General features: G+C 34.5%; 11 protein-coding genes and 2 pseudogenes across 15 annotated transcripts; 2 read left to right on the forward strand and 11 right to left on the reverse strand.

The window, feature by feature from the left end:
• Positions 1-454: 454 nt before the first annotated feature.
• Positions 455-1,218, reverse strand: LOC142610779 (zinc finger protein ZAT11-like). Its single transcript, XM_075782715.1, has one exon. It carries the CDS (start codon positions 1,136-1,138, stop codon positions 626-628), a length of 513 nt encoding a protein of 170 aa, XP_075638830.1. The 5' UTR covers positions 1,139-1,218; the 3' UTR covers positions 455-625.
• Positions 1,219-7,367: 6,149 nt separating this feature from the next.
• LOC142611308 (zinc finger protein ZAT11-like) lies at positions 7,368-8,138 on the reverse strand (annotated as a pseudogene).
• Positions 8,139-11,795: 3,657 nt separating this feature from the next.
• Positions 11,796-12,458, reverse strand: LOC142609367 (zinc finger protein ZAT11-like). Its single transcript, XM_075780937.1, has one exon. The coding sequence runs from the start codon at positions 12,456-12,458 to the stop codon at positions 11,946-11,948; it is 513 nt and encodes a 170-aa protein (XP_075637052.1). The 3' UTR covers positions 11,796-11,945.
• Positions 12,459-17,001: 4,543 nt separating this feature from the next.
• On the reverse strand, positions 17,002-18,216 carry LOC142610788 (zinc finger protein ZAT11-like). The gene has a single exon (XM_075782726.1). It carries the CDS (start codon positions 18,093-18,095, stop codon positions 17,580-17,582), a length of 516 nt encoding a protein of 171 aa, XP_075638841.1. The 5' UTR covers positions 18,096-18,216; the 3' UTR covers positions 17,002-17,579.
• A 5,175-nt stretch (positions 18,217-23,391) lies between these two features.
• On the forward strand, positions 23,392-24,162 carry LOC142610464 (uncharacterized). The gene has a single exon (XM_075782274.1). It carries the CDS (start codon positions 23,392-23,394, stop codon positions 24,160-24,162), a length of 771 nt encoding a protein of 256 aa, XP_075638389.1.
• Positions 24,163-28,861: 4,699 nt separating this feature from the next.
• Positions 28,862-29,960, reverse strand: LOC142611089 (zinc finger protein ZAT7-like). Its single transcript, XM_075783121.1, has one exon. It carries the CDS (start codon positions 29,871-29,873, stop codon positions 29,358-29,360), a length of 516 nt encoding a protein of 171 aa, XP_075639236.1. The 5' UTR covers positions 29,874-29,960; the 3' UTR covers positions 28,862-29,357.
• A 5,109-nt stretch (positions 29,961-35,069) lies between these two features.
• Positions 35,070-45,070, reverse strand: LOC142610465 (zinc finger protein ZAT9-like). Its single transcript, XM_075782275.1, has 2 exons — positions 44,451-45,070; positions 35,070-36,121 (listed from the first exon to the last, which is right to left on the reverse strand). Exons 1-2 carry the CDS (start codon positions 44,959-44,961, stop codon positions 35,604-35,606), a joined length of 1,029 nt encoding a protein of 342 aa, XP_075638390.1. The 5' UTR covers positions 44,962-45,070; the 3' UTR covers positions 35,070-35,603.
• Positions 45,071-49,357: 4,287 nt separating this feature from the next.
• LOC142610841 (kinesin-like protein KIN-5B) lies at positions 49,358-58,542 on the reverse strand. Of its 2 annotated transcripts, none has more exons than XM_075782787.1 (24): positions 58,344-58,542; positions 57,867-58,065; positions 56,938-57,067; positions 56,681-56,836; positions 56,255-56,592; positions 56,014-56,152; positions 55,615-55,712; positions 55,370-55,526; positions 55,194-55,263; positions 55,035-55,111; positions 54,631-54,684; positions 54,467-54,547; positions 54,270-54,381; positions 54,087-54,173; positions 53,563-53,738; positions 53,309-53,470; positions 53,104-53,211; positions 52,832-52,990; positions 52,664-52,747; positions 52,359-52,564; positions 51,429-51,530; positions 51,228-51,337; positions 50,991-51,142; positions 49,358-49,945 (listed from the first exon to the last, which is right to left on the reverse strand). In XM_075782787.1, the coding sequence occupies exons 2-24, from the start codon at positions 58,043-58,045 to the stop codon at positions 49,769-49,771; spliced, it is 3,114 nt and encodes a 1,037-aa protein (XP_075638902.1). In that variant the 5' UTR covers positions 58,046-58,065; positions 58,344-58,542; the 3' UTR covers positions 49,358-49,768. The 2 variants fall into 2 exon arrangements, with proteins under 2 accessions (XP_075638902.1, XP_075638903.1); XM_075782788.1 differs by lacking the exon at positions 58,344-58,542 and adding an exon at positions 58,198-58,216.
• Positions 58,543-61,551: 3,009 nt separating this feature from the next.
• On the reverse strand, positions 61,552-80,961 carry LOC142611183 (TMV resistance protein N-like; annotated as a pseudogene).
• Positions 80,962-89,545: 8,584 nt separating this feature from the next.
• LOC142610468 (uncharacterized) lies at positions 89,546-93,034 on the forward strand. The gene has a single exon (XM_075782278.1). It carries the CDS (start codon positions 89,546-89,548, stop codon positions 93,032-93,034), a length of 3,489 nt encoding a protein of 1,162 aa, XP_075638393.1.
• A 21,247-nt stretch (positions 93,035-114,281) lies between these two features.
• On the reverse strand, positions 114,282-116,823 carry LOC142609345 (sm-like protein LSM36B). 3 transcript variants are annotated; one of them, XM_075780917.1, is made up of 4 exons: positions 116,634-116,823; positions 115,990-116,134; positions 114,638-114,751; positions 114,282-114,517 (listed from the first exon to the last, which is right to left on the reverse strand). In XM_075780917.1, exons 2-4 carry the CDS (start codon positions 116,102-116,104, stop codon positions 114,471-114,473), a joined length of 276 nt encoding a protein of 91 aa, XP_075637032.1. In that variant the 5' UTR covers positions 116,105-116,134; positions 116,634-116,823; the 3' UTR covers positions 114,282-114,470. The 3 variants fall into 3 exon arrangements, with proteins under 3 accessions (XP_075637032.1, XP_075637031.1, XP_075637033.1); XM_075780916.1 differs by having other exon boundaries at positions 116,639-116,818; XM_075780918.1 differs by having other exon boundaries at positions 116,629-116,780.
• Positions 116,824-120,460: 3,637 nt separating this feature from the next.
• On the reverse strand, positions 120,461-125,198 carry LOC142609346 (diaminopimelate epimerase, chloroplastic). The gene is made up of 9 exons (XM_075780919.1): positions 124,813-125,198; positions 124,557-124,724; positions 124,355-124,425; positions 124,115-124,172; positions 123,749-123,928; positions 122,889-122,973; positions 121,746-121,805; positions 121,554-121,627; positions 120,461-121,104 (listed from the first exon to the last, which is right to left on the reverse strand). Exons 1-9 carry the CDS (start codon positions 125,107-125,109, stop codon positions 120,988-120,990), a joined length of 1,110 nt encoding a protein of 369 aa, XP_075637034.1. The 5' UTR covers positions 125,110-125,198; the 3' UTR covers positions 120,461-120,987.
• A 9,268-nt stretch (positions 125,199-134,466) lies between these two features.
• Positions 134,467-136,495, reverse strand: LOC142611121 (F-box protein At2g39490-like). 2 transcript variants are annotated; one of them, XM_075783159.1, is made up of 4 exons: positions 136,378-136,495; positions 135,374-136,222; positions 135,113-135,271; positions 134,467-135,010 (listed from the first exon to the last, which is right to left on the reverse strand). In XM_075783159.1, exons 1-4 carry the CDS (start codon positions 136,399-136,401, stop codon positions 134,624-134,626), a joined length of 1,419 nt encoding a protein of 472 aa, XP_075639274.1. In that variant the 5' UTR covers positions 136,402-136,495; the 3' UTR covers positions 134,467-134,623. The 2 variants fall into 2 exon arrangements, with proteins under 2 accessions (XP_075639274.1, XP_075639273.1); XM_075783158.1 differs by lacking the exon at positions 136,378-136,495 and having other exon boundaries at positions 135,374-136,347.
• Between the last annotated feature and the right edge of the window lie 7,684 nt (positions 136,496-144,179).

A 144,179-nucleotide genomic window follows, 5' to 3' on the forward strand; every position in this document is an offset into this window, starting at 1 on the left:
CTAACTTGTGTGCTGGGGTGCTTGCTGTTTACCACCAAGCTGTGATTGAGGGAAAATTAGTCAAATTGGAGTTTTATTTTGCTTTTTCATGGGCTGCCCTTGCTCTTTTTTTAAAGTCAAATTGGAAATAATGTTTCCAGATCGCAAATTATGTTTTTATATATTTATATATATATATATATTTTATTATATATAATAATAAATCAAAGTAAATAGAAAATTATAACTCAAATCCTTTCATACTCAAGGAGGCATTCAAGTATTTCTAGGGTGAGATTAGATCTGAAATTCAAGTCTTACCAGTGGCTCAATAAAAACTCATTTCAAAATTGAATGGATAGTTTTTCTTTTTGTTTGCCAAGATGAACTTTTAGGTTTTTTGTTTTGCTTACAAAATGACGAATATAATTGAACGTAATATTAGGAATTCCATTAGTCCAACAAACCAACAACATAGAGGATGTAAAGTTTTACTACATTAGACATGAAACAAAATAAGAATAAATCTGTAATTCAATACAAAAAATTGGAAAAAAAATAAAAAGAATGGTATTGTACATGAAAAATATCAATGAATCTGAAATGAAAAATATAGTTAGCACCCACTACAAATTGTGGTATCAAATCAAACCATCAAAGTAAAATCAATTTGAGGAGCCTTCTTCCCAAACAGTAACTTCAGATCATTCTCCAAAGGTGTCAAGTTCAAGTCCAAGCACATAACCCTCGTACTATTTGATCTTTTCAGCACCGGCACTTTCTTTTCTATGGTAGCGGAAGAAAATGAACCATCCATCATTGCTCTATGCCTCCTCATGTGACCACCCAGAGCTTGCCCCATAGCAAACTCAAGCCCACATATAGAGCACTCATGCATCTTAGGCTTATTCCCCAAGTTCTGAGTTTTTGTATGCTCTTTCAGTTCTTTCCCCGTTAATTTTGGTCTCTTGTGGCTCGCTCTGTGGCCACCAAGAGCTTGAAATGATGGGAATTGGCGATTACAAGTCTTGCACTCAAACACATGAGCCCGTGAGGCTTTCCTGGGCATGGTCTTTAAGCTATGAGAGAGTAGCATTAGACAATTAGCCATGTCTAAGCTCTCTATCCCACCATCTTCTCTCATTCTCTTCATTGTCATAGCTACGTAAAAAGAAGTTTGAACACAAATGTTGAACTTTTGGTAACGTAAATGATATGAAAGGAAAATGTTTAACGAGGAAGAAAAGCAATGAAGCCTTGGTATTTATAATAGGTGCGTGGGCGAGTTAAAGGGTCTAGAAGTCTAGAATGGTTTATTGGACCAAATTGCGGTTTCACATCATAGAAATATAGTACTATTCGTAGTAGTAGGCATCTTGGACTATTTCTTTGACTAGTGCAATCACGAGAGGATCGCAATATTATTAGTATATATTACTTTTATGTTAAGAAACTATAATAATTCATTGTCTTTTTCGTATTAAATGAGTGATGATATAGTTTTGTACACGTGCCCTGCCCTCCACGTTATAGGTGACGATTTTCACTTGTTTAAATTTCATGCCGTGTGACGACTTGTTGCGACGGCTTGTCTTAATTAAGCCCATAATATAATATGCGAAATGATTGACTTTTATATATTAGAGAAATGTAATGTACATTTGATTTTTATAACGCTTTCACACACAAATCATAAATGATAGATTATTTTTTTAAATGATAGATTGTTTTTAAAATATAATGTGAAATCAATGACTTTTATGGTTTAAAAAAATGTGATGTATATAACATTTTTATAATAAATTATAAATAGTAAATTGTTATTAGTTTTTATTTGAATTTATTGCTACAATTATTTTTTTTGTTTGCCAATATTAGTTAATAATAATATGTTATTTATGATTTGTTATGAAAATATTATAAATCTAACATTTTTTATATATTATATTATATTTTATTAAATTATTATTATTATTATTTCTTTTACTTTGGGGTGAGACGTAAGTAGTGACTCTAAGTTGAGAACCAACAGATTAATATGAGGTCATTAGTGGCGAGCTAAGCTAATAAATGAATCTTCCTTTGAAGCTTCCAAGGCTTTAAGAATAATCCTGCTAGATTGAAATCTCAAAGTTGGTGTCGGCTACTGTCTCAAAAAGTGTCATAATCTGAATTTATTTTCTTAAAAAAGTACGACAAGATTTTATTTATTTTTATTGGATAGCAACCGCCACACACTTTTTTCGTGGGCATGCACTAGCAGATAAACTACACAAAAGTTTATCCCTTATGGGAGGAGTGTCCTCCATCCAAGTTACACCATCTGAGTTAAACTTCTGCGGACACCACGTTAAGCCTTCAATGATCTTCTGGATGGTGGTAGATCCACTTAATGCCTGTATGTATGACCAATTGGGAATCACCTTCAACGTACCACTATGTCCTTCAAACCCAGATCCCATGGCGGCTTTGGCTTCTACTTTTAGAGCTCTCAAGGGAAACACTAGTTTTTTGCTCATGGCTCCCATCTTGTTGTAACTTCCCTTTTAGTCTTCTCCTGATGATGCAATGCAGGCTGTGCTGCATTGGATTGCAGCTGTCTTCAATGCTGAGGTGCACTCTCTGTTGGACCCAATTGTACCTTGCCCTGATGATGAGGTGCACTCTGTGCTGCACATGATGGCAGCCTGTCCTGATGACTAGTGCATGCTATCAGCTTAACACCCAGCTGTTGCTGAGGAAGGCATGTACTTGCAACAAAGTTCCTGTTATTCCACAGGCTACAGATAGCGAAGATTTCCCAAGCAATGGCCCCCCAATTTTTTTTATTTTTTTATTTTATAATATTAATACATACATAGTTATCAATTTTAGCAAATTTGTTTTATAAAATTACACTTTTCTCCTTTAACAATATCATTGATTCTTTTAGGAGTGCTACTATTTCTACAAATTTTAGTAAATATTTATTGATTTGCATATAATCCATTATTTGCATTATTTTTTTTACTTACTAATAACTACTCATCACATTAATAATATATTTTTTCATAAAGACCACATTAACAATTTGTGAAATTTTTTGTAACTTTAGCATTTACCTCCATTTAAAGTTAGATCTAAAATCTAAAACAAAATAAACAAGCCCAAAAAAATTACCCAAGAACAAAAATTACCAATAATAAAGCTAAAAACAATTAAGCTTAATCAAACAATTTTACCAAAAACAAACAACTTGACCCTCAAAATTTTTTAAAACAAAATAATTTTGTTCATTACTCATAAAAAATACAAATAAATAAATAAAAAACTATTAGCTATTAAGCAACTGACCTAGAGGCTAGAGCTATCGCACACAACTAACAACAAAATTGCTTTCTAACTTCAAGTCTTGGCTTCGCCCTTGTCTCTCAGGGCCCTCCCTGAGCAGCCAGGCCACATCTAAGAATTCCTTTGGGGGACAACATATGTTGCCTAGTTTGAAGTTTGTGTTGTTCCAGGTTTCTTTGGCTACTTTGCATTCCGATAGAATGTGGCCCGAAGTTTTGCTTTCTCCAAAAAAAAAAATTCACACCTGTTGTCCGTTATGACCTTTCAATGTAGTAGACATTGCTTCGTCGGGAGTATGTTTCTACGTACATGCTCTCCACCACATGAAGTGCTTTATTTTGTTTAGGCACTGTAAGTTCCAAATGAGCTTCCAAATAGCTGACATTTTGGAATTATCCGAGTACGCTGCTCCACCTTCGCCCCCTTAGCTTCAGTGAGATATTTTACCGCCACTTTGTACGCCAAGAGTTGATTTTAGTTGGTATATATGGGATGGTCGAACCAGGACCTAGCCACTACAATTAGAAATCTAAAATTTTTCACTCACCATGTCATTCATACAAAAACGACAAAGAATACAAGATTGTACTGTGTGTTCACAGTTTACGCAATATTTTTCTTTTGGGATGAATTTTACGAGTTACACATTTTGCTGCTCTCTAAAATATGAACAAAATTTAGCTATAAAATTAGTTGTAACTTAAGACTATAACCTTACTTAATAATTATTTAATAAAATAAATATTATTACATATTTTAAAAAATTAACTGTTGAATTGCATATTTTTTATGTTCTTAATACACATGTTAAATTTTGTATCAATTGGATATTATTTACTATGTGATTTATAAACTTATATTTTATGCATAATTTTAAACTATAAAAACTTGCAATTTAAATAATTTATTGATGACATAACTATTAATTTTAATTTTCTAGAAACTTTGCAAGCATAAATAACATAAGAAAAATATATAATTCAATGGTGGATTTGTCAAAATTCACTTCCAATAAAAACATATTGAGTAAGATTGTAGCCTAACATTACAACTAATTTTAAAGCTAAACTTTGTCCCTAAAATATATGCACACTTTAGGATTGTAACTATATCTTTTCTAATGTTAATAGGTGATTTGGAGCATTTGTTAATGAACTATTTTAGGAAGAAAAATGTTATATCCACAACATTTTTATAAAAATTTGTAAGTGGCAGATTGTAACTAGTTGTTATTAATGGATAAAAAAATAATACAATGATAGTTGATAGGTTCAAATTAAAAGTAATAGCAAGTTACTACTTATAATTTTTTGTAAAAATGTTATGGATGTAACTCTTTTTTTTTAGAAAATTTTAATACAACTTTTATGAGAAATATAAAAAACTGTCAAAAAAATTTGTTGCTTCTTTCTTTTTCTATAAAATATTTCTAAAAATACCCTTAAGGGCACTTGTTTATTTTTTTTTTCCAGTAAATATACTAGTGCATATTTGTTATTACATAGTTATATTGAGCTAAAATCATGACTTAAAGTCATGTTACAAAAAGTGTATGAGAATACTATTGTATATATAAACACCACCATTTTTATGGATGAACGTTCCAGAATGTCTTGCAGTATTCGTGTCGGTTGATAGAATAGTAGTTAGAACTCCTAAACCAAATTATCATATTAACACCTTAATTTTACGCGGTCCAGTTTGATTATTGTTATTTAATATTATTATTTACCTTCTTTTGCCGTTTTCGGCTTACTTTGCAGCTATGTATTCACATAATAACTGAAAAAGCCACCATCAATATGGCAGAATGCCACAACTTGTGGGTCACACCGCACACTAGTTGACTTGGAATAATATTTGGAGCAAATTTCAACATAATAGTTAATAAGTAATGAAAAAGAAATTAAGGCTAGCTAACTTGCAACATAATAGTCAAATTTTAAGTTCTTATTTGAATTTTTCAAACACCCTATCCCTCTTTGCAGTGCTAATTAGCAAGTCCAAGAGTCATGGATTGGACCTCCTAAATAAAATTGTAAATCACAAGACGAGGCAATAGCGTGTAAGAGTTATTCAGTAAAACACAGCTACCAATGAAATATTCTACGTCAACATAAAAAATGCACATGTTAGATAAACTACACATGGAGTCTACCTTCACACATTTCAATTTTGACCTAACAACTTGGACTCATACTTATCCGTTAATGAGCATTTGTGCACATACATACAACATTATAATTTTCTTCCAACATGCTTCATAAAGAAGAATTGTCACAAGACACATTGTGCCGTTTACCAAAAGAACTATTCAACTTTTATATAAGATACATGTTGCTCTAAAACATACACTTCCCAGGTTTTTTGAATAAGAAATTTGTATTATCCAAGACATTTTAACCTTGACATGATATTTGTGATAGTTTTGCATAAACAATATAAAATAAAATTTATATTTTCATTTAAAGATCGTTGTACCACAACTACAGATTTTAAAAATAGAACAAAATAGCATATCTCTCTTAGCAACCCAAGTGTGTTGCCTCCCAAGGTATTCATGTCTTTCTCTCTCTGTTTTTTTTTTTGGATTTTTAAAAGACTGCAGTATCACTCAGTAGTTCTGATGGCCAACCACAGATATGATATGATATGATATGATATATATATATATATATATATATATATATATATATATATATTCTTTTATTTTTTTAAGACTTCTAAAACCCAAGAAAGAGATTGAACGTGGGATCCGTAGGGATCCTAATATTCAGTTGTAGGATTAATCAATAACTTTTGAATGTTATTGACTTATCTTGAAACTCTTTCAAAATTATTCCTTAATTTTCTCAACCATATCAAGAAAATATTTGAACTTACCGATTGCAATAATGTCCATCAACACATTTTGGCCCCTGAAGATTAGAGAATTACAAATGAGGTCCCATTACTTACAATTTTATATCATTGTCATTCCACCACACTATATTCCCACAAGCCAATAGGATTGGATTAATATCACTATCATGTCCTTAGCTTATGTAACCCTTAATTTCTTGATTTCATAATTTCTATTGGACTCCAAAATATCTTTAAAAAACTCTTTAAATATATATACACACACACACACACACACACAATATTTTATATATGAAAAACATTTTTGAAAAATGTCACTAGCTGGTTTTGTTTTGAGTCCAACTTCAATATAAAAATCAACTGAATATACTATTTTCTTTAGAGACTGGTGGATTCATTGTTGAGCATTTACATATTTTACTCATTACACACATAACCCCACGTGTCTATATATAGCTTTTAAAATTAGTATCACCAGTTGACACTGTCAAAGTTATGTGCATGATAAATAAATATACACAAACCTCTCATGTTTGAGGACAATAGAAAAATTGTGATAGAACAACCTTTTAATTAATAGTGATCACTCCATAAGGCGTTCTTGATCGGATCCAATTCAGTGTATGTACTTGTTACATTACACCCACTTGTCTGCTTAAAGTCATTACCTCAATGATGGAATAAATCATCCTATCATATAGCAGCACTAAGTGTAGGCTACAGTAGTAATATTCAATTAATATCCGCAGCCTAGAACAATTTAATAATCTATGAAAAATCATTACTCTCTGTCTTTGGTTCCTTAACCATTAACATGATTTTCTATAGAGGTGACATCACATGCCACATTTAAACAATGAAATATACCTATAAAAATTATGAATGTGAAAATAAAATTTTATTATCAAATTAATAAAAAATGCATAGTATTGTTTTTGAGGGCACATAATTCTAACAATTTGGACTCTTGCTCATCAATTGATGAGCACAATTCTTAATTGAAAAAGGAGATTTAGTTAACATACTAACAAGCTAGCATTAATTAATATCTTGCCATCATTATTAAGGAGTTAACTAAAACTAACACTAACTAATCAGAAGTCAATTTAAATCTGCAAAAGGAGTTCTTTGAAGATGCGGTATCTTGCTTTTTGTAAGAGCCAACTTCACTCCTTTCTCTGAAATTTAATAGGCTGATGTTCTCATCTCCTCAATGGATGCCAAACTTAAAGACATGCCTATGCTAAAGGCCAAAACCACTTTTACAACTAAGATCCAATATATTCAATACAAAATTGGAAAAAAAAATTAAAAAGAATGGCATTGTACATAAAATAAATCAATGAATCTGAACAATGAAAAATTGTTAGCACCCACTACGTACAATTGTGGTATCAAATCAAATCATCAAAGTAAAGTCAATTTGAGGAGCTTTCTTCCCAAATAGTAACTTCAAATCATTCTCCAAAGGTGTCAAGTTCAAGTCCAAGCACAAAACCCTCTTACTATTTGATCTTTTCAGCACCGGCACTTTCTTTTCTATTGTGGCGGAAGAGAATGCACCATCCATCATTGCTCTATGCCTCCTCATGTGACCACCCAAAGCTTGCCCCATAGCAAACTCAAGCCCACATATTGAGCACTCATGCATCTTTGGCTTATTCCCCAAGTTCTGAGTTTTTGTACCCTCTTTCAGTTCTTCCCCCATCAATTTTGGTCTCTTGTGGCTCGCTGATCTGTGGCCACCAAGAGCTTGAAATGATGGGAATTGGCGATTACAAGTCTTGCACTCAAACACATCAGCCCGTGAGGCTTTCCTGGGCTTGGTCTCAAAGCTATGAGAGAGTAGCGCGCATTAGACAATTAGCCATGTCTAAGCTCTCTATCCCACCATCTTCTCTCATTCTCTTCATTGTCATAGCTACGTAAAAAGAAGTTTGAACACAAATGTTGAACTTTTGGTAACGTAAATGATATGAAAGGCAAATGTTTAACGAGGAAGAAAAGCAATTACCTGTGCCATTCGAATTTATATAAGGGAGGGGCTATCGCCGTGTTTTTGAAAACGCGGCTGTAGGTAACACCAATAAAAAACCCATAACCCCACTTTCCCACTTACCCCCACTCTTTTCTTTTCTTTCTTTGGTCATTATTGTCTGCTTTCTTGGGTTTCTTTCTTTCTTTCCTCTCCGCAAGTCACGCCCAGCTCTTCTTTCCTTCTCCCTTTTTTTTTTTTTTTTTTTTTTTTTTTTTTTTTTTTCTTCTTCACTCCAATACAGCTCTTTTTTTTTTCTTTGTTTCTTTGCTGCTACTTCTTCTTTTCTTTTTTTCTTTCTTTCCTTCTTTTTTTCTTTCAACACAACGCACACACTCCTCTCACCGGTACACTCCACACCACCATACACTTCATTTTTCAAGCAAGGGTCACTGGAAAACTTCATAAGAAAAGCTAAAGGCTCACTCATCTCTATTATTTGAGGTAAAAATTCTCTAATTTTTTTATGGGTATTATACTTTTGCTAGAAGTTATTTTTGCTATTGTGTTGCTGATATATATTGTGCTTATGTTTAAATGGGTTTGTGTTCTTGAGCTTTTGTGTTCTTTGAATGGATTTAGTGTTAAATTTGGGTTGGTTTTGTTGAATAAGAGGAGATTCATGAGTTTGTATTGTTATATTTTGGAGCACGTTGTATTTGTATTGTCAGTATATTGTGTTTGATTTTGAATTTTCTGGGTTTGTGTTTAATTAAAAAAAAATTTGTTTGAATTTTGAATTTTTTGGGGAAAAAAAACCCCAATAAATTTTTTGTTTTTGTTTTTTTTTTTTTTTTTTTGTTTTTAAAAAGACCTATAGCCACGGTTTAAACGCAGCTCAAAGCAGGTTTCTAGCCGCGGTTAAAAATTCTCTAATTTTTTTTTATGGGTATTATACTTTTGCTAGAAGTTATTTTTGCTATTGTGTTGTTGATATTGTGCTTATGTTTAAATGGGTTTGTGTTCTTGAGCTTTTGTGTTCTTTGAATGGATTTAGTGTTAAATTTGGGTTGGTTTTGTTGAATGAGAGGAGATTCATGGGTTTGTATTGTTATAGATTGGAGCACGTTGTATTTGTATTTTCAATATATTGTGTTTGATTTTGAATTTTCTGGGTGTGTTTGATTTTAAACTTTTTGGGTTTGTGTTTGATTTTGAATTTTTTGGGTTTGTGTTTAATTAAAAAAAATTTTTTGTTTGAATTTTGAATTTTTTGCGGAAAAAAAAACCCAGAATTTTTTTTTTGTTTTTACAAAAAGCTGAATTTTTGAATTTTTTGGGGAAAAAAAACCCCAGTAATTTTTTTTTTTTTGTTTTTAAAAAGACCTATAGCCGCGGTTTAAACACAGCTCAAAGCAGGTTTGTAGCCGTGTTTTTTAAAAACGCGGCTATAGGTCTCAGACTATGGCTGTGTTTTTTTGAAACGCAGCTATAGACCTGAAGCCTATAGTCGCGGTTAAAAACGCGGCTACAGACCTGCTGGGGCTGTTGCTGCGCCACTTAGGCCGGGGTTGTAAACGCGGCTCTAGAAAACGCAGCTATAGCCTAAAGTCGCGTTTTCGGGGTCTATAGCCGCATTTTTGAAACGCGGCTATAGACCCCTTTTTTGCAGTGGAAGGAAGTATTGGTATTTATAATAGGTGTGTGGGTGAGTTAAATTTTTTTTATTGAGAGCATCATTTTAATTTTTTAAAAAAGTCATCTCACATAATGTTTGAATAAAAAGAAAATTAAACTAAAAACAAACATTAAAATCTAATAACTAAATAAAAAAAATTTCATTAGCTTTCATTATTTTTTGGGAAGAACACTTATGTCTTTCTTCCCCAAATCCAGAACATGAAAAGTCAAAGTTACCTCTCTCTCATTTTCAAAGAGAGTGGTTAGAGATCTGAATTGACAGAGGAGATAAAGTGAGATTGGGTCATTGTTGTGAATTCGAACCATTGAGAACATCAACTTGGGGTTTCGGTCTAAGAGGATGGGTTAGAGAGAAAAAGGTGCGGAGAGATGATGAAAGACCACGTCGATTCGAAGAGAAGTCATCGCCGAGTGGTGGCTGTGAGCGGCGGAGTGTTGGTTTTCTTCTCCAAAGACACAGATCTGGGAACAGAGGCAGAGTGCAGGTTCTATCTCTCTCTCTTTCAACTCAAAATGACTAAGACCCACGAACCCAACCATCAACAACAGGGTGGCACACACCAGCACCAGCACCAATGGTGGCCGTCATTATCACTCTCCCTTCCTCTTTTGTTTTCTTTTCTATTTCTCTATTTATTTTAATTTCATTTGTCTTTTTTGTTTTGGGTATGGCCGAGACTCTTTGTTTTTTTTTTTTTGGTTTGGTTTGTTGATTAGGTTTGATTGCAAGAAGATGATGAATGTGTGTAAATTTGGATTGCTTTCAAAATGGGTGTAAATTCGGATGAATGTGTGTATTGTTGAAGTGTTTGTGTTTTGAGTTGTAAATATGTAGGCTTTGATGTGTGTGGATATGTGTGTTTGGGTTTACATGTTCTATGTGTTTCCTTGCTGGATTTATAGATTTGATCTACTAGAGGTTTCAGGTTTGTGTGTGTTCTTGTGTTGTGGAGGTTATTGTATTTGTGATCTTGTATTCCAGTTGTGTTTTGAGTTTGTATTCTTAAGATTAAAATTTTTAGGTTGTGTTCATGTTTAAGATGTAATTAAATCTGAATTCATGTTGGGGTCATCTTTGGCAGGATCGGCCCAGTGAGAGCATTGCTAGAGAGATCTAGGGAAACGAGATAATTAAGGCAACTAGTTGCAGATTTGAGATGAGAAATTTATGTTTTTGTCGGTAAATTTATTTTTTCTAGGTTTGTGTTCATGTGATTGAATATTTTAGTTTTGTGTTCTTTCTTGTTCATGTTTAAGATGAGACCAGATCTAAATTCATGAGTATTTTAGATTCTAATCTTGTTTTATTTTATTTTATTTTATTATTTTGTTAAAATAGATAAATTAATTTTCAAAATCAAAAGTTGATGTGGATGCTTATATGTCTTTTTTAATCATTATTTTATGCTAATGTGACATTTTTAATATTATTTTATTGGTCACGTTAGCATTTAATGTGCCAACAGTGCACTCCGTTTGCCACATCAGTAATTTCAGTTAAGTGAGTAACGGTAAAAACTAAAATGGAATGCATTAATTTATTTAGGGATTAAAAGTGGTGAAATGAAAATGTAGGAACCAAAATAGAAAAGATGCAAAATGTAAGGACTAAAAGTGCATTTACGTCTTATAATTTTCTTCCAATAAGCTTCATAAAGAAGAATTGTCACAAGATACATTGTGCCATTTACCAAAAGAACTATTCAACTTTTATATAAGATACATGTTGCTCTAAAACATGCACTTCCTAGGTTTTCTGAACAAGAAATTTGTATTGACTAAAACTAACACTAACTAGTTAGAAGTCAATTTAAATCTGCAAAATGAGTTCTCTGAAGATGCGGTATCTTGCTTTCTGTAAGAGCCAACTTCACTCGTTTCTCTGAAATTTCATAGGCAGGTGTTCTCATCTCCTTATTGGATGCCAAACTTAAGGACATGCCAATGCAAAAGGCCAAAACCATTTTTACAACTAAGATCCAATATATTCAATACAAAATTGGAAAAAATGAAAAAGAATGGCATTGTACATAAAATAAATCAATGAATCTGAAATGAAAAATTATTAGCACCCACTAAGTACAATTGTGGTATCAAATCAAATCATCAAAGTAAAGTCAATTTGAGGAGCCTTCTTCCCAAATAGTAACTTCAAATCATTCTCCAAAGGTGTCAAGTTCAAGTCCAAGCACATTACCCTCTTACTGTTTGATCTTTTCAGCACCGGCACTTTCTTTTCTATTGTGGCGGAAGAAAATACACCATCCATCATTGCTCTATGCCTCCTCATGTGACCACCCAAAGCTCGCCCCATAGCAAACTCAAGCCCACATATAGAGCACTCATGCATCTTATGCTTATTCCCCAAGTTCTGAGTTTTTGTACTCGCTTTCAGTTCTTCCCCCATCAATTTTGGTCTCTTGTGGCTCGCTCTGTGGCCACCAAGAGCTTGAAATGATGGGAATTGGCGAGTACAAGCCTTGCACTCAAACACATCAGCTCGTGAGGCTTTCTTGGGCTTGGTCTTTAAGCTATGAGAGAGCAACATTAGACAATTAGCCATGTCTAAGCTCCCGATCCCACCATCTTCTCTCATTCTCTTCATTGTCATAGCTATATATGTTAAAAGAAGTTTGAACACAAATGTTGAACTTTTGGTAACGTATATGATATGAAAGGAAAATGTTTAACGAGGAAGAAGAGCAAGGAAGCCTTGGTATTTATAATAGGTGTGTGAGCGAGTTAGAGGGTCTAGAGGTCTAGAATGGTTTATTGGACCAAATTGAACGGCACAGGACAGGACTGAGCAGCGGTTTCACAGTAAAGAAATATATTACTATTACTAGTAGTAGTAGGTAGGGTTGTAAACGAGCAGAGTTTTGTCGAGTAGTGAATGTTTAAGATCGGTTCAACAATAAAAATAGAATGTTCAAGCTTGGCTTGAGCTTGATACAAGCTTATAAATAATGTTCAAGCTTGAGCTTGTTATAAAGTATAAAAGCTTGAGCTTGGCTTGGTTTGGCTTGATTCATTAGTCAAGCCAATATCAAGCCCAAACTCAATATCAAGCCCAAACTCAAGCTCAATATCATACTTTTGTGCTTGAGATCCAACATAAGTATATTATCAAGTTTATTATCTAACCTATTTAGTTTGGATGAGTGGTCTCAACTTATAATTAATTAAAGTTTTAGAAAGATATGAGTTTACTTGTCAAACTCATATCAATTTTATTACCAAGCTCATAAATAAGCCTAGGCTCAATTTGTTTTGTTACTTTTATATTGAGTTTTGGTGTTCATTGGCTTGTTCATGAACAATATTTTTTTACTCGGGCTTGACTTGTTTATTAAACAATCCTAAAATTAAAACTTAAGCTTGACTTGTTTATAAACAATCAAACATGAATGAGTTTTTTATCGAACTAAGTCCGAGCTATTTATGAACAGTTTGGTTCATTTACAACCTAGTAGTAGGAAACTTTGGCTATTTCTTTGACTAGTGCAATCACGAGAGAATAACAATATTATTAGCATATATTACTTTTATGTTAAGAAACTATAATAATTCATTGTCTTTTTCGTATCAAATGATGAATGATGATGTAGTTTTGTCCACGTGTCCTGCCCTCCACGTTATAGGTGACGATGCTCAAATTTCATACCGTGTGGCGGCCTGTCTTAATAATTAATTAAGCATATAAATTAAATACCATGCGAATTGTAACTTTTATATTTTAGAGAGTGATAAATTAACAATATTTTCACAATAATTATGAATAATGCTATAGTCACAAATTATTTTATAATATTTTTACAAACTATTAATGTGATAAATTCTTATTAGTTTCAATGTTGCATTTTTACTTACTAATAATTATTTTGAAATTACTTAATCTATATCAGCAATTTGTAAAAATATTATAAAATAATTTGTGACTGCAGCTGTGAGGTCACTTCCCCAATTAATCGGATTTATCCGCTTTGGGGAGCCAGTCCCTCACGGTTTATCGGCTCGTCCCCGAGTGTGGGCAGGATTTTCACCAGGAGCAAGGGCTAGACCTTGGACTCGCAGGCTTGACACCAAGTCCCACATCGGTTAGAGTTCCCTCCCACATATGGTTTATAAGCTTCTGGAGCGACCATATGTGTACCACTCCTACACATGTGTAGTAGTGGTACACATATGGTCGCTCCAGAAGCTTATAAACCATATGTGGGAGGGAACTCTAACCGATGTGGGACTTGGTGTCAAGCCTGCGAGTCCAAGGTCTAGCCCTTGCTCCTGGTGAAAATCCTGCCCACACTCGGGGACGAGCCGATAAACCGTGAGGGACTGGCTCCCCAAAGCGGATAAATCCGATTAATTGGGGAAGTGACCTCACATATTTTATAAGCAAATAATTTTTTTAATAACATAATATATTTCTCATTAAAATAATATTAAAAATTTTCTTAATATAATTTATTAATAATTATCTTAAAAACATTCCTTACCATGACTCATTTTTTTTGGTACGATAGAAACCGCCACAAACTTTCTTGGCGGGCACTAGCAGATAAACTACACAAAAGTTTATCCCCAGTCTAGTCCAGAGGTTGATTTTAGTTGTTAATTATGGAACGGTCGAATATCAGGACCTAGCTACTACGTAGTACGTACAACTTAAAATTGTTCTCCGACCATGTCGTTCATACGAAGACGACAAAGAATACAAGATTGTACTGTGTGTTCACAGTTTGCGCAATATTTTTTCTTTTGGGTTGAATTTACAAAGTTACACTGTGCTGCTCCATAGAATATACGCAAACTATAGGATTGATTAGCTTACGTTCTCGCGAAGAAAGGATATGAAAGGAGAGTGTCTACTGTTTATATATTTTTTTAATGTTAAAGGTGTGCTCAATCATTTGTCAGTGAACCATTTTAAAAAGAAAAATGTTATGTTTACAATATTTTTATACCACTTTCATAATGAATAGTAAGTGATAGTTGTAACTGGTTGTCATTGGTAGATAAAAAAATAATTTTAGTGATAGATTCAAATTAGAACCAATAATAAGTTATCACCTATAATTTTTTATGAAAATATTATAGACGTAATACTCATCTTTTAGAAAAGTTTTAATGCCACTTTCATGAGAAGTATAAAAAGAATAATGTTATAGACACAAAATATTTTACAACATTTTTACAAATTGCTGACGTGACTTTAACATTTTTCATAGAGTTATTGTAAGTAAAAATGTGACGTTAGTGATGGGCTTAAATTAGAATTAGTAAGAATTTGCCACGTCAATAGTTTGTAAAAATGTTATAAAATAGTTTGTCGCTAAAACATTCATATAAAAAACAGTAAAAAAAGTTAATTGCTCCTTTCTTTTTTCTATAAAAAGTTTCTAAAAATATTTTGTTAGGTTTTAAATATTTAGTCTTAAATGTTGAGGTTCTAATTTTATTATATGTTGGCAAACCGAGAACAAAAACAAGTCTACTTTAAGATCTTAGTGTCTTAGAAGTGTTTTAGATATTGCTCAAATTGATACAAGTCAAAATTTAAGAACATACAAGCTGCAGAGAAAAGAATTCAAAAATTTTCAAGCTCGACCAATCAAAGAGAAGCCTTGATTGATTGAACTGCAATTCCACAGAATTTTAAATAAGGCTTAATAGCCTGCAAAACGTCTAGGATTTGAGTTCAACACTACTAGGTATAAAAGGGAAATCCTAATTAATACACGTTTTTCAAGTCTTGAGAGTTACTTCTATGAGACCTGTAAGGTTCTATAACTTTCTAATTCTACAAGCACCTGCTAGAGATCAAATCCATATCGCTAGTATCGGTGGAGTAAAGTTGTTGTCAACCCTTCAACTATCAAGTGTACTGAAGATCAAAACATGAACTAGTGGTTCATATGAGAACAAGATCCAGATCAAGGAAGTCTGTGGAGTCAGATCCTAATTTGATAATTGTGTTAGATTTACTACGAATTGATATTCTTGATTGTAAATCTCAACTTGATATAGTGGATATTCTCTTGGGATAGTTCCCTCCTAGGTTTTTACCTTGAAACGAGTTGTTTCATTGGTTTTTCTGAGTTGTCACATCTTGTGTTATTTACTTTTGCGTTGTGTTTATTTCATGTGATGATTGTTTAACTTTGATTTGAATAATTAATCTAAGTAACTACTTAGCTAATATATTAGGTTAAAAAAATTGTGTTTTCAAGGGGTCTAAACTTTAATATATTTCATAAACCAATACCCTTAAAAGCATCAGTTAACTTTCCCTTAAAAACAATTTTTTTTTAAATTAAAATCTTGAAAGTCATGGTGCAAAAAGTGCGTAAGTGTAATAGTGTATATAATAACAAGTGTGAAATCAACACCACCATTTTTATGGTGTGATGTCGGTTGATAGAATAGTAGTTAGAACTCCTACACCAAATTATCGTATTAGCACCATAATTTTACGTGGTCCAGTTTGAATAATACGATAATTAGCGCCATAATTATCGTATTATTATGTGTTCACATAATAAAGGCCACCATCAATATGACAGCTAGAATGCCTCAACGTGTGGGGCACACCGCACACTACTTGACTTGGAATAATATTTGGAGCAAATATCAGCGAATGTTCATATGCAGGAGCAGCAAGTGGTAACCAACTTCCCTATTTTTGTTTCGGGTGTATCCGTGTATGTTCCTCCTCTCACAGCTGGTAGGACTCGTCAACTGTGGGTCCACTAGCTGTGAGAGGGAGGGGAGAAACATATTCCCGAAATAGGTGTATTTTTTTCAAGTTCTAGAACATTGGGCACTATTGTTTCAAGAGATTTCTAAGATGATTGGTGGACAAGGATGGGAACAGTCTAGTTAAAGATTGAGATACCATAATTTTTTATTATAATTATTTTTTAAGTAATGAAAAAGAAATTAAGGCTTGCTAACTTTCAACATAATAGTCAAATTTTAAGTTCTTATTTGAATTTTTCAAACACCCTACCCCTCTTTTCAGTGCTCAGCAAGTCCAAGAGTCATGGATTGGACCTCCTAAATAAATTTGTAAATCACAAGATAAATAGGCAATAGCGTGTAAGAATTATTCATTGAAACAAAGCCACCAATGAAATATTCAACATCAACATAAAAAAATGCACACGTTGGATAAACTACACATGGAACTACCTTCACACTTTTTAATTTTGACCTAACAACTTGGACTCATACTTATCCGTTAATGAGCATTTGTGCACATACATACAGCATTATAATTTTCTTCCAACATGCTTCATAAAGAAGAATTGTCTCAAGATATCAAAAGAACTATTCAACTTTTATATAAGATACATGTTGCTCTAAAACATACACTTCCTAGGTTTTCTGAATAAGAAATTTGTATTAACTAAAACTAACACTAACTAATCAGAAGTCAATTTAAATCTGCAAAATGAGTTCTCTGAAGATGCGGTATCTTGCTTTCTGTAAGAGCCAACTTTGCTCCTTTCTCTGAAATTTCATAGGCAGGTGTTCTCATCTCCTCAATGGATGCCAAATTTAAGGACAATCCAATGCAAAAGGCCAGAACCATTTTTACAACTAAGATCCAATATATTCAATACAAAATTGGGAAATTTTTTTAAAAAAGAATGGCATTGTACATAAAATAAATCAATGAATCTGAAATGAAAAATTGTTAGCACCCACTACGTACAATTGTGGTATCAAATCAAATCATCAAAGTAAAGTCAATTTGAGGAGCCTTCTTCCCAAATAGTAACTTCAAATCATTCTCCAAAGGTGTCAAGTTCAAGTCCAAGCACATAACCCTCTTACTATTTGATCTTTTCAGCACCGGCACTTTCTTTTCTATTGTGGCGGAAGAAAATGCACCATCCATCATTGCTCTATGCCTCCTCATGTGACCACCCAAAGCTTGCCCCATAGCAAACTCAAGCCCACATATTGAGCACTCATGCATCTTAGGCTTATTCCCCAAGTTCTGAGTTTTTGTACTCTCTTTCAGTTCTTCCCCCATCAATTTTGGTCTCTTGTGGCTCGCTGATCTGTGGCCACCAAGAGCTTGAAATGATGGGAATTGGCGATTACAAGTCTTGCACTCAAACACATCAACCCGTGAGTCTTTCTTGGGCTTGGTCTCTAAGCTATGAGAGAGCAACATTAGACAATTAGCCATGTCTAAGCTCCCGATCCCACCATCTTCTCTCATTCTCTTCAATGCCATAGCAACGTATAAAACAGAAGTAAGAACACAAATGTTGTTGTTGTTGTTGGGGTTTTTCAGAGGTCAATTTTTGGTGACGTAAATGATATGAAACTATGAAAGGCAAATGTTTAACGAGGAAGAGAGGCATGGAAGTAATGGTATTTATAATAGGTGTGTGGGCCAGTTCAAGGGTCTAGAAGTGTAGAATGGTTTATTATATTGAACCAAATTGAACGGGACAGGTCTGACCGACGCCCAACGGTTTCACATTAAGGAAATGTAATAGTGGTTGTAGTAGCAGCAGCCTAGTAGGCAACTTGGACTATTTCTTTGACTAGTGCAATCACGAGAGAATAGCAATATTATTAGTATCTATTACTTTTATGTTAAGAAACTATAATAATTCATTGTCTTTTTCGAATTAAATGATGAGTGATAATATAGTTTAGTCCTCGTGCCCTGCCCTCCAAGGTGACGATTTTTTTTTTTAGGTGACGTGTTCACTTGTTCAAATTTCATACCGGCTTACGTCTTGTGCTTAGACGTAAAATACATTCGGCACCAAAAAAAAAAAAATTAAGCACATAAAATGCCATGTAAAATCAGTGACTTTTATATTTTTTTTGGAGAGTCGTGACTTGTGACTTTTATATTTTAGAGAAATGTAATATATACTACATTTTTATAATATTTTTACAAAAAAATTATAAATAGTAAATTTTTAGTGATTTTTATTTGAATTTATTGCTATAATTATTATTTTTGTCTGCCTATATATATATAAATTGTTGAGAAAGTTGTCAGCCAATATTTTTGTTGTTGTTGGAGTGGGGGTGTTGTCAGCCAATATTAGTAAATAACAACCTGTCATTTATAATTAGTTGAGAGAATGTTGTAAAAATATTGTAAATATAACATTTTGTATATTATATTATATTTTATTGTATTATTAATATTATTATTTCTTTTAATTTGGGGTGAGACGTAAGCTGTGACTCTAAGCTGATGAACCAACAGATTAATATGGGTCATGACTCATAAGTCATGAGTGGTGAGCTAAACTACTAAATGAATCTTCCTTAGAAGCTTCCAAGGTTTTAAGAATAATCCTGCTAGTTTGAAATATCAAAGTTGGTGTAGATTACGGTCTCAAAAAGTGTCTTAATCCGAAATTTTTTCTAAAAAAAGTACAACAAGATTTATTTATTTTTATTGGATAGGAATCGCCACACACTTTTTTGGTGAGCACTAGCAGATAAACTACACAAAAGTTTATCCCTAATCTAGTCCAGATGTTGATTTTAGTTGTTATGGAAGGCTCGAATCAGGACCTAGCTACTACAACTAGAAATTTAAAATTGTTCTCTGACCATGTCATTCATACAAAGACGGCGAAGAATACAATATTGTGTTCACAGCTTACGCACATTTTTTTTTTGGGTAGAATTTTACAAGTTACACACTGCTGCCCCCTAAAATGTGGGTGCGGTTTAGAGCATTCCACTCAAGCAAAAAATTCATGTTATTTTGATTTGAGAACTTACATTTTTATTTATTTTACCTAATTAATTTTTAATAATAATCTATTTTAAACTCTAGTTCAATAAAATATCAATTTTTTCTATTATTTTTTTTTTCTTCGTTCACAACAATTATTATTCATTTTTTGTCCTTCATCATTGAAGATATGTAAATAAAGAAGTAAAAAAAAAATACAAAATGAATAATGTTAGTGTATATTTACATAGTTGTTATAGCAACTTTTCAAATTTACAAAGTATTCGCATTAGTTCGTGCAAAATTTCTTGTCTATTTTAACATAAAAACTTACTTTATTTATTTATTTTATATACTTATTTTTTTTATAAAAAAACCTCACATCAGATTATATATTTTACACTAGATTTCATTAAAATATCAATCTTTCTTGATATTTATAATTGTTTTTCTTTTTTCATACACAACAACCATCATCTACTCTTTTCTATCATCCTCGAGATACGGAAAAAAAAAATGCAAAACGAATAATACTAGTGTAAATTTACATGGTTTAATGTAATAATCATATATTTTTACACAACTTTACAAAACCTTTTATGTAAGTTAATTTTGAATTTAATTAGCTAAGATACTTTTTTTTATTATACAATAACGGTCACGCTTAGAAATTGTTTTCCTCACGTTGTGCTCACGAAGAAAGTTTTATTCTTTGGATGAACGTTCCAGAACGTTTCTAGTACGTATTTGTGTCAGTTGATAGTGTAGTAGTTAGAACTCCAACACCATGTTGCCGTATTACCATATTAGCACCTTAATTTTACGCGGTCCAGTTTGATTATTGTTATTAACATTATTACTACGTACCTACTTTTGCCGTTTTTGGCAGGGTAGTGTAACAACTTGATATTAACTAGTTTTCTTTTCATACGGTGCGACTGTTCGGACACTGACTTTGTCTTTTAAGAACATGTACCTAGATTGCTTCCTCAACGTGTGGGGGCACACCGCTTACTACTTGACTAGGAATAATATTCGGTGCAACTTTCCAGGTGAATGTTACATGCAAATGCAAGAGCACACCACTGGCAAGTGGTAACCAGGTGTTTGGGACATTAGGCACTATTGTTCCAAGAGATTTCCGAGCTAAATAGTAATGGAAAAGAAATTAAAGCTAGCTAACTTTCAACGTAATAGTCAAATTTTAAGGTCTTGTTTGAAATTTTCAAACACCCTCTTTCTTTACAGTTCCAGTAGAAAGTCATGTATTCCAACCTTATCATAATGGAAGGAACAAGTCTAAGCAAGATCAGGTAAGCTTGATAGAAGAAGGTGAAAACTACAAGGGTATCCGCAGAACAAGTGTAAAGCTAAATGACATAAATGAAGACACACAGTGGAAACTCCAGGAATTTTGTCCAGGGTATTCCTATTCTACTTTGAAAATTTTTTGGGTCATTTCGGTCTATTTCGAGTGTTTTGGGAAATACTGGCCAAAATTCAAGATTTGGCATGCATGAAGTTTGTGTTTAAAAAAAAAAAAAATTCTTAAAACCAAAACAAATTTGCATTCTGTACACCGAAAAACCTCAAAAGGAAAAAAAATGTAAAGAAAAGAAATGAACAAAGGTACCTATACAATAAACTATAAGTTCATTTGAAATATTAATAAAATTATTAATTATTTTTATTTAGTTGTTTCATTAATTTGTTTATCTTTTATAAACTATAATTTATTGTATTATTGTTTCATTAATTATAAAATTATTAATTGTTGTTTAGTCTAACATAATTTAATTTGTTTGTCTTTTATAATGTATTGGTTAATTATGCTACTTTAATTATTGTTGTTTGGCCTAACAATAAACTATATTGCTTTAATTTATTTGTCATTAATTATATTGCTTTAATTTGTTATATTGTTTACATTAAAAGAGCCACTAATGTGCACATTACACATCCCATATGCAGCACAGTAATTAAAGCACTAAAGCAGTGTAATGTGCAACCCGACCCCCCCATGTGCTCATCTACCGCCACCCTACTCAACATACAACACAAGCACGCCTCATGCCTGATGCCCTTGCCAATCAGAAAATTTCACAATCACATATTACACTAAAAGACAATTAATATAGAGACCAACACCAACACACTACACACAACAACACCAACATCAACACCAACGAATAAGACAAACTGATAAAAGCCAAATTCAAAAAGTCAAAAACAGACAAAAAATTAATAAAGTTAAAGACTTAAAGATAAAGTTTGGCCAAAATGAGCCAATCAAAGACAGACTCACCCTTCAAGAATCAAAAGAGTAAAGAGAGAGAGTTAGTCTTATTAAAGAGAGAGAGAGAGAGAGAGAGAGAGAGAGAGAGAGAGAGAGAGAGAGAGAGAGAAGTACCTTGAGGGAGGGAGCACCGGAGCAGCCGAGCAGGGACGCCTGAAGGCTGAGGCCGCTAAGGCAGTGATGAGGCGATGCCGCGACGAGTGATCTGCCAATCTCCTTCCTCCGATAGTTCAATGAGGGTTAGCGACGAGCGACGACGACGCTGCGAAGAGGCGAGCGAGCGGCGACAACGCGGAGGGGCGAGCGAGCGACAACGACGATCTGGACTGATCCGATCTGTGACCGATCCGACGAGCGAGCTGTGATGATCCGATCTCCGACGAGCGAGCTGTGCCCGATCTGATCTCCATCTGTTGGCTTGAGCTCAAGCGGTGTTGCTTTGACTGAGGGACTGAGTTTAGGTTTGCTTTAGGCCTTTAGTGGTTTTTTTTTTTTTTGATAATGCCTTTAGTGATTTCTGATTTAAACCTTTAGGGACTTACTGACTGAGGTGTTGCTCTTTTTTTTTGGAGAGTTCGTGGGTTTGCTACGCCCACCTCTGTAATCTGTTGGGCTTGCCGTGGGCTTGGCTCTGTTACAATTTTTTATTTTTTATTTATTTATTATTTTAGTTCAAAATTTTTGTTGGGCTTTTTTTTTTGCTTGAAAGTAGATCATATAATTTTTTTTATAAATAATTTGAGGGTCTTTCTAATTCTGTGATTGAGAGTGTTCCTACTATAGAGCAAATATGAAAAATTAAAAAAAAATAAATTCAGGTTTTTTTTTTTTTTTTGGGTCAGGGTGTTCCTAGGAACACCATGACTTGCATGTAGCGTCGCCTCTGAAGACACAGAACAAGTAAAACAACATGTAGCTTGTATTAGTGTGTAAATGACTTGTTAGTTCACACGTGTAAAGGTTAGTTGTAGGATATGTAGCATGTGACAGAGTTAGTTAGTTAGTTAGTTTTTGCTTCTTCTTAGTGTATATATATCTCTCTTGCACTCTATTTTCATAATTAATGAGAATATATAGTTTTTCATTCCTTTGATTTGTGATATGGTATTAGAGCAACTTTACTAGAATTCTTGCAATTTTCTCTTTGTTTCTAGATTTTTTCCAATCTTTGTTCTAGGGTTTGGTGCTTGTTCTAGATTTTTCTCAATCTCTGGTCTAGTGTTTGGTGTTTTCTTTGAAGTTTTCTTCGATATTTTCTTCTTCAATTCTTTTTCCTTTCGTCTTTGCCAAAGCTTGTTCTTGTTATCAATGGCTTCCACTGCTACTTCTTCAACTCCTGCAACAGAAAGTGCTCCTCCATCTTCTTAGGATTCTCCAATGGATGATCCCCTATTTTTGCACCATGGAGAAAGTCCAAGCACTGTGGTTGTGACTCAGCCATTGACAAGGAGTCAGAATTACTCAGCTTGGGCATGAATAGTAAGGAAGGCTTTACTCACCAAAAAAAGCTAGGATTCATCGATGACACTCTCTTTGTCATCTCCATTGGTTTCTACACCTTCAGCTGTTCAAGCTTGGATTAGGTGTGACAATATGGTAGGAACTTGGTTGACAAATTCAGTTTCTCCTAAACTTCAAGCTAGTATCATCTATGAGGACACTGCGTTGGGAATTTGGATTGATTTGAGGAATCGGTTGGCTCAACAGAATGGTCCCAAGATTTACAATATTCAAAAGGAAATTGCAGATCTTCATCAAGGTGAGACTACAGATACTGACTTCTTCACTCAGTTAAAGGTTCTCTGGGATCAATTGCAAAATAATAGCACATTTCCTTCTTGCACCTGTGGGAAATGCACATGTAATGTGAACAATAGGCTTAGTGATTTGCAATCTAGAGAGTTTGTTATGAAGTTTTTGATGGGGATTAATAATTCTGTTTCGCAAGTAAGAACCCAAATCTTTCTTATGGATCCTTTTCCCTCACTCAAAAAAGTGTATTCCTTGATGATTCAAGAAGAAACACAAAGGTCTGCTATTCACAGTTCCAATCCAAGGGTAGAGTCAACTGCCTTAGCTACTAAATCACATGATTTTCATGCTAATTTTGGGGTTAACTATGTTGGCAATAATGGGATTAAGGGAAAAGAGAGGCATGTTTGCACTCACTGTAGTAAGTTTGGTCACACTATTGATAAGTGCTATAAGTTGCATGGATTTCCCCCTGGTTACAAGTTCAAGGGCAAGACTGCAATGGCACATCAAGTGACTCTTTCACAGCCTCAACCATAGTCCCAAGATTTATCATTTCTGTCTGCTTCAAGCTCCATGACTCCAGTCTTCACTCCAGAGCAATACCAACAGCTTCTTGCTCTGATTGGGACTCCTAGTTCTCCATTAGACACTTATGTTCAAGGATCCAACTCTTTTACCAATGCCATGGCTAATGTGGTGACATCTAATGCTTCTTCCATGGAAGGTAAGGCTCTTACACATTCAGTCTTTTCTGCCCAAGTTGTCAATAGAAGAGCATATAATTCTAGTACTTGGGTCATTGACACTAGTGCCACTAACCATATAGTATGTTCTGCCCATCTTTTGACTTCTATCACTGCTTTCAATTAGTCCATGGTTTAGTTGCCTAATGGAGAAACAACTTCTGTCACACATATTGGCACTGTGATTTTGTCACCTTCCCTTACTCTTCACAATGTCCTATGTGTTCCCTCTTTTACATTTAATCTTTTATCTGTCAGTTCTTTCATTGACATTCAACCAAATTGCCTTGTTCTTTTGTCCTCTATCTATTTTATACAGGACCTTATCACTTGGAAAACGATTGGAGTGGGACATGCAGTTGATGGACTGTACCTGCTGCAATGTGGCTCTTCACATCAGCATTCTGCTACTGCCCTTTCAGATTTTCTTGTTCATCACAAATTAGGTACAATTTTCCATCCCTTTACTGCTGCCTTATCTTCAACCAATCTCTCTTCTCTTTGGCATGAAAGGCTAAGTCACCCATCAGATGTTAAACGTCATGCTTTAGCTCATTTTCTTCCTTGTTTACAAACGGCTTGTAATGATCTTTGTAATGTTTGTCCTTTGGCCAAAAAAAAATGTTTGTCTTTTCCATTCAATAATAAGATCAGTTCTTGTGCTTTTGATTTGATTCATTTGGATGTTTAGGGTCCTTATGCTACTTCTACTTTGGATGGTTTTAAGTACTTTCTCATTGTGGTTGATGACGCAACCTGTGCCACTTGGGTATTCTTAATGAAATCCAAATCAAATGTTAGGTCTCTCATTACTTCATTCTATTCTATGGTACTTACTCAATTTGGTTGAAAAATTAAGTCTATTAGAACTGATAATGCTATGGAATTTAACATGCCTGATTTTTTCAATTCTAATGGCATTGTACATCAACATAGTTGTGTTTATACTCCACAAAAAAATTCTGTTATGGAGAGAAAATATCAACATTTGTTGTCCATAGCTAGGGCTCTCCATTTTCAGTTTAATATTCCTCTTAAATTCTGGGGTGATTGCATTCTAATAGCTGCATATTTGATTAATAGATTGCCATCAGTCCTACTCCACAATAAAACTCCTTATGAACTTCTCTTTAAACATCCTCCTTCTTATGAACATTTGAGAGTTTTTGGTTGTGAATGTTTTGCCTCCACTGTTGCTCCCTCTATAACTAAATTTTCTCCAAGAGCAAGGAGATGTGCTTTTCTTGGTTATCCTTTCAATGTGAAGGGTTATAAGCTATTTGACCTTCAGTCTCATTCCATCTTCATTTCTAGGGATGTTGTATTCCATGAAACTATCTTTCCTTTTAAGTCTACTTCTACCCCTTGTCTTGATTCTTCTCAGACCATTCCTTTGCCTTGTGTTCCTTCTGTTTCTTTTGATTCTTTTGATCCCATTCTTCCTTCTTCTTCTTTACCTATTGTTCCCTTATCCTCTGCTTATGTTGATGATTCTATTCTTGCTATGCACACTAATATTGATGATGAGTTTTTAAATGATGTTCCTATTGAACCACCTGAGCCTTTAGTTGATCCTGTCCCTATTAGAAGGTCTACTAGGGTCCATAAACAGCCCTCTTATCTTCAAGCATATCACTGCAATTAGGTATCCTCAATTCCCATTGCAACTGTTCCCCACAAAATTACCTCTCACCCTTTATCTTCCCACTTATCCTATCATTCTCTTTCTCCTTCCTATAAACATTTTTGTTGTTCTCTCTTCCATTGCTGAACCTTTGTACTACTATCAAGCTGTTTCTAATCGTAAATGGCAAGAAGTCATGGCTACTAAGATTGCAGCTCTAGAAGCCAATAATACTTGGACCTTGACACTTTTGCCTCCAAATAAGAAACCCATTGGCTGTAAGTGGGTTTATAAAGTCAAGTACAAATCAGATGGTTCCCTTGAGAGATGTAAGGCTAGGTTGGTTGCCAAAGGTTTCACATAGAAGGAAGGGGTTGATTACAATGAAACTTTCTCACCTGTTGCAAAAATGGTTTCTGTGAAGTGTCTCTTGGCTGTGGCTACTGTAAAGGGTTGGTATCTTGGACAACTTGATGTTAACAATGCTTTTTTACATGGAGATTTCTCTGAGGAGGTTTATATGTCTATTCCACTAGGGTTTTAGAGCCAGGGGGAGATGGTTTGTAAGTTGAATAAGTCACTTTATGGGCTGAAACAGGCTTCTAGGCAATGGTTTGCCAAATTCTCTTCTACTTTGGTTCAGTTGGGCTTCAAACAGTCAAAGGCAGATTACTCTTTGTTTACTAGACAAAAGGGTCATTGCTTTATGGTTTTATTAATCTATGTAGATGATTTTTTGATAGCTTGTAATGACAAGGAAGAAGTTGATCAGTTTAAGGTGTTGTTAGATCAGAAATTTAGGTGACTTAAAGTATTTTCTTGGCTTGGAAATTACAAGGTCAGACAAGGGTATATCAATGTGTCAAAGAAAATACACTTTAGAAGTATTGAGTGATGCTGGCTTGTTAGGCTGTAAACCAGCCAAAACACCAATGGAACAAAATGTAAGGTTAAGCAAGTATGAAGGGGAAGAACTTAAGGATCTTAGTGCTTATAGAAGACTTGTTGGAAGGTTATTGTACTTAACAATCTCTAGGCCAGACATTACATTTAAGTTGAAGGATTTAGGTGACTTGAAGTATTTTCTTGGCTTGGAAATTGCAAGGTCAAACAAGGGTATATCAATGTGTCAAAGAAAATGGTATTAAGTGATGCTGGCTTATTAGGTTGTAAACCACCCAAAATACCAATGGAACAAAATGTAAGGTTAAGCAAGTATGAAGGGGAAGAACTTAAGGATCCTAGTGCTTATAATAGACTTGTTGGAAGGTTATTGTACTTAACAATCTCTAGGCCAGACATTACATTTTCTGTCCATAGGTTAAGCCAGTACATGTCCAAGCCAAGGAAGCCACATCTGGATGCAGTGCATAGGGTGCTCCAATATTTGAAGAATGAACCAGGTAAGGGTCTTCTGTTTTCAGCTTGCACAGAATTGCATGTAAAAGGCTTCACAGACTCTGACTGGACTGCTTGTCCTGACACCAGGAGGTTGGTTATAGGTTATAGTGTTTTCATTGGTGATTGCTTGGTCTCATGGAAGTCCAAGAAACAATCAACAGCCTCTAGATCATCTGTAGAAGCAAAGTATAGAGCAATGACAGTGGCTACTTGTGAAATAGTGTGGATATTGTACTTTCTTAAGGACATTGGTATTGAACACAAAAGGGAAGCTTTGTTGTTTTGTGATAGTGAAGCAGCCCTACACATTGGATCAAATCCAGTGTTTCATGAAAGGACCAAGCACATTGAGATAGATTGCCATGTGGTTAGAGATAAATGGTCTGTTTGGATACCGCTTATTTTGATTAAAACTGAAAACACTATAGCAAAATAATTTTTAAATGCGTGAATAGTGACATGAGACCCATTTTTATTGAAAAAGTTGTTGAAAGTGAGGTTTATGGGTCTCGTGAATAGTATAAGGGACCCACTAGTGTGTACTGTTCACTGCTTATTTTGCTTGTGTGAACAGTGCATAGACAAAAAAGTCAAAAATCATGGCTCAAAAAAAAAAAAAAGGCGTGAAACGCCAAAAATGTAGACGCTGGGTAGAATAATTTCTACCCAAACGCACGCAAAGTGTTAGAGAAAGTTATTAAATTGAATCATGTTAGAACTCATTGCCAGCTTGCAGATTTGTTAACTAAGGCATTGAATTTTAGTCAATTCTCAACTCTTGTTTGCAAAATGGGAATGATTAATATACATTCAGCAGCTACCCTTGAGGGGGAGTATCATAATGGAAGGAACAAGTCTAAGCAAGATCAGGTAAGCTTGATAGAAGAGGGTGAAAGATACAAGGGTATCTGCAGAACAAGTGTAAAGCTAAACGACATAAATGAAGACACAGAACAAGTAAAACGACATGTAGCTTGTATTAGTGTGTAAATGACTTGTTAGTTCACACGTGTAAAGGTTAGTTGTAGGATATGTAGCACATGAAAGAGTTAGTTAGTTAGTTTTTGCTTCTTCTTCGTGTATATATATCTCTCTTGTACTCTGCTTTCTTAATTAATGAGAATATATAGTTTTTCCATTCCTTTGATTTGTGATAAACCTAATGTATAAAATTGCATATCACAAGATAAATGGGCAAGAGCTAGCGTGTAAGAATTATTCGTTCAAAGACAGCCACCAATCGAAATGTGAAGTTGGAACTACCTTCGCATTTCGATTTTGACCTAACAACTTGGACTCATACTTATCAGTTAATGAGCACTGGAGCACATACAGCATTTTCAGATATAAAAGTTGTCACAAGATACATGGGAAACAGCAAGCAGGAATTATTCAATGACATTTACCAAAGAACTAGTATTGTTCAACTTTTATATAAGATACATGTGCTCTAAAACATACACTCCTTGGTTTTCGTAATAAGAAATTTGCATTATCCATGACAGTTCAACCTTGACATGATATTTGGACACGTGCTCATCAGTTGATGAGCACAATTCTTGATTAAAAAAGGAGACTTAGTTAACATACTAATAAACTAGCTCTAATTAATATCTTTCCATCATTATTAAGGAGTTAACTAAAACTAACACTAACTAATCAGAAGTCAATTTAAATCTGCAAAATGAATTCTTTGAAGATGCGGTATCTTGCTTTCTGTAAGGATCAACTTCACTCCTTTCGCTGAAATTTCATAGGCAGGTGTTCTCATCTCCTCAATGGATGCCAAACTTAAGGACATGCCAATGCGAAAGGCCAGAACCATTTTTACAACTAAGATCCAATATATTCAATACAAAATTGGGAAAAAAAAATTTAAAAAGAATGGCATTGTACATAAAATAAATCTATGAATCTGAAATGAAAAATTGTTAGCACCCACTACGTACAATTGTGGTATAAAATCAAATCATCAAAGTAAAGTCAATTTGAGGAGCCTTCTTCCCAAATAGTAACTTCAAATCATTCTCCAAAGGTGTCAAGTTCAAGTCCAAACACATAACCCTCTTACTATTTGATCTTTTCAGCACCGGCACTTTCTTTTCTATTGTGGCGGAAGAAAATGCACCATCCATCATTGCTCTATGCCTCCTCATGTGACCACCCAAAGCTTGCCCCATAGCAAACTCAAGCCCACATATTGAGCACTCATGCATCTTAGGCTTATTCCCCAAGTTCTGAGTTTTTGTACGCTCTTTCAGTTCTTCCCCCATCAATTTTGGTCTCTTGTGGCTCGCTGATCTGTGGCCACCAAGAGCTTGAAATGATGGGAATTGGCGATTACAAGTCTTGCACTCAAACACATCAACTCGTGAGTCTTTCTTGGGCTTGGTCTCTAAGCTATGAGAGAGCAACATTAGACAATTAGCCATGTCTAAGCTCTCGATCCCACCATCTTCTCTCATTCTCTTCATTGCCATAGCTACGTAAAAAAAGGAAGTAAGAACACAACTGTTGTTGTTGTTGTTGGGGTTTTTCAGAGGGCAATTTTGGTAACGTAAATGATATGAAACTATGAAAGGCAAATGTTTACCGAGGAAGAGAAGCAGTCCTGGTATATATAATAGGTGTGTGGGCGAGTTAAAGGGTCTAGAAGTGTAGAATGGTTTGTTGGACCAAATTGAACGGGACAGGTCTGACCAACGCCCAACGGTTTCACTTTAAGGAAATATAGTAGTAGACTAGTAGTAGTAGCAGCAGCCTAGTAGGCAACTTGGACTATATCTTTGACTAGTGCAATCACGAGAGAATAGCAATATTATTAGTATATATATATATTACTTTTATGTTAAGAAACTATAATAATTCATTGTCTTTTTCGTATTAAATGGTGAATGATTATATAGTTTTGTCCACGTGCCCTGCCCTCCAAGTTATAGGTGACGAGGTTTTTTTTTTTTTGTTTGTTTGTTTGTTTGTTTGTAGTGACGATGTTCATTTGTTCAAATCTCATACTGTTGATGTCTTGTCTTAATTAAGCACATAAAATACCATATGAAATCAGTGACTTTTATATTTAAAAAAAATGTAATGTATAGAGCATTTTTATAATACGTTTGTGAGGTCACTTCCCCAATTAATCGGTATTGTCCGCTTTGGAGAGCCAGTCCCTCACGGTTTTGTCCTCGTCTCCGAGTGTAGGCAGGATTTTCACCCGGACCAAGGGCTGGCCTTGTAATCGCAGGCTTGACACCAAGTCCCACATCGGTTAGAGAACCCTCCCACTCATGGTTTATAAGCTTCTGGAGCGACCATGTGTAGTAGTGGTACACTCATGGTCGCTCCAGAAGCTTATAAACCATGAGTGGGAGGGTTCTCTAACCGATGTGGGACTTGGTGTCAAGCCTGCGATTACAAGGCCAGCCCTTGGTCCGGGTGAAAATCCTGCCTACACTCGGGGACGAGGACAAAACCGTGAGGGACTGGCTCTCCAAAGCGGACAATACCGATTAATTGAGGAAGTGACCTCACAACGTTCATAAAAAATTATAAATAGTAATTTTTTATTGATTTTTATTTGAATTCATTACTGCAATTATTTTTGTTGTTTGCCAATCTATATATTTTTTTGTTGAGAAAGTTGTCTGCCAATATTAGTTAATAACAATCTGTCAATTATAATTTGTTACGAGAGTATTATAAAAATATTATAAATATAACATTTTTTATATTATATTATATTATATTTTATAGCATTATTAATATCATTATTTCTTTTAATTTGGGGTGAGACGTAAGCAGTGACTCTAAGCTAGTGAACCAACAGATTAATATGAGGTCATGACTCATGAGAAACTAGTAAATGAATCTTCCTTTGAAGCTTCCAAGGTTTTAAGAATAATCCTGCTAGTTTGAAATCTCAAAGTTGGCGTAGGTTACGGTCTCAAAAAGTGTCTTAATCCGAATTTTTTTCTAAAAAAAGTACGAGAAGGTTTATTTATTTATTTTGGATAGGAACCGCCACACACTTTTTCTTGGTGGGCACTAGCTGATGAAATACACTAAAGTTTATCCCTAATCTAGTCTAGATGTTGATTTTAGCTGTTATGGAATGGTCGAACCAGGACCTAGCTACTACAACTAGAAATTTAAAATTGTTCTCTGACCATGTCGTTCATACAAAGACGGCAAAGAATACAAGATTGTGTTCACAGCTTACGCACTTTTTTTTTTTTGGGTTGAATTTTACAAGTTACACACTGTGCTGCTCCCTAAAATGTGGATGCAGTTTAGAGCATTCCGCTCAATCAAAAAGTTTATGTTTATTTTAATATAAGAACTTATATTTTTTTTTACCTAATTAATTTTAATAATAATTTATTTTAAATTCTAGTTCAATAAAATATCAAATTTTTTATTATTTTTCTTTCTTTGTACACAACAATTATTATTCATTTTTTTTCCTTCATCATTGAAGATATGTAAATAAAGAAGGAAAAAAAAAATGAAATACAAAATGAATAATATTAGTGCATATTTACACAGTTGTTATAGTAACTTTACAAATTTACAAAGCATTCGTATTAGTTCGTGCAAAATTTCTTGTCTATTTTAACATAAGAATTCTTTTTTTTTTTTTCATATACTTATTTTTTCTAGAACCCCACATCAGATTATATATTTTACACTAGATTTCATTAAAACATCAATCTTTCTTGATTTTTATAATTGTTTCTCTTTCTTCACACACAATAACCATCATCCACTCTTTTCCATCATCCTCGAGATACGGGAAAAAAAAAATTAAATGCAAAACGAATAATGCTAGTGTAAATTTACATGGTTTAATGTAATAAGCATATATTTTTACACAACTTTTCAAAACCTTTGATGTGAGTGAATTTTGAATTTAATTAGTTAAATGTGATACTTTTTCTATTATACAAGAACTTGTAATACAAGTGCACTAATGGACACGCTTAGAAATTTTTTCCTTACGTTCTCACGAAGAAAGTTTTATTTTTTTGGATGAACGTTTCGCATTACGTATTGGTGTTGGTTGATAGTGTAGTAGTATTTTTTTTTTGGAAACTGGAACCAAATGACTTTCATTAATTCAAAAGACTGGAATCCAAATACAAAGCATCCACTGCTGGGCGAGGATCCTCCTCCATCCATACAATTTCATTATCAGATAACCTAGAAAACCTTGCCAAAGCATGAGCAACACTATTGACACTACGCCTAACACAGCTAACTATGATGGCTCTAAAACCTGCAGCTAAGCACCAAATATCTTCATAGATTAATCCAAGCCGAGAGAAATTTGGTTGAGCCTGTGACACTGTCTTCATCACCAAAGCATTATCACCTTCTAGAATCACCTCCATATAACCAGCGTCTGTAGCAAATTCAAGAGTTTTGCGACAAGCCATCACCTCTAACTCTTCACTATCCCTTACAGCACCACCCTTGGCAAATATAGCAGCCATAACCTCACCATTCCCATCACGAATGACAGCACCATAGCCCGAAGTCGCACCATTATCAAAACAGGTTCCATCAAAATTCAGCTTAAAGAACTCTCCTTACGGTGGCTGCCATGCTTGACTTGCTAGGTCGTGGACGGAAGTAGGTACACTCAGCTGGTCATGTGCATCAACAAACTCTCACAAATAAATCGAGGCATGTTGGTAAGATCGTGATGGATGCTGGAAGGCACCCCCATGCAAAACCGTGTTTCTCTGCAGCCAAATTTGCCAACAAATCACCCAAAATAAATCCCACTCCTCCAATGACAGCTTCGGCATGAGACCAGCTACCAACTGTCTAAAATCCACTTTCTCAGTCCCAAAATTTTGAAATCTAATAGCACTACCAGCCCACACATCCTACGCATCCCCACACTCTCAAAGCATATGCAATACCGTTTCCGTAGCTCTATGACAAAAGTAGCAACTCGCATCATCCATCACCCTTCTCCGAACCAAATTATCCCATGTAGGCAGTATATTTTGACATGCTTTCCAAGAAAAGATTTTCACCTTATTGGGAACCCTTGCTTTCCAAACCTATGACAATAAGGAAGTGCTTGCTCTATGCACCAAAGCCTCTCCAGAAGAATTCTCCGCCATCCTCAATTGCTTAGCTACATGGTACCCGGACTTCACTCTCTATCTACCATTCTTTGTAAACAACCATACCAAGGAGTCCTGCACAACCCGCCTGCACAAAGGAACCTGAAGAATAGCTTTAGCATCAAACTGATGGAATAGTGCTTGAACTCGTTCTCTATCCCATTGGTGGTTCTGCCAATCAATCAAGTCCGAAACCCTACACTCCCAAACTTCCTCTTTGGGTTGGAACAAAATTCTTCTAGTTGGGTGATAAGGTAGCCAACAATCCTTCAGAACATGGATGGAAGCACCATTATCCACTCTCCAATAGCACCCTTTCCTCAAAATCGGTAGGGCAGCCAGCAAGCTCTTCCAAACGTAGGAGCTATTCTGACAATCCTTCGCCTTAAGGAACTCACACCGTGGAAAATATTTTGCCTTGAAACAACTATACAAAAGAGAGTTTTTATCCTGCAACAACCTCCATCCTAGTTTCGCTAGCATAGCTAAATTAAAGGATCTAATATCTCTGAAACCCATCCCGCCCTCTTTTTTTGATTGTGTTAAAAAACTCCAACTTTTTCAGTGTATTTTCCTCTCTTCACCAACTTGGTCTCACCAAAATTTGGCACACATAGCATCCAATTCATCACATAATTTTCCAGGCAATTGAAACACCCCCGTATAGGTGGGAATAAATTAAGTCATTGTTTTTATCAGAATCTCTTTTCCCGCCCTAGAAAGCAACTTTCCCTTCTTACCCCGCATCTTTTTTCAAATCCGTTCCTTAAGGAAAGCAAAAGAATCATATTACCATATTACCATATTAGCATTTTAATTTTACACGGTCCAGTTTGATTATTGTAACTAACATTATTACTACGTACCTTCTTTTGCCGTTTTTGGCAGGGTAGTTTTCTTTTCATACGGTGCGACTGTTCGGACACTGACCTTTGTCTTTTAAGAACATGTCTAGATTGCTTCCTCAACGTGTGGGGCACACCGCTTACAACTTGACTAGGAATAATATTTGGTGCAACTTTCCAGGTGAATGTTACATGCAAATGCAAGACCACACCACTGGCAAGTGGTAACCGGGTGTTTGGGACATAGGCACTATTGTTCCAAGAGATTTCCGAGCTAAACAGTAATGGAAAAGAAATTAAAGCTAGCTAACTTTCAACGTAATAGTCAGATTTGAAGGTCTTGTTTGAAATTTTCAAACACCCTCTTCCTTTACAGTTCCAGTAGAAAGTCATGTATTCCAACCTCATGTATATATAAAATTGCAAATCACATGATAAATGGGCAAGAGCGTGTAAGAATTATTCATTCAAAGACAGCCACCAATGAAATATTCAACATCAACATAAAAAAATGCACGTGTTGGAACTACCTTCACAAAGCGATTTGGACCTAACAACTTGGACTCATACTTATCAATTAATGAGCACTTGAGCACATACAGCATTTTCAGATATAAAAGTTGTCACAAGATACATGGGAAACAGCAGGCAGGAATTATTCAATGCCATTTACCAAAGAACTAGTATTGTTCAACTTTTATATAAGATAGATACATGTGCTCTAAAACATACACTCCTTGGTTCTCTGAATAAGATATTTGTATTATCCATGACATTTCAACCTTGACATAATATTTGGACACGTGCTCATCAGTTGATGAGCACAATTCTTGATTGAAAAAGGAGACTTAGTTAACATACTAATAAGCTAGCTTTAATTAATATCTTTCCATCATTATTAAGGAGTTAACTAAAACTAACACTAACTAATCAGAAGTCAATTTAAATCTGCAAAATGAGTTCTCTGAAGATGCGGTATCTTGCTTTCTGTAAGGGCCAACTTCACTCCTTTCTCTGAAATTTCATAGGCAGGTGTTCTCATCTCCTCAATGGATGCCAAACTTAAGGACATGCCAATGCAAAAGGCCAGAACCATTTTTACAACTAAGATCCAATATATTCAATACAAAATTGGAAAAAAAAAAAGAATGGCATTGTACATAAAATAAATCAATGAATCTGAAATGAAAAATTGTTAGCACCCACTACGTACAATTGTGGTATCAAATCAAATCATCAAAGTAAAGTCAATTTGAGGAGCCTTCTTCCCAAATAGTAACTTCAAATCATTCTCCAAAGGTGTCAAGTTCAAGTCCAAGCACATAACCCTCTTACTATTTGATCTTTTCAGCACCGGCACTTTCTTTTCTATTGTGGCGGAAGAAAATGCACCATCCATCATTGCTCTATGCCTCCTCATATGACCACCCAAAGCTTGCCCCATAGCAAACTCAAGCCCACATATTGAGCACTCATGCATCTTAGGCTTATTCCCCAAGTTCTGAGTTTTTGAACGCTCTTTCAGTTCTTCCCCCATCAATTTTGGTCTCTTGTGGCTCGCTGATCTGTGGCCACCAAGAGCTTGAAATGATGGGAATTGGCGATTACAAGTCTTGCACTCAAACACATCAACTCGTGAGTCTTTCTTGGGCTTGGTCTCTAAGCTATGAGAGAGCAACATTAGACAATTAGCCATGTCTAAGCTCTCGATCCCACCATCTTCTCTCATTCTCTTCATTGCCATAGCTAATTAAAAAACAGAAGTAAGAACCCAAATGTTGTTGTTGGGGTTTTTCAGAGGTCAACTTTTAGTAACGTAAACGATATGAAAGGCAAATGTTTAACGCGGAAGAGAAGCAAGCAAGTCCTGGTATATACAATAGGTGTGTGGGCGAGTTAAAGGGTCTAGAAGTGTAGAATGGTTTCAAGCAAGTCCTGGTATATATAATAGGTGTGTGGACGAGTTAAAGGGTCTAGAAGTGTAGAATGGTTTGTTGGACCAAATTGAACGGGACAGGTCTGACCAACGCCCAACGGTTTCACATTAAGGAAATATAGTCGTAGACTAGTAGTAGCAGCAGCAGCCTAGTAGTGAACTTGGACTATTTCTTTGACTAGTGCAATCACGAGAGAATAGCAATATTATTAGTATACTAATGTTGGCTGCACGTGGGAGTCACGGGCTGTTCAGTAGTAAGAAAATTAATATAGATCTTATGCGTGAAATTGTGAATTTTAGCTAACTTAATTTGACTATATTAAAAAAAAAGTCTAAAAATATAACAAAATATCACAATATTTTCATAAATTCTTCATTTTTAGGATCCAAATAGATATTTTATTTTTTTTTATTTGATAGAAATGCTACATTCATAACATTTTTAGAACAAATTCTAAATGATAAGTTATTATTGGTTTTAAATTGATAATATTGTTATTGTTATTCTCAAAACATTTACTTTCAGTTGTGGTTGGTCATAGTCTCATATTTTATTATTTTATTTCAACTTGTAAGAAATTGATACTTCAATATTTGTAAAAATATTGTGAAATTTATTGTGTCGGTATAACAATATATATGCCAACTTACATAAATATTTAAAATAAAAAAAAAACACAAACTGATTATTGGGAAAAAAAAAACTTTAGGCACGGTAGAAATTAATGTTAAAATGTTGTAGACTTAACATTTTTTTATTTGATCTATAAGAAACTGAGATCTCAACAATTGTGAATATATTGTGATAATAATAATTGTTGTAACATTTTCTCAAAACATTTATTTTCAGTTGTGGTTAGTCACAGTCTAATATTTTATTATTTTATTTTGACTTGTAAAGAATTGACACGTCAATAATTGTAAAAATATTGTGAAATTTTTTGTATTAGTATAACAATATATATGTCAGCTTACATAAATATTTCAAAGAAAAATAAACATAAACCAATTACTAGAAAAAAAAAAACTTTAGGCACTGTAACTACAGTACCAGTTGAATAAACCAAAAGCATTGTAGCTCCAGTGCTATCCATCAATAATAGCTTACCTATGATTTGTTATGAAATTAATGTTAAAATGTTGTGGATTTAACATTTTTTTTATTTGATATATAAGAAACTGAGATCTCAACAGTTGTGAAAATATTGTGATAACAATAAGTGTTGTAACATTTTCTCAAAACATTTATTTTTAATTGTGGTTGGTCACAGTCTCATTTTTTTTTTATTTTGACTTGTAAGAAATTGACACGTTAATAATTGTGAAAATATTGTGAAATTTGTTGTGTCAGTATAACAATATAAATGTCAGTTTATATCAATATTTAAAAGAAAAAAAAAACACAAACCAATTACTGGAAAAAAAAAAAAGACTCACTAAACCAAAGCACCGTTGCAGCTGCAGTGCTGCACAGTGCAAAAGCACTGAATGAACAGTGCGAAATCACTGTAGTGGCATTGCTGCTTTTATATATAAGATGTTTTAAAAAAATGTTACAACACTTATTGTTATCACAATATTTTCACAATTGTTGAGATCTCAGTTTCTTATAGATCAAATAAAAAAAAAATTTGCTAAGTTCACAACATTTTAACATTAATTTTTACAGTGCCTAAAGTTTTTTTTTTCCCCAGTAATCGGTTTGTGTTTTTTTTTTCTTTTAAATATTTATATAAACTAGCATATATATTGTTATACTGACACGTCAATATTTGAAAGAAAAAAAGAAAACACAAATCGATTACTGAAAAGAAAAAAAACTCACTAAACCAAAGCATTGTTGCAGCTACAGTGCTGCACAGTGCAAAAGCGTTGAATGAATAGTGCAAAATCACTGTAGCGGCGTTGCCGCTTTTATATATAAGATATTACTTTTATGTTAAGAAACTATAATAATTCATTGTCTTTTTCATATTAAACTAGGTCAATCAGGTTTGCAGGTCAATCGGGTCGCGGATCAAAATGGGTCATTTTTAAACGGGTCAATTGGGTTGCGGGTCGAGTCAGGTCGCGAGTCGAGTTGACCCGTATTTTTCAAACAAGTTTTTTTTTTTTTTTTTGAAATAGATGCAATCTATCAATTGTTTATGAGTTCTTTAACTATGATTAGATTCTCACTGGTGATACTGTTATCACTTACCAATTACCACTAAACACTTGATACCCAAATTTGGTGTAACTGTTGTTCTAGCTTTCTAGAAGCTAATCTTGTTATAATCTTCGATGTTTAAAGTAGGAAGAGAAAATGAAAGTAGCAAGCAAAGAATGACAAACTATAATGGAGTACATAACATATTAAGTAAAGAAGAATAAGTAAATATTTTATAAGAATTACACCTCAATCTCAATCTACTTAATGTTGGTAGACGTGGCAAAATGGGTAGGTCGGGTCGGGTCAAAACAGGTCGCGGGTCAAAACGGGTCATTTTTAAACGAGTCAATGGGGTTGCAGGTCAATTGAGTTGCGGGTCAATCGGGTCGGGTCAAAAAATTCTGACCCGTTTTGCCATGTCTATTTTTGTCCACGTGCCTTACCCTCCACGTTATAGATGACAATGTTCTTTTTTTTTTTTTTTTTTTTAGGTGACGATGTTCATTTGTTCAAATTTCATACCAGCTGACGTTTTGTCTTAATTAAGCACATAAAATACCATGTAAAATTAGTGACTTTTATATATTAGAGAAATGTAATGTATATGGCATTTTTATAATACATTCATAACAAATTATAAATAATAATTTTTTTATTGATTTTTATTTGAATTCATTACTGCAATTATTTTTGTTGTTTTCCGATATATATATATATTTTTTTGTTGAGAAAGTTGTTTATCAATATTAGTTAATAACAATTTGTCGTTTATAATTTGTTGTAAGAGTGTTGAAAAAATATTGTAAATATAACATTTTTTATATTATATTATATTTTATTGCATTATTAATATTATTATTTCTTTTAATTTGGGGTGAGACGTAAGCAGTCATGACTCTAAGCTGGCGAACCAACAGATTAATATGAGGTCATGACTCATGAGTGGTGAGCTAAACTAATAAATGAATCTTCCTTTGAAGCTTCCAAGGTTTTAAGAATAATCCTGCTAGTTTGAAATCTCAAAGTTGGTGTAGGTTACGGTCTCAAAAAGTGTCTTAATCCGAATTTTTTCTAAAAAAGGTACAACAAGGTTTATTTATTTATTTAGGATAGGAACCGCCGCACACTTTTTTTTGGTGGGCACTAGCAAATGAAATACACAAAAGTTTATCCCTAATCTAGTCAAGATGTTGATTTTAGTTGTTATGGAATGGTCGAACCAAGACCTAGCTACTACAACTAGAAATTTAAAATTGCTCTGATAGGCCAAAAACGTATTGACCACTTGTGATGGATTAAGTTGATTAATTAGCCAAGTTATTAATTAATCAAATTAACATGCAAACACGTGGTAGCACAAAAAAATTACCAATAAACTAAAGTATGCAGCGGAAAATAAATGACACGGTGATTTATTTACGAATGAGGAAAACCTACACGGCAAAAACCCCACCGGGTGATTTTAAGGTCACCATTCCCGAAATTTCACTATTATCACAACAAGCGATTACAAGTAAAGGAATCCCAAGTACCTTACCAACCTACAGTTGAACCCTTACCCCAATACTCAATTGGACTTGTTCTGTAGTGACAATTTCTCCTTTTGATGCACAGCTCCCAGTACGTGACTAACCAATTGCGTGGATCTCAGTACATGACTTCAATCACCAATTAGAGAAGATTGTTACCTGCAAAGTTCTTCAATTCATCCACACGATGAAGATCAAGAAAATGTTTGGTTACAAAATCCTACGGTGCAAAGACACAGCAGCTTCTTCACAAGAGAGATGAACTAGGGTAAGAACTTTTTCTCAAGTCACAATTTGCATGAATAAGGATTTTTCAATACTTGTGCAACTTGCGTACTTTTTACAGACCTTAAAATAATCCTTTTATATGTCTAGGGCTAAAAGAAAAGAAGGCCCAAAGACACATTCACAGATTGGAATCAAAATAGAATTTAGAATCTGTTTTTCTTAAACCTCGACAGATAGAGGTATCGAGATGCTGTCGAGCAGCTGTCGAGCCACGGGGCTGGAACAGCTCTTTAAACCTCGACACATGCTAGCTGTCGAGCTTTAATGATCTTGCACTTTTCAGCTTGTTCCTTGGACAGACTTGATGACCTCAACACTTGATCTTGAAATACAATTTCTTGAAGTATAAAATTCATCATAAATCTACCCAATTACAAGTAAAGTGCGTTTTGTCAAAGGATTAGCTAATTACATAAAATAATGACATATATTCTAAACAAGCGAAACACATATGTCCTAACATGTTCTCTGACCATGTCGTTCATACAAAGATGGCAAAGAATACAAAATTGTGTTCACACACTACAAGAAATCTGGGTTTAGGTGATGTTTGTAAAACGTCACTAAAACCCCAAAAAATGTCACTATAGACACAAATGGTCTACAACAACGTTTTCTTTTGCGACGTTCAAAAACGTCGCTATAGAGCAGTCACTATAGTGACGTTTTCTAAAACGTCACTAAATAATATAACATTTTCGTATATAATGGTGGAAAATAGATTTAGCAATGTTTTTAAAACGCCGCAAATAATAACACTAATAGTTTACAGACAGCACAAAAGCATTTGTCCTCTTGCTTTTTTTTTTTGGTAAAAAATCCTCATCTAATGGAAGAATCTCCTTGTAGACATTAGTGGGTAGTGGGTTCTTTTTAAAAATTAATTTCAAGCTAGATAAACCACAAAACCAATAACAAAAAAAAAAAAAAAATTTGAAATCTACCAACTATAGAAAAATTAATAGTAGAAATAAAAGAAATACAAGATTTACAAACTTGTACATAAACTTACAATCATTTGGCCCTTGATCCTCAGGTCCTTTTGCTCAAAAAGCCAAATTTGAATAAAAGCTTTATGTACGAATTTCCAACGAAAACAAAAAAAAAAGCACAAATTAGCACAAAAATTTCATGACCCATTAAAGAAAAGCCAAATCAAAGCAAACCCATAAGTCAAAAACAAGGACTTACACTCTAAAGAAACTTGAACAACAAAAACTTTCCAACCAAAACAGAAAAAAGAGCAAAAATTAGCACAAAAACTCCATGACCATCAAAGAAAAACCAGATCAAAGCAAACTCATAAGCTAAAAACAAAGACTTACACTTTAAAGCAACGGTGGGTCAGCGGTGGCTTGGGGTTGCTATAGCAGTGGCTAGGGGTGGCAAGGGAGGAGAGAAGATGTGTGGCGGCTTGAGGGAGAAGAGGTGTGGCTGCTTTGGAATGGGAGAGGAGACTATAGAATTAAGAGAACTGAGAGTGTGGGGCACGAAGTGAACAAAAGGAAAAGAAAGAAAAACAAAAGAAGGGAAGTGGGAGTGTGGGACACGGTGAACAAAAGAAAAGAAAGAAAAACAAAGTAAAAAAAAAAAAGGGGGGAAAAAAGTGTGGGAAATGAATGAGTTAGTGTGGAAAAGTCAAAAAAGGGGGCAAAAGCTTTTTTCTTGGGAAAAGTTTGTGTGGAAAAGTCAAAAATGGGGCAAGAGTTTTTTTTCTTTTGCTGGCAAAAGTTTGTGCGGAACCGACAGTGTTCTTTAATACCTATAGCGACGTTTTCTTAAAACATCGCTATAAACCAGAAAAACGCTACTAAAACTATCCTTATTGTGGCGTTTTCAAAAACGTCGCTATTGTTTTGAGTTACTGAAAACGTCGCTAAACACTCACTCTTTAGCAGCGTTTTTCAAAAACGTCACAGTATACCACTTATAGCGGCGAATTTAAAAATGTCGCTAAAAAAAACACCGCCTAAACCAAGATTTTTTGTAGTGTACAGCTTACGCACAATTTTTTTTTTGGGTTGAATTTTACAAGTTACACACTGTGCTGCTCCCTAAAATGTGGACTTAGTTTAGAGCATTCCACTCAATCAAAAAGTTCATGTTTATTTTAATATAAGAACTTACATTTTTTTTTATGTTACATAATTAATTTCAATAATAATCTATTTTAAACTCTAGTTCAATAAAATATCAAATTTTTTAATATTTTTCTTTCTTCGTACATAATAATCACTATTTATTTTTTTCCTTCATCATTGAAGATATGTAAATAAAGAAGGAAAAAAAAAACGAAATACAAAATGAATAATGTGAGTGTATATTTACACAGTCGTTATAGTAACTTTACAAATTTACAAAGCATTCGCATTAGTTCGTGCAAAATTTCTTGTCTATTTTAACATAAGAACTTTTTTTTTTTCATATACTTATCTAAAACTCCACATTAGATTATATATTTTACACTAGATTTCATTAAAACATCAATCTTTCTTGATTTTTATAATTGTTTCTCTTTCTTCACACTCAATAACCATCATTTATTCTCTTCCATCATTCACGAGATACGTACGAAAAAAAAATTAAATGCAAAACAAATAATACTAGTGTATCCTTTTCGTTTGTTTCGATAAATATATCGATCAATTCCGATTCTTTCTTTTTACATGGTTTAATGTAATAATCATATATTTTTACACGACTTTACAAAACCTTTTATGTGAGTGAATTTTGAATTTTTTTTTTGTTGAGAAACACACACATATATTATACAATAACTTGTAATACAAGTGCACTAACGGGCACGCTTAGAAATTGTTTTCCTTACGTTCTCACGAAGAAAGTTTTATTCTTTTGGATGAACGTTCCAGAACGTTTCTAGTACGTGTTGGTGTCGGCTGATAGTGTAGTAGTTAGAACTCCAACACCATGTTACCGTATTACCATATTAGCACCTTAATTTAACGCGGTCCAGTTTGATTCTTGTTATTAGCATTATTACTACTGTTCGGACACTGACCTTTGTCTTTTAAGAACATGTCTAGATTGCTTCCTCAACGTGTGGGGGCACACCGCTTACTACTTGACTAGGAATAATATTCGGTGCAACTTTCCAGGTGAATGTTACATGCGAATGCAAGAGCACACCACTGGCAAGTGGTAACCAGGTGTTTGGGACATTAGGCACTATTGTTCCAAGAGATTTCCGAGCTAAACAGTAATGGAAAAGAAATTAAAGCTAACTAACTTTCAACGTAATAGCCAAATTTTAAGGTCTTGTTTGAAATTTTCAAACACCCTCTTTCTTTACAGTTCCAGTAGAAAGTCATGTATTCCAACCTCATGTATAAAATTGCAAATCACAAGATAAATGGGCAAGAGCGTGTAAGAATTATTCATTCAAAGATAGCCACCAATGAAATATTCAACATCTACATAAAAATAAATGCACGTGTTGGAACTACCTTCACATTTCGATTTTGACCTAACAACTTGGACTCATACTTATCAGTTAATGAGCACTTGAGCACATACAGCATTTGCAGATTAAAAAGTTGCAGTCACAAAATACAAGGGAAACAGCAGCCAGGAATTATTCAATGCCATTTACCAAAGAACTAGTACTGTTCAACTTTTATATAAGACACATGTGCTCTAAAACATACCCTCATTGGTTTTCTGATTAAGAAATTTGTATTATTTAAGACATTTCAACCTTGACATGATATTTGGACACGTGCTCATCAGTTGATGAGCACAATTCTTGATTAAAAAAGGAGACTTAGTTAACATACTAATAAGCTAGCTTTAATTAATATCTTTCCATCATTATTAAGGAGTTAACTAAAAACTAACACTAACTAATCAGAAGTCAATTTAAATCTGCAAAATGAGTTCTCTGAAGATGCGGTATCTTTCTTTCTGTAAGAGCCAACTTCACTCATTTCTCTGAAATTTCATAGGCAGGTGTTCTCATCTCCTCAATGGATACCAAACTTAAGGACATGCCAATGCAAAAGGCCAGAACCATTTTTACAACTAAGATCCAATATATTCAATACAAAATTGGAAAAAAATTAAAAATAATGGCATTGTACATAAAATAAATCAATGAATCTGCAATGAAAAATTGTTAGCACCCACTACGTACAATTGTGGTATCAAATCAAATCATCAAAGTAAAGTCAATTTGAGGAGCCTTCTTCCCAAATAGTAACTTCAAATCATTCTCCAAAGGTGTCAAGCTCAAGTCCAAGCACATAACCCTCTTACTATTTGATCTTTTCAGCACCGGCACTATCTTTTCTATTGTGGCGGAAGAAAATGCACCATCCATCATTACTCTATGCCTCCTCATGTGACCACCCAAAGCTTGCCCCTTAGCAAACTCAAGCCCACATATTGAGCACTCATGCATCTTAGGCTTATTCCCCAAGTTCTGAGTTTTTGTACGCTCTTTCAGTTCTTCCCCCATCAATTTTGGTCTCTTGTGGCTCGCTCTGTGGCCACCAAGAGCTTGAAATGATGGGAATTGGCGATTACAAGTCTTGCACTCAAACACATCAACTCGTGAGTCTTTCTTGGGCTTGGTCTCTAAGCTATGAGAGAGCAACATTAGACAATTAGCCATGTCTAAGCTCTCGATCCCACCATCTTCTCTCATTCTCTTCATTGCCATAGCTACGTAAAAAACAGAAGTAAGAACACAAATGTTGTTGTTGTTGGGGTTTTTCAGAGGTCAATTTTTGGTAACGTAAATGATATGAAACTATGAAAGGAAAATGTTTACCGAGGAAGAGAAGCATGGAAGTCCTGGTATATATATAATAGGTGTGTGGGCGAGTTAAAAGGTCTAGAAGTGTAGAATGGTTTATGGGACCAAATTGAAGGGGACAGGTCTGACCGACGCCCAACGGTTTCACATTAAGGAAAAATAGCAGTAGTTGTAGCAGCAGCAGCCTAGTAGGCAACTTGGACTATATCTTTGACTAGCGCAATCACGAGAGAATAGCAATATTTTTAGTATATATTACTTTTATGTTAAGAAACTATAATAATTCATTGTCTTTTTCGTATTAAATGATGAATGATAATATAGTTTTGTCCTGGTGCCCTGCCCTCCACGTTATAGGTGACGATGTTTTTTTTGTTTGTTTTTGTTTTTTTAGGTGACGATGTTCACTTATTTAAATTTCATATCGGCTGACGTCTTGTCTTAATTAAGCACAATCAGTGGTTTTTATATTTTGGAAAAATGTGGTGTACACAATATTTTTATAATATATTCATAACAAATTATAAATAATAAATTTTTTATTAATTTTTATTTGAATATATTACTGCAATTATTTTTTTTGTTTATCAATATTAGTTAATAATAATTTGTCATTTATAATTAGTTGAGAGAGTGTTGTAAAAATATTGTAAATATAATATTTTTATATTATATTATATTTTTTGCATTATCAATATTATTATTTCTTTTAATTTGGGGTGAGACGTAAGCAGTGACTCTAAGCTGGTGAACTTACAGATTAATACGATGTCATGAGTGGCGAGCTAAGCTAATAAATGAATCTTCCTTTGAAGCTTCCAAGGTTTTAATTAAGAATAATCCTGCTAGTTTGAAATCTCAAAGTTGGTGTAGGTTACGGTCTCAAAAAGTGTCTTAATCTGAATTTTTTTCTAAAAGAAGTACAAGATTTATTTATTTTTGACACACACTTTTTTGGTGGGCACTAGCAGATAAACTACACAAAAGTTTATCCCTAATCTAGTCCAGATGTTGATTTTAGTTGTTATGGAATGGTCGAATCAGGACCTAGCTACTACAACTAGAAATTTAAAATTGTTCTCTGACCTTGTCGCTTATACAAAGACGGCAAAGAATACAAGATTGTGTACACAGCTTACGCACGTTTTTTTTTTTTGGTTGAATTTTACAAGTTACACACTGTGCTGCTCCGTAAGGAGTGCGCTTTTATAAAAAAAAAAGTCATTTTGATACACTAAAAGCTTACTTTATTATTTTATCACATTATTTTACGATACGCTATATATCAGATATTCTATTTTAACATTGCACCACATTAAAATAATAATAATAATAAAACCCAGCTATATTAAAAAAATAAATAAAAGCAAAAACCAAATCTACCTCATCCCACCACCACCGGCCATCACCCCCACAGCCCACCACCATGACTACCACTGTCACCACCCATAGCCCACAGCCCACCACCACCCAAATCAACTGAACCACCACCTGCTGCCTACAATTTAAAAAACAAACACAAAACACATACCACCCCCATAGCCTACCATCACCCACAGCTCACCCATTATATCAAAACCCACCATCACCACCACTACAACCCACCTCTACTGTAAACCAACCACCACAATCAACCCACAACCACCAAAATTACTCACCAATATCAGATCAACCCAAATTGCAGCAAAAAAAAAAAAACCCACAACCAGATAGAGGAGAGTGAAAGGCAGACAGAGAGGAGAGAGGAGAGAGAAGAGGGTGAGATCAATGGCGGCCTCGGGGTGAGATCGGCCGTGATTGGAGAAGGTGAGACCGTGAGTGTACGGGCATTACCCTCCGTTAAGACCATTCGTCGACAAAAGCCCATTGCTTCGACACCACGTGTGAAACCTTATACTGGTCGGATGCGTTGGCACGTTCCAGGCAAGCTTTGGAGCTCATGTAAAGCCCGGATCCTGAAGATGGAATCGTTCATGACTTCTCCCTTTCCAAATGAACATGTTCCCCGGGCAGTCAGAGCTCGGAATGCCCAGCACCACTTAAGGGAACACTTCGACTGAGCAAAAAACGTAACAGTGGAGCTAGTTCCAATGTCACTATTACCTTCTACCCCTCACCAAACTCCCACTTAGGAGTAACGGTATTGGACCTCCCTTCCACTACCTAGGGAACACCTCGGCCGAACAACAAACCTAACGGAGGAGCAAGTTCCAACGCCATTATCGTTTCCTCCCACTCGCATTTAAAGCACCCACTCAGGAGTAACAACATTGGACCTCTCTTTCCACTGACCAGGAAAATGATCGTGGTAATCCCACTACCTTGGTCTATAAATAGGCAAGGGAAATTCAGGTGAGGGGGTTGGCAGTTCCGGAGTGAAGAGACTAGAGAGAAAAAGTGATCATCCTGGAAAAGAATAAGGGGTGCTAGTGAAGAAGAAGGAAAACCTAGGAAAGGGAGTGACCGAGCATAGCATCACCCATTGTAGGAAATCCGAAAGCCCACTATACAAATAAATTATGAGCCCAAATACTACTAGGCCCAATAATCTCATTTGGGTGAGCACAGTGAGTGAGATCAGCGAGATCAAGCGTGGCTGAGCGATATTGACGGCGACTGACGTTATTAACAGCGGCTGGGCAAGATTGGCGGCAGTGACTTCAGAGGATGAGAGAGATTGAGAGGAACAGAGGTAAGAGAGAGGGAATCGGTGAGAGAGAACAGACGTGAGAGAGAAGAGAAAAGAAAAAGTGAAAAGAGAGGAGAGAGAAAAGAGAATAAAAAACTATTAAAATTTATACATTTTCTGTCCGTACCGTCTCATATTTGAGACGGTACTGTAGCAATGTGCCAAAATTTTTGGCATTTGAAATACCTGATGAGCATTGATTTTGGTGTTTGGTGTGCTAAATGCCAAATATTTGGCATTTAGCACATCTGATAATAATGCTCTAAAATGTGGATGCGGTTTAGAGCATTCCACTCAAGCAAAAAATTCATGTTTATTTTAATATAAAAACTTACCTTTTAATTTATTTTACTTAATTAATTTTTAATAATAATCTATTTTAAACTCTAGTTCAATAAAATATTAAATTTTTTATTATTTTTCTTTCTCCATACACAATAATTATTATTCATTAATTCTTTTCCTTCATCATCAAAGATATGTAAATAAAGAAAAGAAAAAAGAAATACATAATGAATAGTGTCAGTGTATATTTTACATAGTTGTTATAACAACATTGCAAATTTACAACGCATTCACGTTAGTTTGCGTAAAATTTCTTGTCTATTTTAGCATAAGAACTTACTTTTTTTTTTTCACATACTTATTTTTTAATAAACCCCACATAGATTATCTATTTTACACTATATTTCATTAAAACATCAATCTTTCTTGATTTTTATAATTGTTTCTCTTTTTTCACACACAACAATCATCATCCATTCTAGTGTAAATTTACATGGTTTAATGTAATAATCGTATATTTTTACACAGCTTTACAAAACCTTTTATGTGAGTTCATTTTGAATTTAATTAGTTAAAATGTGATACTTTTTCTATTCTACAACATCTTGTAATACAGGTGCACTAATGGACACGCTTAGAATTGTTTTCCTTACGTTCTCACGAAGAAAGTTTTATTTTTTTTGTATGAACGTTTCGCAGTACGTATTGGGGTCGGTTGATAGTGTAGCAGTTAGAACTCCAACACCATATTATCATATTACCATATTAGCATTTTACTCGGTCCAGTTTGATTATTGTTATTAACATTATTACTACGTACCTTCTTTTGCCGTTTTTGGCAGGGTCGTTTTCTTTTCATACGGTGCGACTGTTCGGACACTGACCTTTGTCTTTTAAGAACAGATGTCTAGATTGCTTCCTCAACGTGTGGAGGCACACCGCTGACTACTTGACTAGGAATAATATTCGGTGCAACTTTCCAGGTGAGTGTTACATGCAAATGCAATAGCACACCACTGGCAAGTGGTAACCAGGTGTTTGGGACATTACTACATTAGGCACTATTGTTCCAAGAGATTTCCGAGCTAAACAGTAATGGAAAAGAAATTAAAGCTAACTAAATTTCAACGAAATAGTCAAATTTTAAGGTCTTGTTTGATATTTTCAAACACCCTCTTTCTTTACAGTTACAGTAGAAAGTCATGTATTCCAACCTCATGTATAAAATTGCAAATCACAAGATAAATGGGCAAGAGCATGTAAGAATTATTCATTCAAAGACGGCCACCAATGAAATATTCAACATCAACATAAAAAATGCACGTGTTGGAACTACCTTCACATTTCGATTTTGACCTAACAACTTGGACTCATACTTATCAGTTAATGAGCACTTGAGCACATACAGCATTTTCAGATAAAAAAGTTGTCACAAGATACATGGGAAACAGCAGGCAGGAATTATTCAATGCCAGTTACCAAAGAACTAGTATTGTTCAACTTTTATATAAGATACATGTGCTCTAAAACATACACTACTCCTTGGTTTTCTGAATAAGAAATTTGTATTATCCATGACATTTCAACATTGACATGATGATATTTGGACTCGTGCTCATCAGTTGATGAGCACAATTCTTGATTCAAAAAGGAGACTTAGTTATCATACTAACACGCTAGCTTTAATTAATATATTTCCATCATTATTAACTAAAACTAACACTTTCTAATCAGAAGTCAATTTAAATCTGCAAAAGGAGTTCTCTGAAGATGTGGTATCTTGCTTTCTGTAAGGGCCAACTTCACTCCTTTCTCTGAAATTTCATAGGCAGGTGTTCTCATCTCCTCAATTGATGCCAAACTTGGCACTACTATAACTCGTTTCTTTGGTGTTGTGCTAGTATGGTTGTCGACCTGTTCATACAAACACCAGTAAACAACTTGAAATTCTGCAATAGCATCTCCAGAGCTTTGTTTTTCATTATTTTGAGATCATCAATCAAGAGTTCTGTAGTGTTATCTGTGCATCTGCCTAGGTGTCTAATAATCACTAGATAAACCATTCTCACATTTGGGCCCATTTGGTAGCAGTTATTAAGTATTGGTGGTCAAAATGGTGTGAAAACTATGATTTAATAAGTGTGGTGAAAATACGAGTTTAAAGTATTCATAATACAAAAAATGAGTTTGGTGCCATATTTCAAATAACATATTTTAAAATGTGAAAAAAAATAATTATGTGTTTGGTATGTGTATGTTTTTTTTTTTTTTAAAGTGATGATTGTATTGTAAAAGAATACTATTTTTTAAGGAGAGAGAAAAAAAGAAGAGAGAAGGACAAAGAGGTGGGCACTCAGGAGGAAAAAAGAAAAAAAAAAAAGAGTTTGGTCTTGTCAATGGGTCCCATAATTTTTAACTTAATTACAAAAAAAAAAAAAATCGTTGCTTGAAAACTAAAAACTGGTATGAATGAGAGTTTTCAAAATACATGTTTTTAAACACCATAATTTGAGAATTGTAACTCAAAACCCATAATAAAACATCGCTATCAAACAAGTCTTTTTTTTTTTTTGCCTTCAATTTTCAGTGTTTAAACACTGAAAACTGTTGTTTGAATATCGCTATACCAAACAGGCCTTAGGCTGTCAAAACTCTCTTTTATATTTTTAGAATTCCTCTTTTATATCCTATGCTTGAGAAACAGATAAGTTTCAAGTCAGAGTGAGAACTTCACTTTTCTATCCGATGCTTGAGGAAAAGGAGTTTTAAGTGAGAGCCTAACATTTTAAAAACTTCTCCTTTCTATCCAATGCTTGAGAAAGAAAAGAGTTTTGTGAGATCCTACCAAAAGCACCCCTAAATAAATCAAGTCCTTTTTCAAATATTTCAGCATTTTGAGAGCTCTCTCTTTTTATGCTATAATTGAGAAAAAAAAGGAGTTCTAAGTGAGAGAGAGTACCAGATAATCTTTTACTAGGCACTTTTCTGCTTGGCTTCGGATATCCGATATGCTTGTACCATGCGTATCTTGTATCAATTTAATTTGATCCAAGCACAAGGTGGTCATGGAGTCTATTTCCTTCTTATTCTCATGGTCCAGCATTAGTGAATCTGCCCAGTCCAGATAGGTTTGAGAAGAATGCATAATTTAATAAGAAAAAGAAATTTAAATCAACATGTAATGAAATTTAGTTACCATTAACAGCTGCCAACAATTCACAAGCTCCAGCATCAAAATCTGCATTTGCAGAGGAAGATGCAGATACAAATTCCTCATGTGCAAAATGATTCGTGTATATATTTTCCCTGTTGAAACAACAATTGAAGACACAAATGGTATAAGCTAAGAGATACCAACTACCAAGAAGATATTTTTCCAAAAAACAGAAAAACTTACTTCACAGTAGATTCCATATCTGCAACACCGGTCTTATTAAGACTGTTTATGGATGACTGGGCATTTCCCCATTGCTGCCAAGAATAATCCACTCCCTTTGAGCTGCATCAAAGAAAGATACAATCATATGTAAGTGACAATTAATGAGATTATCAATAACACTAGTCAGAATAAGGATGTTTTTAATTACCAAAAGATTTAAATATGGCTGCTTCAATCGCTTCAAGCATTTTTCTATAACATCACCTGATACTACTCAGGATTTCTATTTTCTTACCCATATACCCAAAAAAAATATAACAGAAAACAACAGAGAGAGAATCAAATATTACAGTTAACTGGTCTTTGAAGTAAATCACACTCTTGAGTGGCAAGCATTTTTCTATAACATCACCTGATACTACTCAGGATTTTTATTTTCTTACCCATATACCCAAAAAAATATGACAGAAAACAACAGAGAAAGAATCAAATATTACAGTTAACTGGCCTTTGAAGTAAATCGCACTCTTGAGTGGTATAATGAAGGATATGATCATAAAATTCTTTTGAAGATAACATACTCAATGAAATGTGAGTTCCAAATTGAGCAAAGACCACTTGAAGGACAATTGTATCACTGTACTTTTGCGAACATTACAGACAAATTTAGTGTAAACCTCAACACATCCTTTCCAACTGACCATTGAACCACTAATTTTTGTATAATTTCTGGAGAATATTTCACTAAAAGATACTTCTGTGCTGTGTTATTTTAGGGAGGCAATGAAGATTATTGCACCCTATATGATATCAGTTATTAATTTAAATTGCTTCTTTTGTCTTGGTTTTTATTATTTGCCTTTTCAGTGTCTTTCCAAAATAATCACCCGGAAAGAAGCTTGGGTTCTTGTTAATTTTGAAATTGAAGCCATAAAAAAAAAAGCTTACCACTCATGGAGGCATTCTTCCATGATAGCCCTAGATTCAGTTGCTGAGAATGTGTCTTCTATGAAATGAGTTTCTGCCTTTTCTATGTATTCACCCAACTCCTTCTTAGCAACAGTTGAAACTTGCTGCATCTCAGACATCTCTTGCTTCAGTTTTTTGCTCTCTTGTATACTTGAGTCGTGGATGTTCCTTGCTGCCTCTGAGACCTAATATAACATTTTTAATTGTCAAGCATCAAAATTTGCACACTGTTCAATGTAACTTAACATAATAACATTGAAATAACAGAGAGTGACTTAACCCACCATAGCAGTTTTGCTAGATGTCAAAGTTGCTAATATTCCTGCAATTTTCTCCAGAGCCTGTTTTTCCTCTCTAGCAGCCTTGTCCTGTTTAATAGCAGTAGAAATCTATCAGCCTTCAATCTGTTCTTGACATAAGTAATCATGGAGTGGGACTCAAAATTATCTTACCTTAAACATCTTCTCAAAATTTACTAATTGATGATATCTCTCCGTTTGGCTTTCTTCAAGAATTGTCATGACTTTAGAAGAGCGATGATAAAGGTTATTAAAGAATTCCACAGTTGCCTTTGAAATTACTTGTGCTGATACAAAACTACGTTGTAACCCCTATGATTCACCAAGATTAAGTATTTTCAATACACATTATATTTGTAAATTATCAAGAAAAATAGCCAAGAGATTTTGGTCATCAAGAAAACAGATTTTCACTTCTAATCTACCTCCTCCTGTTGTCTAGTGGAAAAAGCCAGTAATTGTTTTTGTTCATCAAGAGAATTTTGGATGTCACAAATAACTTCGCTGGCCTCCGAAACCACAGTGACAAGAAACTGTAAAGGAAAAAAATTTTCTAATCATTTATTAATCTAGCACCTACATAAGCAAAAATGAAAAAAAAAAAATGCATCATCTTCTTTGGCTTCGTACATTCTCAGCTGCTGTTGCTTGCAATGAGAGTGTAGAATTTATCTCTTCAAGGTCTGAGGAAGCTTTCCTTTGGAATGCATTAGCAAGCTCCTTCAAGGTTGCTACACCTGAAGTATAAGTCTCAGCCATTTTCTGAATCCTTGATTCAAGAGCCTGCGTTGCCTGGAAATATTGATAAAAAAAAAAAAAAGAATCAGAGAACAAGTACAAACTATGCAAACATAAAGACGAGACAAAAATTATTCTTTCCTTACATCAGATTTACTAGCAAGATGTGAGTGGACATTTTCTTCCATGCATCTTAAATGTAGCTGTTGTTGAGAAACAGACCCCAGTATGGTCCTGTGAAGGTCTTTTAAGCTCTGATCAAGCTGAGAACCAAAATTCAAAACCATACTCTGGTTTTCTGTTTCCATCTTGTCTTTCTGATCTGCAGAGTAATAACATTCATATGCCACATCACAACAATTAAATAGCCTTTCAAGATGGGGTTTAGAAGGCACATGAATACATCATTTATCATGTATGTACTTCTTTGTTTCCACTTCTACTTCTAATTTTCTTTAAAAGAAAAAACAATAAATGTAGAATGTCGAAGTTCACTTATCATCTTGAAAGACATCAACAACAAAGCCTTAGTCCCAAAGATTTAGTTTCCAAAAAAAATGTCCACTTTTTAAGAATTAAAATTTATTTTATAGGCTTGAGAAGATTGACATGTACTACAAAAAATATTCAAGAATGTAACTTTAGAGTGGAAGCAAATAAGTTATCATACCTAATTTTGTAAACAGTGAATCTATATCCTCCAATGCACTCTGCAGATTGGTGCGTAACTGCTTTGCATGTTCAACTAAAGAATTTTCTGTATATGCATTGAAAAATACATTTATAATTTAATAATGGGACAAAGATACAGCATTAAAGAAAAAAGTTTGCCAGTCTCTTTCTGTTGACTTACCTGAGCATAGCAGTTTGGATATGATAAAATCTTTTTCCTTCAGTGTTGAGATGGCTAACCTATAACTCTCTTGAAGATCAAGCAATGCCTTGTTACTGCTTTCCAGATTTATCTGAAAGAACATAATTTTTCTTGATAAAACAGATATACGCACTGAGAAAACTACGAAAAAACAAAGAAGAACAATAATTTCCTACCTTGCAATCCTTGAGCTCACTTTCAAAATCCAGTTTCTGTTCTTGCTCAGTTAGATACAGCTCACGAAACTTGTCCACTTGCTGCAGGAAGAAGGGCATTTATAATTAAAACAATCACATAGTAGGAGAATGATACAATTAACCAAGGAGCAACAGAATCAAACCTTCTCACTCAGGCTGAGATCATTCTCCAATTGCTCTATCTTCTCATTCCTTGCCTGCAGTTGTTCAAACACATCAGACTACTAAATAGGAAGAAAACTGTTGCCAGTTACAAGTTTCAGGTGTCCTTAAACTGTGGATGGTTTAAAGTTGGCCATGGTATAGCTTGAGATTGGCCAAATAAAATGATATTTTAGTCCCAACTAATTGGGATCAGCTTGACAAAGTCAAGTGATATCATCCCAAATCTGTGATTTTCAATAATAGAGTATCGGTGAAAAATCTCAGTGCCAACCCAATTAACATTGGACCATTAACTGAATCTTATCCTTACATATTATTAGCAGATATTCGTTTTCAATTAAAGATGTATGAAAAACTGAATATAAACACCATTCAAGTCTACCTTCTTTTCAGCTTCTTCCCTAGAAAATCTTTCATGCGGAATATAAACACCATTCTTATCCCTGGCTGCTCGAACATCTGCGTTGGTTTTCAAAAATATGACTCAGTTTGGATCTTTTGTAGCACAACACAATAAAAAAAAGCAAGTGAATCATCAAACCTTCTTTCATTCTCTCAATTTCTGAATACAAATCTTTGAGCAACACAGCTTTGGACATTTTCTGGTTTGCCTGAAATAATAAGCTTCATCATCAGCACCAAAAAATAAAATAAATAAATATGTATAGAAAATAGTATAGAATAAATTGGAGAAAAAAAGGAGCAGTAGCAACAAACCTCAGGTTTGTTTTTTATGTTTTTGGCACGACAAGCATAATCTAATGTGCTTAGAGTTTCTTCCAAACAATGAGCAGATGGAGAAATTGTAGCGATAATGCAAGTTTTTGTTTTCCCCCCTAAGGAGTCCCTCAATAGCCTTGTAAGCTTGCTATCCCTGAAGTTGGAAAAAATGGCAAATGCATTGGAACATAATTACAAGAAATCCAACATATTAAGAGAGTAGATAAGATGTTGGCATGAACCTGTAAGGTATATGAGCGGAATGTTCCACAAGTGCATTGATAACACGGCCTAGAGTGAGTAAGCTTTTGTTTATCTCCCCAGCTTCTCTTGCACGACCCTGCAATAAATTTCAAACTTGATCAAAATCTGATAGTCACCCAAAAGGTAGAATTGAGAGATTCAGAATCTAATTGTATACTGCTGTAGATATGGACATACTTTTGAAATTGAAACAATATAAAAACATATACTGGCAAACATGAAGTGTCTTAGGAGACAAAAAGCATCACAACATTTATGCCTTATGTGAAGTAATCTTCTAAGAATTACTACCAATAGCTCCCCACTGCCATCAAATTGTCCTAATTGAAAGACAAGGTGAAGTAATCTTCTGAGAATTACTAGCAATATTATCATACCTCTCGTGCACCTGAGCGAGATATATTCTCTGACCCTGCTAAATCAACAAGATTAAGCTTGCCGCATTTAATTAGCTCCTCATCACCAAGAGCAGCTTCTTTTATATGGACAGTAATGGAAAAGATAGAATGAGAACGGCTGAAACAAAGAAAATCAATTTGGTAAATCATGGTTTCTTTTTTTAAGATCCAACATCCTTATGAATGAAAACAAGAAAAAAAAAATAAAGCAAAAATTTACCTGCTACGCTTGTTTAACAAGGTATCCGCTGTACGCCTTTTGGCTGCCCCCCGTTCTAAGAGAGTATAAATTTCATTTACACTGTATACAGCTTCTTCTTCAAGTCCTCTTACAATCACACAACCTTTTCCATCCTCCATCAAGGAAATAGGTTTCTTTTGTTTATCTTCAGTTGATCTTGAATTGTCCTCAGGAGCCAGCAAATCAGTTATTTCTTCATTGTAAAGCTCTGAAAATGTAACTTTCAAGCTATAGTCAGCATTTTGTGCCTCCAGCATATCAAAGATTTGACGAACTGCCCGTGGAATAACTCCGGCCTCAGCAGGCAAATCTCCACCCTGTAAATCATAGTATGAAAAATGGCTGTGATGTACAGAGAATGACTATTCTGCTATCATTTAGAAAAATTAGAAGACCAATCTATACCTTATTTCTCATCCCACCCTCCATTGTATATGTTTTACCAGTGCCTGTCTGCCCATATGCAAAGACAGTGCAGTTGAATCCATCAAGAACTTCGTTAACAATTGGGGCAATGGCTTGGTCATATATAGATCTTTGCTGTGCTTTGGGCCCAAAAACCTAGCATATGTTACAAAATAGAAAAGGAATTGTATATTTAAAATGTTAATCATCTGTAAAATAGTCATAAATAAAGCATAAGAGGGAGAAGAGAAGCACACCTTGTCAAAGGTGAAAGCTCTATCTACTTGCTTGTTAGCTAGATTTTGAATTACGGTGACTTCTCTTTTATGTTCATTACATGATATCACCCTTGGCACATTTGACCTTATCTCATCATCATTTAGTGGCCTGACATAGAAATCAAGTGAAATAGTACTAAATTAAGTGGACAATACATTCACATGTACTTGAACTCTCTTAAACTAAATTTTAGAACAGTCAAGAAAACCTATCAAAGGTCAGACAACCAGTTTAAAGAATATAATCACACACACAGTTTAAATGATATACATGAGTTCTAATACAGGGAAGAAGTATACGCTCTCTATTATGTTTATGTCACATAAGTCATTTATGTCAATCTAAGCACAACCACAAAGCTACAAGAGAACTTCAATAACACAACAAGTGCAAACACAAACAAATACATGGTCTCACATGCTAGAAATAAAAGGTTTTCCGAGAACAAAACTAACCTAATTCTTTTCAAAATCACCAAGTGCAATGTGGTCATTGATAATTTACAACCCATGACTTGTCAATATTCTCAAAACCATTAAGAAATACAAAGAAAGTAAAACAAACAAACAAAACCATTTTTTGTCTCCTCCAATTTACTTACTCACACAAAAACCTTTCTTTGAAGACTATCAACCAAGTAAATAATTTTCAACAAAATAATCATGGGTGACATGGAGATAACTTTATCAACTATAATCAATCAACTAATTCTCAATCATATATAGTCATCCACTAGCTATAGCAATTCTATCAGTCATGTTAATTCAAAGGGCACCACAAGCAAACATGAATCATCATTGAGATACCCGAAAATTGACACTTAACCATAACATCTAGAACTTGATCATCCTATCAAATACAATCACAAACAAACAGAGAAACCAATAAAAAAAACCGAACACCAAACCTGCATCTTAGCAGAACTTGAACATTGGTCTCTTTGTCCCTGCTGTCCTGACGGCTTGAGTTCCAGTCTGCGAGTCTCGGATCAGTACGCCGCCGTTCAGGACGAGGCGTAAGAAAAGGAGACGGAGACGGTACCAAACCCAAACCCACTTTCTTAGATTGATCAGGAGTGAACGACATCTTCTTCACTCAATTCAGATCTTAATTATCAGAAAAAACACAAACAAGAACCCTAATTAGCGTCTCTAACCATGAAAATTACACAATTGCAAACCTCAGTCAGATTACAAATATACAACCAAAAAAAAAAAATTCAAAGATCAAAACCTAACCCTCCCGTTTGGTTGGCGAGAAAATGAAGGAAAAGAAGAGAGATCAAAATTGTAAGTGATTTAAAAAAAAAAATTCACTTTTTTTCTCAAGGATAAGATCATATCTTATTTTGTTTTTGTTAAAAACAAAAAAAAGTTGTACTTACAGAGTGTTTGTGTTGGATTAAAAGCAAAAAAATGATGGGAGAATCTGATGAAAGAGCGAAAGAGGAAGGGGCTTTTAATTTCTGTCTTTCTTGGTTCTCCTGTTTCTGAGAGATTAGATATGGGGAATTTTAAAATTTTGGCTTTTTGCTAATATGGAAAATTGGAGGAGTGTGTGTTTTTTTTTTCAAAATGAGGACGCCGAAAGGGTTTTGGTTTTTTGAATCTCCAACGGCTACTCTGGGTATTTGTAAGGGACGGCCGTTTGTGGGGACAGGTAGATTCTTGGAGCTTTTTCAAAAAGTGGAGCCCCCATGCGCCTGGGCAAGAAAGATTTTTATAATTTCAAATGGGACGGCTCTTAAAAAAAAAAAAGTTTCCAAGGTTCGGCTCTCCTCAGTTAAAAAGAAATCTCCTTTTATTTTAATGAGAGACTGTAATGTCACTTACTAATTAAATAAAATATGAAGATTAAATCACACTACCACTTGATATTGTATATTTAAAACAAAAGGACACGTCCAGTTAAAAAAATAATAAAAATAAGTAAAACCCAAAACGCGTAGCCTAAATTGCGCTTTCTCTTTCTTTTTTTTGGGGTTAAACCGTCTTATGCACTTTAGCTCAAAAGCTAAATTTTTTCCATGTAGCTCCACTGATGCAGCATAGTTTTTGTAGTTTGTGGTGGTAAAAATAGTATTTAAGCAATTTAACCAATTCTAGTGCTCTTTCACATAATCTTTACACGTATTTCATTTTTTTAATTGAAATCTTGACTTGAACTACATGGTGTGTGTAATAAACAACATTATGTTTTCTCTGGGTAATTCCTGTTACATAGAGTGTGTAGGTAGACACACTACATGCAACAATAACTATTTTGGTTCCCAACTTTTACATTGTAGGTTAATTTGATCCCTAATCTTTCAAATTTTTAACTTATTCCCTAATCATTTAGTATTGTGTCAACATGGTTTCTATTGATAAGTGATTGATGAAAAATACTAACGTGATTAACGGTTAAAATAAAGTATTGTTTTCATGCCACGTATATTGACATGTAAGCATAAACTTTTAAAAAAACCTAAATGATCAGTATAAAATAGGGGGTGAGGCTTATGTCTAATAGTCAATTTCACTGGACAAGTTAAGATACGGGTACGTGTTCAGTTTTGGACACATGTTCGCATTTCAATGTGTCCAGTGGAACCAGCCACTAGACACAAGCCTATTTTTTGGCCAAATATTCAATTTTTGCAAAATAAAATTACTAACAAGCCTTTGACCAAGGTTATTTAGCCTCTTTTGAAACTATATCTTGCTAAAGGTTGAGTTTAGTGAACTAGAGTTTTAAGCAAATGGGGGCTCACGTAGTTTGAAAAGAGGCTACATATTAAATAACTTTGGATAAAGACTTTTTAATAATGTTTTTTGCAAAAATTAAATATTTGGCACCAAAAAAAAAAAAGGCAATGTGCTTCACTTGCATGGTTTCAAGGTTTTTTTATTTATTTATTTTTAAAATTCAATAATTGAGGAGTTTGAACCTAGATATCTCATTTAAAAACACAATAAGTAGAAGATATGAATCAGTTAAACTATAAGGCTCTTAATAAAACATTTCTCAAGTTTTAGAAATAGAATTCTTTCATGTTCATATATCTTCAAAAATATCATTTTGAAGCTTTTACACCGAATAAGCAGGATAAGTTTAAGATGCAACGCACTATCTGTCAGAATAACTTAATTGATAACAAAGTTTAGAAAAAAAAAAGTATTATATATAAAAACAAAAATGGCCATTGTTTAACAGTAAAATTTGTTACAATATAGAAAAATATAATAGCAACTTTAATTAATCACTTAAAACGACATTGATCGAACAATGACTCATTGCCTCCTTGCTTTCAAAGGCCAACAACTTCTCCAATTACCGCCACCAATATAATTTCCTAGTGAGTCTTTTTATGCTCGACTCTATTTATTTTTTTTTTTTCAATTATAGAAATGTGAATTGTTCTTAATTATTGAGAGGCTTTTACTTGGAACAATTGATCTTATTCCTTGAATAGTTTTATCTCCTACATAATCATATCGTAGTTTCCTTTAAGAAGATATTAATATGTTGTCCCATGACAATCAACAAAAGCTAAGGGCAAACTCCAAACAATGTTGGCATGTACTAGCCAAGTTTAGGTTCAGTCATAGTCAATTGTGTTTTGCTTTGTCTCAAGAAGACAAGAACCAAGTGAAGGTCTAAATTTTAAAAAGAAGACAATGACAAAGATGGATAAAGATACACTAAAAACAACTTTCAATGTCTTTTTTCATTATTATTATTATTAGTTATAATACCACAATTCTCTTACAAAACTCATTATATTGTAGCTTATTATGTGATTATAATAATTCAATTAGTTATAAATTCTCAATAGTATTATATATTTTACAAGTTCATGACCAAAATTGTTCAGCGTACATGCCTTCAACTAATATATCACAGTTTCAATGTTTCACCAAGAAAGACATCCTCCGAAAGAGTTGTTTTTTGATAAATAATTATAACATGCTGCTAACCTCACAGTTCGAACCCTTTTTCTCTTAAACTCCCAAGCACTTTTGGGATGTGTCAATTCAGCTACAAGGCCTTTGGCTCCAAAAGAGTCATTAAATGTGAATGTTTTTTAATTAAGAAAATGTAAACAAGATTTCTTTCGCCTTCAAAACCGTAATTGTTATAATAACATTCAAGGTCATAATACCACGCCATGGATATGAGTAAGCATGTCCACATTTTTTTTTTATGGATAAGCATGTGCACATTTAATACAAAAATGAATAATGTGTATGGGGGCGAAGTACACACAAATGTGCAATAATCAATTCCCTAAATATGCAAAATAGCTTACTACTTAGATACTTACAAAATAGGATGCAAAATTAGGTTTGGACCATCTACATTAGCAAAATTCTTAGAGCAGTGTGATGAGTGAAGCTTGAGAATGTACTTCCTATCTAAATCATATTGTTAGAAAGTACATGGTGATTAGGATGAGTAATTTTTAGGTATTCTTAGAGTACGAAGAATGACATTCCCTCCTCTTACATTTATGGTGGAGTCCACTAATTATATTTATAATGGAGTCTAACATGAGTAAAAGGAGGGAGTACAATTTTTTCGTATTTCTGGAGTAGCTAAGAATTTTCTGATAGGATTGCTTGGCTTAAAGAAGAAAAAATTAAAAGATGACTGGACAATACTTGTTAGCTACCAAACCAACTGTACGGCAGGAAAGAAAAGAAAAGAAATTAGGATTAGATTTATAACAGGAAGGATGTTGGAGTGGGGTCTTTACCATTGGATGAAGAGGGAAATATTTCTTTTTTAAACGTTCAATATAGCTATAGTCATCACAGGCAGCTTCTCGTTGAATTGACAAATTCATGATAGACACCATCCCAACCTTCATAAGCAATGACACGGCTACTGCTGCATTGTGCATTTGCTTGGCTTAAGTCTTCCATCAGTTCCATGTCTTTCTCGTAAACCAAACTGATCCCACATTGCCGCACAAGACATCCTGAATTAGAGGTCGTCTCAAATACAACCACAATCTGATTGCATTCCCCATTCCCAACAGTACCAAACCAATCATCACAAGACAAATACAATAACCAAACTTGGTCCTTACTACATACCCTAAAAAATATTTGAGAGACATATTGACTGTGAGGCATAGCACCAATGGCTTTCACACGAGCTCTAAGACCAAAGAAAAAGTCAGAATCGTCAGTTGCATTGAAAAGAGCACATAGAGTGAATCCCATCCACCTACTATTACACCAATTTGGAGACAACAATATGCTTATTGAGTTCCCCAACCTTTGATGAGTTAACCACCGTGGAACTAAACTTCCGGGAATAATTATCTGGAATTCAGTTTTAAATCCATCCTCTTTTCTTCTTTTGGTAGCAGTTTCATATCCAGTTTTTTGACAAAGGAGTCCCTGTACCCAAAAAAACACATGATATTCCATTTAACAAGTGAAGAGAAAGAGAGAAAGAAAGATGAGATTACCTTTAGGTAACGGTTCATTATTGTAAATGCCACTCCACCACTGCTCTCATCATACACAGGAAATGAGGAATAAGGTCGTGGCAAACTGATCAGTCTACGCAGTGCTGGTGATGGTTCTAGGGAACAACATCTTTCAATATTTATATATCTCATGGTTGATGGAAGCTCTGACACTGATCGTAGCTTCTTGCAGTGGCTCAAATCAAGAGCTTCAAGTTTTGAAAGTTGACTGATGATTGCAGGCAGGGTGACAAAATTGTTAGAACTTAGTGATAAATATTTTAACGAGGACAAGCAGCCTATACCATTAAGTTCTATTTCTTCAATTTGAGACATCACACTCAATTCAAGTCTTTCCAAACACTTTATTTTCCATAAGTTCTCTGGCAGATTGGCAAGTTTTGAGCATCCGGAAAGATTGAGAATTTTAAGAGACCTCAAACTATCGATGTTGCTTGGAAGGCATTCGAGATTTTTGCAGTCTTTTAGATCTAGAATTTTAAGGGCAGTGAAACACTCGATTGATGAGGGTGGTAGTTCCTTAATACCAGTCTCACCCAAAATAAGATCAGATAGGCTTTTCATAGTTCCCTTAAAATCTGGAATCTTCTTGATTTTTGAGCAGCCATTAAGATTAAGATACGTGAGGGACTCCATTTTAGCTGACATGCTGGGAAGATTGGTAAGAGATTTGCAGCCAGTCAGATCTAAATGTCTAAGCTTGCTGAGTTGTCCAATAGATGGGTGTAACCCAATTAAATTAGAGCACTGAGCAAGGCATAGTACCTCAAGTCTCGGAACCCCTGAAAAGTCAGGTGTCCTAATAAGGTTCTTGGAAAAGAGAAGATCGATAGACTTTAACTTTCCTAAACACTGTTAAAAGAAAAAAATATATATATAAATCCATTAAACATAGAATTTGGTTTAATAAGTAAGAATTCTTTGAAATTAAAACAACTTTATTAACGAAATTAAAGGAGGAAGGTTGAATACACCTGCACTATATTGTTGCTAACTTAAAGAAAAAAGAAATACAGAGTAATAAATAATAGAAAGGCAGTATAAAGAATCAAATTACCTTTGCTCCTTCCCAAAGATATTCACACTTGCTATCATACAAGTCAAGTCGAACAAGTTCCTTTGGTTGGAAACTAGATGGCAAACATTTTAAAGAACATGATGGCCATGAAAGATGTCTTAGGTCATTAGGAACACGATTGAGAGCAATTGGGATGTGCCACTCATTAATTATTAGCAATCTAAGATTAGACATCTTTGAAAAAACTTCAGAAAATTCTTCAAATTTGAAATTTGCTCTCCCAAAGTTGAAATCTGATCTCCCATAGTAGATGACTATGGCTTGAATTGCTTTTGTTGCCTATGATTTCACAAGCAAACACTTGAGATTTACACAAGCAAATGATAAGAACATTAAAATTACTACAGTAAAGCCTTAAAAGGAGATAAAAATATCTACTCCCTCAATTTTCCATATATATAACCTCTTCTTAATTATTGGTATGCTCAAGAAGGCTAAGGTGGGAAATTGCCTCATTGAACTGAACTAAAAATAATTTAATTTAATTTTAGGTTTGGCAACCTCTAGTATTTTTTCAACTAGATATCTCCTTTTGTTTTAACTATACTATGACAAGTAGTAGTGAATTTTAATGTCCATATTTTATTTAGTTAATGGGTGATGTGTCAATTTCTCATTAAAACAAAAGGATATTCCAGTTAATAAAATACCGGAAGTAAGTCAAATCCCTTAATTTTTGTATTCCACTTCCCTTCCAAAACAGTGGGTTCAACTTTCACTTTCATAATAGAAAATAGGAGGATGCACTACATATTATCGATTTACCATATGACATTGCAATTTTGTGGAGAAAATTACCGATTTACCATATGACATTGCAATATTTTGAAGAAAAAGAGCGATTTAAATGAAAATGTATAAAGATTGGTGTTTGGCTTTGCGTTTTTATAATAATACAATTCATGGAGTGTTATTTTCCTTTCCATTGCACTTTCACACAACAACTTTTCATATCAAAAATACTTTTTACCTTCAAAAGATTCTATCAAACAATATTTCATTTTTTTTATAAAAAAAAACACACATTTTCAAAACACAATTTTAAAAATCATTGAGCTTCAAAACACATTTTTTAAACAACCCAAACTAACACTAAGAGTCACATTAGTAATTAATAGATCATAGTACAACACTATATTTTAATCATGAGAAGTATTACATATTAAGTCCTATCAGAGTACTAGTATTAGCTGTGCTAGGCCAAATGTCATTTTAATATACCAAAATCTATTTTATCAATTTTAGCATAGCATTTAACAATACATCCTAAATCACATCTTTTATTTTAACATTCATCAAATTGAAATAATATAAGTATATTACCAACCAATTAAAATAAAAAACTCAATAAAAATACCAATTCATTTATTTGATATTTCACTCTATTTCCTCTCTCTATTTTAAACGTTTGGACTTTGGAGCCTTCTCTATTTCTTGAAAAAAAAAAAAGGTTTGAATCCTTCTCTCTTCTCTTTCTTCTTCTCCGTCTCACTCCCTATCTCTCAGTCTCTCTCACGCTCCAATCCTAGGAAAAAACACTACTACCATCAAATGTGTATCCCACCACCACCAAATTCGTCTCACTCCCTCTCTCTGCTATCTCAGATTCTCTCTCGTCTCAACCATGGCAGACTCCTTGAGCTCCACCATCGTTTCTAGTAGTGGTGCTCACAGCCATGGCTGAACCTTTGGGATGTGAAAAAGCTTGATAATTTGGCTTGGGTTTGAAATTTGGGGCATTTGGGTGTGGATGTTTTGTAGATCTTGATTAGTTTTTTATTTTTAGATCAATGGGTGTGGTTGTTTTGTAGATTTGTGGGAGGAGACAAAGAGCTAGAGATAAGAGAAGATGAGGGATTGGAAGAGTGATGGCTGAGAAAAAAGAGGGATTTTGACATGAGAGAGAGAGAGAGGGAATAAAAAAAGAGATTTTTTTTTTACAACATGCTACATTTAGAGCACTAGCATCAGTGTAAATGCTAAAAATAGCATTTAGCACGCCAAACACTAAAAAACCTCCTAAATCACGTGTTCCAAATGCCAAAAGATGTGGCATTGATCTACAGTTTCGTTCTAATAATAGAATGGTATAGTCAAAACTTTAAAATTATTTTTCATTATTTTACTCTACTTTTTTTCTCTCTTATCTCTCTCTCTCTCTCTCTCTCAGATTAAGCCACCAATCTCTACCCCAGCTGATCTCGCCAAGCCGCTAAACTCTGCTCGCCTCTACCTCTCGCCAAACTGTTAAACTCTGCCTGTAACTGATCTCTGTCTCGAACCTAGCCAAGTCAAGACCACCATGGTCGAGCTCCCATAGCTCGCTCTATCGATTCTCACTCAATCTCTAATTCTTTTCTACTTTCTTTATTTCTCTTTTATTAAATTTTATTATTATTTCTTTCACATATGGCCGAAAATCCCTCTCTTTGTTTGGTTATATATGGTTGATTTTAGGGATTGGATTTGGTTTGAGGTTTGAGAAGTGGGATTTTAATTTGTCATTCAAGGGTTAAAAAAAAAGGAAACTTTAGTGGGTTGATTTTAGGTCTGTAGGTTTGGTGTTTTGAGGTGGTGGTTAATTGATTTTTGCTAGTGGTTGGTGGTGGCGGGTTTGCTAGTGGGTTCTGATCTAGTGGGGGTGAGCTGTGGATGGTGGTGGGTTGTGGGGTGGAACCATGGGTTGTATTTGTATATTGAGGGCGGTTTGGGTCTAGTGTCCAGTGGCACTAGACCCGTTGAGATGGTGACATGTGTCTAAAAATGGACACATGTCACCATCCAATCAGGACCAGTGCACTGGAATCCTGACTAGTTATATTGTATGTATTATTTTAATGTGTTAAATGTTATGATAAAACATGTGATGTAGAATGTATTGTAAAGTGATGTGTTCAAATAGATAAAATAAGTTTTGTGTCAAAATTGCATTTGGTATAGCACAGTTGATGCCAATGCTCTTACCTTTCTACCAGTAGAAGGGTACTATAGCATGTTGTAAAAAAATTGGAATTTGGCATATCTTATGGAGCAAGGTTTTTGGTGTTTGGTGTACGAAATGCTAAAAATTTAGCATTTGGCACACCTGATGCCAATGATCTTAGTAACTAATATATTATAGTACATCATATTTTAAAGATTTAAAAAAAAAATTAATCAATTTAAAACTCATACTATCATACATTAAAATAAGAAAGTTGCACTTCTACCTTTTAGAAATTCATGACCAAGAAGGGAAAAATAGGAAATCACAACATTATTTTTTGAAGTGATGGAAGAAAGAAAATAAAGCCTATAGAATGAAGTTATTATTATTATTATTATTATTATTATTATTATTATTATTATTATTATTTAATAAAAAAATGTTAATATAGGATTTTCTTCTATGTAGCAACCATTAGATTAGTGATTGGACTACATTAGGAAAAATGAATTCAATTTGATTAACAATTACTTAATCATATTATGTTTTTAAAAGATGAGAGCATTCACGTCAGTTTATGCAAAATATATTAAGATTAAAATTTTAGCACCAAACCAAAACCCACCCACATCAGATCATCTAAAAATGTGTAAAACATTTACAAAGCTGCAGTAAGCATGTAAATATAGAGGTTACTATGGTTTTGTATTTCATTTTTTAATCTTCTCTCTCTCTCTCTCTCTCTCTCTCTCTCTCTCTCTCTCTCTCTCTCTCTCTCTCTCAGCTGCTCACCAACCCAAACAGTCTAATCACCATTGCAACCTAGCAGCACCACCATAACCCATTACAAAATTTGATCATCCTATCACAAAACCAGATCGACCCATCAATCGTAAAACCCAAATTAAACCCAATGCCAACTTAAACTTGTCAGCCCAAACCCAAAATCAAATCCAATCGGTAGCACAAAAAACCATACAACAAAGATCCAAGGTGTATGGGTGAACTCCGAATCTCACCATCGGTGTGTAAGGGAACTTGAAATCTTCAACTAAGGTTGCTAATTAGACCATGGAGGATCTGGTTGTTTGGATCTTTGCAAAACTGGTTGTGGATGGATTTTGGGTTGATCTATGATGGCAAGGTAGGTGGCGGTGATGAGAGTGAGGGAGAGAGAGAGAGAGAGAGAGAGAGAGAGAGAGTGTGTGTGTGTGTGTGTTAGGTTTGATGGCTTTGGAAAGGAAGAAAGAGTGAAACTGATTGTGTGAGAGAGAGACGGTGATTTTTGCTTGAGGGGGAGGGAGATTGGGAGAATTAATAAATAAAAATAGATAAAGAAATAGTATTTTAATGATATGTAGTGTAAATAGATAATCTAATGTGGATGTTTAAAAAAAAATAATTGTGTAAAATAGAACAAGTAGGTTCTTACACAAAATATGCAATAAATTTTACATAGGCTAATGTGAGTGCTCTAAGAAATCGTCATTGACAATATATTAGCATGTTAAATGAACATATTCTATATTCTGTTACTTAGATACTTAGGTGACCACTTACCTATTGAAGTTTTTTTTATTTATAATTATTTTAGAACTAATTTATTGAACACAATTATGTCACTACACCTACTCAATCTTATTTGCTAAAATAAAATTATAGCTTCTTACCATATTGTTCTCCAATACACGAAACAAATCCTCAGAGAGCCACAACCTACTCTACCTTCCAAGCTTTCCACATGATTGTTGACGAACAATTTTTTCACCCATTTCTTTTAGTAGATCATGCATCCCCAACTGTTCATCACAGTAATAGTCATATCTTGTGAGAGTTAGGAGAGATTTGTCCACGAGAACCCTTATACCAATCCTTGCATTGAAACCACAATTCTCTAATATATTTATTACTATACTTTTGTACCACCCCATAAAGAAACATGCAATATCTAAGAATATCTCCTTCCACATGTCCTCTAGTCCATAATAACTTATTTTAAGTATATCATATATTTCTTTTTTAGGATTTCCTTTAAAATAGTTCAATGCACTTTGCCATTCATCTATTGTTCTTCCAACTAAAAAGGAACCCAAAGTAACCAGAGCTAATGGAAGGCCATTAGCATATTTTACAACTTCCTGAGAGAGGTGAATATAACCTTCTTTGGGTTGCTCATTTTTGAAGGCTTTCAAGCAAAAAAGTTTTGAAGCATCATCAATATTCAGTCCATTAGGCTTATATATTTTAAGAACTCCATGTTCAACCAACACATGTTCATCTCTAGTTGTTATGATAATCCGACTCCCCAATCCAAACCAATGATGCTCTCCGGCCAATTTTTCTAATTGGTCTACATGATTAACATCATCTAGGACAAGTAGAACTTTTTTATGACGTAACTTATTCTTGATTATGTCAACTCCTTGATGAACATCCCATATATTTGTATTTCTTTCCTCCAAAATTTCTTCAAGAAATTGTTTTTGTAATTTAAGCAAACCACCTTTTTCTGACCTTTCCCTAACATCAGCAATAAAACTAGAAACTTCAAATTGATTAGAATACTTATCATAAACAACTCTAGCAAGAGTTGTCTTTCCCATTCCCCCCATACCACAAATCCCTATCATGCAAACATTATTCCCAAAATCTAAATATGAAGGGATCAATTCAGCCATGGTAGATTCTATTCCTATGAAGTTTTTGTTAATGCTTGAGAATTTTGAACTCAATTTCTTCATCATCTTTTCAACAATGTGATGGATAAATTCTGACTCATGCCTGCGAAGAAGATAGAAAATATTTATGTGATGGCCTAAACCAAATAAAAATATATATTATTTTGGACAATGTGTTGGATGAATTTTAACTCATGCCAATAAATGAGATAGAAAATAATTACATGATGGTCCAAACCAACTAAAAAACCCTAGGGAGGAGGAAAAATACTAGTCTCCTTGCCCAAACATATTTGAATGCATTTGCTCAAGTAACGTGGATACAGCTATCCATATAGGAACACAAGAGAGCTAAGTGGATGTAACTCCCTTTAGCGGAAGCGGAAGTATAAAATAAAGAACACATGAGAGTTACATGGTTCAATCTGGCTGTATACATCCATGAAGGAAACCCTTAAGAGCTCATCTTTGATATATGAGTGAAGTACAAATTTTGTATTACAATGAACCTAATCATGGGTGGAACCATAAATTTTGGGGGGAGGGGAGGCGAGACTAAACTATCATATTAATTTACAATTCAAGAAAAACTCAAGGTACTATATATATATATATATATATATATATATAGACACACGCACAAACCAAAGTTACACATCAACAAAATTATTTTATATGAGAATTTTACATCCTTTTAAACTTTGCTTAAGTGTCCATGAGTTTTTAATTTGTCACAGACTTATTTAACAAATATTTAAAAAAATCATTTATCATCTTCCATTAAAATTATAATCAACAGTGGTCTTTCATATGATAAAAATTCATCCATTATCATCTACATTGTGAAATTTTGAGCAATTTCTTTTTCAATGTAAACTATCAATTAAACATTATTAAGGTCAACTTTTGAACTAGATTTCTCATATATTTTAAACAACCGTAAGTACATAACAGTCATAGATATTAAATATAAGTATATAGCCAAAAATTAAATATAACAAAATCAATACAAGAAACCACAAAGTAATGGGGAAATTATACTTTTCCATCTTAAACTATACCCTAATTTATATTTACTCCCTTGAACTACAAGATTGCACGATTGTGCCTTAAACTAAAACCTGTGTAACACTTTAAACTCTCCTAACACTTTTCTATAGTTAAGCTAGACAAATAACGTAGTCACGTGAAACTCATGTAACACTTGTTGACATGGAACCCATTAATGCCACCTAAAATAACTGAAATGCCACTCACTATTAGTAACTTAAAAAGGGGAAAGAAAAAAAAAAAGACATGATAACCAAGCACCCAGATTGGATCTCTCACCGAACCAAATTGAATAAAGCGAAAGTGAATCTCTCTCCAATATGAATCCATAAAAGAAAGTGAGAAACCAAAAAAAAGTTGGATCATTCTCCAAAGTCCCTTTCATTGAACCCAAATTCCCTCTCACCATACCTAGATTGAATCTCTCTATCTCCTTCTCTATGAATAGACTACAGACATAATAGCCAAGCACGTAGTAACCACACATACCCAATATTAATAACTAGGGACGGAGCTATTGTTGGACGTGGGGGGCAATGCCCCCACCCCCTCCCCCCCCAACCCAATTTTTTTTTTTAAATGCTTATATATATTTATGAATTAAATTTACCAATTTGGTTCAGTAAACTACACTTGATCCCTCCTAACAATATTATTGGCACTCTAAAGGCGATAAAAAGAATTTATGGATCTAATCTATAAAAGAAAATTTAACAAGCCCAAAAAATTTAGCACAACAACATAAATCACAAAATAGCAAAGCTAAAGGAAATTTAACCCAATCAACCAAATTTTATAATAAAAAAAATAGCCAGGCCTTTCAAAAATTTAAAACAAAACTAATCTGTCATTCCATCTTAAAAAAAAAAACACAAACAAACAAATAAAACCCTAAGCCTAACCAAGAGACTTGGCGACTAATGGTTGAAGTAAAGCAATGAAGGGAGAGGTAGCAGCAGAGCTGCCAGCCCCGCCCCTAGCCCAGACTCACTAGATTTGGTATCTCTCTCGCTCTCTCTCTCTCTCTCTCTCTCTCTCTCTCTCATGAGCAAGTGAGCAACGAGCACATCTCTTAAACTCTTCGATACAAAAGACAGAGAGAGAGAGAGTTCTTTCTCTTTTTAAGAGACTTAAACAATGAGTTTAAAAAATAGTAGAAGTGACTAGTGGTGGATTGATATCCACCCACGTGTTGTGCTCTATGAGTTGAATTTTGTCTTTTTGTGCTTATATGAATAGCAGTTTTTTTAATGGTAAATAGTTACGTTTGTCTGTTAGTGTCTTTTTTTAAAAGTAAAAATTGAGTTTGTTTGAAACTTTGAAATTAATTGGGAGTTGAGATATAATAAAGTTAGTAAATTGTAGTGTTGTGTACATAGCGCAACAATGAATATTTTTTATTTGTACGTGCTTCATTCCTTATTGAGGGTTTATTAAGAGTCTGTTTGGAAATAGTTTATTTAGTTGAAATTAAAAACTTTTTACTGAAAGTATTGTAAATAAAGGTAGCTGAAATAATACAGTGAGACCTATGAATAGTATCAAAAAGTGCAATGAGACCTATGAATAGTAGCAAAAATAAGTTGAATAAAAAAAAAGCTAGCTTTTTAAGCCAATGTCAAATGTAACCTAATATTAAATGGAAAACTTATTTAGAGTTTTGTAATGATTTTGTTTTAGTTATACTTCGCCCCCTCTAATACCAAGTTCTGGCTCCGTTAATAACCTTGACATAGACCCAAACCAGTGTGAGTGATACCGTACCGTACCGACCGGTACAACCGGTATATACTGTACTGGCCAGTGCACTGGTACAGATACACCCCCTATTTCGTACCAGAAAAAATACCAACTGTACCAGCGAAATCCGGTTGTTTCAGCTGGTAAATGGATACCACGAAATGTTTTTTTTTTTGTTGTAATTTTGGCAGTTTTTAATGGCAGGATGGTAATTTTAGAATCTAATTCTAACCCTAACACTACCCCGAAACAAAAAATCCTTAACAAGGCAGTGCAAATCTAAGTAAGCTAAGACATCCTACCAGAAAGGAGAAAAATGAAAGAAAAATGAACAATAGGTTTGCAAAATGAAGTTAGAATCACCTCTTCTTCTAGACTTCAACTTCATTATTCTTCACATTTTTCTTTTATCATCATCTTCTTTAAGGACTCAACGATGACTGATTTGCTTCTTCTGTTTTGTAACTTCGTTCTCTAAATGCCACTCTTCCCTGGTCTTACCTTTTGTTTTTACAATGTAAATGTTAAGTAACTTGTATGCTTAGTTAAAAGAGTACACTTGCCTTTTGATTTTCTCAAAGCATCAGATGATATTTTGAATTGGTGTCATCAATCTTTTGACACGTGGGATTAGCATTCATTGAGTTTGGTGGGTGTTTGATTATTTAATAGTTTTCACTTTTATATATTTATGTTGATAACTCCATCAAAAAATATAAAAAGTTGCCAAAGTGATATATTGAGTTATTAGAAATATAACTTTGTATATTGTATAAAATAGTAAAAAATAGCGATAAACCCGAAACGGTACACTAGTATTGACCGGTGCCCGAAATATATCGTACTGCTAGTCAAACAGGTACAACCTCTGATACGGTATTGACTTCCTTGACCCAAACATGATTACCCAACCACAACCTGCCGGCAACAAAGAGAAAAGCTAGCATATGATAACCCTAACCCAAATTCGTCAACAACTAAGAGAAAAAGCTAGCTATACGAACTCACAATAATGACATGATCTAAAGCAGTTGTTCTCCCACCATTGTGATCATCACCACGAGATCAGTTTTTTGTGTTTGTTGCTTGATCTCTTTGTGGCATATTTCATTTTCTGAGTTTGTTATTCGTTTGGATTCATTGTTCATTGTTAAGGACATATTTTATGTAGTTGGCTATTCTTTTGACAAAACGCACTTTACTTGTATTTGGGTAGATATAGGATGTGTTTAATACTTCAAAGAACATGTTGTTCAAGTCTGGTATTAAAGCCCTGAAGATTGGACCAAGAAACAAGTTTACTAAAGCTGGACACCTGCTGGACACCTACGGATAGCTGCTAGACACCTACTGGACACCTGGTGGATAACTGCTCGATAGATAGCTATCTATCGAGGTTTAATGAGGCTCGACTTATGCTATCTATCGAGGCTATCTATCGAGGTTACGGAAATCAGAATTTTCAGATCTAATTTTTGGGCTAGGCTTTTGTATTTGTGTAGGGTTTCTTTTCTCACAACTCTAGACATATATAAGGCATATTTTAGAGGTCGTCACATAAGAAAATACAAGGAGAACATATGCAAAAGGTGACCGAAGCCTTATTCTCTCTAGAAGAAGCTACTGCGTCTTTGCGCCTTAGGGTTTTATAACCAAGTGCTTCTTGATCTTCATTATTGATGAAGTGAAGAACTTTGCAGCCAACATTCTTCTTTCTCAAGTTGGTGAGTGAGTCATGTATTGGGATTCGTGCAAAGGAGTGAGTCACGTACTGGGATCCGTGCATTAAAGAGTGGCGTTCATATATTGAAGAGTTCAGAGGTTTTGAAGCGGTAGAAGGTTTCTGCTGTGAGTTCATCTACGGGAATTATAGAGTTTAGGGGCAAATGTTTTGTACTAGATCTGAAACTTCTCTTTACTATTGTGGATTGCTTTTCGGGAAGGTTTCCCCCCAGGTTTCTTACTGTGAAACTGGTTGGTTTCATTGGTTTTCCTGAGTCATCATATCTTGTCTTATTTATTTTTCCGCTACACTTAGTTTTGATATGATATTGATGTTTGTTTGTTTTAACAAGTTTTATGCATAATAAATCTAATTAACAACTTGGATTTAAAATTTGTTAATTCTTTCAACCGGTGTCTAAATTTCCCAACAAGTGGTATCAGAGCGAATACACTTTGATTGGATTAATTTCCTGAGTGTGATCCTTGACCCTCGTTGTCATGAATTGTGGACAATCTCTTTTGATTCCTCCTTTATTTGATGGCACTAATTATGCGTACTGGAAAGTTCGTATGAAAGTTTTTTTGCAGGCTCTAGGTGAACAGGTATGGCAAGCTGTTGAAGTTGGTTGGATTAAGCCAAAGGAATCGCCGGTGGATTGGGATAATGCAACAATCATAGCGGCAAATTTCAACAGTAGAGCCTTGAATACTTTGTTTTGTGGGATGACCAATGAGAAATTCAAGAAAATATCATCCACAGAAATTGCCAAGGAAGCATGGACCATTCTTGAGACCACCTATGAAGGTACCCAGGCAGTAAAGACTGTGAAGCTTCAAAGACTCACTAGTAGCTTTGAAGAAATAAGGATGGAAGAGGATGAGACCTTTGATGAGTTCTATGCTAAATTCAAGGATATTGTGAATTCTACCTTCAACCTTGGAAAGTCTATAGCAGAATCCAAAATTGTTAGGAAAATCCTTAGGTCCTTACCTGAAAGATTTCATGCCAAGGTCACTGCCATTGAAGAAGCAAATGACATTGATCAAATTCCTTTGACTGAGCTTATAGGGAACCTTCAAACTTATGAGATGGGATTAGGCTCAATGGGAAAAGGTGGAAAGAGTAAAAACTTGGCTCTTAAGGGTATAGAGGAAGAGATTGAGGACTCTGAAGATGAAGATGAAGATGATGATGAGGATAAGGATCTAACCTTCATAACTGATGAGATTATCAAGCTTCTTCAGTTTAGGAAAAAGGATAAGGGCGAACCTACTAGGAAATCTAACTCCTCTAGGAAGGGTAAGAATGAGAAAACCCCCATTCAATGCCATGAGTGCAAGGGTTTTGGTCATATGAGGATAGAGTGTCCAAACTACCTTATGAAGAAAAAGATCAAGAAGTCAGAAGATAAATGGTTGGTTACTACTTGGAGTGACACTGAGAATGACTCTTCTGATGAGTATGTGGATGAATGTAGTCATGTTATGGTCTTTGCTGCCTCAACCGATAAGGTGATTCTGGAGAGTGCTAGTGACAGTGATGATTCTTCTAATGATGAAGTATCCAAGAAGTTGACCCTTCAGGAAGCCTATGATAAGCTATGCACTGGATTCATAAGATCTGAAAAGACTTCTCATCTTTGTAGAAAAGAGCTTAATGAGGTAAAAACTGAAAAAGCTGATATGTTAATCAAACTGGATGAGACTACAAGGTTAGTTGAGACTCTCATTGTGGAGAACACCTCATTAAAAGAGAAGGTCAAGAATCTTAAGGTTAAGCTTAGTCAAGCTAGAACTCAAATACAGAGGATGTCTAGTGCAAAGCTTGAAGAGGTCTTGAGTACTCAAAAGCCTAGTTCTGATAAGACTGGCTTAGGATATGATGTCTCCTCCGGCCTCTCCTCTTCCACGGCTTCTGGATCAAGGACTGTCATTGTGCCTCAATCCGAGAAAGGTAATTAAAGTATGAAATCCAAAACTGTTTTGGCTAATTCTAAATCCTTTGTTAGACCTCATGTTTGTCACCACTGTGGTGTTTCTGGACACATTCTTCCTAATTACTTTAAGTTGTATCCTCATAAGCAATTGTCCAAACGATCACAAGTTTCCTCTCAAGGACCTACACCTTTGTTTGGAGAGTTATTAAAAGTCTTGAGCTTTTTAACTCAATTTCAAGAGAATCTTAATTCTTCCATGTATTTTAGTAGACATACTAGGACACGTGCCTTTTCATCTTCACGGCCAAAGACTCGTACTGTGTGGGTGAGAAAGGAGCCTAAGACATAATTGTCTTTTCTGTTTGTCCTATGCTTTAATTCTTTCTATCCGTAGTAGAACTCTCTTTGCTTGATTTCTTATCTTCTTTTAAAATCATGCTTTCATGCATTTGCATTCGTCTATCATGCCTTCATGCATTTGCATTTTTCTTTCATGCCTTCACAATTGTTTATCTGTTTTTGTTTGATTGGTTAGTTTTTATTTTGTTTTATTTTCAAAATAAAAAAAAATTGAAAAATTGAAAAATACTAAAACAGTGTGTGTGTGTGTGTATGTGTACATCGGTTCTTGTAAACCTTAAAATGGTCATTGAAATAGAGTTTTCTAAACTTTGTATCTCTTGTAGCTTGGATGAGCATTCTTATGCATAACTAAGCAAGTGAGCTTTGTGGCTCTTTGTTTGTGATGAGTAAGGTTAAGTGATCTCTTGAACTTAACATTCGTATCACTCTTTTTGACGGGTAGGACTGAAAAATCCTAAGAGAAAGACATAAATAACCATCTCACCACTGTTACTCGCCAATCATGAAATGACATCTGTATGCTTCGGCATAGCAAAAGTGCAATGTCAAAAGCTTAACGTAATTGGGTATTTATTTTCTCTCTTTTATATACTCATGCATGGTTTGCTTAATACAAAGAAAATATGCAAAGAAAATAAAAGCAAAAAGAACAAAATGCTTTAAATATGATTGCAAGCGTGTTTTCTAGGAGATGTAGGAGTTATAGGATGTACCTCAAAGGTGATAGTCCCCATCAAACAGTTATGATTGTGTGTGAGTTAAAGTGATTTTCTCATATCTCAAATCGTCATAACATAGAGACACTTATACAATCTTGAGATGTTTTTCACACACAACACGTAATATTCTTTGCTACTTTTGATACATGTGCAGGCACAATGTGATTTGGCCATCACAAGGTTTACATGTGTTAATGTATGCTCACTAAACTGTCTTAACTTGTTTTTGAAATATAAAATTGGTTCAACTTGTTTAGTGTGTGTGTGTGTGTTTTTGGGATCTCAAATGCTTAACTCTTTGTTGGTTGAGAGATGTTTTGAGAGGTTAAAATGTCGGTTGGGTCATTGGCTGAGTTGCATGTTTGATTGCATTCATATCTATGTTTTTTCTCTTCTTGAAAAACTGTTTTTAAGCCATCTCGACACCTCCTCGACACCTCTCGATACCTAGCTTATCTGTCGAGTTCTTCTGTTGCATCTTATCACAATCTCGACACCTCTCGATAGCTAGGTGGATCGATCGAGAAAGTTTCTGTCCTCTCGATAGTTTCTCGATAGCTGTTCGATCCATCGAGGTCTGCTCGATAGCTCCTCGATACCTCTCGATCCATCGAGATCCTCTGCATGCATTTTTTTCATGTTTTGCATGTTTATTTTATCTTGTCATCCATAGCATATTGTTTCATTACATTCATGCATTTTTATAGATTCTTTGTACCCCCTTGATCATTTTTGATCATCTTTATGTTTCTCAGTGAAGCTTTCTAGCTTCTTGTACCCATTGTCAATCGTGACAAAAAGGAGGAGAAATTGGAGAATTTGTAGGTTCTTTCTTTAAGATTCTACAAGTTAGGAGGAGAAATACATGTCTCTGTAAGGGGGAGATGTGTTTCATCTTGTTAGGGGGAGTGTTCACCTCCTTGTTGTTGTAGGAGCTTCTTTTAGCTTCTTCTTCTTGTACCTTAGGTCTTGTGACCATGTTTACATACATTGTGCTCATCTTTGTTATATATGTGATGATGTATGTTTTCTTCACCTACCTCTACATGTGTTGTTTCTTTTCTATCTTTATACACATGTTTCTTTATTTGTTTGCAATCTATTATTTCTGTTTCACACTAAGATGCCTTGATGAGTTTTGTTTAAAGTGTTTCAGAAATACAGGTTGTCAAAGTCTTCCATGCCATGAACTCTCTTCTTGCAAAGTTTTTCAAGAGTTTGTGTTAAAGTACATTTTATTGTATTCAACAAGTGAGTATGAGTTGAGTGATTTATGACTTCTCTTATATGTTCATTTGTTTGTTGTGGTTTTGTCACGGATTGCCAAATGGGGAGATTGTTAAGGACATATTTTATGTAGTTGGCTACTCCTTTGACAAAACGCACTTTACTTGTATTTGGGTAGATCTAGGATGTGTTTAATATTTTAAAGAACATGTTGTTCAAGTCTGGTATTAAAGCCATGAAGATTGGACCAAGAAATAAGTTTACTAAAGCTAGACACCTGCTGGACACCTACGGATAGCTGCTAGACACCTGCTGGACACCTGGTGAACAGCTGCTCGACAGCTGCTCGACAAATAGCTATCTATCGAGGCTATCTATCGAGGTTACGAAAATCAGAATTTTCAGATCTGATTTTTAGGCTAGGCTTTTGTATTTGTGTAGGGTTTCTTTTCTCACAACCCTAGACATATATAAGGCATATTTTAGAGGCCGTCACATAAGAAAATACAAGGAGAACATATGCAAAAGGTGACCGAAGCCTTATTCTCTCTAGAAGAAGCTACTGCGTCTTTACGCCTTAGAGTTTTATAACTAAGTGCTTCTTGATCTTCATTATTGATGAAGTGAAGAACTTTGCAGCCAAAATTTTTTTGCTCAAGTTGGTGAGTGAGTCACGTATTGAGATTCGTGCAAAGGAGTGAGTCACCTACTAGAATTCGTGCATCAAAGAGTGGCGTTCATATATTGAAGAGTTCAGAAATTCTGAAGTGGTAGAAGGTTTTTGATGTGAGTTCATCTACGGGGATTGTAAAGTCTAGGGACAAAGGTTTTGTACTAGATCTGAAACTTCTCTTTACTATAGTGGATTGCTTTTCGGGAAGGTTTCCCTCCATGTTTTTTACTGTGAAACTGGTTGGTTTCATTGGTTTTCCTGGGTCATCATATCTTGTCTTATTTATTTTTCCGCTGCACTTAGTTTTGACATGATATTGATGTTTGTTTGTTTTAACAAGTTTTATACATAATAAATCTAATTAACAACTTAGATTTAAAACTTGTTAATTCTTTCAACCGGAGTCTAAATTTCCCAACATTCATCATATTATCATAGTTGATTTGTTGTTTGATCTCTTGTGGCATAGTTCATTTTCTAGGTTTGTTGTTCATTTTGTTTATTTTCTTTCCTCTCTAGTCAAACAAGATTTTAGGGGAAATTGGGCATTTTGCTCTAGGTCTTAGGGGGGCATTGTGGTCATTTTAAGTGGGGTTAGTGGGTTCAATGTCAACAAGTGTCACGTGCAACTCATGTTACTATGTTTTTCCGTCCAAACTAGAGATCTATGGCCAAAAGGAAAAAGAAAAAAAAAATCACTTTTGTATCTCAAGGCATTGTCAGATTTTGCAAGAATAATTAGGTGGTGCACCTACTAATAATTGCACTATGAATTTTCATGCATCGATTATATATTATAAAAGTAAAGTTTTATTAATCAACTAAAAAAGTGCCCCCATTTACACAGGAGGTACACACAATAGGAACACAAAATTCAGAATGAAATTTTTTTTCATACGTCAACTTCAAGATTTGCTCTTCTTCAAATATCAAAGCCAAAGCCAATATTTTAATTCTGACATGTGTATGAGATTCTTCTGATAAGTTAGTGGTACCAATTGATTTAATAAATTAAAGGAAAAAGAAGAAAGAAAATCATAAACAATAAGATAAATAAATAGATATTAAACTAAAAAGAAAAAGGTCAAGAAGAATTTTGCACCTCCCAAGATTTTAATGTCATTTTTGCTTACCTCCAAGAAACTTTTTATCAAGGAAGAGGGAAGAATTGAGTGAGAATGTCAGAATTTTGATGAAAGTGAGAGGCTTTTGCTTTTGGGGAATTGGGTAGCTGGTCTCTGTAAGAATTTTATGATATGAAAATAAAAAGGCCGCTTCTAAAACAAGCCAATACAAAAAGTTAAGGATAAATTAAGTTACTTTACCTTAGGTGTAGTAAATTAGTTTCCTAAATTAAATTAAAAACCTTTTTGCATTCACTAATAAACTACAATGGCATTATTTTCAAGAATAATTAAATGTAATAAAATTAGCCTATTTTCAGCCAATTCTATTCTGCTCCTCTCCTTCCCTCCTCAATCCAAACAAGCCCTAAGTCCTAAACAAAGGGTCTCACTAAATATTTAACTAGTATATGTTGTAATATTTTAATCCATGCATATTCTGCTACCATTTAATAGCTATTTATATAATATACTTCATGATATAAGTTTATATATGAGAAAATAAATTTTTCAAGAAAATTATACCTATTCTGTAAATCCCAACCAGAGAGATTAGCCACTTCTCTCAAAGTACCTCTCCATGTTTCCACCTTCTCTATGCTCTCCTTAAAACTTTCTTTGTGTTCATCAAATGCTTTTGCAAAAGTTCCCATTTGTTTCCGCACATCAGATGGATCAATGTGGTAAAAAATTGGCAAAACTTCCAGTCCTGTCTTTTTCTTGCATCTAACAATATGCACTAGTTCATCCAAGCACCATGTTGAAAATGCATAGTTTATTGAGAAGATGACAATAGCAAATCTTGATTCTTCTATGGTTTTCACGAGCTCTTGTGAAATGAATTTTCCTTTCTCAAGTTTTTCATCATCCCTAAAGGTCAAAATACCTTTATTTTTCAAAGCATTATATAGATGGTCCGTAAAGCTTTTACGTGTGTCCTCACCTCTAAAACTGAGAAAGACATCATATGTCCACCAAGGTGTTGAACAAGAAGACGGTGATGAAGTTGAGGCTTCTTGGGTGCTCATGGAAACTGGTAAATCTTGAACTATAAAATAGATCCACACAAAAAAAAAAAAGGTACGTTCAATTAAAATGAAGAGTAATATATTAAAAGGAAAGAAAATTAAGGAAAGAGAAAACAATTTGATGTGGATTTTTCATCTCAAAGGCGAAGTGAAAGGAAAGATATAAAGTTGATGAATATGAGAGAGAATTGAGAACTTACCGATCGAAACTCTCCTGAAACAACGCCTGATTTAATTCCTACTAGATAGTGTGTCCTGTTTAATGAAGGAATGAATACTGTTCTTTCTCCGCGTATGTGTGAGAGAGGGGAAGAGAGAGATGGGAGGAGATTTCGCCACAACTCTTTCCGTTTCCGTGATTTCGTAATGACCAGGCTTTACGTTTTTAAATACTCCAACAATGCACCACCGCATTTTTTGAACAATGCACCACAGCTGGTTAGTCTTTTAACTTGTAAAAATAATGCTACATAGCGGGGCAGAGGACAGAGAAACTTTGTGGCGACCAGTTGTCAAATACAGTCTAAAATTGCTTTCCAATGGTAATAAAATACTAATATTTACCAATGAAATTTAAATCATAAATTGTACGTTTTGACTTTCGCTCGGTTTGCTTGCTAAAAAAAGGTTGCTTGCGTTTTGCAACAATGGACTTATATTAAAAGCACGTTTTATATATTTCATGAAACAAGTGGTTTGGATTTTTGGTAGCAAAAAGTGCTTTTCATGAAGCACACGGTTTGGTAGCGCTTTTTGTGCTCTAAAAGGCTTAAACAAATGCACACTACGAGCTTGAATAAGTTTTTTGGTGTTCGATATGTATAAATTTTTATAACATTTCTTATATAATTTAAAAAATATATACCATGTGTATTGTGTAAATCTATCTAATGTAATCAATAAAAAAAAAATTAAGAATGAATTTAATTTTCAAACTAAAATTTTGATATCGGATACAGTCAAAATTAGTTGTCTAACTTTCATAATCTCAAACACTCATTTTGCTCGTATATATAAACAGTAACGTACATAATCTATTTTAATCAACCATATTTCTCATAATTCAAAATAACCATAAGCTCTATTTTAAATAGTTCAAAATGTCACATAGGCCAAATAGTTTAACCAGAAAAATAATCTAGTACAAATCATATGATATCATATACTATATAATAAAAGTTGGGCTTAGAAACCGTGGTTACGCCAAGTGACTACACCATATTACAGAAATTTTTTTTAGATTTTTAGATTTTTTAAAAATATATATATATTTTCTTCTCCTATAATTCTAAGTTGATAAATATCTTAATTTAATTACAATTCAAATTCTTTATTTGATCCATTGATCCATCTAATTTTTATTTAATTATTATACTACATGTAAAAAAGAAAACATTTATATATAAAAAAAAATGTAGCAACGTGTATTAAAAAAAAGCAATGCATATTAAAAAAAAAAGCAACATAGTGTAATCTAATCATTCTCAAATTCTCCATCTAATCCTGACATATATATATATATATATATATATATATATATATATATATATATATATATAATTAGCAACGTGTAATAAAAAAAATAAAAAAAAAAGCAGCAACATAGTGTAATCTAATCCTTCTCAAGTTCTGCATCTAATCCTAATTTATATTCAATAGAAAAACAAAAGATAGCAAGTTATTTGTCCATGATTTACCAAAAATGTTTTCGGATAAAGTAAAAAAAATATTGTAAATAACATTATAAGTTTTTGAGTTTAAAGTAAACACCTTCTCTTTCTTCTAAAAAAAATATCTATATATAATGATGAAGAAAACACATACATATATCAAAGTTTGTTTTGTTTTTTTTTTTATCCAAAAAAAAAAAAAACACATTTCCTTTTTTCCATTAAAAAATGTGTTATTTTTTCTTTCTATTCCTATGAACTTTTTTTTTATTCCACTTTTTTTGGGATTTATGAAATAGCAACAAACACTTTGATTAGAAATCATAATTCCAGTGGGATTTAATTTCTATATCAAATGAAACTCTACTTTTATATATATATATATATATATATATATATATATATATGTATGTATATATGTATGTATGTATGTATTATAAAAAAAGCAGCAACTTTCTTATTTTTTTAGTTACTATACTACATGTAAAAAGAAAACATTTATATATTAAAAAAAAAAGTAGCAACGTGTATTATATAAAATTAAAGTAAAATTAATTATGTGTATTATATGTATGTATGTATGTATGTATTTATGTATCCTTTTTAGAGTGAAGTTTACTCCAATATGTGAATATCTAAATCTCATTACTTAAATCTCATGACAATGCAGGTATGCACTCTTTCTTCATTATTTATTTTTCACTTTGTTTAAGCTATTTTCCTTTAACTACAAAAATAATAATAAAAACTTCTCATATACGTACTTAAATTCACAAATTCCGCATTAGAAATTGATAGACAGATTAATCAAATTCATAATATTAAACTTTTGTATTCATTTGTTCTCTTCTACAATAATCGGTTCAGGTTTTTGTTAAATACTCACACTTTTATCTCTCAAAGTGATAGAGGAAATAAGCATGTATATTCTTTATTCTTTTTCTACATATATTTTTTTATTTATGATTTGTGTTAATTTCTTAATTTTGGATTATGAATAAGTTTGATTGTATTCTTAATATTAAATTTTGTTGTTTATAAGTTTTTAGTTGTCTTATATTCTTCAAAAAAGTGCGACACAACAGATTTGTTCAGCTGGTTGGAATCTCAAATTGTAAACTGATATATAAAAAATTATGAGGAATTAGAGATCTTGACTAAACAAGGGTCGATTCTATGGACAATTTGGAAGACTAGAAATAGAGCCATCTTCAAAAATCAAGAGCTACACATCCACCAAGCTGTGCATTCAGTCCCAAGATTAAAGGGTGAATGGATGCAGGCAACGATAGCTCAAGAGCAACACCACTTAACACCACTTGAGGAAAGACATTACAAATCCTTCTCAAGCTATAAGGAATGGCAGATTTTAATCATCATAGGAAACATAAACCATTGTGGTAAAGTAAATCGGGATGGAGGAGCCTTTGTGATTAAAAATCGCTTAGGACAGTCCGTCAAGAAAGGATGCTTCTCATGGTACATGAGGAATAAGAAGACCAACAACCTTTTGACTATTCGAGAAGCTCTCTACACCACGTGGAGGGAAGGATATAGGAAAGCCATCTTACTTGTGAGAGCAGTAAAATTAGTAGAGGAGGTGGAAACTACAAATACAAACAACAAGGAAGCTGTGATTCTCCTAGAAGACATCCGAATCCAAAAGAGAATGTTTCAAAGCCTATATATCAAAGTAGCCCCAGCACCTATATTTCAAGAAGTTCAGCAGTTGGCAAAGATGGCAACCCAGTCCTTTCTGCACATTATCTGGCACTAAGTCTTTTGTTTTACCAAAAAAAAAAATCTTCATAAAAAAGAAAGAAATGAAATAAAATAAAAGAATTGATATAAATTTCACAACAAAGCTAAATAGATAAGCCTAAGAAACATTTATTAACAATAGTTTTACCAGTATCTTAACATGATTTAAAAAAAAATTTTGAATAAAGAGTTAATTTATTAAAAAATAAAATAAAAGAGTTGATATCAATTTGGCAACAAAGCTAAATAGATAAGCCTAAGAAACATTTACTAATAATAGTTTTATCAATAACTTTTAATTAATGTGACTTTAAAAAAATTGAATAGAGAGTTAATTTATTGTAGTGATTTAAACTCTACTAAAATGTTTTAAGGGATTGATTTAAAAAAAATTCAAAGTAATTTGCTAATTATTAATTACTATATGCTAACTTCTAACATTGACTTTTTTTTGTCAAAAGAAGTGTTTCTCTCTCTCTCTCTCTCTCTCTCTCTCTCTCTCTCTCTCCGCAAAAAAAAAAAGATTATAATAAGAATTAGCTAGGACCTTCTGAAATTATCAAGTTAGGATTATGGGTGCCATTTACATGAATTGAAAAATTATTATTATTATTTGAGATTATCTGTTAGATGAAATTATTATGATTATTATTATTTTTTGAGATTATCTATTAGATGAAGACTTTTGAATCCTAATTGAGTTAGGATGTCTAATATATATATATATATATATATATAGAGAGAGAGAGAGAGAGAGAGAGAGAGAGAGAGAGAGAGAGAGAGAGAGAGAGAGAGAGAGAGAGAGAGAGAGTTTTTAGTGTATTTTTATATATTTCTACCACAACTGCTGCTTCTTCTTTTTACTGCCTCTTCTTTTTTTCTTTTTCTTTTTTGATATAAAGTAGAAACACTACTAATTATTCTAATCAAATCTCTACCCCATATATATATATAAAAGTTGGGTTTAGACGTTTTGATTGTGTCAAGTGGCTTCACCATATTGTAGAATTTTTTTTAGATTTTAAAAATATATATAACTTTTCTTCTTCTATAATTTCTAAGTTGATAAAAATCTTAATTTGATTACAATTTAAATTCTTCATCTTATCCATGTAATCATTATTTTGTACGTGTAGTGTATTATAAAAAATGCAACAATTTTTTTTTTTTTTCCAAGTTACTACATTACACGTAAAAAGAAAACATTTATATATTAAAAAAAAAAAGTCTAATACATCTTAAATTGTAGCAACGTATACTACACTAAAAAAAAGTGGTCTAATGCATCTTAAATTGCAAAAACGTAGAGACATAGTGTAATCTAATTCTTCTTATTTTTTATTTTTTTTATAAACCTTCTTATTTTTTAATTACTACACTAAAAAAAAGGTCTAATCCATATTGCAGATTTTTTTTAGATTTTTTTTTTTTAGGAAGAATTTTATTTTTTAGATTTAAAATGATAAGACACAGTAAAAAAAAAAAACCTTGAAAACATGGATAAGATAACTAATTGACATAGATTAAAAAAAAGTTATAAAGAAATTGAAAATAATAGTTACGGAGAAGAAACTAAAAGAATATATATATGTGCAATAAGCAAAAAGAGTGAAGGAAAAAAAAGAAAAGATAACAACAACTAAAGTTTTTGCATTTATCTGCTCTAAAATAAAAAATAAAAAATAAAAAAAAAAGACGATAAAAATAATTATAATTTTGTGTCTATCTATGAGGTGTTTTTATAAAATAAAAAATGAAATTAAACGTAACCGTGCAATGTGCATAACACATGCTAACTTAGATGAGGAAGCCTTAAGGTTCTTACCTTATAAACTTTCCAACCCCCATTCAACAGCCTTATTAATTTCAATTTGTTTTCGGGAGACTCTATGGTTTCTCCAGTGTATTGAAGGGAAAAAAAGCTATGTTTGGAAGAGACTTAGGTCTAATTATCTGGTTTCTTAATGCCGAGTTCTATTTTAAAAAAAAAAATTAAGTGGAACTGTCGAGTTCCACTTAAAAAAAAAAAAAAAAAAAAAAAAAAAAAAAAAAAAAAAAAACCCAACAAATCACAAACACAAGCTTTGACTGGTTAAACCATGATTTCATTATCTCGTTGTCTATGAATAAAATTTGGAAGTGTTGCAGCTCCAAAAGCAAAATTTCTGGTTTATGCTCATAAGAGAGTGCAATGCTTCATTTTTGTGTCTTTCCTGATATTTAAATCACCAGCAATTTAGAGTTCAAAATTGTAAGTTTCCCTCCAAAACACCATTTGACATTTTATCTTAAACTTAGGCAACTTTAACAATAAACTGAAGTAACATATGGCTAACAAGAAAGTTCCGGCATATGGCTGTCATGGTTATGCAACTATCTAGTTTTAGCTCAATGTTTTCCCATACATTATTTTCCCCAGGTGTGTGATGATATACGTGATGATTTACGTACATATTCTAGCACTAATGCTAAATTGCTGATAGGTCTGGTGGTACACATTCAATTCAACACATTTGTGTTACACTGTAAGAGGCAAAATTTTAAGCCAATTATAAAATGCCACATTAAAATTTAGTGGCAAATTCCAAATTAATGTCATTAAATTAATTAAATTAGATAATGACATGTGTCATCCAAATTGACATCACACTGGCATATCAAAATTTGCCGCATATCAAAATTTGCCACATGTCATTTGGCCCACAAGATAAAGATAAACTTCCTATTCAAAATTTATGGATAATTATCTTTATTAAAATAAACTAAATAGAGATAATGATTTATCTTTGTTGATTATTATCTTTATCAAAATATGATATAGATAAATAGAGATAATTATCTTTAAGAAGAATTTGGGCCAATCAAAAGTCTACTACATACTTTCAAGTATATCAACTCAAAGTGGAGCTTATCCTCTAAAATCACTATAAATAGAGGACATCCTCTCTCATTTTAGGAGGAGACGAAGTTTTTCAAGAGGCCCAAGCTCTGGAGAAATTTTATCTCAAGAATCTTGAAGATCTTGAAGGACAACAAATCTCTAACAAGCTCAAAGCCAGAGATTCGTTATGAAGACCATTTGATCCATCTTTCAACCAAATTGAAGAAAATTTGGCGTTTGAGTCAAGACCATAAAGAAGATAGAATCAGAGGAGCACTTTTTGTAAAAGAGTCAAAACAGAGATTGTACTTATTACTTGATTAATACAAAAAATATATTTGTAGAACTCATTTTTTTTCAATTTGTTTGATTTTTCTTCAATTGAGAAATTTGTGTTTACAAATTTTTGGCACGCCCGGTGGGACAATCTCTGCCTCTCATCTCTTCTTCATCAATTTGTCATATCATTTGAAGTCCTATGGCTTCAAAGAATATTCAAATCAACAACCCTCTTTTTGGAACAAGTGAACTTGATCCTATAATGGATTCAAACTCTTCATCAAGTTTTGACACTTCCTATGCTGGACCTATGACAAGGGGAAGAACAAAGGCTCTTGCAGAGGTTTATGCTCAAACAACACCCATATCTCGGCCCTCACTTGTTTCCAACGCTCCTAAAGCTCAGAAGTCGCGAACGACTTCGTCTACGCAAACGGCAAGCAAAGATGTAGCTGGTCTTGTCAAAGAAATGTTGTCTCAGCCAGCTTTGTCTCGAACTTCGGAATCAATCCAAGAAGTTCCAATAGCTGAAGAAGAGAACAAATCACCTGATGGCTCTGAGTTCTCCTTTTCAGAAGATATCCCTACTTCCAAGCTTATGGATTCTCCTCGCTTTGTTAGTTCATTTGCCATGCCAGTCATGATGACTAACACAACTTCTTTGGAGGAACAAGTCTCGACTATAGCTCAGACTTTAGAAGAATTAATGAAGTCTATGAAAGAAAGGGAAGCATTGAGAGACGCGCAAATAACTCTCCTAATGGATAAGATGGGGAATACATCTGGACTGAATCGCGAAGATGAAAGCTCTAGGCCAAACCAAACCCATAATGACAAACCCGAGAGTTCAACAAAGGATCTCAATTTCTCTACAGATGGGTCTATCTCTCCTAACCAGCTCAAGGAGTTAATCAAGGAAGCTATTAAAGATCAAGTTGGGGGCGGAAGTCAAGCATCCATTGCCTATGCTAAACCATACACTCAAAGGATAGATCTCTTGAGGATGCCTCAAAACTATCAGCCACCGAAGTTCCAACAATTCGAGGGTAAAGGCAATCCAAGGCAACATGTAGCTCATTTTGTGGAAACTTGTAATAATGCTGGAACTTATGGGGATCTCATGGTCAAGCAATTTGTTCGCTCTTTGAAGGGAAATGCATTTGATTGGTATACCGATCTAGCACCTGGCTCCATTGATAGTTGGAATCAAATGGAGCGAGAATTCCTAAATCGTTTCTATAGTACTCGACGTACTGTTAGCATGATAGAACTCACCAATTCAAAGCAATGGAAAGAAGAGCCTGTCATTGATTACATTCAGCGGTGGAGGAATCTTAGTCTCAATTGCAAGGATCAATTATCAGAGGCGTCTGCAATTGAGATGTGCATTCAAGGAATGAATTGGGCTATAAGCTATATTCTTCAAGGAATAAAGCCTAAAACATTTGAAGAATTAGCAACACGTGCTCATGACATGGAGCTTAGTATTGCCTCCAATGGCCACCAAGGTCCCCCTGTTCAAGAACCCCGTAAGGGGAGAGAAAGACAAGATACTCGCAAAGGGGGCAAATTCCCTCCTAAACCGGAAAACAAGCAGTCTTTGATTGTAACTACTGCTCCTCTCAAAGTTCCGATTAAGCCCAAGATGAAAGAACAAATGCCTACTTCCACTTAAGATAAAGGAAGAAGAAGACCAACATTACAAGAGATGCAAGAAAAACAATATCCATTCCCTGATTCTGATATCTCCAAAATGTTGGATAATTTACTTGAGTTGAAGTTGATTGAGCTACCAGAGATGAAGCGTCCTGAAGAAGCTGACCAAACAAATGACCCTAAGTATTGCAAGTATCATCGCCTCATAGGCCACCCTATAGAACGATGTTTTGTGTTGAAAGATAAAATTATGGAGCTAGCCTACCAAGGAAAGATCACATTTGATGATGAAGTTGTGACTTCTAATCTTGCCATGGTGGCCTCAACAACCACTTCTACTTTTCTTACCATTCAATTTGGTTCATTTGAGCCTATTGAGGTAAAGGTACCTTTCCCCCCAATACCAATTCTTGAGATATCTGATGACGACCCTCATAGGGATGAACATGCTTATAAAGATGAACCTTCAGTTACCGATGAAGAAGGATGGACCCTTGTGACTCGATGAAAGAATCATAAAGCAAAATACAATGTACATGCAAAGGAGAGTCCAAAGACACCTTGTGCAGTAAAAAGGCCAACGAAGGTGATGAAGCCTAGAACTGAAGTAGCAGTACTATCTCTTGAAGGTAAATCCGTGCAAAGCCCACGAAAACCAGTTACTTTACAAGAATTCATCCCCCGGCATTTTCAAGATTATGTCCTTTCATCTCTCACATGCTATCAAATAAGTGATGAGGAAGAATCAGATTGCGAGAAGGAGACAGAACGAGCTATCGTGTACAGGGCATGCTGGTCTTCAATCATTTTCACTGATGATGATCGTTTATTGGGCCCCAAGATTCACAATCGCCCCTTGTTTGTAACTGGGTACATTCGAGAACAACGAGTTAATCGTATCCTTATCGATGGAGGGTCTGCAGTCAATATTCTCCCACTCAAAATATTGAAAGAATTAGGAATCTCCTTAGATGAACTACTTCCCAGTAAGTTAATGATTCAAGGCTTTAATCAGGGTGGACAAAGAGCTATTGGGAAGATTAGACTTCAAATGCTCATTGGTGAAATGGAATCAAGCGCACTCTTTCACATCATCGATGCCAAGACCACTTATAAGATGCTTATTGGAAGACCATGGTTGCATGAGTATGGTGTTGTGCCATCTACATATCACCAATGCCTTAAATATTTCCAAGATGGACAAGTCAAGAAGATAGTGGCTGATGACAAGCCTTTTACTGTAGCTGAGTCACACTTTGCTGATGCAAAATTTTACTTGGAAGATGATAAGGTGGAAGAAACCCAAGTTGTGGCTTCACCATCTAGCAAAGAAGAAAAGCCCCACTCCAAAGCTTCAAGGATTAATTCTCCAATTGAGGAGAAGGAAACCAAACAAACCGAGACTTTTATAGAAGATAGGAAGCATCATACTCCAGAAGTAACTAGAGTAGCCCCTGTGCTACACTATGTTCCAGTCACCAAAAGAAAAGAAGGCCAATCCCCATTTTCAGGAGATGAGGAGTCAATATCAAAGGATTTGCAAGGATTAAACCTGCCAGTTACTAAAATCATAAAACCGAAATCCTCAAGTCAACCATTGAAAGGGTTTACAAGACCATCCCAAGGGCCGATTGTTGAGCATGGGACTTTGCCCACTAAAAGAACCGAAGAGGGTTTTGACCCTAACGCGTATAGACTCATGGCTAAGGCTGGTTATAACCATGAGAAGCCAACTGGTTTGGGTAAGCTCATCCCTGAAGCCTCTGGAAAAGGACAAAAGACATCGAAAGCCCAAGGTGTTGGGGCAACAAGTTCTAAGGCTGGAATTGGATATACTCCACCAACCCCCATCCATATCCCCATTCGGAAAGTTAGTGTTTTGGTGATTTCGGTAGATGATAAAGAAGAAAAACAATTTTCAAAGCCATCAAAGAAACCATCTGTTTTTGATCGCATTGGCCAACCCACTCCCCCTATCTCAGTCTTCGACAGGTTGGGGACACAAGAAGATGATAACTTTGTTAACGGCACTCGAAGCTCTGTTCTTATAAGACTCAGTCGTTCAACTTCTTCCCAAAATGGCACTCGAAGTTCCGCTCTTACAAGACTTAGTTATGCTACTTCTTCTCAACTCTCAAAGGATGAGAAGTTAAGACAAAAGCAAAATAAGATGTCAAATTTCCTTCACAGAGATGTTGACAAGACACTCCTTATGGATCAAGATTCAAATGAGGTTCGCAGCTCCATTCCATCTCGCATGAAGCGTAGAAGTATTTGGGAAGTAAATACTGGAGAAACCTTGACTGCAAAAAAACGTACAATGGTGTCCACAAAACAAAAGGTGGAAGACGAGGTTGCCGTTTCAGTAAATCATATAACAATCACTGAAGTCACAAAGGTGGAGTCCCCTATTGAAGACGATGCTGAAGATGCTCCACCCACATTTGAAGAAGGCGTGCAGGCTACAGTTGATGAATTGAAGGAAGTTAATATTGGCGCTACTGAAGACCATAGACCAGTTTTTTTAAATGCAAATTTGTCCCTAGAGGAAGAAGATGCTTATGTTGAACTCCTCAGAGAATATAGGGATGTTTTTGCTTGGACATACAAAGAAATGCCAGGCCTAGATCCAATGGTTGCTGTTCACCATTTATCAGTAAGGCATGGGGTGAGACCAACGAAGCAAGCACAACGTAGGTTCCGGCCTGAGTTAATCTCCCAGATTGAAGGAGAGGTCAACAAGCTTATTGAAGCTGGCTTTATTCGTGAAGTCAAGTATCCCACATGGGTATCAAACATTGTCCCTGTAAGAAAGAAGAATGGGCAAATTCGTGTTTGTGTCGACTTTCGTGACCTTAACAGGGCATGTCCAAAAGACGAATTTCCTCTTCCTTTAACAGAAATTATGGTTGATGCTACAGTAGGCCATGAAGCTCTTTCATTTATGGATGGGTTCTCTGGTTACAATCAAATTCGAATGGCTCCAAAAGATGAAGAGCCCACTGCTTTTCGTACTCCAAAAGGAATATACTGCTATAAAGTTATGCCTTTCGGATTAAAGAATGCAGGCGCCACTTATCAAAGGGCGATGCAAAGAATATTTGATGACCTACTTCACATGAATGTAGAATGCTATGTTGATGATCTAGTTGTGAAGTCGAAGAAAAAAATGGAGCATCTGCGAGACCTTCGTCAAGTCTTTGAGCGACTTCGTAGGTACCAACTTAAAATGAACCCCATGAAGTGTGCATTTGGAGTTACATCAGGAAAATTCCTAGGATTCATAGTTCGACACCGAGGAATTGAAATTGATAGATCAAAGATTGATGCTATTCAAAAAATGCCAGAACCTCGAAATATTCACGAGCTCAAAAGTCTTCAAGGAAAGCTTGCTTACATCAGAAGGTTTATATCCAACTTGGCAGGACGCTGTCAACCTTTCAGTCGCCTTATGAAGAAAGATGTCCCATTCAAGTGGGATCAAGCATGTAGAAATGCTTTCGAGAGCATCAAAACATACTTGCTAAATCCCCCTGTTCTACGAGCACCCATACAGGGGTGGCCACTTATTCTTTACATAGCAGCACAAGAACGATCATTAGGAGTGCTTCTGGCTCAAGAAAATGAAGAAGGAAAGGAGAACGCTCTCTATTACTTGAGTAGAACCTTGCATGGTGCTGAATTCAATTATTCACCAATTGAAAAGACATGTTTAGCTTTGATGTTTGCCATTCAAAAGCTAAGACATTACTTGCATGCCCATTCAATACGGCTCATCTCACGGGCAGATCCCATTAAATACATTATGACTAAGCCAGTTCTTTTGGGAAGGCTAGCAAAATGGGCTCTCTTACTCCAAGAGTTCGAGATAATATATGTTCAACAAAAAGCAGTGAAAGGACAAGCTTTGGCCGATTTCCTTGCTGACCATCCTATTCCTGATGATTGGGAGATGTCTGATGACCTTCCTGATGAAGAAGTAATGCTCGTTGAAATTTCACAGCCTTGGAGGATGTTCTTTGATGGAGCTGCTCAACGTTGTGGTGCCGGTGCTGGAGTAGTGTTTGTGACTCCATAAGGGGATATACTCCCATATGCATTTACTCTTACAGAATGTTGTTCAAACAATGTTGCTGAATATCAAGCACTAATCCTAGGTCTTGAAATGGCAATGGATGCAAAAACAACTCGTTTGGAAGTCTTTGGTGATTCAAAGTTAATCATAAATCAAGTGCTTCTACACTATGACGTGAAAAAGCCAGAATTGATTCCATATTGCAAATACGCCAAAAGGCTTTTGGGATGGTTTGATCACGTTAGTATTACACATGTCCCAAGAAATGAGAATAAACAAGCTGATGCCTTGGCAAAATTAGCAACGGCTCTTACCTTAACAAGATCCCGAAATAAAGATTCCAATATGCCAAACATGGGTAATACCTCCAAACTTTGATGAGGATGAGATAGAAGAAGAAGTAAACGCAATTTCAGTTTTTGACATAGAAAGAGAAGATTGGCGGCAACCTATCATTGATTATATAGAACATGGAAAATTGCCCAATGACCCTCGACATAGAACTGAAATTCGGCGACGAGCTCCACGTTTTGTTTATTACAAAAATACTTTATATCGCCGTTCTTTTGATGGTCTTCTCCTTCGTTGCTTGGATGATGAGGAAGCTGCCAAGGCACTTGAAGAAGCTCATTCAGGGATTTGTGGTGCTCACCAGTCAGGTCCTAAACTTCATTTTCAAATTAAGCGGATGGGTTATTACTGGCCCACTATGGTCAAGGATTGTATGGAATATGCAAAAAGATGTTCAGCATGTCAATTCCATGCAAACTTCATTCATCAACCTCCAGAACCCCTACATCCTACTGTAGCTTCATGGCCATTTGATGCTTGGGGATTAGATGTGGTTGGGCCATTGACGCCAAAATCTTCTGATGGACATTCATATATCCTAGCTGCAACAGATTATTTCTCAAAGTGGGCTGAGGCTACTGTATTTCGTGAAGTGAAGAAGGAAACTGTCGTGAACTTCATCAAAAGAAATATCATCTTTAGGTATGGTGTACCCCGTTACATCATCACTGATAATGGGAAGGAATTCTACAACAAGTTGATGGACAAACTTTGCAATGACTTTGGTTTTAAGCAGCATAATTCCTCCATGTATAATGCTCCAGCCAATGGTCTTGCAAAAGCCTTTAACAAGACTCTATGCAATTTGCTCAAGAAAGTTGTAGGGAAGTCAAAAAGAGATTGGCATGAAAGAGTTGAGGAAGCCTTATGGGCGTATCGTACAACATATCGAACACCTACCCAAGCCACGCCCTATTCTCTTGTTTATGGGGTAGAAGCTATTCTACCACTTGAACGTCAAATTCCTTCATTAAGGATTGCCATTCAAGAAGGTCTTTCTAATGAAGACAATGTTCGTCTACGACTTGAAGAATTAGAAGCATTGGATGAAAAAAGATTGGAGGCACAACAACGCCTTGAGTGTTATCAAGCTCGCATTTCTAGGACTTTCAACAAAAAGGTTCGTCCTCGATCTTTTCAAGTTGGAGATTTGGTTCTTGCTGTACGAAGACCCATCATTATCACCCATCGCACTAAGAACAAGTTTGTTTCAAAATGGGATGGACCGTATGTTGTTCAAGAAGCCTATACAAATGGAGCATACAAGTTGGTTGCTGAAGATGGTTTAAGAATTGGTCCTATCAACGGCAAATTCTTGAAACGTTATTATGCCTAAAGATTGAAGCACTCCTTGGTAGGAGCCTAAACTGCCTACCTCAACACTCAAAGGGTACATGATGTTTTTCCATTATTCTTGAAGGTGTTCACAAAAAAAAAAAAAAAAAAAAAAAAAAAAAAAAAAAAAAAAAAAAAAAAAACCTCCTTGAACTACGTAATGACTTGATCCCCCTCAAGGGGTACGTAGGCAGCTTGGCATTCTATGCTAAGTTCAGTCACATGTCCTAAAAATAAAAATAAAAAAAAAAACCTCCTTGAACTACGTAATGACTTGATCCCTCTCAAGGGGTACGTAGGCAGCTTGGTATTCTATGCTAAGTTCAGTCACATGTCAAAAAAAAAAAAAAAAAATCTTTTAACAATCATTGAAGCAAGAGCTAGAGAAATAAACAATCCATTAAAAAAATTGACATGATGGAATTCCTTTATTGTTCACAAAAAAAAAAAAAAAAAAGAAGAAGAAAAAAAAAAGAGAAAAGAAGAAGATGGTTATAATGATTATCTATTACAAGTCAATATTTCCAATTGTAATTCTCTAATTCATCACGGGCGGTCCTTAATTCTTGTTCTAACAACTCCAAGGATTCAGTGTCTGCATTGCTTAAAGTATGAGAAGTCTCTACGGAAGAAATCTCTTCTCGAATGTTTGAAACAATTACTTTCTGGCTTGACAGCTTTTCATCATTTTCAAGGGCAGAAGCTTCAAGTTCTTGCTTGTGGGTGAATAATCGTTTCAGTTCTTCTTGAAGCTCGTCTATTTTAGAATCAGTGTTCACTAATCCATCCTTAAGTGCCTCACCATGTGCTAATAATTCATCCTCTACCTTTAGCTGATCATCAAGTTGAACTTTATATTCTTCCAACTTTTTGTCACGCTGCTCGAGCGTCATACATGAGGAAAAGGAAGACTGTAGAGATGTAAAAGTATTGGCCTTATCGAAATATTCTGCAACCAATGTTTCTAATGGTGAAGGATTAATAGCTTGATTGGTTGTTATGGCCTCAAAAATCTTGTTAGCCCCATCAAGGAGTAAATATGTCCTGTTAAATGGAGTTCTAACAATCTTTTGTTGAAGACTTTTCCAAAGATTCAATGCAAGATCAATGCGGCGCTTCAAAATTTCATCATTAGGATTATATTCAGAAACTTCAGGAGCACAAGACTTAGTTCTTTGAGGAGATCTTGTAACATTCTTCCTAGAATTGGTATTAGCCACCTCTTCTATGCTCCTTGGCAATGCAGTAGATGACCGTGGACCGGAAATTGAACTTTCACTATCATTTGAGGCCACATCATTATCAATGTCCAGTGGCAAGGTTCGTTGATCGGACTAAAAAAAAAAATATAATAATAATACATAGTTCATAAGGAGTAACTCAAAAGAAAAAAGAAAAAGAAGAGAAGCAAGAAGAAGAATCAAAGACTAATAATGAATACCTGAACTTTGTTTCTTGGTGATGTAGCAAGAGATTGTGGATTGGAATTATTCTCAAAAGTCGCCTCATTGTCAACCTCCATGTTTGAAACTTGTTGATCAGACTGCAATCAAATACACATTGTTCATGTAAGATCTACTTTGCATAAAGAAAAGGAAAGTTTCTTCTAAAAAAAAAAAAAAAAAAAAAGACCTGATCCTTTGCACCCTCAAGGTTTTCAGAAGCACTTGTGATGCCTCTAAGGGAATTTGGGTTGATAGGTATTGTCAATTTGGGCTTTTTAGTCCGATTCCAATGATGATCACTATCATTATCATCACTCATTTCTTCAAGGACTGGATTTGCTCCTCCTTCAGATGCATCATGCACTTCTAAGGACCTTTCAACAGATGGGGCCCTTGGAGGAGGCCTCTTCAATTTAGTTGTGACACCTTGAGACTCCTTGGGCTGAATATGGTGGTTCACAGGTTTTGAGATGGTGTTTGCCACATGAACTTTGGGTAATCGAATATCCTTATTATTGTTGCTCTTGACATTGATAGGCTGAACTACCTTACTCTTGGAAGGAGGAGGATGTGCACTTGCAATCAAGATATTTACACCATCATCAAGATACTTCCCATGAATATGATTCCACCACTTTTTGTAGCCACTTGTAGTATGAAGTTTGAAATTAGCTGGGGTAGGAGGCATTGGGAAGAATGCTTTGCAACCAGTCTTGTAGAGAGTATATAATCTCCAAAACTCCACAATTTTATCCAAAGTCCCTTGACGAATGTCCTCTTTAATGGTACCTGGAATGTCTTGGCAAAGTCCAAATTGACGGCTAAACCGAAAAGGACTATAAGGTTCCACTATGAGATGACCCTCTTGACGCATAGACAAGTAAGAAGAACGGATACTTATAAAATATGACGATGAATTACGAGAAAGTCCTCCATCATCAAGAAAAGTCTCCTCCCTATTCCTGACATACAAATTTGCGTCCCATTGCATAGAAGTACCTTGTATCAACTTCCTTGCTTCATGTTCATCAAAGTGTTTGGCCCCTCCTTCCCCAGAATATACAACCATCTTGGGTCCTGAGACATCAATCTCATAATGAGTCCTAAAATAAAGACCTAGCCAGCCATAAATATAATGAACAGGGAAGCAGGCACCAGAACGACTAATCATTGGAGAAGAATGAGCAATCTTGTTTAGTCCTCGATAGAGACTAACTAGAACTGGTATTGCTAGACAAAAAGGGCGACCTGTTGCCATGAAGCTTGCAATCTTGAAGGTTCCGGGGCGAATTGTATTGGGATCTTCACTTGGCAAAACAAAGGTGCAAAGCCAACAAGAAAGTAATGCAGCTAAGTAGGTCTCTTCCCATAGCCCATCCTCAATCTTGAGTTCAATAAAAGGCTTTTTCCCATATTTGGACCAGCCTTGAATTTTATTAAGCGAACCGTTAGGATTATGAGTCTTGATTGCACGACTTAACCTCTTTGTCCTTCGACTTGGTGGTTTTGAATATTTCATTCCATATCTACACCAAAAGTTAACCCAATCGCTCGCCGAAACACGCGGGTCTTCTCCTTCCTTTTTAGAATTAAGAAGATGAAAGGCCGCGAATAGGTGCTCACAACTCTTTGGGATGAACCTCTCCACCTCGTCACTTCCTGTCAATTCCTCGCAGCAAGGGATGGCTTCATCGTAAAGACGACCAAAGATAGGAAGCCCGCCAAGTCGATATAAATCCCAAAGTGAGATAGACATCTCACCAAGTGATGTGTGGAGGGTGTTGGTTTGTGGACACCATCCTTCGCAAAATGCTCGCATTACATCAGCATTTCGATCATATGTGTACAGAGATGCTGAAACTGCGTCATAAATATGGGCCTTGTCAAGAGTCTTCTTGCTTCTAAAAAGAACATCTTCGAGCCATTCCCAATATAGAGGTATGTAACTCCACTCTCCATTGATCTTGAAAAGAGTGCCCCAACGTGTTCCGCCTGAAATTATACGACGGCCAAGAGTCACTAGATAACGAGACTCTGCAGTGTTCTTGTGAAGAGAGCTATGCAAAGACCACGCTCTAGAGGGGGAATCAGAATTCCGAGAGGCATCATAGGTCCACTCCACAATGTCTCTTGAGTCTTTAAGTTCAGGCCACCTTTCCGCAAATCGACCAATAATCGGCCTTTCAACGAGCATTGATATGTCTACTTCCTTAGTGTCATTCGATTCTTTAGTAACAACGAGATACTTCTTGCCAGATGAAGAGAAGTCCTTGAAGAGCACCATGATGAAAGGGCGAACCTAAAAAAAAAATGTACAAAAGAATATAAACTACGGTGCAAAGAAGGTTAAAAAAAAAAGGGGGCATGGACATGCAATAAAAAAAATAAAAAATAAATAAAAAGAAGCAAAGTTATTATATCCTTGTATGCAAGTATTGTTCCATTGCAAGATATCAATGGACACACATCCTGGCATAGACAATTTTCATCCTCAAAGTAGCCTTCTTCTTCAATGCAATCTTTGTCTTCAAGGAAGTCTTCGTATAACAGATAGACTTCGTTGTCAAGATTGTCTTCATCTGCAAGGAAGTCTTCGTATCACAGATAGACTTCGTTGTTGTCTTCGCCTGCAAGGAAGTCTTCGTATCACAGATAGACTTCGTTGTTGTCTTCATCTGCAAGGAAGTCTTCGTATCACAGATAGACTTCGTTGTTGTCTTCCTCTGCAAGGAAGTCTTCGTATCACAGATAGACTTCGTTGTTGTCTTCGCCTGCAAGGAAGTCTTCGTATCACAGATAGACTTCGTTGTTGTCTTCGCCTGCAAGGAAGTCTTCGCATCACAGATAGACTTCGTTGTCAAGATTTTCGTCGAGGTCGTTGTCTTGGTAGCTACTTGGCTTGAGGACTACTTGGCTTAAGGAACAAAATAAACTCTTGCAAGTTCTTCGTAGTGCCACTAAGTCATCATATTACCTATCCTAAACGGAGGTGAAACAACAAAAAAAAAAAAAAAAAAAAAGGACATGCACAAGTGAAAAGCTTTGATCAAGAATGTACCTCCAAAGGTTTGTGTGATTGAACTCTTGCAAAACTTAACGCCAAATCCTTAAAGATGGATCTTCTGCATGCAAAGAAAATCGTCAAGTAGTGAAGATTATATGAAGAAACTAGTGTACATTGAATCTATCGAACTAAATATCATACATATGTGATATTAGTTTAGAAAAAAAATTATAAGAAGAGGAGAGTATACCTAGTTACTTGACTGAGAAAGAAGAAAAAAAAAATCTTATGCCTTCTCCAAGAATTGTTTTTGAGATTTCTGAGCTTACGCACTATGAAAAAAAAATTGTGAATTATGTGCGGCTGGAGCTACCCTTTTATAGTGTTGGTCAGAGAGAGTTTAATTGCAACTAAAACTCATCTAGTTAAGACTAGATTAGCCCGGAAAAGAAGTCAAAATAAAGAAGAATTCTTGTATGAAGGAGGAATTTAAATGGGAGAAGAAGTCTTGACTTGCGATAAGAAAGAAGTTTTCTGCTTGCTGTTATCTAATGGAGTTCAAGATTAAGTGGGATTCTTTGAAATATAAGAGTTCAAATCCTTATTCAGTTTGGACTTTGTCTCAAACGGTTGAGGTTGTCTGCTTAATTTCTATTAGAAGTCCTCTAGTCCTAATTTGACTATGAAAAGAAGTCCACCTCGGGTAGAATAAGATCCAATGTCCATGTTCACGGGGAGCTATTGGGAATTTATGTTCACGTGGAACTATTGGGAAGAAGATCCGGATGACAAGTTTCTTATGTATATCACGTGGAGATTTGGATATACGTAAGTCAAAGCATTATATATATCACAGCAAGTTTCCTATGCTTTGGAAAACATGTCTGGGGGTACTTAAAGAAGAGCCAAAGTTACGAGCTGGACATTTAAAAAAAAAAAAAAAATCCAATGGTTTGGATTCACAATGGGAAAGTTTGGATCCTGAAACTAAGAGAATGGTGTATACAAAATTTAACACCATGCAAGTCGAGACTCCGCCCACTTTCCACACTCAAAATTGTGGACATGGTCAAGTCTCGAGGGGGCATTTGTAAGAGGCAAAATTTTAAGCCAATTATAAAATGCCACATTAAAATTTAGTGGCAAATTCCAAATTAATGTCATTAAATTAATTAAATTAGATAATGACATGTGTCATCCAAATTGACATCACACTGGCATATCAAAATTTGCCGCATATCAAAATTTGCCACATGTCATTTGGCCCACAAGATAAAGATAAACTTCCTATTCAAAATTTATGGATAATTATCTTTATTAAAATAAACTAAATAGAGATAATGATTTATCTTTGTTGATTATTATCTTTATCAAAATATGATATAGATAAATAGAGATAATTATCTTTAAGAAGAATTTGGGCCAATCAAAAGTCTACTACATACTTTCAAGTATATCAACTCAAAGTGGAGCTTATCCTCTAAAATCACTATAAATAGAGGACATCCTCTCTCATTTTAGGAGGAGACGAAGTTTTTCAAGAGGCCCAAGCTCTGGAGAAATTTTATCTCAAGAATCTTGAAGAACTTGAAGGACAACAAATCTCTAACAAGCTCAAAGCCAGAGATTCGTTATGAAGACCATTTGATCCATCTTTCAACCAAATTGAAGAAAATTTGGCGTTTGAGTCAAGACCATAAAGAAGATAGAATCAGAGGAGCACTTTTTGTAAAAGAGTCAAAACAGAGATTGTACTTATTACTTGATTAATACAAAAAATATATTTGTAGAACTCATTTTTTTTCAATTTGTTTGATTTTTCTTCAATTGAGAAATTTGTGTTTACATACACATACTGGGTTTCACAGATTCGGTGCTCAAGATCGATGCAGTTTTCGTGTTTTTACTGCTATTCTGAAGCAGTTGATAAAGTTCATTATTCATTGATAATATGTTTGAGGTCATATGTTAGAACCCCTTTGTTTACATCTAACTTTATTCCCTAAATTGTTAATGATTTTGGTATATTATTCAACTATATGAATTATGTGGTAAATACCATTGGAATGCAGTTTAGCTCTCTCAACTTCTAATACCAGCGGATTTCACACGTCTATAAAGAATCACATGATTAGTTAGTAGTTTCAGCATGAGTGAAACTGTGGTACGGTCAAGAGAAGAGGATGCAGAACTACAACGGAGCACAAAGAAGAAAATCACAGCCTTGGCTTCCCCCAAGTTGACTCCCCCCACTCCTCACGGAAAGGGAGCTTGTCTTACAAGGAAAAGCTGCTTGGTGAGATTCCGGGGGAGTTCAAGCAAGCATTCAATTTTGGACTTAGTATGGACACCGAAGCGGAGTCAAATGACGAGTTCCTTGAACTACCAATCGGTGAAAACGCTGTGAAGTTCTCTGGAAGCACGAAATCAAAAATTAGAGCTCCATGGACACATGCTATAATAGTCAAAGTCTTCAGGAAAACGGTGGGCTACCATTTCTTGCACTCTCATATATTAAGTCTGTGGAAGCTAGAGGGTCGGATGGACTGCGTTGATTAAGGGTATGACTTCTTCCTTATTAAGTTCCATGCCAAGGAAGATCATGACAGAGTTCTTAAGGAGGGCCCCTGGTTCGTCGGAGGACATTACTTGTCTATTAGGTGCTGGGAGCCTAACTTCAGACCATCCACAACAAGTCTGTCATCAGTGGCGGTTTGGATCCGTCTCCCCGAGCTTCCAATAGAGTACTATGAGCCTTCTGCTTTAAAGGAGATTGGGGAAGCAATCTGACCAATCCTGAGGCTTGACGCACACACAACAGCAAAATCCAGAGGAAGGTATTCTCGGCTTTGCATGCAAGTCAATTTCAATGAGCCTATTATCAAACTTCTAAAAATGAGGCGGATAGACCAGCCTGTCCAATACGAGGGGATCCATTCCTTGTGTTTTGCGTGTGGTCATGTGGGGCATAAGGCGGAGAGCTGCCACAACAAGATTAACACTCTGGTGAACAATGGGGCTGAAAAAGAAGCGAGAAAGAGTCAAGAAGCATTGAGACAAACTTCGTCAGAGGGGGAAGGAGATGCCTTTGGACCTTGGGTCCTGGTTTCACGTAAAAGCCAATCCTTTAGGAAGGCGTTGAAAGACAAAGATCAACTTCCTCATTCAGGGACTGATGGCCAAAGCCCAGGAGTCAATTTGCCTTTGGTCCTTTCAGGAATGCCTTAGGCTCAGGAAAAGATGATGGGGATAGCTATATGGGAAAGCGAAAGCCCATGCTAAGCCCAGATAGTGGACCAATTCGGGTAGAACATTCTGATGAGCCCACATCATCGAGTAAGCCCACATCTGAGGTAAAATTGTTGGACACCAAGGTTGTTGGGTCAGGCCCAAAGTCATTGAAGACAAAAAAGAAAAACCGTGACTCTAGTGGGAGGAAAGATAGCAACAAAAAGATATTCCCCATTTGGAAAGAGGTGGGTGCAAATCCTTTCCCTTCAACAGTGGCAGGAGGCGCTAAATAAAGCTCAATGGGCTCTCTAGATTTTTCTATGGCCGAGGTCAGAGAGTTCAGGGCTGGAGGATCCTCGACTCCTTCTAAGATTTTGATTGGTGCAGGCAACATCGGGGAGAAGCAGATCATGGAGTTGTGTGGTGTCCGATCCAACCAAAGGGAGGAAGCTCATATGAGACTAGAAGGAAGTGAGGAAGAGATGGAGATCATACCAAACCCAGACCCAGGGAGACCTCCTCTAACGGTGTCTCTAAATCAGGCAACCCTGACTTCCCCTGAGGTGGCCCCAATGCATATTGTTTCATGCTCTCTAAAGCGAATTGAGCGCTTCATTTAGGGCAAGTGGGTGAGGTTAATGCAAAAGTTCAAGTAGAAGCTAAGCTTCCCTGTGATCAGCTGTGAGTTTTGGAAGCTCTGATTGATGATATGCAGTGTGGTGAAGGAGGTGAGGTTCCTATCTCCTCCTAGGTTGCTGGGTTTTATTGTCCTTTATTTGTAACTATGAATTTGTTTATCTACAATTGTAGGGGTACTCTTAACCCCACCTTTTGTAGTAATGTTATTGATTTGGTTCGTATACATAATCCTGCTATTTTGATTCTGACTGAGACTAAAGCTAGTGGTGATAGGGCGAGAAGGATTGCTAACAGATTGTTTTTTGATGGGGAAATATTTGCTAACATTATTGGTTTATCTGGAGGTTTATGGTTGCTTTGGGATAGCTCTCAGATGGACATAGTAGAACTTTCGTCGACAAAGTAAGAAATTCATGCTATGGTCACTCCAACCTATTCCAATTCTCCCTGGTTGTTGTCTGCTATTTATGCAAGCCTGAGATTTACTGAGAGGTGCCTTTTGTGGGATAACTTGATGGCTGTTTCTGAACTTCACTCCTTCCTCTGGGTGATTGCAGGGGACGTTAATGAGGTCCTGATGGTTGAGGATAAATTCGGGAGGAGATCAGTGAATATTAGTAGAGCTTTGCGCTTCTAGGACTGCCTGGACACTTGTAGGATGATTGATATCGGTTTCTCTAGCACTCAATTCACGTGGTCAAATCATCACCCCTTAACTCATCTCATCCAAGAAAGAATAGATAGGGTTTTTGTTAACAAGGAATGAAATGGTTTATTTCCTGAGGCTTCTGTTTAACACCTCGAGAGGGCTCATTCTGATCATTGCCCTATTTTATTATGTCTAGATAGGAATTAGGACTTTAGGCTTCCTCGCCCCTTTTGATTTCAACCAATGTGACTGTCTCACCCGGACTTCCCGATTGTTGTGAGAAAGGCATAGGCTAGCCCAACTATTCTTTCTACTGCCGTTTCAGCCTTTGTGGCCAAAGCAAGGATTTGGAATAAAAACATCTTTGGGAATCTATTCCACCAAAAAAAAAAAGAGTCCTTGCCAGACTTGGGGGTATTCAAGCAACTTTATCAGTCAATCCTAATAATTTTCTAGTGGATTTTGAGAGAGATTTGAGAGCTGAATTCCATGAAATTACCAAGCTTAAGGAGGAGTTTTGGGCCATGAAATCCCAAATGAACTGGCTGGTGAAAGGAGATAGGAATATAGGATTCTATCACACCTCGACTTTGGTCCGTAGAAGAAGAAACCGAATTTCATGCATGAAAGACAGAGCAAGCAATTGGATTCAGGGGGAAAGGGAGATAGCCAAGTTTATTAGAAATGGGTACTCTGATTTATTTACCTCTAGTCATAGTTTCGCCATCCGGTCTGTTTAGAACCCGCCCTTTTGGCACAATTGTCTAAATGAGACAAAGGCTGAAATCCTTATCAGGCCGATCTCCGATGAAGACATTTTTCCTGGTCTATGGTCACTAAAGGCTTTCAAAGCCCCCGGTGCTGATGGCCTTCATGCGAGGTCCTTTCAACAGTTTTGGTTATTGGTGGGTGACTCAGTGCGAGAGGAAGTGAAGGTATCTTTGCTTCGGGGAAGATTCTAGAGTATCTCAATCAAAAAATCATCACTCTCATCCCTAAATGCAAAAACCTTGAGTCTTTTAACCATTATCACCCTATCAATTTGTGTAACACGATTTACAAGATTGTCTCTAAGATTATTGTAGCTAGACTGAGGCCTTTTTGGTTGTGCCGGGTGGTTGACAACACTATTATTGTGTAGAAGATTATCCACTACATGTCTAGGAAGAGGGGGAGAGGTGGAAGCATTGGCAATTAAAATTGACTTGGAAAAAGCCTATGACTAGCTAGAATGGAGTTTCATTAGAGATATGCTCTCTCTCTTTAAGTTCCCTAGTCAATTGATCAACTTAATTATGAGTTGTGTTTCTTCCTCCTCGATCTCCATCCTATTTAATGGAGGTGCCTTAAAGCCTTTCCTCCCTTCTAGAGGCATTAGGCAAAGGGATCCCCTCTCCCCATACCTCTTCATCTTGTGTATAGAAGTTTTGGGTGCTCTCATTGCGGATAAGTGCAACTCCAAGCTATGGAATCTCATTAAGGCCTCTCGGAGTGGTTTGGCCTTTTCCCATCTGTTTTTCGTAGATGACTTAGTGCTTTTCACTAAAGCTAACCGCAAGAACTGTGTGGCGATTAGGGAGGTGCTGGACTCCTTTTGTAGCATCTCAGGTCAAAAGGTGAGCCACGAGAAATCTCGAGACTTTTTCTCCTCCAATGTGTCTCTTGATGCTAGGGCCAAGGTGTGTGACATTTTGGACTTTTGCTCTACCCCATCGCTTGGGAAATATCTGGGGTTTCCGATTAAACATTCGACCATGCCTCAAGATTTTGGGTTTATTATAGAGAGGGTTCAGAGCAAAGTAGCCGGGTGGAAAGCAAATCCATCTAGTAAGTTGGAAGAAAATTGCCAAACCAAGATAGATGGGGGTTTAGGCATCCAAGCTGCTAAAGCAAAGAATATTGCTAATTTAGCCAAGTTAAACTAGCGCCTCCAATTCGAGTCTTCTCCTCTTTGGGCCAGAGTGTTAAGCCATAAGTATCATACCCAAGAAGGACCTTTAATCCTCGCCCCTTCAACTCGTCTTGCTCAGCTACTTGGATTGCTATCCATAAGGGTGAGGCTGTTTTTAAAAAGGGCTCAAAATGGATTGTTGGAAAAAATAGCCAACTTTCTATCTGGTTTGATAAGTGGTTGGACAGAGGGCCCCTTCGGAGTTTAATTGCGGGACCTCTTAACAGAAGGGAAGATCACATTGCTTTAAAGGATGCGGCTGGGTTCTCAAGTTGGAATTGGCAGGGATTTTCTTTCTCATTCCCAAATAGGCTGCTCTCAGAGATTAAGGCTACCCCCATTTCCTTCTTTGCTTGTAACACTGATCGCATCACTTGGTTCTCCTCTCCAAGTGGGAACTTTGATTTCAAAGAAGCTTATAAATTAGCTATCATGGAAGTGGAAGGTACTTACATAGGTAACTTTGATGGGGACTGGATTTGGAAGGTGCTAACCATCCTGAAAATCAAATGTTTTGTGTGGCAATGCTGCCACAAGAGCATCTCGATTAGATCTGTCCATGCAGCAAGAGGGATGAATGTTCCTTCACTATGCCAACTCTGCAATGCAGGTTCTGAATCTATTTTACATGTGCTTAGAGATTGCCAAGTGGCCTGGAATCTCTGGGACTCTTTATCTCCCCCAATGCCTACTTGCCTTTTATTTGGCTTAACTATTTCTGATTGGTTACAGAAAAATTGCTGCAATTCTAAATCCCTCCCACATCGGACATAAGATGGGATATCATCTTTTCGTTTGGTATATGGACCTTATGGCTGAATAGGAATGGTGTTGTCTTTTGTAATAGGAGTGCTCAGTAAAATTTGAAGCCTAAAGTCCTCGCTAAAGCCTCAAAATTTGCTTACATTGGCATCAATGGGAAGCAAGCCTCCAACTGTAAGAAGATTCAAGTCAGATGGATTAATCCTCCCATCAACTTATGCAGACTTAATTCGAATGGCTCTTTACTTGGCAATCTGGGGCGGATAGGAGGTGGAAGGCTAATCCGAAATGATAAGGGAGAGTGGCTTAAAGGCTATGCGAGAAATGTCGGACATGCCACCAATGTAGCTACGAAGCTATAGGCTCTTCATGATGGTATCAGATTATGTATCGCCCTTAAACTCCCTGCTGTGATCATTGAAATGGATTCAAAAATTATTGTGGATTTTCTACAAAAGGCGGGTGGCCATCAAAATTGTATTGATGCTCTAGTAAGTGATTGTAAGACTAAATTAGGAAGCATTCCTAGGGTCTAATTCAACATTGTAATCGTGAGACCAATAAGTGCGCTGATGCTCTTGCTAAAAGGGGAGCTTTGCTTCCCCAAGATTTTGTAATTTTCTTAGACCCCCCGGCGGAAGTCTCCTTTTTGCTTAGTTTAGATTCGGCTGGGGTGGCCTATGATCGTTTTGTTCATATTCTTTGGTGTTTAATGATATTACCTTTTTACCAAAAAAAAGAAACTTCTAATACCGGCTTGATTCTGGGGGCAGTATGCCGATTATAGTTGGGAGAAATGCAAAGGTATCATGCTGTCGGCTGCACTAGTCCTCTTATACTCTTTTCTTGCAGTCCACACATTTTTTATATTTAGTTTTCGATTTAGAATTATTATGAACATTTCCTTTTAGTTTATGCTATGGTTAGATTCCAATTAATAGCTTGCTGGTCAGATTCAGGAGATTAGGTTATTGAGTGTCCCATGCCTGCCCAGATTCTGTATTTTGTAGGTTGTTTCTGGGTGTTTTGTTTCTGGTTGTTCTGTATGTTGAGTTCCACTTTTAAAAAAAATTATTCAAAAAAGTCACATCAACTACTGCCACCATGGCAAACCATGCATAAAACTTGACATCAACAATGTTGAGTTCTACACAATACTCAACATCAGTAATGTCGAGTTTCATACAAAACTCGACATTAGTAATATCAAATTTCAAAAAGGGGGTATTTTGCTACCTAGTTTGAAAAGAGAGTTGTTTGACTACATAGTTAAAAAATTAAGGCTAAATAGTCATTTTTCCTGATGAATTTGTGTGAAAAGTCAAACTTACATATTTGGGAAATAAAAATTGCAGCAGTACTTGGAAAGAGCAAAAGCCAGTGGAAATCAAACATTGGGCTAGATTCAACTCCTCTATGTTAGGACATATGTAAATTATGTCAGGAACTTATGTCAAATATAGAATTGATTAATCCTTTGAAAAACCCACTTTACTTGTAATTAGGTAGATCTAGGATGTGTTTAATATTTCAAGAAACAAGGTTTCAAGGTCAAGTGTTAAAACCATGCAAATCTGTCCAAGATTTAAGTGAGGAAGTGCTAGTTTTTAAAGCTTGACAGCTAGTATTTATCGAGATTTCAAATTAAAAAAAAAGTTGTTTCAGCCCGATGCTCGACAGCTCTCGATAGATAAGCTATCTGTCGAGATTTATGAAAATCAGATTTTCAGTTCTAATTTCATTCCAATCCGTGAATATGTGTTTGAGCTTTCTTTTCTCACAACCCTAAACATATATAAGGATTTTTTTAAGGGCCGTCACAGCTAATGCACCTCAATGCAAAGGTTTTTCACAAGCATATTGTGAACCAGAGACATATGCCCTAATTCATCATCTTCTTCAAGAAGCTAATGCATTTGTACGCCGTTGGATTTTGTAACCAAGGAGTTTCGTAATCTTCATCGTGTTGATGAACTGAAGAACTTTGTAGCTAATATCCTTCTCAAGTTGGTGTGTTAGTCATGTACTTGGATCCGTGCATTAAATTGGTTAGTCACGTACTGGGAACCGTGCATTAAAATGAAAGATTGTCACTACAGAACAAGTCCAATTGGGTATTGGGTAGGAGTTCAACTGTAGGTTGGTATAAGGTATTGGGATTCGTTTACTTGTAACCGCTTATTGTGATAAAAGTAGATTCTCAGTAGTGGTGGCCTTAAAATCACCCGATGGAGTTTTTGCCTTTGAGGTTTTCCCCATTCGTAAACAAATCACCGTGTCAACTTTAATTTTCATTGCATATTAACTTAATTGGTGATTTGTTTGTGCTACCACATGTATTACATGTTAATTGGATTAATTAATTAATTAACTTGGCTAAATTAATTGGTTAATTCATCACAAGGGGTCAATACATTCTTGGCCTATCATTCTAGATAATTGCCTATTTGGTTAAAGAATAAGCATTGTTCTATGGGTTTGTGAGAGAGAGAGATAAAAGAATGGAGAGAGAGAGAGAGAGAGGAATGGACATTGTAAGGTTTGTATTATGCACGTCAACATGTTTGGGTTTGGTTTGGTTTTAATGTCAACGTTAAGAATTATTGTTGTTATTAGTATTAATTTGAAGAGGCTAGTTGTTATTATTATCATAGTTGTCAAAACGAGAATCTTATTGTAAATCGATTTTTTATTTTTTTGTGTCGTGTATTGTATCGTATCATATATCGTAAGATACACAAACACTTAATAGAATTTATAAAAAATTATAAATATACATATATAAAGGGTATATTAATTATAAATTTTGAATATATTCATCTAATGATTAATTTATTCATCATTTATGTAATAACATTTAACAAAATAACTAAATAAATCAAACTAGCACATGTTTATAATATACACATTCAAATTGCTTAAATTCAGAAGTGATAATATATTTCAAATAACCCAAAAATTAATTTATTTTCATCATATTGGCAAATCAACCCCATCTAAGTCAATGCTATCATCACGTTTATCATTTTGCAAATTTATTTCTTCATTAAAATTTTCTTCATCGTCATTAACATTTACTATCTCTCCTTGTTCTTTTTATTTTAATAATTAAAAAAAAAATTCTTCTTGGCATTCTAGTTTCTTGGACTTATAACAATAATGAAAAAAATATATATATTTTTTTAATTAATATCTTATTCGTAGTATAGAAAATAAATTTGTAAATATTAAAGTGAAGTGTAAGTGTATACAGTGTACTCCAAATTTTGTAGAAGAAAGAGAGGAAAAAAAAACTTATGAATATGTTATTTTATTAAGTTAAATTAAGTAACCTAATAATTTTGTGTTTAAAATAGGTCTTTGTTAGATTCAAATAAAAGTACAAATTATATCAAAAAATATCTTTTTAAAGCATTTGTCTATGTATCGTACGATACGTACGATTTTACAATATGATACAATTCATACAATACACACATTGTATCATACGATTCATGAGCACTTATGATACTCTGATAGGATACATACCTTTTTATACATGATACAATACGAATCATACGATATGTATCGTGTATTGTGCAATACTGACAACTATAGATATGACCCATGTAGTAGGGGTACATGTCCACTTTTTGGCCTTCAATTTTAAAAATATTTGACTCACTTGTTCCTACGTGAGAAGGGATTAATTATTTTCTTTTCTTTTTTAAGCAAAAAAATTTATTGGATTCCACACTTTGAAAGCTATTAATTGGCACAGTCCTTAAAAAAAAAAAAAAATCCATCTATTAGGGGGCAAAGACATATAAACCTCTTCTTCTAAATCACCATGTAGGAAAGCATTGTTGACTTCCATTTGATTTAGCAACAGGTGAGAAAGTTTCTAAATAATCAAGGCCCTCTTGTTGGGTGTAACCTTTGACAACAAGTCTTGCCTTGTACCTTTCAATTATACCATCTGAATTGTTCTTGGTCCTATAAATTATACACCCACTTACAACCAATATGAACCTTTACCACCCTTTAAAGTCTATTAGGTTACATTTGTATCAAAATATTAGTGTTGAAAAAAGGTATCAAGAAAATGGAAAATATAAAAAAGAATTACACAAAAAAAAAATTTCTAGTCTTTCACAATAAAACAAGAATTACACACTACCATTTTCAAACATTTTTCACACAAACATCATTAAGCTGTTATTAATTTCCTCCAATATCTCAATGATCTTTCTTGTGACAAATTAATTCTATTTTATAATTATGACAAAATTTTTCTATTTTATAGACAAAATAAATGAAAGACAATAAAATAATGCAGTGATGTGATCATATAATGTGTTTTCAAATATGAAAATTGCATGATATAGTGATAGGTTTGTTTCATGGAATGCAAATATTATTTTAATGACATAAAAAAAAAAATCAAACATCTTTATTATTTGTTTCATTTTTTTTTTCTCTTTCCTTCATGTAATATGTACCTTACTTTGAAAACTCATTATTGACAACTTTGTTTTGTTGTGTCATTTTTTTACGAAGTTGGCATATAATTTTCATACTACTATATATAAAAGAATAACCTCATGTGTGGGAATGAGGTGTGCCGTATGTCACATTCTTAGATAACTCTTTTATTTAGCCTTCCACCTTATATATATATATATATAACCGAAGCCTTGCTAGCTCCACAATTTTCCACATCATCTTTCTCTTTTTTTCTTTTTTTTGTAATTCTTTTTAACATTTTATTATATTAGAATTTATCAATTTATAACTCCAAACTATACAACTCCCCAAGCCTTCACGTCACATTTCTTTCTTTTCTTTTCTTTTTTTAATTCTTTTTAATGTTTTATTACCCTAAGCCTTCACGTCACTTTTCTTTCTTTTTTTCTTTTTTAAAAAAATTCCTTTTAATGTTTAATTATTAGATTAGAATTTATCAATTTAGAACCCCAATACAACTATACAACTCTCTTTAGCCTTCGCGTCAAAGTCAAAGTGTTATACCCTAAACCTCTCTATTTTCTAATAGACGCTAGCATCCCAAAACTCAGATCCTCCCGCCGCCGCCGCCGCCGCCACCACCACCATGGATCACCGCCACTGCATCGATTTCTCTTTGCCTCTCCATCGTTGCTCAATCCAGCCCATCATATTCTATGTCGACAAATTATTTTGAGGTAATTAAAACATGTTTTCTACTCTTCTTAATTTCTATATATTGCTCTCTCTCTATCCGCTTCAATTTTTCATGGAATTTTGTTAGTTTGTGGCTGTGGGTTGCTCTGGATTTAAGTTTTTTTGTTTTTGTTTTCATGGAATTTTGTTGGTTTGTGGTTGTCGGTTGCTTTGGATTTAAGTTTTTTTTTTTTTTTCTTTCTTTGAAGATTTCCACTTTTTCTTCTTCTTCCTTTGTTGTCAAATCTGTGGCAAAGAAGAATCGTGAAATTTTAGTTATTAGATTTTCTTTTTTCCTTTTTTTTTTGTATGCAATTTTTATTGGATTTTTGGTTTCTTGGGATTCTTCTATTTGGTTTTAATTCTAGGTTTGTTTTAGTTGATGTATAGTGTTTTTCTCTTCTTCATTTTACATTGGTTTGGATTTTCTTTTTCTATTTTTTTGGTTATGCAATTTTTATTGGATTTTTGGTTTCCTAGGATTCTTCTATTTGATTTCAATTCTTCCTGGGATTCTTCTACTTGATTTACAATAACCATAAACATCTTACCAATTTTAATATATTATATTATGAACCATAACATCACGGTATAATATTATTCTAAACCATTCTCAATCAATTTAAATTTAAATGATAATTTACAAAATTGCCGAATGATAAGATATACTTTTATATATTGCTAAAAGTATAATCAAACTTAGCTAATCAGAGTTGTTAGATTGCTGAATAAATTATATTACTTGAAATTCATACAAATTGTTAGACTGCTCACTGCTCATTTTTTCTTTGTCGCATGCCGTCGTCTGCTCCTGCAATCGTTGATGTTTATCAATGCCACCACCAAGGTTTGATACTTTCCTCTACCTTTTTATTTTTATTTTGTTCATCTCTGCCCATTCACTGGGGTTTCTCAATTTTGAACTGCTGGTTGTCTCTAAGTTATGGACTTCTTTCATTGTAATTTTGGATGGTTCTTGCTTTATTTTGAATGAAATTTCTTGAATTTGCTGCAAACCTTGATAGGTATTGCTTAATGAAAAGTTATATGTCTCCATGGCCATTACTCTTGCACATGGAGGGGTAAGTCCATATGACTTCAACCTTTTTTTTTTTTCTTTTTTATCTATGATATTTAGTTATTTATTTTGTTCATGAGTTGTTGTGCTTTCAGGTTTCTCAGAAATCACTCACAAGGCAACAGAATTCATCCTTCGGCTCTAGGGATTCCATTTCCTACACACTCTTAGATGCCATAGTCAGCATTCTTAAATCCAATTGGCAAAGCAGGATTTAAATCAGTAGATAAGCTCTTAGTGGCTTACAAACCTTGAAAGAGGAAGTTTTTTTTGGCAACATGTAAAACCCAAAAATCTGGGGCCTTGTATGTCCATGAAGAAGGCTATCAATTTTATTTCCAAGACATCATATATGCTTGCTTCTACGATAGATATGTCTGATTATAAACTCATTGAGAAGAATGCTGTTTTATAATTGCCATCATTTGAAACTTTTTTCTAATAACTAAATTGATATCAATGTGTTCCAACTTTCTATTGAATCTTCTTGAGTTAAGAATTTTACTAATTACAGTAAATTAGGCGTTACAAAACAAATTAGGTGTTAAGATTTTTACTAATTACATGGTTTTTTTACTTCTGAAAAAAAGTCATTCTATCTGGTATCTCAAAAAAAAAAAAAGTGTTACAAAACAAATTGGTTGAAATTTATAAATCACCTTAATTGCTATAACAGATATATTGTTGATAATTAAATAGACACGAATGCCATTCATTTCTTTATTCATACCAATATGCTTATTGACTTAAGCAGTTAATGGAATTAAACAAAATTTAGGACTCTGTTTTAACTTTGAGAATTATTGGCTTTGGGATGGTTTAATTATTTTTTAGTGTTATTCTCTATTTAAATACAACAAAAGTGCTGAAATAGAAAAGAAGATGTTTGATCACTGTAAAAATGCTGCAACTTTATTTCAATAATTGCATTGGAATGAATCATAATGAAGTTTAAGTTCTTGTACTATTTGTAGAAAAAAAAGAAAGTAAAAATGATAAACTGTTAACCGTCTAAGAAAAAGTTTTTAAGGGAAAAAAAAGGATCTAATAAGATGGAGTGATGGACCATTGTCGTTGCATGCATGCTAATGGATGCAACAGAAAATTGCAGACTTACCACCGGAAGGAGCAGAAGATTTCAACACCATCCTCTTCAGTCACAAGGCACGCAATAGTATTTCCGCACATCAACCTCAGGTCTCCCAACCACAGGAGTTGAATGCAGAAAAAAATATTTATATACATATATATTCAGAAACCGTTCTCGGTTCTCCCTAATCCAAACTCTAAAACAATGAAACATTGACCAATATTTTGGAAAGTACGAACTAAAGCCTCCATTTCACAGCAACAATATGTGCAACAATAATTTGAAAATCGGTCACCAACCAAAATGCTTCTCTTAGGTGGAGTATAATTTGAGTAAAACTTAAGTACGATGCAAAGTAGTTTTCTCTCAAATTGAATCTGTCTCAAAACAAATTACTTTGATAAATCAACACAAGATGCAAAGGATTCCTGCAAGAATGCTATGCAGAAACCTTCAATGTATAAGCAAGGCAATGGTATCACGATCATGATCATTGATTGTATTGTTAGAGCAATATGACTATCCATTAGCAAATATCAATAAGGCACCACTCCTTAAATCAAACAGTTAAAAATCATTCCATTATACATAATAGATGAGAAAGGTTCCATTTGTCCAAGTTGTAATAGCTTTCTAATCCTCATTTCCAAAATCCACATTACATTACAATACAAAAATAAAAATGACTGCAGATAATCTACATGACTTGATAAAATTTCAAAACTAAGCCCCATCTGCCAACGTCCTCTTCGATGTACTAATGTAGAGAACTGCATCAAAAGAGAACGCGAATATAGTCATACCCTGATTACAGTAAAATAAAAATGGTATGGCCAAAAAGGAAAGTTGTATGATAAAAGTAAAATAACAAGTCAGTCCTCTGAAAGTACCATTGTTTCCGCGAATGAAAGCATCACCATACTTATTCTTCAACTGCCCATTGACATATTCTTCTGTTTGCTCCATTGCTATATTCATATACCCATCCAAACATGCAAGAATACCTGTACACAGATTTGGAGACATCATTATAGTCCATTCTGAACTAAACAAAGTGTGGTGCTCCAGTCATCAGTCATGTTTATTTACGAAGAGTTAAGTCAAAAATTCACTACTGGCCTTAATAGTCAAGTGGTGCTTAACTTCCAAAAGCTCTGAATCTACCCATTAGTGGTATCAGGTATTGTACAATTCTTTTATTGTTTGACACGTATATATAAAACTCAAGGGTAAATTACACTTTCCCATCTGAATCTTTTATCCAAATTACAATGCCCCCCCAATCTTTTGAAATGCACAATTAATTCCCTAATGTGGAAGTTTGCAACAACATCCACTCTACCATCTAAATTGGTGTTAAGTCTCGTACAAAACACGTGACCCATGAACCCACAACCCTAGCTGGAGTCCACTACATAAAAGTAAGTGACTAAACACGCCTCAAACCATACATGCAATCTCATCTACTTTTCACTAGATATTATTTTCACTAAATCGTTTTTAAAAACTCAAAGTAATGCTGAATGAAATGCTTAGTCCCCATATAAAATTCGATAATGGTGTATTTAACATGTTGCCAATATATATAAAGAAGTGCTATATACGGACACCATGTGACAGATGATGATTTGTTTCAGCACAGAGAATTAACAGGGAAATTTTATAAATTCAAAACCAATTGTGCCTTAAATAGTATATTTTATTTATTATAGTTACAACCATGGAGGAGGCAGGGTTCAAGACTTGGTTCTACTTATAAAGGAGAACAGGCAACACCACTGAGCTACAAGGCTCTTGACACAAGATTTTTCCATCAAAATTATTATAGCTTGAAAAGTGAGATGCCACCAATCATAGCAGTAAATACCATTAGAAAAAAGCACTTAAGAAAAAGACAGCCAATCACTTTCCAGAGGAAAGGAGGCGAACTCAAAGAGAAAACAGTAGACAGATTTTCTCACATAGCTGGTGATTATAACGATACGTTTGCACTGAGAGCATAACATGCCCCTTCTTGAATGAGAAAAATAGACATAGACATAGTTCCCCAAATATTAAAAGAACGAACGAATACAGGTATGATTTTGAGTATTCTTCCAAACATCGCTTTATCAAAAATAATAAAATCCCCAAATGGAAAGAATGTTTGCAATGACAAAGATTACACTTCCATCAAACACTAGCAACAATAGTCTACCCTAATCGTTCACCTAGCTCCCAAATGAGGAATAGAGAAACTGACCTCGATAATCAACCCCAGAATTCAGCTTGACAACAACGGGTCGGCCGCGAATTGCTTTGAGGAAATCACCTGGGGTTTTTGTAGTTGCTGACCCTTTCTCTCCAGTTCCACTCATTTTGCTTATCCGAAATCTGAACTTCCTCTCCTATTGATACAACATCAACAGTAAACACAACGAATTCATATCTCACACAAACAATCAACACACAATATACCACAAGTAAAATTTGCAGTTATTAATTAACATCCCAAGTGAACCCCCAAAACGTCTAAAGCAGTATTATTTGGTAGAAGCTTGACCAAAATATGAAGCACAAAGGCAAACCCACATAATAGAAAACTTCAACCCATTGAAAATAGTTTAACAATGACTCGTTTTTTTTAAAACAACAAAAGTGTTACAGAAAGAAGAGTAGAACCCTAATCCTTGATCTAGCTTCTAGGATAGCAAAATACCATCAATAAAGAATTCAGTAAAATTTCTCTAAAGGAAACATTTTTTTTTCTTCTTCATCCAAACAGAGAAGAGCTTACAAAGAAAAAAGATGAAAGAAAAAAAGAAGTGTGAAATCAGTGACAGAGAAATCAGAACAAAGCAGGAATTTTGAAGAAGAAGAAAGAGTTGGGAATCGAAAGTACCGTACCGTACCGTACAGGAGGTGATTGGAGAGGCGCGTCGGACTGGTGTTGGGTTGGTGTTGGCGCTGAGGGGAGGGGGGGCTTTGAATCTGTGATTTTGGAGGCTAGGGCTGTGCTGTGCCTGTGTGCGTGTCTCTTCTGATTTTGGGAAGCGGGACAAGTGAGAGGGAGCCAGCAGTGGAGTCATATTAGGTTGAAATTTTGTATTTTAATTAAAATATATATATTTAAAATTATTAGGCCCTGTTTGGTTCGAGTGGTTCATCAACCGTTTTCAAGTTTAAAAGGTTTTTATTGAAATACGTGTAAGTAAAATGTATGTAAAAATACATGTAATGCTGTTTAAAAATTGAAAATTGTTGTTTGAAAATATGTACCAAACACCCCCTAATATCTTTTTAATACATAAGTTATAAAGCCAATTTATTTTACTATTTAGCTTATTTTTCTATTATTTTTTTGTCTCATTATACTTTTTGATACTATTTATAGGTTTCACAATCTCACTATACTATTTCAGCTAACTTTTAGCTTTATCCATAGTACTTTCAACAAAAAGTTTTCAATCTTAACTAAATAAGTTATTCTCAAATGGACCCATAATATTATTTTAATTGAAAAAAAATTGTATTAATAGATTCTTAAAAAAAAGATATTAATAAAATAAATCCTTAGCGCTTGGTGTAGTGACTGACTGATACCTAAAGTCTAATAAAATTTATAAAGTTTTATTTTTTATTTTAGAAGAGATCTATAAAGATTTAAGTTTAAAACCTCTAATTGCCAAATAATGGTCAATCCTATGGCTGCGTTGAGAGTAGGGGTGGCAAAATTTGACACGACCCGCGAACCCGACACGACACGACACGAAATTAGCAGGTTATGGGTTGAGGTTTAACGGGTTCGTGTTATATTCGGGTTGACACGACTAACCCGTTTAATAAATGGGTTGGGTTAGTGTTGAACCCATAGAACCCGTTTGACCCGTCTGACCCATTTAATTAAATGATATTTTACCAATATATCCTTCAAACTCTAGGTATATAAACTTATTAGTTGTTGTGATTTATTTTCTTTGACAAATTGTGATTGATTATTTGTGATATTGGGATATGCTTTAATTTTGAATGATTATTTGTGATGCAGTTACTCGTTAATTCTGAATTTTATATTAAAAATATTTATTTGTTTGTTTTTTCATTAATTTTTACTTTTCATTTTGATAAAATCTGATAAACAGGTCGACACGACTGACCCGTTTAATAAATGGGTCGTGTTAGGATTGAGGAATCTTGACCCGTTTAATAAACATGTCGAGTTAGTGTTGACCTATGTAGTCGAATACTCATGACTTGACACGACACGAACCCGACACGCGAACACGAATTGCCACCCCTAGTTGAGAGTTCATAAATGAATGAAACGAAATAATTGTAAAAAAATGTAACGGAATAGATGTATTAAAGTAAGAGAAATCAATGATCATAAAGGAATATAACAAAATTAAGTAACATTGTGCAGATATATTAAAATAAAGGAATAGAATGAAAGGTAAGTAATCATATTTGGAAGTTACATAAGAGAAAAATAATGAAATCATTTTAGTACAATATTACTACTAGAGCTCTATTTTAAAATAAAGGCTAAATATATAAGGGTATTTTGGATGAATAGAGAAGAATGAGTGTTTTATTTTACTTATTTCATTTTCTTCCACTTAAACTCCTTAAACAAGGGAATGAACTTTCCATCTCTTGTTTAAAATCATTTTCTTCCACTTATTTAATTTTCTTCCATTAAAATTTCAAAACAAGAGAAGTGAGGAATATTTTAAAATCATTATTTTCATTCATTTCCTTCCTCCCAAACAAGCTATAAGAGTATCCACAATGTTAAAGGCAAGTTATGTCATTGAAGTATAAGATTCTTAGTTTGATTATTACATTAAGAGGTGATCTCCTTTATTAGGAGATTAGGATTTAGATTTTTCCTCCCATTGTTGTAATTATCAAAGGCAAAATTTGCTCAACAGCATTTTTTTAGAAAAATATTAGATAAATAGCACGCACTTAAACTTACTTAATAAGTTGAACTATTTTTTAAAACTCGAATTTATGAAACTTGAGTTCCAACCCGAAATCGAGTTTAAGAAACTCGATTTACACTTGATGTGGATTTTAAAAAAAAAAAAATTTAGTAAACTCAAGTTCCATTTAAAAAAAATAACGGAACTCGTGTTTCCTACACTCAAGTTCCATTTGGGTTTTTTTTTTTTAAAAGCATGGAACTCGAGTTCCACATTTTTTTTTTTTGTGTTTTTAATCCACGTCAAGTGTAAATTGAGTTTGAGAAACTCAATTTTGGGTTGGAACTCGAGTTCCAAAGAACAGTCCAACTTACTTAATAAGTTCAAATGTGTGCTAGTCACTAAATCTTTTCCAAAAAAAAAAGTACTATTTACCAAAATTTTCCCTCAAATTATAAATAAATAAAAATCCAATAGCAAATAGCAAAGGAAATTTTTGTTAACATATGACTTTGCTCCATCTAAGGGTCATCAATGGGTCGGGTCGAGCCGGCCCAACCCATTTTTACTTGGCCCATGGGCACAATGGGCTGAGCATAATGGGCTATTAACTAATTAACGGGCCGGGTCGGGCTGGGCCAAAAGAGAAAACCCCAGCCCATGACCCTGCCCATGGGCAATGCCCATTTTGTCTTTAACAAGTTAGGCTACCGGGTTGGACCTAATGGGTTACCTATGAGTTTGTGTTAGTATATTATTTTATTATTTTTATAAGAAAAGAATCAATTTTTTATAAGGGAATAATCAATCTATTTTTTTAAAGGAAAGAATTAAAGAATTTAATACTTAATTACAAATTTTTTTACATTCAAATCTATTTAATTTTTTGTTTTGTTGATGGAAACCTATTTAATTTTTTTATTAAGGCTTTAAATAGTTTTTTATTTTATCTTTAATAAAAAAAAATGTTAAATGGTTAATTCAAATTTGCTAGACTACTAGAAAAATATATATTTAGTAAACTAAGTTTAGCATAATTACTTTGAGTATCTTAGTGGTTGAGTGAGTTCTCTTAAAAAATTCCTCTATAATATCCCAAGATCAATCCTTCATACACTTCCTATATATTTTTGTATTGAATCATGAGTTATTGGGCTGGGTCAATGGGTTAGGCCAATGGGCTGGGCAACGGGTTGAGCTACTAGGATAGCCCACCAGGTACCCATGGGCATAAAAACTAGTCCATGACCTGACCCACTAGGTTAGTGGGCTACCCATGAGCCTCAATAACAACGGGCCGGGCCGCCCATTAGCCCTGTGAGCTGTTGGGTTTCAGGGTCGGGCTATGGGCCGTGGGCTATTTGATGACCCTTAGCTCCATCGATAAATTAGAATGAAGCTTGCTCAGGAAATTTTTGTCAACATATAACTTTGGTCCATCAATAAATTAAAATGAGGCTTAATTTCAATATATTTTGCAACAAATTGAATGCCAACTCACCATAAATTAAAATAAAGTAAAATAAGGTTATAGTGGTGTGAGATTTTGTTATGTGCATAGACTTTCTAAACTGAACATATATCTCAGTTTTTATAAGATACATCAAAAGAATAAAACAGAATTTGAATCATTTGATAACATTCTAAATATCTTCGTGTTGAAAAATGTGATAAAACTAGGCCCCCGAAAAGTTTAAAATAAACAAAAAGAAGAAGAAGAAGAAGGGATTGCGCAATTGAACTGTGTTTTAAGTTTAACCCTCTAAATTAAAGATTGGGAGAGCTCACATCATGCATATGAAGGCGTTCAGAAAAAAAGATAAGGCATCAAAGCATTCCTTCTAAGCAATCATACAAATATTTTTTTCTTCTAATTCCCTTTAATACACGGAACTGAACTAACAGGAGAAAGAATTTTGATTGATCTTTTAGGGAACACAGAGTCACAGACTACTACTTGGAAAACACACATGATTCTCAAACTTGTGCCGAACACTGTAAACATCACTGTTCCCTAATTATCCACCATGGATCATTAGGCTGAGGGAAACTTGTAGATGACATAGCCAGCCCCAGAAACAACATGATGATCTAAGCTGAGGTAAACATTCAGGCCCCTCAACCAGCAGGTTTTGATCTCTTTGTCAAGTCTGATGGGCAAATAGTAGACAGAGCTAGCTCAACCATGGGAAATTCAACATTGAGATTTTAGAGGTATAGAAACAGAGAAAAGGTGTCCCACTTCAAAAGGGCATACTCTTTAATTCATGAAAATTTCTGTGAACTGAAATAATGAGTCTCCCACTGATGGAGAATATTTTATCACCACAATATCAGAGGGGTACAGATCCATAAAACACAACTTCGGCTGGGCCTGTCATGTAGATATGATTATCTTCCTCCCTCCACTCAATCTGCAATGGTCCTCCAGGTAGATCAACCGTGCAATTCTATGTCAAAGAAAGAAAAACCGGACTGTTAGACAAGTAAAGGCAAGCAGAGAGAGTTCGGGTAATTTGGAAACTACGAGCAAATAATACAATTTGTTTTTCAATTGTAGCATATGAGACTAGAGACCAATCATTTCTAGTGAAACAACAATAAAAAAATAAAGCTCAACAATCATAATTTTTTATAGTGAAACAAAAACAAAAACAAAAAAAGTTTGACAATCATGAAAGTTGTTTAAGAAAAGTTAGAAAATTGGCACAGGTACCACAATCTTAAGGAGGCCAAACGTGTAACAAGATGTACCTGGTGGGAAATGATAGATTATCTAGAGTAAATGAGTAATACTACTGCTGCTTCCAAAGTAAAAGGAACAGATTCATTCTTCTGGTGCATATACACCAACTAGACAATTCTCTCTCTCTCTCTCAACATTGCATGCTATACTTACCCTTTCAGCATGACCTTCAAGAACTGCTGCAACAACAGTTGCACAAGCTCCAGTTCCACAAGCTAGCGTTGCTCCTACAATTAACAGTTCCAGAGTTCAGCTTTCCAATCAAACAAAGAAAGTAAGAAACCAGTAAGTGATTGGTGAAGCACACGACTACATTCAATTTGCACAAAGCTCACAATAACTGACCTGCCCCACGCTCCCAGACACGCATTTTTAGGTGTGAACGGGAGAAAACTTGGACAAACTCTGCAAATCAGTTCAAATGGGAATCATAATTAGGAAATCATACGTTTCAACAATAAGATGCTGCATGTTACAATTAATAAGACAACACTGAGAGACCCAAAATATTTTGTTCAAAGAAAAATATCTAATTTTTAGTAAAATAATATGAATGACCTTCATTTGGTTGTGTAGTTTCCTACTACCACCAAATTAAGCAAGCAGGAATGCAGAAGGAAGACAATTTTCCTATATCCCATTTCAGTGATTAAACATGGATATGTTTCTACATTATTTTTAAGTCCTACAAGCCTTTTTTTTCCTCGTTTTACATAAAAAATTCTCTTACTGTTACTGTAAATGTGGCAGATGCATTACTATTCCTCTCAAACCACCATATTAATTATGCAAAGTGGAAAGCATGAAACATTTGTGTATATTTGCAAAAAGTAAATCCAAGAACATAAGTATTAAATACATGCAAGATATGACGAAAGGTAAAAGGCACTAGGCTCCTAAAAGTTATCTTATCTGGTTCTGAAAAAGCACTTGTCTGTATCAATAACCAGAAATCATCATACTTATCAAAAAAAAAACTGGAAATCATCATAAAACGGATAAGGAGCCTCAACAACAATCCAACTCTTAGTTTTAACCTAGCAGACCCATAAGGAGGCCGCATTGCTTATAACTGGAAAAATTGCACATCTTCAATATATTTCAACAAATTACAAAACCAAGCAGCAACAAAATAAAAACTATTATAAGTAGAATGCGATCAGAATTCAGAATTTAAGTCAAACCAATACCAATAATTATATAAAAGAAATGCTACACATGCAAGATTGTTGAACAATTTGATATGAAACATTTATGTCATACCATGTCTCACATGGTCCCACCATCCATGCATTTGGCATGCAATATGTAACTGGGGGCTGCCATGTCTATTTGTGCACAATACCAGTGCAAATAGCACTACTTTCAAATAAAAGAGAGAAAGGACGGAGCCAAAAAAAAATACTAGTCTACATCAATGAATCCTGAGAGGAATAATACTCACAATTTATTCCAATAACAAAATCAACTCCACAGATTAAATCTAACCTGTGTTAGTTCGCGCAGGAAACATCTCATGATGCTCGAAATTTGGACCAATTTTGGCTAAATCTAATTCATCAACCTGCAAATTCTGTTTGATGACAAGAATAGAAGCAAAATATTAACATCAACAAAGCTAATGGACGACAGAAAAAGTTTTTTTTTTTAGCTAAAAAACAGCAAAACAAATGTTTCAACAAAGGAATAGAGGTAGACTGAGTCAAGTGTAACTATAAAATTTATCTGTCCAGCAACTGGTTGACGATAAAGCCAGACCATAATACATTTGGTAATTCAAATTCAATTTCAAGTACATATATACATACATTTAATACTTGAATTCCTGTCATAGAGGGCTAGTTGCTATTGATTGATTGAATTACCACATGTCAAAGTCACATGGCGTTCCAAATTGGGCACACATTTTTTAGCTCATCCTGAAGAACGCAAAAACTAAAGGGTCATATGATGACTCAATTGTAACTTATCAAAAGTACAATAGTGTTGTTATTAATGTCTCTAAGGATCCATTTGGTTAGACGTTTTCGGAGTGTAAGTGCGTTTTTAAAACCCAATACTTTGTTTCCCAACAGCAACTCCTCATAGCTTTTTTACATACGCTCATTTTAAACCTAAAACACCAGTTTGCAACAGCTTATCCAAACGCACCCTAATTGTTGGAAAATAATGTGCTACATACCACATGATATTAACAATCAGCACACCTTCCAATTATATCTTTAACTTCACATAGGATGAAAAATGTGCCAAAGAGCAGAGAGCTCAAAGCAAAAACGGCATAGAAGTGCTATATAAAAGTGAATGAAAAGGCACAATTTCTTCTCTCGACTGTCAACAATGCATACCTGACCTCCTTTTGCACCAAACGTCACGCAGTGAGGATTTCCCATACTAACACAGGTCACATTCCAGGTAACTCCATCAACATCTAGTTCTGACTTAATCACAGATTGATCTTTATTTGCAGGCAATTTTGTGGGTACATCTAATGCTTTAAGTATTGGTTCTCCCATGTCAACTCTAACCTGAAATTGTAAGAAAAATGTCTGATAAATTGAGATAAAACACTAAATAACACAAAGACGGTTATCAATTCTTAAGTGAAAACAGTTTATATGCACTTTGCAAGCACCATATTTCTAGTGCCTAAAAAGCACATCACATGTCAAAACTCATGTAAATTGCAACATGTAAGATATTGTATAACATACCTTGCCATCTTCTAGGATTTCTGGAACAATGAGACCAGCACCAGTATGTACTGTAAAACTGCAGAATAGTATAAACAGGAATTATTGACCCGAATCACAATCGCCATTTTGAATAACATATGTTCTAATTTATTTAAAATTATCAAAATCAAACAGCTATCAAAATTGTTTTCCAAAAACTTAGGCTTACTATAGACATCAATTTGTGTCCTTTACAATTTGCAAATCATTGTAAATTACCTATGCCTCCCATTCAAATTCTCGAGCTCGGCAATGAATCTAGCGAAGCATCTCACTCCATTACCACACATCTAGAAGTTAAAAAAAACAATATTCAAAACTTCAGCAAAACCCTTATACATTCACACAAGGCACTCAAAATTATGTAGAATTATCAATTCAACGCACAAAGAACAAAGTTTCAAAGCGTAGCCAATAATACCTCAGGCTCGCTACCATCTGAATTGAAAATCCTCATGGTATAATCAGTACCGTCAATACCCGGCATTGCGAATATGACACCATCAGCACCAATCCCAAAGTTCCGATCACACAGCTTCACCGCTTGCTCCGGCGTAACCCTAGGCTCTGAAGAATCCCTATTATCTACCTATTCAAAAATCATCAATCAATATAAAACCCTAAACCAAAAAAAAAAAATTAAATTAAATTCTTTTTTTTTTCTATGCTATTTATACCAAAATGAAGTCGTTGCCGAGGCCGTGGTACTTGACGAAGTGAAGGAAGCCAGCCTCTCGTCGGTCAAGAAACGACGTCGGAGCAGTCGAGACCTTCTGTGGAGCTTGGGTGCTCATGGAAGAAGAAGCAGCAGCAGACGCTGAAATGCGAAACCTAGGGCATAGCCCAGCGATATTGTACTTGGGGAAACTCAATCGAACAGTTGAAGAAGAAGAAGAAGATCCGGTGAAAGTGAGTGAGTTGCGGCGGCGAATAGGTGAAGTGAGAGGCGCAGAAATTGTGGCGGCTATAGCCATGGATTTTGACTAGTACAGTACCAACTACTCTGCTTGTCGACGCTGCTTGTCGTTGTTTTGCGAGAGATTGCCTATAGTGCCGTTAGCATTAGTATTTCGCGGTTTTGAGAAAAAAAAAATGGATTTAATGGGTTTTAATTAAAGGCCCATTAATGGGTAAATGGGTTTAATTACGTGGACTGGTTGTAATGGGTAAAGGCCCATATGTTTCATATTCATTGCTCATTTAAAGTAACACTATTTCATTAGATCTTATAGTTGGTTGCTTTTCCGTATTATTATCTAAAGGTTTAGTGTATCTTAAGGGTATATATTAATTATTTATTTTATAAAAAGTTTTATAAGAAATTGAAAAAGATGTCCAAGGAGTTAGGCCATTTTTGGTAACTATTTTTGTTTTATGTTTTCAAAAACTTGTTTTTGGGAATAAAAACAAAAAATCGTTTTTTTATGTTTTCAAAATCAAAAACGTGTTTGGTCGGTTCAGAATAGCATAAAACTGAGTGGGCATTTCCTCAGCCTAATAACTAAGTGATGAACCTTTTTTTTTATAATTGATTTTAAACTTTATTAATTTTGTTTTATTTTTTTGAAAAAGCCAAATACTGAAATACACGTGTGTATTCCTTTTACTTGAATATATAATATTGACGATTATCAACAAAAAAGAAAAAAGGAAAAAGCACAAAGGTACATGCACATGTTGCCAAAGTAAAATAAGCCCACTAAACACAACCATTGCATCTTTCAAACTCATGTTCAATGTGTTCAGCCTAGGAAGTGGAGACCAACTCATTATGACTTGTAAAATGGATTTCAATATCATGAATGCCTAACAAGCACATATTCCATTCCAATTGTGACCTCCCTTGGTTTTCACTTCGGATGAGAATGTTGGGCTCATGATTTCGGCGTCTCCTTGAAGGTGGGTTTCTAGTGGTGCGGCACCATAGGTTGATGGTTGGTTCAACAATGGTAGTGCGACGAGGAGGATTTTGTGGATGGCAATAGGAAGAGAGAGTGGTGGGTTTGGCCACCCGTTTTAAAATTTGTTCATGTGCTTTTGGTTATAATTTTTTATGCCTTAGCCAAAATTCAAAACCTAGATCTCATTTGCATACACTTGCTAAAAATTCAATACATCTTACCACTCCTAACAACATTACATTCAAATATGTGATAAGATGATATCTCATATGAGGATTGAAGAGGGTAAAACATGAGTTTTACTCCACGTCCTTATAAAATTTAATCTCATTTCACATATTAAATATGGATATAAAAAAAAAAGTGTACATCACATGTGAAATTATTTACGTTGCATACACAAGATATACAACAATAAATGTCAAACAATATCTTCAACTAGGAAATAACTAGTTGGACTTAAGCATTACGTTCAAATGGAGGTGGTATTAGGTGTTTTGGATGCATGCATCCTCTTACTCATATCTCATGTGAGTAGGAGGATGCATGCATCCGAAACACCTTATATTTTCTTGTTCAAATGACTCAAGCTCTGTGTCGGTAGTGCCCTTACAATTTGCCTTATTCAGACTTTTTTGTTTGTTGAGAAGATGCCTTATTCAGACTAGAGTGGACATTGAGCACAATTTTTCTTTACTAACAATTTTTCTTTACTATGGACCAAAGTAGGACCACGTGCTTATTGCAAAGTGGTCATTTTTTACACTTTACCCACCTATGGTTTACCTCTAATTCGATTTGCCTACCCGTGGTTTTATTTTTGACACTTTACCCACCTGAGGTTACTTCCATTTATGCTCCGTAACCCATCTCTGTTAAAATTAAGGGTAAATAGGTATTTTTGCTTAAGTTTTATGTCTCTCTCCTCCCAAAACAAAAAAAATAGCACAAAAATCCAAAAGAAAGAAGATCAAAAAGTGGTATTTGCCTTGAACATGAAGAACATACAAAAAAAAAAAAAAAAACTCAGATCAACCTACAAGATCACTGACTTAATGAAACATCTTCGAAAGATCATTAACCTGTAAGATTAGAACCCAATTTTCATGGAGGGACAAGGAACTGATTCAGCTTCTAGAACTGATTGAAGAGAACTAGACTAGAAAAGCATTTACATTAAAGAAAACCCAAAAATATGGTAAGATCTTCTCCAAGGTTATACATATTCACCTATGTAAAGAAACTCTCCTAAATTAAAACCCAGCAGCACTCATCAGATGAGAGACCAAAAGAATGGCACCATTAGTATCGTTCGACCCTTTTCTTTGAAACCCACTTGCCATTGGTTTAAAGATGAGGCTTCAAGCGAGAGAGTGGATATAGAATCTCAACCCCATAAGTGTCAAAGAAGACATAGTAGTAATCGGAGCCTCGCTTCCCAGAAATAGTACCAACCCACCAGCCATCATTATCATAAGCATCAACCGCATCATAAAGAGAAAACCCAGTAGCCGAAACCTTAGGTGGCATGGGCCTGAGCTCGTTGACGGCGACAATCTCAGTGAGTGGCTGAGATTGGTTTTCTTCAGAGACCAGGTTCTTGTAGCGCACCGCATAGGAGTGATTGCCTATGTTGGTAATCACAGTGGCTGCGTAGTAAGAACCCACAAAACCAACTTGGTAATCACCGTATTTACATGCAGTGGCGGCGCCACATATAGGTCAGGGTGGTCCCAGGACCACCCTGACCTGAATTCTTTTTTTTTTTTTTAATATATATATAATAAAAAATATTTATTTATCTACCTATAAAAAAAAATTAGGAACACCCTCAAAAAAATTAGGAACACTCTCAAAAAAATTTTATACCAATAAAATTAAATTTTGGTAGATTATTTGTTACATTTTGGCTGGTACCAGTTTTTAGAAGAAAAAAGGAAAAACTTTTAAATTGACAAACTTATCAGTATAGCATGTCATTACTTGCGTCAAACGCCTAAAAAACAAATCCAACTATCGCAAAGATCGCCCCTTCTTCTTCTTCTTCTTCTTCTTCTTCTTCTTCTTCTTTGCTTCGTCTCAGACGTTCTGCTAGTCTACCTCTTCTTTCTTTTTTTACTCTAGTTTTTGCTTTGTCAAGTTTTTTCTTTAGTTTGTTTTTTAGACTTTTAGCTTGCTAATCCCACCCACACGACAAAGCTTTGGAAATGACAAAACTCAAAAAGCTAACAAAAGATTTTGATTTCAAATTTATTTATTGAGTCTTGCCTCTTCCCAATATGATATACATATATACACTCTAATTTTACTATTTTTTGTTGTTGTTTTTCATTATTCAATTACATATTTATGTTTTAATATTCTAAAACAATAATTGTTATGTAATAACTAAATGATTTGAGTGTCAAAAAAGAAAAACTAATGATTTGTTTATTTGAGTTTTACTTATTTGGATCAATAATTTTATGTTGTATAAGAAAATATAAATATTTTTTATTTTTATTTTTTTTAGAAACTCCGAAACACCCTAAAACGGTACGTCGAAATAGATCGGTACCAAAATATTATGTTCCACTAAACAAACCGAAACAAGGTCCAAAACGGTATTCATAACATTGCTTTCAAGCAAAAAGAAAAAGCAAAAAAAAATTTTGAACTAAAATCTAAAAAATAAAAAATTGTAATAGAGAATCTGAAGAAAAAAAAATTGTAACAGAGCAACCCACCGAGGAACACCTTGAGAAACAATCCTGGAGCCGCCACTGTTTACATGTTAGGTTTTTTTTTTTTTTTTTGGTATGTTCTTCATGTTCAAGACAAATACCACTTTTTGATCTTATTTCTCTTGAATTTTTGTGCTATTTTTTGTTTTGAGAGGAGAGAGACATAAAACTTGAGCAAAAATACCTATTTACCCTTAATTTTAACAGAGGTGGGTTATGGAGCATAAACGGAAATAACCTCAGGTGGGTAAAGTGTCAAAAATGAAATCACGGGTAGGCAAATCGAATTAGAGTAAACCACAGGTGAGTAAAGTGTAATTATCCTTTTTTCTTTACTAACAATTTTTCTTTACTATAGACCAAAGTAGGACCACGTGCTTATTGCAAGTGGTCATACCTTAATTATGATAAGGAGGAGAATTGATTATTTGTGGGACCCACCCTTATGTGAATGAGAAGATACATACATCCAAAACACTTTGTATTTTCTCTTTAAAATGACTCAAGCTCCATGTCTGTAGTGCCCTTGCAATTTACCTTATTCAGACTTTTTTGTTTGTTGAGAAGATGCATTATTCAGTTATTCAGACTAGAGTGGACATTGAGCACAATTTTTCTATGCTATGGACCAAAGGATGGCCAAGTGGCCGTACCTTAATTATGATAATGAGAATGGATTACGGTCAAAGTCAACTCAACTCTATATATGAGAAAATATTGGCATTGATTTGATGGACCTTTTTAACGGTATTCGAATAGCAACGTACGGGCATAGTTTTAAAAACCGGACCGGACCGGCCGGTCCGACCGGTTCAACCCGGAAAACCGGTGCAGTTCGGTCCGGTTAAATGCCTTAAAACCAGTCAAAGACCGGTCAAAAACCGGTCAAAAACCGGAAATTTTGAAAAAAACGGTTTTATTCTCGGTTCGGTTTTTAAAACCATGCGTACGGGTTATGTGAGCCTCATATTTTCTTTGGACTGATATTTTTCTCTCATTCTTGGACATTTTTGGTTGGACTTACAAGTAAATTGAACCGTTTGAAAAATGCTAAAGACTTTTCGTCAAATTGAATGGCATTATTGAATGAGTATTTTTTTTTTCTTCAATATAATTGATCAAAGAAGCAAACTACTTGACATGGCAAAAGTGCCAACAACCATGAATTAAATTGATATAACTAAAAAGTCATTGCATATTTAATAATGGAGATTGGAGAGGAGTCAAACTCAAACTTCAATTCCTGCATTGCTACGCACACTTCATCTCTAGCTCCAAATCCATTAAAATTGGCATACACGCTTTGAAATGCTCTTGTTCTACTATGAAAAAAAAAATTGTTGAAGCCATTATTCTAAAGCTTGCTGTCAATGAATTGTATTTTGTAGTTGGAAAGAAAGTTTTCGATCACAAATCACAACATTTTGGATCTACTTTCACCTGATCCACCGAATGTAGCCACACCATATGTTGAATAATGCAATTAAAAATCATTGTATAGTTTGTGGGATAATATCAATCCAGAGATTACAATATTTAATAAGTCTAACAGATACAAAGTTTAGAACACTTTCAACAAAGCCTGCAACACAACCTATACTTTTGTTAACTCTCTGGCCTCTAACTCATTCCTTCCGTTATGTATGCCTGCACGACCTATCTAAAAAAAAGAAATATTATGTTTATAATATTTTTTCAATAAATTTTATATGGTAGATTATTACCAGTTGTTAGTAGTGAGGGAGAAAAATAATTTCAGTAATATCTTCAAATTAGAACTAATAATAATTAATCACTTACAATTTATTATAAAAATATTGTAAATATAAACAACTATCTAAGAAATCAATTTCCCTCTAAAGTGACAGTAAGCGGTGGAAACGCGTAACTATTAGTCTATTACAGACTAAAAGTGAGGCCACCCCTTTTGAATGCAAAGTGGTTCAGTTGCTTTTCAAGTTTCCACTGTTCAACCCGAATAATGATTAAAGATTATTGTGTTTTGTTAGTTTGGGGAACCGTGTTGAATTTGTCAGGATAGAGACCTAAGTACAAATATTGTACGGAGGCTGACGTAGCTACAATCTCTAGAAGGAAATCCAAAAAATCTAAGAAAATCCAATATTGGCGAAAGTTAGAAACCCAAGGTCAAAGATTAACTACAAAGTACAAACCTCTTTCTTCTTCCTTTTTCTTTTATTTTTTTTATGTTATTTTATTTTATTTTTTTTAACCGTTTTAATTTATTACGGCCGCTTTTTATGATAGTTTTTTATTATCACATCAAAACATCTAATTAATTTTTAGTTAAAGCGAAAATTGGATTTCAAATCTCTTATTCAACTATCAAAAATTTTATTATATATATAATTGACTTAGAGAATTATACAAATATAGTCTAATAAAATAACATTTGTTTCGGTCATAAAAAAAAAAAACTTTTGTTATATTATCATATAGATTAAATAGAATAAACACCATATTAAGGAGTCATCAATTTGAATTTTTCTAATTTGTCTAGCAAGTAATTTATGATGACCATTTTTCATTTTGATATTTTACTTATGAAGAAGAAAGGACAATGTGATCATTTTTTGCTTTTAATGTAGCAATAATTTGAATGTGACAAAATTGCAGGAGCTAACCATGATATAGAATTTTACAACATATGGCTACAAGCCTAGTGGGCCTTGGCCCTAACACACTCCTAAGATACTCTCAAGCCCAAATCCAATGATAAGCTCATTCAACTGATCACAAGTTATACGGGCCTGTGCTAAGCATGTATGGTTGGTCGGGGGATGTAGTTACTCAGAATAGCCCGTGACCTCGGTAGCTCGGTATTGCTTTGGAGGATATCGTTGCTGAGCAACCATTTGGGGGCTAGAACTAGTTCCAGCGCTATCACCACTATTTCCAAGAAAGCATATTCCTTGTCAGGAATAATTAAATCAAGTCCCACCCACATGAGTGAAACTGAAAAGTAATCATGAGCACCTTACCAACCTCAACCTATAAATATGAGAAGAGAGTAGGAAGAAGGGGTTGGTCATTTTGGAGTAAGAATACACAAAGAGAGAATACTATAAAGGGAAAGGTGTAATATCGAGGAGTTCGGTAGGGAATTTTGGGCACGCACAAGAATCGTAGACGATACAATGACATGTGTCAATGTGTTAACCAATGAATCATATATTATACTAACTCTTTTATAGTTCAATGCCTAAATACGATTTTGATAGCTATGTTGCTATAAACAACTGGTTTTGAACTTGTACATTTATTGACTAAAACTTTCTATCTCATTTGTTTGATAGTTAGCTTGTGAAGTTGAGAGGGTCAAGTGATCACGTTTTGCATGAAATGTAACAATTTACTTTGTATGTGACAAAATTTGGAGAGGAGCACGATATACATGATACAATGACATGTTTATGATGGTTTAACCAATGAATCATTATACTACTCCTTTCACAATTCAATGCATAAGTATCCAGCAAAGGCTCGTGTGGTACATGTGGTATCACCCATTTCCGTCACATGGCATGGGGTCAATGAGCCCACACTGGAGACCCCTCTTTTTTTATTTAGCAAAAAAAAAAAAAAATTCAATGCATGAGTATGATTTTAATAGTTATGTTGCAAACAACTGGTTTTGATCACCTATATTTATTGACTAACCTTTTCTATGTCATTTATCTAAATGTGTAATTTATAATTTATAATGGAAAATTCTTGTTTAAATTTTTGCTTGCAAAGATGCAAGGGCAATATGACGATGGTCTTAAAAAAAAAAAAATTTATATTTTACACATGGATTCAATGAGTTTTAAATTTATGATGTTACCCTCCATTTTGTAATTATGGGAAAGAAAAAGTTTAAATCCAAACCATATTTAGATTATTTTCCTTCAATTTATTGTGTGATGATTGAAAAGATCATACCTATATAGTTTTAGTCACACGACATTTTTAATTAATCATGTGACTTATTTAAATAATATACATAGATAATTTTATAAATTGTCATGTAGTAAGTTGAAAGAGATTTTTCAAAACTAGTTTGAAACAAAACTTTATCTTTATGGGAAAAAAAAAAGTGTCTCTACATTTATAACTCATTGGGCCAATATGATGATAAGTTGCTTGTAATTAATTCTTTGACAATGACAAAATTAGGATTTAGGAGAGCTCATGTGATCTGCATAACTACATTGGACAATTTTCCATTTAAAAAAAAAAACTACATTGGACAATCCTTTTAATAGCAAGACTTTGTTACAAGATTCTCATCTACCAACTACCATGCATTCAATATACAATTAGTAATACTTAGTGGCCTTATAGTTTAATTACACCATCTTTCCATGCATTCAATATACAATTAGCAATACTTAGTGGCCTTATAGTTTAATTACACCATCTTTCCGGTAACATGAAGAAGTTATCTTATTTTTCTGCAGGGACCGATAAAAAAAGAAAAAAAATCAACTCGTAAGAATCCACGTGTGAATTCCATGAATAATTCAATGAGTGGCATTGAATATGTCCAAAAATAAAACAGACTAATTCTAGATAAACTTAAGAATCAACACGATTTCTCTCATTAGCTAGCTAGGAATAAAAAAAGTCAATCACCTACTCCGAAGTACTTTTCTTGTAACTTTTGATATGTTTTGGTAGTTGGTACCCTTAATCACCAGATTCAAATTTATTCGTTTGACTAGAAAATGCTAGGAATATAAATTTTTTTACAATTTACTACAATTTGCCCCTTGGAGAGTTGTGAATGGTAGAGTTTAAATGGTAGCTTCATACCCCAAGTACTTATAACTCGTTACCTAGTAAATTGTGGTAAAAATTGTAAGATTTTTTGCATCACTAATATTGCTCTGTTTGAATTTTAATGCAACCATATTATGGAACGTGGAGTTGACCAGATATAATGATACAAACATTTATAAACTCCATATGGATATGTTAAAAAATTATTCACCCAATAAACAGATAAGATTATTAAATATAAAAAAAAAAACTGGCAGCGACGAATGAGATAATATATTATATATGTTATGTTAAGCTCGAATGCAGGAGGTAGATTCATCTTGAAACAATCATGTAACTTAATTAATATATATATATTTTAAGTTTTTTCAAATTTAAATCTCCTGTCTCCCAATTATTGAATTTAATAAATAAAATAAAACAAACAGCATCTGTAAAATTCTTAAGGCTGAAAATAATCACAAAAATTTATGAATGAAAGTCTAACTTCATTTTGAGTGATACTAGGGATATGTTACAATTTTCCTCACATATTTTATTACAAATTGACGTGATATTAATCAGAAAAATAAAAAATAAAAAATAAAAATAAAAATAAAATAATGATATTCATTTATTATGATGTTGAAGTCATCCAATAAAATCTATTATTATATCAATTTATAAATTTTTAAAGTAAAATTTATATCCACACGTATACCAAATGGACCATATATCAATCAAAGAAATTTCACAAGAACAATGTTACCAAAGTCTACGATGAAATTAAGTCTATGGGGTAATCAAGATTGTAGCAAAACTCAAGCTGTATATGCGCTGACTCAGATAATTGAATTATGTATATATGGCAGCAACACTACCTACATCAACATTTGGGAAGAGAAGCAAAAAAAAAACAAAAAAAAAAAAAACTTGTCGGTTACAGTGTTGTTAAGAATAATATATGATATGGATGGTTGTAATTGGAATACACTAATCACAAACTCTACGTTATAGCAATTATGAAATGAAAAAAAAAAAAAAAAAAATATAAATATATATATATATATATATATATATATATATATATATAAAATGTGTCAAGCATTTGTTGAACAGTGACCACTGTAAATTTCTTCTGTAAAACCAAAGAAGAAGTCCTTGGTCGGAGATAAAACAGCAAACTGGTTTTGGTGGTTCGATAATGCCTGCTTCGGCTGATCATGCAAAGAGACCTTGACAACCCGCCATATTCGATTCGTCGGTAATATAACAGACATTGAGTTTAGCATACTTGCCTTCTTAAGTAACAGCTCCATTAGTAGTAGTTGATCTTCTTTGATGCTAAACCCCAGAAACGTAACAACTTTGAGGTGATCAAGTTGTGAAGTATTGGACTCGATGGTTGCAAAATCCATCCACAAGTGAGGCTCATGCCAGTATTGGTGAAAATAAGGGCAGGGGACAGAGCTGTTGGTACGTTCAATCTGCATTTATTGGTGTTGTTTTTTTAGTTGCAAGGAGTGAGTTAAGGAATAGTTTGAAGTTGGAACCTTTTCACAAGTGTGAGAGCTTAGAAAAACACTTACTTTGATAAACAAACTTTCCAATATAGGCGCTATGTTTAGGAAGCAAGCCAATGAGTCCCTCTTGGCCCTGTTGATCAAAGAATCAATCCACCTTAATTCCTTTAATTTGTTGAATTGGAATCTGAGGCACCTGAAGATCACCCCTGCTGAACACAGCCACTTTGGAAATGGCATATACATAGTTCTTGTCAACAAAAAAAAACAAAAAGATTTCTGTATGTCTAAGAAGAAAATTTTGGTAATGAGGTGAAGAATCAGTACCTCTAGAAGCCAGCCGCTTATGGTGAGAATTTCAACTTCCTTGAGAGAGGCCAAAAGCAATAGGATTTCCTCACAATCAAACTCATTATTGCCAAGTCCATCCTTCAAGTTAAGCACCACGTTGACCAAGTTTAAAGTGTTTACCAAATGAATCTGAGGAAGAACTCCTTGATAACTAAATGACTTGAGGATTGGTGCAGAGATAGTGAGATCCACAATATCTGGACAGTCCAACACCACCAAGTTCTGCAGAGAGTTACCTGCTTCAATATCAAGGCTTTCTAATCCAACACATTTTTCAATCTTCAAACTTTCAAGAAGCTGACAATTAGAGAACAAAGCCGAAACCAAATCTTGGGCAAGGTGGGACACTGACCTGAGATGCAGGGTTTTGAGAAGAGAAAAGCTTGCTTTCATTGTGGGATTGTTAGAAAAGCCCTGACAAGTTTGCTCCAATTTCAGCTTGAACTTTCCACTTATTTTCTCTCTTTTGGAGAACTCAAAATGAACCTCATTTTCTGCTCCCTTTGTAGCCAAGACAATCAGATCTTTCTTGCTCTCCGCCTCCGGGAAGTTAAGGCACAACTTCCATACCTCTGGACAGTCATAATAAGACCTTAATATTGTACCGATGACTTGAATTACTCTCTTGCAATCTTCATGATTGGTTATTGGGTTTGTATCAAAGTCCATATCTACTTGAAATGGTGCCCAAACTTTCTTCCACACAGTTGAAAGAGTGCTAGTTCTTACTGCCTCTTCTAATGGGAGGAGCGACAAGATGCGCCGGAGGATTTCAAACGGTAAGCCACTGATCAAATCAAGCATATCCTCCATGATTTCTTTACCCTGAACCAAAACAAAACAATTAGACCCAATAATGGAAATATAAACCAGATATATTGTAGACAAAGAGGAAAAGTTCAGCTGCATGATAGGTTTTCCAAGGAACAAAAATAAATTGAGCGAGTCTAAAGTTATCCAACTGGAAATATAGACCGTACAGAATTGCTGCAGATAATGTTCATGGACCACGTGCTGTCAAAAGTAACAATTTTTCAAGCTGATATATGAATCATTCACAGTGATATTCAAGCCTTTAAATAAATCCTTCTTCCATCAAATATTAATGTTTAATGCTAACATCAAATGATTTAACTTAATACAACTAATAAGTAATAAGTACCTTCAACTCCTAATTGATTAAACAATGGACTCTTTTGTTTTTTTCTTACGAGGGAAAGCAATTGACTATTATGTTATAATAGATTCTCAAAAAAAAGAAAAAAAAAAAAGACTGTTATATAAGGTGTTGATTTTAGTACTCCTAGTTAGGCGGAGAAGAAAACATACTGCGTACTTAACAAGTAACAAGCCTCCTATTGTGATTGCAGGAGAGAAGGAATTTACCACACTCTTACGACTTTAAAGCTCCTTCAGATATAATTAATCATTTTCAAAAGTCTTGCGGTCCTCCTTTACCTAAATATGATGGGTTATCTATTTATTTGTTTTAGAAAATTAAAATAATACAAGGCATAAATTTAACATTTAATAAATTAGATGGACATGTGACATTTTTATTTGTACATGAGAGTCCAAATCTTCTATCCCACTTTTCCTGCTCCATTATATACTCCACAAATAAAAATATGTCACATGTCCATCTAATTTATTAAATACTAAATATATGTTTTCTATTATTTTAATTTCCTAAAATAAATAAATAAATAAATAAATAACCCATCATATTTAGGTAATTAAAATAATAGAAGACATAGATTTAGCATTTAATAAAAATGGACATGTGACATGTTTTTATTTGTGGAGTATATTATGAAACAGGAATAGTGAGATAGAAGATTTAAACTCATCCTAATTGGCTATTTGTAACAACTTAAAAGTCTCTGTCCCACTATCCCACTCTTAGAGCGCTACCATCAGGTGTGCCAAATGCCAAATATTTGGCATTTGGCACACCAAACACCAAAAAACCCTTCTCATGAGATGTTCTAAATGCTATAAAATTTGACACACATAAATAGTACCGTTCTATCTTTGGAACGGTAACGATAAGGACAAATATGCACAAAAAAAAAAATTATTCAATTTCTCTCTCTTCTTTTATGACTTTTCTTTCTTCTCTCTCTTACTTTTTTCTTCTTTTTTTCTCCACATGTTCCTTATCTTCTGTCACTCCCTCTTCTCTTTTTCTTCTTCTTTCTTCTCCAGCATCTTCTCGTTTCACACTTTCTCTTTGAACAAAAACCTAGTTGAAGTTTTGTAGTTTCAAACCTCTCCCTTTTTTTTTTTTTTTCTTTTCTTTTTTCCGTCACTTTCTCTACGCCTCTTTTTCTATCTTTTATTTTTTTATTTTTGTAAAATCTGAGTTGATCAGAACTCGATTCATGAAACGGTTCTTTGTATGGTGGTGGGTTTTTATTTTATATTTTTTTAATATTTTATATATTATTTTAACGTGTAGAATTGAAAAATAGAAGATGTGATGAATGGTGAATTGTAAAATGGTGTGCTAAATTAATAAAGTAGGTTTTTTGATGTGTCAAAATGACATATTAATGAAACAGCTGATGGTAGTGCTCTTACAACTTCAGCTCCTTGTGAAAAACTATTCCTTAAATGAGGAATAGTTAAATCATTATCAAGAGTCTTTGTAATCTTCATTTAGTTTATTTCAAAAATTCTTTAAAATCCTATCAACTACATGCTATATGACTTCGAAAATTAAGTAAGTCTAAAGACTCAACCAAGCACACAGCCGAATCAGTGGTAATTCTAATTTTTTTTTTTTTTTAGAATGGTCATTAAAGAACTTAAATTAAACACAATTTGAATATATTGACATCACCAAAAAAAAAAAAAAAAAACCATTCACAAATACATGACATTTTACAAAAAGATTTTATTAACAAATGCGACATATGTTAAAGATTAATAAAAAAGTTCAATTATGAGTGTAATGTACATTTAAAAAAGAAAAAGAAAAAAAAAATACACTTGTTAATGATGTAGGGACACAATTTTCAGAGCAAGCCCAAAATGTAAGGGATCTTGGCCCAGTAAACCCTATACAATAAATTTGTAGAGAGTGGGTCAAAGAGCTAAGTTTTAGTGCTTGGATAATAGTTAATATGGTTTTGGATGATGAGCCAACAAGAATTGCACCCGATTTGTGCGAGAAAGTTGGTTCTCGGCACAGTCCGAGGAGCTCTATTCTAGCATATATTGGATGACAATGGTTACAGGAGTTGTTGAGATTGCTATAGTGCTTTCTCTTCTCCTTTTTTCATCTCCCCTTCTTTGGGATCTCTACCCTTATTTATATTACATCTCTCCCTTCGTCCTTACCCTACATGTGGACCACATGTGGACAGTTGATGGTTGTCCCATCAGCCCCCTCTAAAAGTCTTCTGGGGTGGCTGTAAGGCTGTCATAATACTGTTCAGAGGTCACTTCCTCATTAATGCGGTGGTAGCAGTTTTGCCTTAGATATTTTTGAGTTCTTATCCCTCTTATACGTTCATGATGCTCGTTACTATCATTAGAACTTCCTAGAAGGTCATCCTTGATCATTAGGATCTATACTAGATTTGTGTTTGGCTTTATCTGAGGAGATAGTACTCCTCAGACTCGGAGTCGGACCACCCATGCTTCTTGGCCAAAACCACATGCTTTCGGCCAAATCCCAAAATCCATGACCCCATAATAGCCCCTCAAAACTCCTATTTTCTCCTCGTATCCGAGGAGATAAATGGGGTTTTGAATTGTTAAGAGTTGATTCTGCTTTAATCCTTTGATTTACACTTGTGGGAGTGTCGTTTCAAGCGCCTCATATTTATACTGTGAATTGCTCCTTTCAGAGCTACCAATCTGAGGATTTGGTTATAATCTTGGGCCTGTCTTGACACTTAGTGAGAAACAAATAGATGTTGTGGAATGATAATTCCCCAAAGTATGTGGTCCGAGGACCGAGGCATGACCAAGTTTATAGTTTAAATACCTTGAAGAGAGATGTCATAAAGTGTTAACTTTCTCACATCATCTGGTCCGAGGACCGATGCATGATTGAGTTATAGTTTAAACACTTTGAAGAGAGATGTCATGAAGTGTTAACTTTCTCACATCATCTAGTCCGAGGACTGAGGCATGATTGAGTTTTAGTTTAAACACTTTGAAGAGAGATGTCATTATGTATTAATTTCCCTAAAGCAGGAGGTCCGAGGACCCGACATAGCTAAGGTTCTGTTTAACCACTTCAAAAGATGCCAGTGTGTGTTAATTTCCCTAAAGCAGGAGGTCCGAGGACCCGACATAGCTAAGGTTTTGTTTAACCACTTCAATAGATGCCAGTGTGTGTTAATTTCCCCAAAGTAGGAGTTCTGAGGACCCGGCATAGCTAAGGTTCTGTTTAACCACTTCAATAGATGCCAGTGTGTGTTAATTTCCCTAAAGCAGGAGGTCCGAGGACCCGGCATAGCTAAGGTTCTGTTTAACCACTTCAATAGATTAGAAGATATCAATATATACCTTCAAGAACTAGCCCCACCGCAAAGCCCCTTTGAATTGCTCATAAGTTGCTGCCACTTCCTCTAATGGAGGTTCAGCGAACTCGGCCACCAAATTCGCGAGGACCTAGCCCCTGACAGAGGTACGAGGCTTGTACTTGATGTCAAAAGCTCCCATAACTGTGCCCCATTTAGCAATCCTCCCCGTATAATCTGTACTTTGTAATATAGACCTGAGCGAAAACTAAGTTAGGACAACAACTGTGTGCCTCATGTAGTGACTTGCTCACATAGCAAACTGGCCACCATAATGGCCTTCCCCAGAGACTCTTACTGATGGGGGCGTAATTGTATCATATTTAACCATTGCACTCACTATCACACAAGCTCTTCCCACAGACGGCGTCAATTGTAAGGACACAATTTTCAGAGCAAGCCCAAAATGTAAGAGATTTTGGCCCAGTGAACCCAGTACAATAAATTTGTAGAGAGTAGGTCAAAGAGCTAGGCTTTAGTGCTTGGATAATAGTTAATATGGTTTTGGATGATGAGCCAACAAGAATTGAACCCAGTTTATGCAAGAAAGTTGGTTCTCGGCACAGTCCGAGGAGCTCTATTCTAGCATATATTGGATGACAATGGTTACAGGAGTTGTTGAGATTGCTATAATGCTTTCTCTTCTCCTTTTTTCATCCCCCCTTCTCTAGGATCTCTACCCTTATTTATATTACATCTCTCCCTTCATCCTTACCCTACACATGGACCACATGTGGACAGTTGATGGTTGTCCTATCAGCCCCCTCTAAAAGTCTTTTGGTGGCTGTGAGACTGCCATAATACTGTTCAGAGGTCATTTCCTCATTAATGCGGTGGTAGCAGTTTTCCCTTAGATATTTTTGAGTCCTTATCCCTCTTGTACGTTCATGATGCTCGCTGCTATTATTAGAACTTCCTGGAAGGTCATCCTTGATCATTAGGATCTATACCAGATTTGCGTTTGGCTTTATCCGAGGAGATAGTACTCCTCGGACTCGGATCACCCATGCTTCTCGGCCAAAACCACATGCTCTCGGCCAAATCCCAAAATTCATGACCCCACAAATGATATATTAGTTTGCAGGCATAAATTCATTGTAGTTAGGTATACTTTTTTTTGGATATATTCCTACAATTTGACATATTTTTTAAAGGGAAATTTTAACCTTTATAAACACATAATAAATACAATAGATTAATGTCTTCAATTAATTTTTATTTAATATGAATTGATTATCTTTATTTATTTATTTCATAGTTTTTTTTATTGATGCAAACTAATGTTTTTTAGATTAATTGTTTTTTCAATCTTATCTTATAACTTTCCCCCCAAACTAAAATCCTGACTCCACCACTGACTAAACATCCAAAAATATTAACAAAGTTTCGCAAAAAATATTACGTCAAAACAAATGAAGTCTAAGATGTTAAAATGGAAAAACCAACGCTTTCAAAATTTGATGTTCCACATAAAAATGAGTACCTAAACTCCTAATAAAAGATAAATATTATATTTTTAATTTATAAGATTAGACTATATATTAGATTAGATCCTAAGAAACTTTAGGAATGGCAATTATTCTCTCACACTCACTCGTTAATGCACATTTTTTTAAAGAATTGTTAGTGTACATTGTTTATATAAATCAGCTATTTCCCATTTTAAATATGAATATTATTAATAATAAAAATGTGTACATCACGTGTAAAATTATAAACGTCAAACAATATCTTCCGCTAGGAACATTATGTTCAAATTACTAGTTGGACTTAAACATTACGTTCAAATGGTTCAAGCTCTGTGTCAGGTGTGCCCTTGCGGTTTGCCTTATTCAGACTTTTTTTTTTGTTGAGAAGATGCCTTATTCAGTTATTCAGACTGGAGTGGACATTGAGCACAATTTTTCTTTGCTATGGACCAAAATAGAGCAACTTGCTTATTGCAAGTGGCCGTACCTTAATTATGATAAGGGGAAATGATTATCCATCAAAGTCAACTCAACTTTTTTTTATGAAAGTCAACTCAACTATATATGAGAAAATATTGGACTGAAATTTGCACTCATTCTTGGACATTTTTGGTTGCAGTTACAAGAAAATTGCACCGTTTGAAAGATGCTAAAGGCTTTGCGTCAAATTGAATGGTATGGCATTATTGAATGAGATTTTTTTTTTCTCAATATAACTTATCAAAGAAGCAAACTACTTGACGAAAAATTATTAGATCTACCAGAAGAATTGCTGAAGTAGTCATCCCAATCAATAAAATATTGCTACTTATGCAAATGTGTTAGTTAGATTTCTAATCAACACAAGAATTAAAAATAAAAAACCACTAGATAATATTACATTTGCATAAACAACAACATTTTATTAGTTAAAAGGATCAGAATAATCACTTCAGCAATTCTTTCAGTAAACATAATAATTTCTTCTGCTTGACACGGCAAAAAAATAAAATAAATTAATATAATTAAAAACTCAATGCATATTTAATAATGGAGATTGGAGAGGTGTCAAACTCAAACTTCAATTCCTGCGTAGCTACGCACACTTCATCTCTGGCTCCTCTAATCATGCACTATCAAATTAAGAGCCCGGTCAAATGAAGAGAAGCATGCATTATGCATAACTTACTAAATCCATTAAAATTGACATACACGCTTTGAAATGCTCTTGTTCTACTAGCGAAAAAAAATATGTTGAACGAAGTCATTATTCTAAAGCTGGCTGTCAACGAATTGTATTTTGTAGTTGGAAAGAAAGTTTTCGATCACAAGTCACAAAATTTTGGATCTACTTTCACCTGAACCACCGAATGTAGCCACACTATATGTTGAATAATGCAATTAAAAATCATTGTATATTTTGGCAAGAATCTATGGAATAATATCAATCCAGAGATTACAATATATAATAGTCTAACAGATACAAAGTTTAGAACACTTTCAATAAAGCCTGCAACACAAAACCCATACTTTTGTTAACTCTCTGGCCTCTCATCTCATGGACTCAAATACTCATAATAAAATAACATGTATATCTAGAGGAAATTGTTAGTTTTTCAAATAGAAAATAAACTAAGAGGAGGTTTGGATGTGTTTATGTTCGTTTATTTATTTTATGTTTTTTTAAAAATAAACTTAATAAAATTATAGATAAGTTAACCCCCCCAAAAAAAGCCATTTTATTTTTTTAATAAAAGATTGCGCATAATATGATATTTTAAATTAATTTAATTAAATGGTAAAACCTTTTTTTTTTTTTGAGAACGTTAAGTTTAATTATCTTTAATTTAAAAATTATGTTATTTTTATTACATTGCTTTATGATTACTTTGTTAAATTAAATTAGAAATATAATGTACACTATACTAACTAAATTTTGCTCAAAATTAAAATAAATTTAGGATTTTTTTCAAACATAGGCTAAAAATACATGTGAGGCAAATATTAGATCACAGGTAAGACACATTTGAATACTTTTTCTTTTGGGTTGAAGTATATCTTCTGGTGTTCATGTTCATGTAGTTTATCCTCTCCTACATAATAATAATAGTAATAGTAATAATAATAATACCACCTCTATTCCTTCTCGTTTTGTACGCCTGTACGAACTTACCTTAGGAAAAGAAATATTATTTCTATAATATTTTTAAAATAAATTTTATGTAAAAGGTTGTCAGGGATAGGAAAATAATTTCAGTGATAACTTTAAATTAAAACTAATAACAATTAACTATTTATAATTTATTATGAAAATATTATAATTGTAATTACTGTAAAATATTATAATTGTAACTACTGTAGTCTAAGAAATCGATTTTCCTATAAAAGTGACTTATTAAGCGGTGGAAACACGTATCTATTAGTCTGTTACAGACTAAAAGTGAGGCCACCCATTTTGAATGCATGTGGCGTTTGGTACGGGGGAATCCACATTACTTCTGGCATCCAGATTCCTAGGAATGTGATTCCTAGGAATCACATTCCTAGGAATGTATTTATTCCTATGTTTGGTTTCATTTGGAGATTCCTAGGAATGTGAGATGATAATGTTTGGTGTATTCTCAAGAATCTTAAATGAATTATTTATTTTTCCCATTTTGTCCTTAGATTTGAATGTGAACTACTAACTCCTTTAAAAAAAACTTCATTTAAATAAATAATGAAAAATATATATAAACTATTAAAAATATCTTCCTCTAAATAGATAGATAAAAAAAATATTTTAGAATTAATATG

Source organism: Castanea sativa, chromosome 9 (assembly GCF_040712315.1).
Source record: "Castanea sativa cultivar Marrone di Chiusa Pesio chromosome 9, ASM4071231v1".
Lineage (NCBI taxonomy): Eukaryota > Viridiplantae > Streptophyta > Magnoliopsida > Fagales > Fagaceae > Castanea > Castanea sativa.

What these genes read in the sequence shown, in the direction of transcription:
- LOC142610779 (XM_075782715.1), bottom strand. Translation starts at nt 1,138, where the DNA reads ATGACAATGAAGAGAATGAGAGAAGATGGTGGGATAGAGAGCTTAGAC.
- LOC142609367 (XM_075780937.1), bottom strand. Translation starts at nt 12,458, where the DNA reads ATGACAATGAAGAGAATGAGAGAAGATGGTGGGATCGGGAGCTTAGAC.
- LOC142610788 (XM_075782726.1), bottom strand. Translation starts at nt 18,095, where the DNA reads ATGGCATTGAAGAGAATGAGAGAAGATGGTGGGATCGGGAGCTTAGAC.
- LOC142610464 (XM_075782274.1), top strand. Translation starts at nt 23,392, where the DNA reads ATGACACTCTCTTTGTCATCTCCATTGGTTTCTACACCTTCAGCTGTT.
- LOC142611089 (XM_075783121.1), bottom strand. Translation starts at nt 29,873, where the DNA reads ATGGCAATGAAGAGAATGAGAGAAGATGGTGGGATCGAGAGCTTAGAC.
- LOC142610465 (XM_075782275.1), bottom strand. Translation starts at nt 44,961, where the DNA reads ATGGCAATGAAGAGAATGAGAGAAGATGGTGGGATCGAGAGCTTAGAC. An exon ending in TGACTTTACTTTGATGATTT is followed by an intron (nt 36,122 to 44,450) that starts GATTTGATACCA and finishes TTTTTTAATTAG; the next exon opens with CTATGGCAATGAAGAGAATG.
- LOC142610841 (XM_075782787.1), bottom strand. Translation starts at nt 58,045, where the DNA reads ATGTCGTTCACTCCTGATCAATCTAAGAAAGTGGGTTTGGGTTTGGTA. An exon ending in GAGCTTTCACCTTTGACAAG is followed by an intron (nt 56,837 to 56,937) that starts GTGTGCTTCTCT and finishes AACATATGCTAG; the next exon opens with GTTTTTGGGCCCAAAGCACA. An exon ending in CTCGCTCAGGTGCACGAGAG is followed by an intron (nt 55,713 to 56,013) that starts GTATGATAATAT and finishes AATTTATTGCAG; the next exon opens with GGTCGTGCAAGAGAAGCTGG.
- LOC142610468 (XM_075782278.1), top strand. Translation starts at nt 89,546, where the DNA reads ATGAAGCCTAGAACTGAAGTAGCAGTACTATCTCTTGAAGGTAAATCC.
- LOC142609345 (XM_075780916.1), bottom strand. Translation starts at nt 116,815, where the DNA reads ATGACTCCACTGCTGGCTCCCTCTCACTTGTCCCGCTTCCCAAAATCA. An exon ending in TTCTGGGGTTGATTATCGAG is followed by an intron (nt 114,752 to 115,989) that starts GTCAGTTTCTCT and finishes ATCTGTGTACAG; the next exon opens with GTATTCTTGCATGTTTGGAT. An exon ending in TTTCATTCGCGGAAACAATG is followed by an intron (nt 114,518 to 114,637) that starts GTACTTTCAGAG and finishes CTTTTGATGCAG; the next exon opens with TTCTCTACATTAGTACATCG.
- LOC142609346 (XM_075780919.1), bottom strand. Translation starts at nt 125,109, where the DNA reads ATGGCTATAGCCGCCACAATTTCTGCGCCTCTCACTTCACCTATTCGC. An exon ending in CAGATGGTAGCGAGCCTGAG is followed by an intron (nt 124,426 to 124,556) that starts GTATTATTGGCT and finishes TTTAACTTCTAG; the next exon opens with ATGTGTGGTAATGGAGTGAG. An exon ending in TTGAAGGTCATGCTGAAAGG is followed by an intron (nt 121,105 to 121,553) that starts GTAAGTATAGCA and finishes TCTTTGACATAG; the next exon opens with AATTGCACGGTTGATCTACC.
- LOC142611121 (XM_075783158.1), bottom strand. Translation starts at nt 136,306, where the DNA reads ATGCAGCTGAACTTTTCCTCTTTGTCTACAATATATCTGGTTTATATT. An exon ending in TAAGCGGCTGGCTTCTAGAG is followed by an intron (nt 135,272 to 135,373) that starts GTACTGATTCTT and finishes CCATTTCCAAAG; the next exon opens with TGGCTGTGTTCAGCAGGGGT. An exon ending in TGGAAAGTTTGTTTATCAAA is followed by an intron (nt 135,011 to 135,112) that starts GTAAGTGTTTTT and finishes CAATAAATGCAG; the next exon opens with ATTGAACGTACCAACAGCTC.